This window comes from Diabrotica virgifera, chromosome 6 (genome assembly GCF_917563875.1).
Source record: "Diabrotica virgifera virgifera chromosome 6, PGI_DIABVI_V3a".
Lineage (NCBI taxonomy): Eukaryota > Metazoa > Arthropoda > Insecta > Coleoptera > Chrysomelidae > Diabrotica > Diabrotica virgifera.
This window is the reverse complement of record NC_065448.1, coordinates 240,426,844-240,571,022: the sequence shown is the minus strand read 5'-3', so window position 1 is coordinate 240,571,022 and position 144,179 is coordinate 240,426,844. Positions and strand designations below refer to the sequence as shown.

Here is a 144,179-nt window from a genome sequence, read left to right as displayed (position 1 = left end):
CGCAAACTTCATCATCGTGAGTAATAGCCATCATTACATGCTCGTTGAATAATATACTATTTTCCTTGTGGATTTTTTAATAGGCAGTTTAATTATTATAAATTATTTTCTTCTTACAAAAAAGACATGATTATGACCTGCAGTATATCTAATACATTTTAATAAGTTTGTATTTATTTCGGTATTAGAAAATTTTTGGCATCATTGGTCAGCATGTCCATCAACAGGTTAAATCAAGGTGTTGGTCTACCTACCAGAAGGCTTTTTCAGATAATTGGCATTCTTCTTTTGGTGCCTATTCGTTTTAAATATTGGCAATCATTCTGGCTATTGGCATAACCTGAATTATGTAGCGTAACACAGAATGGTCTAGAAATCTGACATCAGAACTGTGAGGTAATAGTATCACTATAACCCTTGGAATAAAGGATCACGTTGTATGAACACTATTTTGTTTCTGTAAACTTCAAAATTCTTAAATGTAAAGATGATTTAGATGTGAGTACAGAATATGGACTCCACTATGTGCTTATAAGTTTTTAGATTTCAAATCAATCTCATCAGAGCACCTGGGTAGAAACACTTCTAGCACTTTAGCACTTCTAGTGTATTCCCCTATTCTGTAAGCAAATAATTTGAATCATATTCTTTACTCGAGTAAAGCTGGGAAAAACTCAAAAGTAATATAATTAATCCAGCAACAGAACCGCTTGGAGAGAGAAAAGTAACGAATACTAATATAGCAAAAAAGAAAACCCCATGGTTTAGAGAGGTAGAGAAGATAAAATATAAAGAAAAAAAGAAAGCCTTTTTACAATACAGAACAAAACAAACACAACAGGCATACAACCACTATAAACGAATTAGAAACGAAACGAACACTTCTGTGTCTGACACTAATCAGATAAACAAAAAGGGGAACACTGGTAGAGCTTCTAAAAACAGATGGAACACGGCTTATACGGATCACACAAAGGAAATATGGAAAATGATCAGAGGACAAAGAAAAGAGATGAACGAACTAATAAAAACGAAACATATTCAGAAAGAAAATTGGGCAGACTAGTTTCGATCTATGTTTGCTAAAGGTGACGATAACGAACCAACAACACCTGAAGTGACAACAAACGAAGAAATAAACATTGAAGAAGTAGCGGAAACAGAACATTAAGGAAATTACAAAATTGAAAATCACCAGGAGAGGACAGAATATCGAATGCACTCCTAAAGTACGGAGGACAAGATTTGACCAAACAATTATTAAAACTAATCCCAAAAATAATAACAAAACAGAATACCATAAGAATGGAGATCAAGCATCCTAATACCTCTCTTTAAAACGGAAGAAAAGTAGGACCCGGAGAATACAGAGGAATTAAATTATTAAACACAACACTAAAATTATCGACCAAAGTGATAACAAACAAACTGAATAAAATTATAACATTAGCAGAAAAACAACAAGGTTTTAGTTCGGGAACATCATGCACCGACGCTATATTTATAATCAGGCAGGTTCAAGAAAAATTATTTTTCGTGGACCTTAAGAAGGCATTTGACAGGGTCAAATTAAAGAACGTTATCCATTTATTGCACGCAGGAGAAGTACCTCTAGGAATAATTAAAACGATCGAAAATATCTGCCAGAACAACACAATAAAAGTAAAAGGAGATGAAGAACTAACTGACCCAATTGAAGCTGGCAAATTTCTACAAAAAAGACTAAATGCATGTTTATAACAGCAAATCTAATAAGGTGTAAATTAGAGCTGGAGGATCAGATAATAGAACAAGCCACAGAGTTTAAATATCTAGGCAGCACACTCTCTATATAGCTACGGAAAGCTCGAAACAGAGGTGGAAGATCAGGTGAATAAAGCAAACAGAGTCGCAGGTTGCCTGAATGAATCAATATGAAGAAATAAAAATATCAGAAAAGAAGTGAAAGGCATAATTTAAAAACCAGTCATCAGACCAATTCATATGCTGCAGAAACACGACCTGATACAGAAACGAAAAAAGAATGCTAGAAATAGCAGAGATGAAAACACTTCGAAAAATCGATGGTAAGACACTATGGCAGGGGTTCCCAACTTTCTAGCAATTGCGTACCACCTGAAATATTTTGAAGATTTTGGCGTACCACCAAGATTACCCAACACTAGGAGGGGGGCGCTAATTTTTTAGAAATATATCTAATATGTTATTATTTCTAATTCTAATTCTTCTCGGTGTATGACCTATGTGTACTTCACATTCAGGAGTAATTTTCTTTATTTTTACTGCTAGCGCTGTCAATTTACCTGACATTATATGAGTTCCTCCGTAGTGTTTGATTCAAGTGATTTGCAGAACAAAAACAAAAGAATACGAGTAGCTGTGCTGTTTGTTATTTCGGTGCTCTCGTCTACTTGAAGTGCAAAATATGTGCATTCTTAAAATTTTAAACAAAGTTGTTTTTCAATATTGGAAGACATATCAATAATTTGCCTTTTCACTGTGTTGTTTGACAATGGTATTTTTTAAATTTCTTTGGCTGCATTTTTCTCCTAACACGGTTTGGGCCATTTCTGCAGCGGCCGGTAATAACAGGGTCTTACCTATTGTATGAGTCTTTATATCCCCTTGCAATTCTATATCAACAGGGTAAGATGCCTTTATTAAGTTAGTAAATATTATTTATAAATAGTTACAGAAGCTATAAAACTTGGCGGAACTTCTCTTCTGAAAAAAATACAAGACCTCTTCAATCTCTGCTTGTATAGCCAAAAAATTCCTATAGCTTGGAATAACTCAATTACAATTCTTATGCATAAGAAGGGTGACAACATGAACCTAGAGAATTACAGGCCAATTTCTCTACTCAACCATTTATACAAACTGTACACCAGAATAATAACCAATCGATTGGAAGCAAAATTTGAGCTGTACCAACCAAAAGAACAGGCTGGTTTTCGCCCCAACTACGGTACAAATGACCACCTACAGTGCCTCAAAGTCTTGATTGAAAAATCAATTGAATATAATAGACCTCTAGTTCTAACGTTTATAGACTTCCATAAAGCGTTTGATACTATCGAATTACCCGCACTACTTAAGGCATTGGAAGAGTGTCGAATTGATCATAGGTACACCAATATTATAGAAAATATATACAGAAATGCTACAACAACTATAAATCTGCACGGTCCTACCAATAAGATATATATCAGGAGAGGTATTCGACAGGGAGATACTATGTCGCCTAAGTTGTTCATTACTGTACTTGAACATGCTTTGAAATCACTGGAATGGGAAAATAAAGGAATAAATATCGATGGTGAGATGCTCAGTCATCTACGATTCGCAGATGATATTGTTCTGATTTCAGATGACCTAAAAACTGCCAATGATATGTTGAATGAACTCCGCAATGCAGCACGTAAAGTAGGTCTAAATATTAATTACCAAAAGACCAAAATGATGACGAATTTAGTTCCGAGCCATCCTTTAAAGGTAGAAGACGTCGAAATTGAAGTTGTTGACAGCTACATATACCTTGGACATACGGTAAAAATTAGCAGAGACAATCAAACTGCTGAGCTGCTAAGAAGAATAACTCTGGGATGGGCAGCATATGGAAGACTACGTGATATTTTTAAAGGTGATATACCTATCAGCTTAAAAAGAAGAGCCTTTAATCAATGTGTCCTGCCTGTTCTTACATATGGCGCAGAGACACTTACCCTAACAAGGACATCTGCACGAAAACTACAAGTGACGCAACGTAGAATGGAAAGATCATTGTTGGGCATAACGTTAAGAGATAGGGTAAGAAACGAAGAAATTCGTAGAAGAAGTGGTGTAGAAGACATAATAAAACACATAGCCAAAATTAAATGGAAGTGGGCAGGACACGTCGCTAGAATGAAAGATGATAGGTGGACCAAAAAAATCTTGGAATGGAGACCGAGAGCGGATAGACGAAACCCGGGAAGACCACCCACAAGATGGACTGACGACATAAAGAGGATTTGTACCAACTGGATTGCAGCAGCGCAGGATAGATCTGAATGGAAGTTTTTCGAGGAGGCCTATGTTCAGCAGTGGACGACTATGGGCTGATGATGATGATGAAATATTATTTACAAAGCTAGTCATGCATTTATTTTCTTTCTTAAAAAAAGTACATTTTCTTTAAATGAAAATCGATCACCGTACCAACCATATCGGAGTGCTTTGTGTGTTAGTGACTTATTAGCATAGAAGGATTCATACTTTGGTTCGAAAGCGTTTCAAAACAAGCAACACATTGAGAAATAAGATTGTCACTATTTTCTGTGCCAGACTTCAGTAGAAAACCACACTGTAAGTGGCTTTCGTGGTATTTTCGATTGGCCTGTTGTTTAGGTCTTTAAGCCTTAGATCTTTAGGCGTTTAACACTATCTTTTGAAGTCCCTGGTTCACCAAAAACTACTTCATAGCTTAATATAGATGCAAGGTGGACAACATTAATAACTGGGTAAGAAACAGAAGAATAGAATAGAATGACCACATAAGCCGAATGACAACAAATAGTAAGCCCAAGTAGCACAAATAAAAACATTCCAGTTTTATTTAAGGTTTATAAAGGTTTTATTGTGGTAAATAAGAAGACAATGGTTTTAAAGTTACCTTGTAGATATACTGCCAAAACTTGAAAACTGTTATGCATTTGTCACTAGTTTTAAAGTATCTAATAAGAGTATCAAATAAGACTAATTAATCTTAATAGAAAATTTTTCTTATTGTAGTTTTAAAATGGTTTATTCTCAGTTCACTTTAAAACTAATCAGTTTTATGAAGAACTTCCGGACTGTTTGGTTTTATTAGATTCTTGTTTGTTACCTTTTAGTTTTATTGCAGTTTTAAACATTCTCCTAATATAACTAATATAACTAATAAAACCTATTATTAAAACTACTTGATCTCAAGACTATTATGTCAGTAAAACATATGCCTTAAAACTATTTTTTAGTTGTATTTTAAGTTGCTTTCTTATAAGCAATTAGTAGGCTATATTAAAACCAAACGCTCTTAACTGAATCAATTTGGTTATCGTAAAGACTAAACTATGCTTCTTGTTAGAAACAATAAACTAATCTCATCCCCTCTTCTTTCATGTCCAAAATAATCGGCCATTTATTTTAGAGCGAGACAATGGTTGTAGTGTGTTTTAAAAAGTGGAAGCACAGTTAATATGGAAGATATAACTCGCAAGCACTTAAAATATAAACGAACTGGTCATTTTAAAAGAAAAATACAACACACGCAGCACTATGACGACTCGATTTTAGGTTAGATTCACATTAAAACCGAGTAGCATTATTGACAGCAGCATTAAAACTAAACGGTTTTAAATCCAAGGCAACCTTACTTTTATGTAGGATATATGCTCTTGGAAAGGTATAAAATAAAACCATTTGATCTTAACAATTCTCTGTCGATAGACCAAATAGTTTTATTTGGATTTCGGCCATATTGCTTTCTAGAGATGCTGAAAGCCATGATAGATTACAATATAAGGTTTACATAAAAATATAAATAAGCGAATTAGAGACACAAATTCGATTTATTTTAACATTAAAACATTAAAATTGTAGATAAAATTACTTTTCTTTCAAATTAATATTTTTTGGATTTAAATTTTTTTAATTTTTATTTTTCAATCGCCAAAAGTCAGAAATTTTAGGCGCGTGAGTTATTGAGACCTATTTTTGTTAACATTATCAATAAAGTTGGGTGCGCAAGTATTTTTCTACCTTGGCAGTCCGAAATAACCAAGTACTTTTTATTATTTTATGGTTACAAATACGTATCTACCTCTCATAACACATCGCTTATGCACGAGAAAAGTGTCGCATTTCAAAATTTTGTCAAATTGGGGTAAATACACAAAAAATCGAAAAAAAAAACGGCGAATTTTATGAACGTACTTAGTGTCATAACTATACTCCGAATAGTTTCCGGGAGATGGGAGGAAATATCGCTTTACCGGTGTAGAGGTCGGATGGTTCGTCTATTGATGTATCGACATAATTCAGTTGAGTGCGAGACGTTGTCGAGGTAAGAACATGATTTTTTTTAGTAAACCGTCACATTTAAAATTTCTAATAATTTGCTATGTGGCTTGTTTCTAGTTTTATCTTGAAAAGTGACATATTTGACTTATTTCTACAAAACCTTTCCATTTTTTTTTTAGATGAAAATTGACACATTTGACCAGAACTAGAAAAATATTGGGTAATTTACCGTCAATATAAGTACAGGTTGTAAAGACCATTCCGAGGCACCACACTGCCAAGATTTTACAGTAAATTTTTATTGTATGGAGCTACAAGTTGAAATTAAAAAACCGACATGACATTAAAATGGGAATATCTCAGAAGTAGTTTTTTTGAAATGTGACACTTTTCTCGTGCATAAGCGACATGTAAAAATTTGTTGGCCTATATGGAGTATATGGGTTTAAAGAATAGTTTAATATGGTAAATTGCCTTTAAAAGTCTATATTTAAGAAACCTTTTTAAGTTTGCTATAAAACCATCTGCATTTAAAGTGTCTTTTAACATGGTTTTAAAAGCACCTTCACAGCAGCTTTAAAACCAGTTGCTTAAGATAACAAAGTTTTAAGAAGGTTTTTATTTTTGGTTTTATTGACCTCTTTCAGAGTGGGCCCTTTTATGCTGAAAGCGGTTTTATTGCAATCTTAAGGTTGACTTAAAAACCAAATGGTTTTAATTTCAGTTTTATTCTACAGTTTTAAAGCATCCTTAAAAGACTTAATAAACCCGTTTGGTGCTACTTGGGAGGACAGTGGGAGACGGTTCCCGAATAGGAAGGCGATCAGTGGGAAGACCACGAAAACGACGGAATGACAATTTCTGGAGGCAGAAAAAACAGAGTCGTGTCTACACAAAAAGAACAAGAGAAGATCATTGCTTTTAGTTTATTTGTATTCACTCTTGTGGGTATAAAAGGAACTAGTTCGCCAAAAAATATTATTACCGTGAACGACAAGTCGTGAATGCAATTATAGATTCCCTTGTCGAGTAATTCACCACTTTTCCGCTTTATATTTACATATTTTCATCTTAAAAAGCGCAGAGGATAATAATTCGAATTTTAGTTTCTGCCTCTTTTGACTTACGATTCAAAATTCTTATTTCTTGTTCAAAAGTTCAATATTATTCTCGGTTAATAAAAGTGACATTGATAAACCCCAAAATTACATAAATCTTCTGGGACTAAATTAAATATCCTAATAAACACCTAATAAATCTTTGGTATTACTCACGAAAAAGTGTTTTATTTTTATACCTGGTAACACGCTAGTTTTAATTTTACTATCCATAGAGTAAGTAGGTACGAGCTGTTGTAATATTTATATGTAAATTTATTAATTTACACTGCAGTGGCTATTTATTTTTAGGTTGTTTGATATTATATACAGTGCGTCCATAAAGTAACGCATAAATTCGTTATTTCGTAAACCGGCGACTTTAAGGAAAAATCCCAAAACAGGTCGATTTTTATATTTAAATTACGATTTTTTGGAATATATATCATACTAGTGACGTCATCCGTCTGGGCGTGATGACGCAATCGATGATTTTTTTTTAAATGAGAATAGGGGTCATGTGATAGCTCATTTGAAAGGGTATTCAATTCTCTATTTACTAATGTAAACATTAACATAATTATTTATACAGGGTGTTCAAAAAAATATTTTTTTTATTAAAATAATTGAGACAAAAAGAAGAATGTATGTAATTTATTTAATTCAAAATGCGTTTTACTACTGTCAGAAAACAGAAAAAAAATTTATTTGACAAAGAAACATTGATTTTCGCTTAAATGAAATATTCAAACTGGCAAGACGCAAGTGGGTGGAAGCTTTAACATTGAATTTAAGCGAAAAACAATATTTATTTGTCAAATAAACATTTTTTCCTGTTTTCTGACAACATTAAATCGTATTTTGAATTAGATAAATTACATGCATTCTTCTTTTTGTCTCAATTATTTTAATTAATAAAATGTTTTTTGAACACGTTGTATAAATAATTATGTTAATGTTTATATTATGGAATAGAGAATTTAATACCCTTTCAAATGAGCTATCACATGACCCCTATTCTCATTTAAAAAAAAATTATCGATTACGTCATCACGCCCAGATGGATGACATCACTAGTATGATAGATATGCCAAAAAATCGGAAATTAAAAATAAAAATCGACCTGTGTCGGGATTTTTCCTTAAAGTGGCCGGTTTACGAAATAATGAATTTATGCGTTACTTTATGGACGCACTGTATTTTAAATATTATCATTATTAAGGAGTATACTAGGAGTGTAGAGCACATATTTGGTATAAGAAAAACCTGTCGGTTATAACCGTTCTTTATTTACCTTAACTTTATTCTTATTATTCAAAAAAATTGCCAAAATAGTCTGTAATTAAATACATTTAAAGGGCCTAGCCGGGTAAGGTATTGAAAAATGCCACAAACTCGATTCGAATTTCATATAGGTCTCCGTTTATCACATATAGAGGAACTCACTTTCTGAAATTTTTAGCCCCCTTGGTGGTCACGTGACCCACCTAGAGCCTAATTAGGCTTTTTATGTTTTTATTTTTTATCTCAGCCGCATCGAGAGCTAGCGAAAAACTTTAAATAAAAAAGTTGTAAGTTTCAAAAAGTTCTGTCCGAAATATATATTTTTTAATTTTTGGCGGAAAATTTAAATTTTAGGACGATTTTAAAATTTTAAATAAGTATAAAAAAACAACTAAGATATTCGTTTTCACCAAAAAAATTTATAACGTGTGTTTTTGCATAATGTCTTACCCTGAATTTTTTCAGATTTTTCAAATTGGTGAAACGTACTTTTAAAAATAAAATAAAATAATTTTTCGCTCTTTTTTCGCTTTTGATGCAATTTTATACAGGGTCTTTAGAAAAAGGTAACACCATCACTAGGATAGGTAAAAAACTGAAAAACAATTGGGGTTTGCTTTTTGTAATGCCATCAATTTTTAAGATACAGGGCGTTGAAGAAAACAAAATTTTACACATTTTTTACGATTTTGCCGAAATTACTGGTAACATTGTAATAAAATTTGGCAGATTTTAAGAGGTATTTGCCGTGCATTTTTTGACATACAATTAAGAATTTTATATTCATCATTGGCGCGCATACAGGTAATAGTCTGAACTTAAAAAAAAGATAGTATGCCTGAGCCACCAAAATGTGTTGGTTAAGCACATTTTGGTGGCTCAGGCATGACATTTTTTGGCTTTTAGAAAACTGATGATGGATTTCTTAATTCGAAAACGTTTTGTCTCATTGTTGTGGCCCTTATTTAGGGTATTTTAAAATATACATTTTACAAAAAACAGTATTTTTGTGATTTATGGTATACAGCCAGCTACAAGAAGTTTATTTTCCTCGTGGATTTTCCAATTACTTACTTGTTTTAATAAAACTATTTCATTTTAAATAAAATATGTATGGGCATGGCAAAATAAATTAAATTATATTTTAAAGTGAAGAAGTTAATAAAGTTAATGCGAAAGTGACAAATTATGTACACAGTTTTATTAAAATGATTAATTACTATTACTTACCTGCCTTACTTTCTAATTGAAGTTTGTGTGTAGGTATGGTAAATACAATATATTCTTTAGATTTTTAATATGATTATGTGTTACCAATAATATTATAGAATACTGATTAATTTTTTTTTGAAAATTCTACAGCAACACTTTTTGACAGCGAGTTTTTCTACCCTGCCCGTCTAAAGTGTACCTTATCGAAAATAAAAACATTCTGAATCATAAAAGTTAAACCAGGATTTCGGATTAAACGCCTATTAATAATGTTTAGTGATCTTTCGGTTACATAATCAAAAAATGGTGGAGAGGCGTCATTTATTAAAATAAGTTTAAATGTGGTCATATGACAAGAAATACATCATTTAGAAACTCGTTTCTAAAAGTTCTGTTTTACGATATCTAATTAAAAGGATTTTTCAAATGAGTTATTATTTACTACAGGATATTTACTTAGAAAATGTAATGTAATTTTTTGACATTAATGTTCGCTGTCTATACCAGTATGCGTTGTTATCACTCGCACAAGAGCGAAATTGTTTGTATCATCATTAACATCATCAATTATAGTCCAGGATAATAAGGTTTTTTCCATGACACTTGAACAGCCAGGGTACTGAAGCGTTTTTTCGACAGGTAATACCTATAAGAGCAAATTGTAACTATTTCCTGCGTAGGATCTGGAAAACAAGGAAACCAGGTTTTTTAGTACAAATATCTTCGAGATTATGGAAAATGCTTTAAAATGACGTATTACAAAGTTCGATATACTCATTTATTGATAATATAATTGCAAAAAAAGGTCCGAATTGCAAAAAAAATATTTTCGCAATAACTGTTGTAAAAATTAGTGTATAGCTTTGAAATTTTTGTCAAATAAGGGTTCTTTGGTGCTTAATATGTGATAAAAATTTCAAAGCGATTCATTCAATTGTTTAAATTTTATTCAAATTGTTTATCCCAGAGAGCATTTTTTTGCAATAATATAAGTCAGAAGAAAATGACGTTAGGACCATTCCACAGGTGTCAAATGAAAGAGCATAAGCTATATTTTCAACTTGGTTTAAAAAAAGTGAATAAAAAATGTATTTATTAGTAGTAAATAATGATGCAAAAGTATCGTAAATATTTCCCTATAAACTTTTTATTTTGTTATATAAGAAAATAAACATATGTATTACAATTTTTTATCAATTATGATATATATAACATTACTTGGTAGTTGTGCACTTAAAACATGGTAAGCAAGTTAATTTTTTTGGAAAAAGTTACCTAATCAAAAAGTTTATAAAGAAAAATTGACGATACTTTTGCATAATTATTTATTACTAATAAATGGATTTTTTATTTACTTTTTTAAACCATGTTGAAAATGTAGCTCATGCTCTTTCATTTGACACCTGTGGAATGGTTCTAAGGTCATTTTTTTCTGACTTATGTTATTGCAAAAAAAATGCTCTCTGGGATAAGCAATTTGAATAAAATTTAAACAATTGAATGAATCGCTTTGAAATTTTTATCACATATTAAACACCAGAGAACCCTTATTTGACAAAAATTTCAAAGCTGTACGCTAACTTTACAACAGTTATTGCGAGAATATTTTTTTTGAAATTCCGACCTTTTTTTTGCAATTATATTAACAATAAATGAGTATATCAAACTTTGTAATACGTCATTTTAAAGCTTTTTTTTATAATCTCGAAGATATTTGTATTAAAAAAATAATAAGTTTCACTGTTTTCCGTTGATTTGAAAAAAAAGGGGAAAATGCCATTTTTTGACAGTTAATTGTTTATAAATAAAAATGGCCGCCAGATCCTACGCAGAAAATAGTTATAATTTGTTGCTATAGGTGTTACCTGTCGAAAAAACGCTTCATTATCTTGGCTGCTGAAGTGTCACGAACAGGGTATATTTTTGTCTTATTACCCTGGCCTATTAGCCTTGGTTTGTCTATTATTGAATATAGAACTCTTCCAGCCACTTTCATCTTTTTTTGTTTTGCGTATCTGCTATCCAATTGGTCACAATTCTTTTAGGGTTGTCGTTTCATCACGTTGGGGTCTTCTCCGGTTTTGTTTGTTTGCCCGTGGTCTCCACTCAAGCAATTTTTTGTCTATCTATCACTATCATCTTCCATTCTTGCAACATGTCCCGCCTGTCTTCCTTTTTTCCTTGTATTATGTTCGATGATATCTATCACTCCTGTTCGTCTACAAACTTACTCGTTTCTCACTCTATTTCTTAAGCTTATTCTAAGCATTGAACTCTCAATAGGCTTAACCAAAATCAAAACTCAGCCTAAACTAAACTTAGTCTTCTAAGTACCTCAGATGTTTAATTGTCTCACGTCTATGTAAACTGTTACTCTTATATTCTTTTAAAAACGCCACATAGAATCATTATCATGGTGCTACAGCCCTTAAAAGGTTTCGACCTTCTCAAGCTATTTGCATCATTTTGCTCTCTCCCTTGATTGGATTTTCCAGTTCACGACACCGATCTTGTATAATCCTGTCTTCTCATTCCCACTGGTTGCGCTGTTAGAATTCTACATAATAGAATACGAAGCCATATTTGAAAGCAAGTGAGAAGAAAAAAATATTGTCAGTCAGTTCCAGAGTGACTTTTTTTTTTGTTTATCGTTTGAATAATTGTTTTCAGCAAACTTAGTCTACAATTGTCTTATTCAAAATCTTAATCTATATTTTCTTATTAATTTAGCTAAGGATTTAGGAGTAGTTTTAATATTTTACTTATTAAAGACATCACAACATGAGTTATGTATATGTAATACCTACTTTTATTAGGAGATGACCTAAACAAATTCAACACCATGCTAGAAGAAGTTTAAAAATAAATGTTCTCAAAACAAAATAAATAAGGAATTAAACAAATTTAAAAAATTTATGTGAAAATCAACTACTCTTTTAAAACTGTTTCTAGTTCGAAATGTTCAACCTGATGTCTTTATTTTATAAAATTTATTTCGGTTTGCTTAAAATTTTCAAAATATTAAAAAAAAATAGGACATACAGTATAACGTATAGCTGATGCAGGATAATTCAAGCTTCATTTCAAAATGCAATTATTATAAAGCTATAATTAAATTACAATTAGTCATTGCAATTAGTGTTTTATGTCCAATAAATATTTTCATTAAAGTAGAAAATGTTGTTCAGTTAAAACTAAATTATTTTATCGATACGTATTTCTCAAAACTACTAGGTCTGGATCCCGCGTATGAAAAAAAAGTTGATTAATAGCAAGCTGAAAATTTGTTAATAGCTTAAGGGTGTCTAGTCGAATAAACTTTGATATGTGTGACCACTGGAACAGGGGTAGTTTTAATTGTGGGACAGGTTAAAAATTTGGAACGGTCACAGCACGAAAACGGCACATTTATTTTGTCCGACAGAACAGACTTAAACTCTTCGAACAGAGATTAAACTCTCATGCAAAAATCAGACTGCTATTTATCACCAAATGGGCGTTTTAATGAGTGGAACATGTAGAATATGTCAAATGACGGGAATTATGACAGGTAATAAATAGCAGTCTGATTTTTTCATGAGAGTTTAATCTCTGTTCGGAGAGTTTAAGTCTGTTCTGTCGGACAAAATAAATGTGCCGTTTTCGTGCTGTGACCGTTCCAAATTTTTAACCTGTTCCACAATTAAAACTACCCCTGTTTCAGTGTTCCCATATATCAAAGTTTATTCGACTAGACACCCTTAAGCTATTAACAAATTTTCAGCTTGCTATTAATCAACTTTTTTTTCATACGCGGGATCCAGACCTATACTGGTCAACCCAAAATATTTTAAATATTTTGACAACATTTTTAGTCCAGAGAAATAAGAATTTTCTCAGGACACTCAAAGATCCAGGTAGCTGACTACTTTTTTAGTTATTGTAGACCTATAGGAAGAAAACCTACGTATTTCTTGCCTAGAATTCGCGTCCGTTTTTTAATTATTAACAATTAAGTGCAGAAAACGCGATTTTTTTAGATTTTTTTGCACCCCAGTAAAAAGCTAAATAGTAGACATAAAATTGCAAAATTTTATTTTTTAGAACATTAAAAAAGCTAAAAATTACCGGTTTTTTATTGTTAAAAACTCAATTTGTTGCTTCGCAAATTGCAAAATAAATGAAAATCAATTTTTGTTAATAACTTTTACTAAATTCAACGTAGAATTTTAGGGTTTCACCCAAAGTTGAGTATTTTAGTACTGAACCAACTCTCAAAATTTGAGACCGATCCATGACTAATTAGTTTAAAAGTTATTCTATTTGTTTATCCCAGATACCTTTATTTTGCAATAACATAAGACAGAAAATAATGAACATAGGCCAATTCTGAGTATGCCAAATGAAAGTATAAGAGTGGTGGTATCAAAATATATTAAAAAAATGTAATAAAAATAATTAGTATAACCAAAAATCCCAATGTCAAATTTTTGAAATGTTGTAGTTTAAAAACATTTAGAATAACTTTAAAAATCTTATCTATAGAAACAATCTTTTTATATATTCGAACAGCTAGTATTTTACCAAGAATTTTCAAATAAAGAAATTTAGCTTGGGTTCATTTGGGACAAAGTTAGCATGTGTTTTCTTTTTTAATTCACAGCTAATTTGTTTATAATAACTACGAAATCTCATTAACGCCATTTTAAAGAATAAGATTTGTGTTTCTTGTTAAAAAATATGCACAAACATTGTACTTTCACAGCACCCTCTACGATTTTTCAAAAATGTAGTTCAAACGGTTACTAGGGGGAACCTACAAATCCAACGAGTTAAAATCTGTAATCTATACAGATGCATCCAAAACATCGGAAGGACCGGATGAGCTTTCTACATTCCATCTAAGTCAACAGAAAAAATGTTTAAATTACCTTCTAATTGCTCAACTTTTAGTGCAGAAGCAATTGCAATTCTTGAATCCTTGATATATTTCGATAGTTTAAACAATAATTCAGTGTTAATAATATCCGATTCATTGTCAGTTTTATTATCTCTCAAAAGTTCAAAGTTACCCAATTATAATTCTGATCCTTTCATTTACCAAATTAAGAACATGCTTGTCAAGCTTAAAAATAAAAATAAAACTACTAATTTTATTTGAGTAAAAGCTCATGTTGGTATAAAATATAATGAGCATGTTGATTCTTTAGCTAAAGCTGCAATAACCTCTTCAGCTGAAATTGTACCAGAGGAGAGAACTTGTATTCCTGACACTTTTTGTATCTCTAAAAGAAATCAAATAGATCATTGGAAAACTTTTTGGCAAACTTTTTGTAACCACTCAACAACACAATATGTTTATATACAACCACAAATTCCAAATTCGAGATGGTTTAAGAAATTTAATAACATCCGTAAATATATAACAACCGTAATAAGATTGAGATTTGGTCATGCTTGTTATCCTACCCATCTTGCTAAAATCAAAATTTACAATTCAGACTTATGTGAAACATGTCAAGAACAAGGAGATCTTAATCATATCTTTTTTAACTGTTTCAAATATATTCAGCATTCAGGAACTCTTTTAAGCAGCTTGCAAACGCTGCAAATATTTCCTCCGTACCAAATAAATAACCTATTGGCTACTAATGACAAAAGAGTATATGATTGTCTAATCAAATTTATACATAGTACAAATTTATGCCTGTAATCAATCTTATCCAATCTCGTTAACCTTTTTTGTACCCAATTGTTTATTATTCCTCCTTTTCCCTATTTATAGTAATGTCTTGTAGGAATTTTTAAGAGGTTTTTTTTTCTTTTGACTATTATGACCTGTTTGCAATAGCAGGTATAGATAGAAACTTTTTTATTTAGTATTAAGTAAATTAGAATAATATGTTTTTCTTTTTAATAATTTGTATTAGCAATAAAACACTGAAAACGTTTGTTTTCTATACTTCCACAAAATTTATTATATCTAAGTGACTACAGCTGTTTCGGCGGAGTGCCTTTCTCAAGTAATATAGTTTACAATGTGTTTGCCTTTTTAATCTTCAACTGAAGAGGTTGAGGAGTGGGGAGCTGTTTGTCTCGAGTTGGTCATTCAGAATTACATCTGTATTTTTCAGTTTATTAATTTCCATAGATTCTAAAAAAGATAGCTTAAGGCCTTTATTTTGAATATGTAGAATTTGAAACTCTTCATTGAAAGAATGATTATGATCTAGAAGGTGAAGTGCGTATGTAGAAGTGTCTGTTTTTCTATTGTTGAATGCCCTTTTGTGTTCTGCTATCCGTTTGTCAAAAGTTCTGCCAGTTTGACCGATGTACGTTTTCGGACAGTCACCACAAGTTAGTTTGTACACACCACTCTGTAGTTGCTTTCTCTTTCGGCTTTTATTGTTCTTAATATATTTGCTTAAGTTGTTGTTAGTTCTGAAAGCTGGTGTTATTCCTTTCTTTTTTATGTATCTGGCTATTGTTGTTGTTATCTTGCCAGTATATGTGAGAGAGCAGAAGGTACTGGGTTCTTTCTGTGGTGGTGGATACACTAATTTCAGGGCTTTCTTATGGAGTTTTTGGTTTAAAATTTTGTTAACTGTTTGTTCGTTATAGCCGTTGTTTACTGCTATTTGTTTAATGATGTTTAGTTCTATTTCGAAGTTATTTTTTGTCATGGGAATTTCTGTCAGTCTATGTATCATGCTATGGTAGGCTGCTAATTTGTGTTGTGTAGGATGGGATGATGAATTGTGTATAGTTGTGTCAGTATGGGTAGGTTTATGATATATGGAGAACTCATGTTTGTTATGTAGTCTGTAAATCGTTACATCTAGAAAGTTTATAGAGTTATTCTGTTCTGTTTCTACTGTAAACTCAATATTATTATGAAGTGAATTAATATATGATAGAAATTGGTCAAGTTGTCTGTTAGTTCCTGTAAAGCATACTAGTATATCATCCACGTATCTCCACCAATATAAGAACTGTTTAAATACGGGATGTTTAGAAATTGTTGTTTCAAGTTGGTTCATAAATATATCTGATAGCAATGGGCTTAGAGGATTACCCATAATAAGTCCTGCACTGTTGTTTGTGTATATTTGATTATTGAATTCAAAATAGTCTTGATTTATGCAAATTTCAAGAAGGTGTAAAATTTCAGATGCAATGATCGGATTTGTACTATTATGGTCTAAAAGATTCTTAACTAAAACAAAAGTTTCTGTAGGAGGAACACTAGGAAAAAGATTTTTTACGTCAAATGAAATTAGTCTGGAGTTTTTGGGCAATTGAAAATGTTGTATTTTATTAACTAGTTCTAGTGTATTTTTTACGGTGAATTTAGGTGAAAATTTAGTGTATTCTGTAATAATATCTGACAGTTTTTTTGAAATTTTATATGACAGCTGTAGTCACTTAGATATAATAAATTTTGTGGAAGTATAGAAAACAAACGTTTTCAGTGTTTTATTGTTAGATAAAATGAACTTCCATCAAGTAACGGTCGAATCCATCAATTTGTATTAGGTTTAATAGTTTTTTTTGTATTAGTATTAATTATTATCAAGTTGTATCTGGCTAAATAGCTAAGTGCTAAAGTCACAAATAAAAAAAACGAGTTAAAATACCGAAAAAAGCAATTTCAAGCTAATACAATTTTTTGTATCTCCGGATCAACTCAATGGATTTGGATCTTTCTTTTTTTAATTCGTATATACCTTCTACGTATATTACAAATATGCAATTTGTTTATAAATTTATTAATTAATAAACAGTCTAATTTGTTTAAACAATTCTTGAAAAAATATTTTTTTACAAAAATCTATTTTTTTTTAATCATAGTGTCATTAAAGATCATAGAAAAAGTTAAAGTACACTTTAATAAATAATTTATTTTTATTAGATAATTATCTATTGAAAATAATTTATTTATAAAAGTATACCTTAACTGTTTCTATGATTAATAATGATAGTATGATTAAAAACAGGGATCTTTGGGAAAAAAATATTTTTTCAAAAATTGTTTAAACAAATTAGAACGTTTTTTAATTAATAAATGTCTAGACAAATTGCATATTTGTAATGTACAGAAAAATTACATACAAATTAAAAAAAGAAAGATCCAAATATAATCAGCAGATCCCGATATATAGAAAATGATAGTAATTTTAAGTTGCCTTTTTTAGTTTTTGAACTCGTGCATTTGTCGGCTCCCAGCTCCCCCTTCACTTACCACGAGTCGTCACCAATTGAACTTAATATTTAAAAATTCGTGTAAAATACCAGAATTTTGAATATGTAAAATGATTTTTTCTACGGACAATACTTTTACAGTTATTCTTAATGTTTATAAACTACAAAATTTCAAAAATTTGGCATTAGGATTTTTGACTATATTAGATAAGTAATTTTTTATCTTTTTTAGTACATTTTGATAGTATCACTTTTCTACTTTCATCTGGCATACACAGAATTGTCATATTTTCATTATTTTCTGTCTTATGTTATTGCAAAAAAATGTCTCTGGTATAAACAAACAGAATAACTTTTAAACTAATTAATGAATCGGTCTCAAATTTTGAGCTTGTGTTAAGTACCGCAATACCCAACTTTGAGTAAAACACTAAAGTTCTAAAGTAGTTTTAGTAAAAGTTATTAACAAATAACGATTTTCACTTATTTTGCAGTTTGCGTAGCAACAAATTAACTTTTTAACTTTAAAAAATCGGCACTTCGAATGTTTTTCAATGTTCTTAAAAACTAAATTTTGTAATATTATGTCAACAATTTAGCTTTTGAATGGGGTGCAAAAAATTGAAAAAATCGCGATATTTGCACTAAATTGTTAATAATTAAAAAACGGACGCGAACTCTAGTCATGACACAGGTAGGTTTTCTTCCTATAGGTCTACAATAACTAAAAAAGTAGTCGGCTACCTGTATCTTTGGGTGTTCCGAACATGGTCTATTTCTAGCTTATTTCCCTGGAGTATTTGTAGAAATCTTGTTTTCATAAGAAGTTTTTGTTAATAATTTTTGAGAACGATTTCCGGAGTGGAAACCAAAACGTCAAACATTAATTAATTAAAACGTAATTTTAGTACACAAATTAAATTGTGGTTTAATCCCACATAAACAAAATACTTAAATCAGATATGCCACAAGAAAGCAGATTCAGAACCTTGTTAAGCAAGAGATAAATCACTAATTAGTAGAAGAAGTATCGAAAGAACACGAAAATATAGAGCGATAACCTTTCATAGAGGTATCAATCCGCTCATTAACAAGCAGAATAGCTTATAAAAAGAAAAATAAGAAAAGAACATTTCAATCAAAAATCATTCCATTCTACCTAACTTTAAATGCTCTAGGTTTTCTTAATTTTTTACATGAAATGTAAAATGTAATGAAAATATTATATATTTTTTCGTTTTTAGATGATCAAATGGCTATAGAATTTTTTTTGAGATGTAAAATTGGTACATATCTTTAAAGCTAGATACGAAATTCATTACCCAATCGAATTCAGTAGTTTCTTGTCATGTTTTAACTTAGTAGTACAAGATAAGATACTCATCTTAACCTTATGTAGGTTTTATGGTCAGTTATTATCTCGAAATATGTATAATGCTGCTATTTCTGCTTCTGAATTGGATGTCTCAGCAAACAACTGTTTGGATTCGGGTAAGTTTACTATCATATTTCGTAATTTTCATTTACGAGTCTGTTTTTGGGTATGGTTATTTAAACCTTCATATTATATCCATGGTCAAAAACTTACATTAAATACCGAGTACTGTGCAAATGTACACCAACAGTTTGGATGGAAACTTGCAACTAGCTATAAGGTACTGGAGGCAAATATGGCCCAGAGGGTTATATGGCCCAGGTTGTCAAATTCGAAAGTCAACATATTTTTGAACAATCTGGCAACGTTAAGTAGTGACACGTATCACCATAGGAGGCAGGGTTGCCAATTTAGTAGATTTTCTATTAGATCTAGTAGAATTTCTTGTGATTTAGTGGGAAAATTTTAAATCTAGTAGATTTTAGAATCTGGTAGAAAATTTAGTAGATTTTAGTAAGATTTGGTTGTAAGTAAAGGAATCTTTTATTTTGACAAATGACAATGACATTACATATTTTTATTTTTGTAGATTTGTAAAAAATAACTTCTAAAATGTGCTAAAATTCTATTTGTTACCTGTAATATAGATAAAAAGTAAAATAAGATCATGGAAAAGAGTAAAACGTTGAATTTAATTAGTATTTTGTCATTTAAAGAACAACATAACCCATCATAATACTCGTCCTACAATATGGAAGTGTATTCAGAAATACTCTATTTTAGTTGTTAAATACTTTTGCATATTATGAGTATATAAAATGAGGAATTTGTGGACAATGTATTGTTAGGAAATATCCAGTTCTCAACTACCTAATGAAATGACACCATTGCAGAATCTTCAAACAGCAGTTAAAGTGCTGTTTAATCAATCATTAATTATTGTTATTGAAAGAAGGTTTGGTATTCTAAAGAGATTTTTCATATTAATATGTGAAATGAGATGCAATGCAAGATACCTTTTGTTCAGATAGTGTCAGCTTTACAAATATTGCAGTTGTTTAGAGAAAACTTTGAAATACTGGCAACTGAGCCTGCAGTTATTTAATCCAACAAGCTATGGCAGTGCATTTATACATTTTTAACCAGGAGAAAATCTAGTGAACTTTTTGTGCGTCTGTGTTTGTTTGTTTTAAAATGTTGCCATTTAAGGCAAATACAGTAAAACCTCCGTTAACCAAAACATCGTTAAACCGAAATGGCTGACAGTTTCAATAATTTTGTCAATAAAAAGTAAAGTAAACAAAAAGCAATAAAATTAAGGAAAATGAACATGTCGAGTGTTTTTTAAAGATATCTAATTTATTTTGTGTTTCACTTTGACAATGATGTTTTGTAGCTACATCTCTCCAATGCTATGTAATTTGATAAAATAATAATACAAAAAACAATGTAATTTTTTACTGAAATTTTTGTTATCCAAAATGGCCTCCCCCCAATTATTTCGGTTAACGGAGGTTTTACTGTAAATAGTTAATGTTGATAATATATTATTTTTCTTGGACTGCAGTTTGTTAATAAATTTATACATGATATTGGTGTTTGATTTGAAATGATTTTAAGTATCATTTAAAGTATGTTATATCACATTCCGTTAAAAGAACTTCCACAACTATCAAAAATGTATGAATAAACAAATTGTTTTAAAGGACAAAAAAAATAATAGTAAAGGAATTGGCTTTATGGTGTTTTTTTTTATAGCACATTTAAATAAACAAATGCTGGTGGCATGCAAATGAAAGTGTAATACTTTTGGTTCAAAACTTTATAGATTCTAATACATAAAGTATTAAAATTTAAAAAATAAATACTTAAACCTTTGTTTTATTGTATTAACCTGTTTATATGATTAATACCATTTATGTTATATATCTGTTGAATTGAACTCCTACTTTGAATCCAGAATTTTAACAAATCCTAAATTTTTCCAAAATGTCTCATCTCAATTAAATATCTTAGATTGCATATCAAAAAGGATAACATGGAACAAACACCTCCAAATGAAATGCAGGCAGTTGGATCTCAAGTTCAGACAAATGTACTGGCTCGTTGGTAGGACATCCATATTGTCATTAAATAACAAATTACTACTATACAAAGCCATGTTGAAATCAATTAGGATGTATGGTACCCATCTCTGGGATTGTGCTAAATGAACACACATTACAACCATACAATTTCAATCAAAAGTCCTTAGATTAATTACTGGCGCACCCTGGTATGTCAGTAATCTCACACTGATCTGAATATTCCCTTCGTAATATGAAGAAATACATATAGATGAAATACAGCGACCAACCATGAAAGTCGAACAAGAAACCAAGATAACGAACTGATCAAACATATCTACCAATGGACCGATAATCAGAAGATTCAAGCAAACGTGGCTACAAGATTTAATACAACAGTGAAATAAACCTATAAGACGAAGCATCATTGGATCATCATCCTTGCTTGCTTAAAATTTCATTCAAACTTGCTTAAAACTTTTAAGAAATTGATTGTAAATAAAAGTTCACAAGGAGCAAAAAATATATACAAATGTTATTTTAATTCCGATAGACCTACCTTTGGACATTACAAAAGACAGAAACATACCATTGTAGGTTTAGAATTAGAGGAAATCGAAAATATTTTAAGTTAAAAATGAACTTTGTACATATATAATATTTAATATTTTTTTGCCTAGAACTTATAGTTATCTTTTACATGTTTAATATGTAGAACTTTCCTTTCAGTTAAATACAACTTATTTTTACCTACTTATTTCTTCTTAGAGATGATATTTTTGTGATATGTGCAATCAGATGAAATTGCCAATGCTTGCAGCATTTTATCAGTTGGGGCACAGATTAACATAACATTATGTTATGTTAATCTGTGGTTGGGGTTTATTGAGTGTTAGAAACGAACTTTAATACACTATTTTTACTGGGAACAAGCTATAGTTTTACATTAAAATAAGTTTACAATTCGAAACGCTAAACTAAAAGTAAAATTTTGGATAGTAAACTATGTTAAGCACAAGAAAGTGACTTTAAAAAAATTAAATGTACAAAATGTATTAGCATTGTTTAAAAAAGGGTTGATCTTAAACAATGGTATTAGTTAAAATGTAACTTGTTTCTCTTGTTTTCACCACTTTCTCCTAGAGAGGATATATTTGTCTATAGAATAAGTATTTAACATTTTTTTAAATTATTTTTTTAGAAGTTTCAGTTATGTTGTTCATGTAAATATTTATAAATATTATATTTTAAATAAAAATGGTTTTTGTATATAACAAAATAGCCTGTCATCTGTCATTTCTTCTTCTTTTTCGGCTGTCATTTCTTCTTTTTGGGAAGTCATCTGTCATTTTTTTCTTCTTTTTTGGCTGTCATTTGTCATTTGTGAGCAAATAATTTAGTAGAATTTTTGGTAGATTTTATCCTCAATCTAGTAGAATTTGGTAGGTTTTATATATAAATCTAGTAGAAAACGAGGTTCGGTAGTTGGCAACCCTGAAGGAGGTGTTTTCTCCGAATCCTGTCTTCCCGTGCTTGGAAATGACGAGTAGTTGTTCCTTACCGTCTGCTATAGTGACACACTATTATAAAATTGCTAAGTGTAAGGGTCAATTAAGGTAATTATCTCAGGTTTTAGGGTTGATTATAAGTAAATCACGATAATCGAAACAAATGGTGTATTTTCGTCTATACGTTACAAAACCTCGATGCTAACTACCTAAAAACAGAAAACTGAAAAAGGGTATTTGTATCTTTCTTAAGTAAATACATCTGTTTCAGTTGGGCACTGGGCCACTTAATAACGGTTCCCGGAAAGCCATATGCCCTCTGGGTCTTTACCGACCCATTCCTTACATAGAAATAAAAATCTTTAAAACCATCACATTTTAAAAAAATTGTATATATGACATTCACTGTAGTTTACTTTACAAACATAATAACAGGCACAGATTTTTTGGTTGTTTTTCACCAACTATCTCTTCACCCTCAAGAATTCCCAAATCCCATAAACTTGTTTACCTTTGCAACATTCTCCGTCTATTCCACCATATCCCGTTAGCATAACTTAAGCAGAAATAGCATGTTAATGAATACTGAGGTAGTAGCTCCTTGTATCCGAATGTAAGTACGACACGTTATAATTGCATGATTATAGACGGCATAAATCTGCATGTGTTTGTGAGCTTGGAGACGTATGTTACCGCCCCTGATTTTACATGCATATGTGTTTGTCTGCTATTTTCACTACTTTTATATATGTTGTTCAACATTGGCTTGATCTTATGGATCTTTAGCATCTTTTACAACCAGACATTGTTCTGACTCTGGTTTTTTATTTGTAGCATAGTGACTTGTAACCGTTGACCTGAAGATGCTCTGCATACTTTAGAGAGCGAAACCGGTCGTCGGAAGTTACAATAAATGATTGAGAGTACGTCTGTCTTTTACTTCATTTAAAATGAACTCTCACATGCAACCCATTCAACATTTAAATATTAAAAAAAAATAAGGTTAACTGGGCCATATTTGCCTCCAGTACCTTACTTATTTAAATCACCATAAAGATGTAATAGAAATAAACAATCCAACACACTGTGAATGTTACAAGGAACACTCCTGAATCATGATTTACAATGTATATACAGTAGAACCTCAATAAGTCGGATTAATCGCGACCGCGGCAGATCCAGGTTATCAAAAATCCGGGTTAGACGAAGAATATGGTAAAAATTAATAAAACACGGTATACTTACAGATAAACTCCATTATAATTGCAAAAATGTGAAATACGTATATGCACAGTACATCTAAATTACGTACAGTTGTATAGAGTGTTGTTTATTTTTTGGTAAAAAACTTAGTTAAGGTGGAAAAATGTTTGTTTTGTCTGATGAAAATTGGTCTGGGTTAGCGGGATTTACGGATTATCGGAGGCCGATTTATCGGGGTTCCACTCACTCAACGAAAACGGTACGTAATATTAATAAAAATGTTAATTCAGACAACAAAAGCAATACTTAAAATTTGTCCAATTTTTGGTTTTATTGGAACAACAGAGCGATGTTCATCAATTCAGTATGTTCGTTAGTTGATCCAATGTATTCCGTTTATTGAATGGATGAACATCCATTCATTAATATTACGAACACTATTCACTGAGCCAACGAACACTATTCATTGAAACAACAACGTCGTTAATTGACCGACGAAGACTATTCGTTGTGTCAATAACACTGTTATTTCTCCTAACGTATTTCGTTTATTTCTACAAATATTTTCGTTTATTCTTACAATTAATTCCGTTCATTCCCACAATAAATACGGTTATTCTTACAAGCAATTCTATTCATCCCTACTATAAACGTATTTTATATTGATAATTACTGAATACATTAGCTCAATGTATGATATTAATTATTGATTAATAATAATATTGCAAATCCCCCTTTTTTGTCCTAAACCTAATGGACTTTACACTGTGTGATTTCTCATATGATTTCACTTATACAGTGAGCTGAAAAAATGTTGTCCCCTTATTAACTTATTTATTTTTAGCACATAAGCAAAACGCTCGGACAGGTCGATTTTTAAAATAATCAAAGTATATTATAACATCAATATTTCGAACTTTACACGATCCCTCTTCAGGTGATAGCCACAACTTTGGTTTTTTTTTAATGGGAAAGTACATCATGTGACAGCTCATTTAAAAGCGTTTGAAATAGTGATTCCAAAATGTATAACACTTTAATCCTTTTGAAGAGCGCAGGTGCAAAATTTCGATCGAATTCTTTTTAAACGCATTAATTTTTTTGGAATCCTGAGAAAACTAATAAGTATTTTTGAAAAATTTAAACGCAGAATAAATGATTACATTATTACCGAGGTCTGAAAGTCTCTTAGAATAAACAAAAATTTCTTTTGAATGGTATATTTGAAATTAAAATTCATACTAAATTTTCTCTTTTTCACCCCTGTGACTTATTAAAATAATCATTATAGAAGTTCTCAGGGACTTCAGGCCCTCGATAATACTGTAATATTATATTCTGCGTTTAAATTTTTCAAAAATACTAATTAGTTTTCTCAGGATTCGAAAAAAATGAATACGATAATAGACACACGAAAACTTCCTTCCAGTACGGACTACTCTTGGAAACGAAATGAAATTATTCGGCACTTCGGCAGAGGTAACAGCATTGTTTAACAAAGAACGATAAGAAAAATCCGTTACATTTCAAATGGTCAAGCAAAACATTTATTGTTTCAACAACTTCGTTTATTGTCACCATGTACGCATTGATTGTGGTTATTAAACGCAGTAGTAGATTGAATAATACATTCGTTGTCACAACAATCAGTTTACATATATGGAATAATCAAATATTACTCTCTATTAACAACATTTGTACATTGTTTTAATTAAATCTGTACGTTGTCACGATAAACCAAGGTAATTACTGATCATCTACGAAATCAATAAAGTGCTTTGCTGCCAGAATTACCATTATTTATTAAATATACAAAACTAACGTATTCTCTGAATAAATTGAGTGTTATTGATAAATGTATTCTAATTATTTTCACAATTATTATTTAATCATTGTTACAACAACCAAATATGTATATTGATCAATGTCTAAAATATACCTTTTGTAAAGGATTTTAACTATATTTTTATTACTAATTTCTAAAAGTGATACTTTATGCTGATTATGAATTTTTCATTAGAGCAATTTTCCAGTGTAATATTTTACACTGCAAAATGAGCTCATAAATAACATTTTTTATCAGTTTCGCACCCTTAATTTTACGACACTCCTGTAAAATGTTTCCGTGACCGATGAAACTAGAGGGCGGCGTAGCTGTCAGACAACGCTGAAAATCATTTTGCTCTAAATGCTCTATTCGCTCTAAATGCTGTGCATTTTAACAGTGTTCGTTTCAAAGTGTGCGCGAAGAAGTCATCAAACATAAAGAGATTTTCTGATGCACTAAAAGTTTAGGTACTGATTTTTTAGAAAAGATGTATATTTAAGTATGAAGGTAAGCCACTAAACACCAAATTATTATTTTCCTTTTTTTTCTAAACTTCGTAATAACTTTTGTATTAAAGATTCATACAATATTTTTTTCTGAAATAAATTTTTGGATGGCATTTAAACATATTAGCCAGGGAGGTAGTGTCAAATTTGACCGGAGCATTTTAGCATGGCTCGTTTCTTATTATTTAGGTAGGTGTTCCAAAGCTTATTAACAAATGATGTGTCAGCTGGCCCAAAACCGGGGATTTTAGGCAAGAAAAGCTAAAATATGAAAGTTAATGGACCAACGCTACAGCTTAAATGTCAAATATTTATATACGTTACTCAGAACATTTAATGGACTTGCTTACTTGGCACCTTAGTCCAGAGAAATAAGGTTTTTCTCGTGACACATCCCCCTCCAGGCCGAAACCAAATTTTTTGAGTAGTATGGACATCTATATTATTAACCTATTTGTTTCCTGCAGCCGATTTTGATGATATACATAGTTATAAACAAATGAAGATCGAAAAACGGTAAATTATCGCTTTTTTCGTCTATTACCAAAAAGTTAAGCACTTTAAACAAATTTGAGAGTACGAAACTCATAAATCGTATAAAAAACTTCAATATGGCATTCGCTGAATATGTCCAACCTTATTGGTTGCTTAGAAAATTGCAAAATAAATCATAAATATTGAGTTTTTGTAAATATTCGTAACTTAGGTAAAAATTAACTTGGAATCTTCTTATTATGAGGAATGCCGAGACTTCTTGTACTTAAATTATATTTTAAATTTCAAAGCAATTGGTCAAATAGTTTAAAAGTTATTTAATTTATTTTTCCCAAATTCATTTTTTTTGCAACACTATAAGTCAGAAAATTATGAGGTTACAATAATACTTCGGACAGTTTATGAAAGAAGAACATTTATACTATTACCTTAATTAAAAATAAATGACAAAAAATAATTTTAAACAGTGTAAAATTATTTTGCAAAAACATGTCCATTTTTTGCTTACTTATAAACAATTGGAATAACTTTTTAACCGTTACCCGTAGAAAAATTATTTTTTCATATTTAGAAAGACTGAATTTTTATACACATTTAGAAAGAAAAACAACTGTTCTAGGACATTTAGGGACAAAGTTAGCCCCCCCCCATTTTTTTAATTCACATGTTTTTGCAAAATTATTTTGCAATATCTTTAATTATTTTTTGTCATTTTTTTTAAATTAAATTAATACTGTAAATTTTCTTCTTTCATAAACTATCCAAAATATTACTGTAACTTCATCATTTTCTGACTTACAGTGTCGCAAAAAAAATTAATTTTGGATAAACAAATTAAATAACTTTTAAACTATTTGACCAATTGCTTTGGAATTTAGGGTGCAATTTAAGCACCATAAGTCTCAGCATTCCATGTAATAAGAAGGTTCTAAGTTAATTTTTACATAAGTTATAAATATTTATAAAAACTCAAAATTTATGATTTATTTGGCAATTTTCTAAGTAACCAATAAGGATAGACATATTCAGCGAACGCCATATTGAAGTTTTTTATACGGTTTATGAGTTTATTACTCTCAAATTTGTTTAAAATGCCCAATTTTTTAGTAAGAGGCGAAAAAAGCGAAAATTTACCGTTTTTTGATCTTCATTTGTTTATAACTATGTATATCATCAAAATCGGCTGCAGGAAACATATAGGTTATTATTATAGATGACCATATTACTCGAAAAATTTGGTTTCAGCCTGGAGGGGGATGTGTCACCAACACGATATTTTTTTTCCTTATTTCTCTGAACTACCTACCTTTCACTCAGAAGATCGGGGTTCAAATCCTGGCGCGGAAAATTCTTTTTGTTTTTTAAATTGACATTTTATTTTGAAAAATATTTATTTTTATAATACCACGTTTTTATTATTTATACGAGACAATATAAAAAAAATCTGTATGTCTTTTATAGAATTATGCATAGAACTTATGAAATAGCATATATACATTTGATCATAAATATTATGATTGACCTTAATAAGCAAAATTGTTGTACATGAACCCCTGAAGCTTCTTGAGTTAGTACGACCAATCTAAGTGAAAAAGGGGGTTAGCCTCCCCACCCCACTCCCGACATTTTTTTATCTTTTTAGACAAACTGTTTTTTGCATAATTTTATGTGATGTAAAACCAAAAGATACATACAACCCTAATTTTTCACTTTTCTATCACCAACCCCCATTTTTTTAATAGCAATCTAATTATTTCCCTGTTCTCTATATTATAAAAATGAATTTTTGTCTGTATGTCCCTTATAGAATCGTAAACTATGCATTTAATCATATTATGATGACCTCAAGCAAAGTTTTTGTACTTACATGAACCCAGGAAGGAGTTAATACTTAATAATATATACTTAATAATTAATAGAGTTAAAAGAGTTAATACTTTTTTATTATTAACTAGCTGACCCGGCAAACTTCGTACCGCCTTAAAACTAAATAATGTTTGAATGTTTAATACCTAAAATTACCAGAAAGCCAAAAAATACTAAAAAATATTGCGTACCCATACTTTTTTCTACCAAATGCATAGTTTACGATTCTATAAGGGACATAGGTACAGACAAACATTCATTTTTATATATTATAGAGAATAGGGAAATATTTAGATTGCTATTAAAACATGGGGGTTGGTCATAAAAAAGTGAAAATTTAGGGTTGTATCTTTCGGTTCTACAACATATAAAATTAAGAAAAAACAGTTTGTCCAAAAAAATAACAAATAATATCTCCCTTTTCACTTAGATTGTTGGTCTTACCAACTCAGGAACCTTCAGGGGTTCATGTACAACAAATTTGCTTATTAAGATCAATCATAAGATTATGACCAAAAATGCATAGTTTGCGATTCTATAAAAGACATACAGATTTTTTTATATTGTCTCGTATAAATAATAAAAACGTGGTATTATAAAAATAAATATTTTTCAAAATAAAATGTCAATTTAAAAAACAAAAAGAATTTTCCGCGCCAGGATTTGAACCCCGATCTCCTGAGTGAAACGTAGGAGCCAAGTAAGCAAGTCCATTGAATGTTCTGAGTAACGTATATAAATATTTGACATTTAAGCTGTAGCGTTGGTCCATCAACTTTCATATTTTAGCTTTTCTTGTCTAAAATCCCCGGTTTTGGGCCAGCTGACACATCATTTGTTAATAAGCTTTGGAGCACCTACCTAAATAATAAGAAACCAGCCATGCTAAAATGCTCCGGTCAAATTTGACACTACCTCCCTGGCTATATTGATAGGAAAATCAAAACTATTTTTGGTTAGTTTATGTAATAGCCCTGTCGCCAGGGGGGGTACAACGGCCTCGTTAATTCAGATGGACTTACCCAAGTTTTTTTTATGTATTTTGACCCGTAGAACACGAATTTTTTGGGTAACAGTTGATCCGGATGTCGATAAGATTGTTATAGACCAAGAACTTGAGGAATCAAATAACAGCGATTTTTGGCAAAACAAAACAATATTTTGTATTTTTTGGGTCATTTTAAGCAAAAAATATTTCTACAAGTTTTTTAGTAGGATGCACAGTTTTCGAGATAAACGCGGTTGAACTTTCAAAAAATCGAAAAACTGCAATTTTTAAACCCGAATAACTTTTGATTAAAAAATAAAATAGCAATTCTGCTTAGCGCCTTTGAAAGTTCAAGTCAAATTATGTCGGTTTTGATTATTTGCATTGCTAAAAATTTATTGTGTTATTGTTAAACAAAGCTACAAACAACTAGTGCGTGAGTGATGTTTCTATGATTTCTCATTTAAAATCGAACGAGTAGGTAGAATAGGTACTAGTGCAATCAAGACTATTTCTACGTTACATGCGTTAAAACACATGTAAAAGCACGGGAAACCCTACGTGTTTATAGCTTTGTTAAACAATAAAAAAATAAATTTTTACCAATGGAAATAATCAAAACCGATATAATTTGACTTAAACTTTTAAATGCGGTAAGCAGACTTGCTATTTTATTTTTTAATCAAAAGTTATTCGGGTTCAAAAATTGCAATTTTTCGATTTTTTTAAAGTTCAACCGCGTTTATCTCGAAAACTGTGCATCCTACGAAAAAACTTGTAGAAATATTTTTTACTTAAAATGGCCCAAAAAATACAAAATAGTGTTTTGTTTTGCCAAAAATCGCTGTTATTTGATTCCTCAAGTTCTTGGTCTATAACAATCTTATCGACATCCGGATCAACTGTTACCCAAAAAATTCGTGTTCTACGGGTCAAAATACATAAAAAAAACTTGAGTAAGTCCATCTGAATTAACGAGGCCGTTGTACCCCACCTGGCGACAGGACTATAACATATGAGAGCCAATTTAATTTGATCGTGGGAATTTTCCGGATAATAATATGATTTTTATATATGAACATTACAGCCTCAGAGGCTCTTTTATCCGATAGTCTTGACTAGATTCTTCCACTGTTTCCGGTTCTTCATTTGTTCTCTCCACTCACTTGTACCCATTTCTTTTATGTAAGTCCGGACGTCATCAAACCACTTCTTGCGTAGTCTTCCTCTTTTTTTCTTCTCTTGTTTTCCTGCTTGCAAAATTCTTAAGACGTTCATTCTCATGGCATTCGTGAAACTTGTCTCAACCATCTAACGCTGTGCACCTTGATTTTCTGATATTTTAGATCTCTTATACATCTCCAGTAGCTCCTGGTTTGTTCTTCTGCGTCATTCCCCGTTAGCCTCCTTTATACCACCAAAAACTTTTCTCAAGATTTTCCTCTTCCAAATCTCTAGCTTTTTTTCATCTTTCTTATTCATTGTCTATTTTTCTCTTGCATACTATACCGTTGGTTTCACAATTGCTTCGTAAAGTTCGAATATAAAATCAAATTTCGATTTTGAGTTTTGGCAACAAATATGAGGCATTTGAAATGGTACCGACGACATTGATGAGCTACGCGACAATTAGACCGAAATCATTAGACCGAAAGCAGTAGACCGAACTTATTGGACCGAAACTACTTTACCGAAACCTCATTAGACCGAACAGCAGTAGCCTCAAATGGTACATAAATTTAAAAATATTGCAGTAAATTATGCTAAGATTTTGTATATCTGTCTTTTTGTTTATTGTATTTTTTTTTTGTATTATTTTATACATAGACTGTACAGTCTGATAAGAAATAATTTTCATCCGTTAAACAAATTAGTAAAGGTGGGTAAAGTGACGATAACGCCATTTTAACTGTTTATAATAACCATCCAATTAACATTTGGTTGTAATTACATTAGTCTTATCTCCTTTACTGCGACAAGTAAAAAGAACTGCTTTTCGGTCTTCTGCTGTTCGGTCTAGTGAGGTTTCGGTAAAGTGCTTTTCGGTCTAATGAGTTCGGCCTCTTTACAGTAAACCATTTGAAATATAATGCTTGATTTAAACTTTCACGCTGAAATAAAGTGCTTTAATTTTGCTCGAAATGCTCTATACGCTCTAAATGCTCTATTCGCTCTAAATGCTGTGCATTTTAACAGTTTTCGTTGTAAAGTGTGCGCGAAAAAATCATCAAATATAAAGAGATTTTAACATGCACTAAAAGATTACTGATTTTGTAGAAAAGATCTATATTTTAATATGAAGGTAAGCTACTAAACATCAAACCATTATTATTCTTTTTTTTTTAACTTCTCAATTTTTGTGTAGATTCGTAGAATATTTTTTAGTAAAATTTTTCAGCAATTTTTGGATAAAACTATGCAGATTAGCAAATATGTTTATGGTTACCTTTCTATTTTTTTTCCTTTGCCGTTCAAATAAAGTCATAAATATCAGATGCATCCTTTTTGTTCCTCTTTTGCTCCATTCCGCAACCTTGTTTTTCTATGTTTTTCTGCTCGACGTACGTGGCCGTACCATTTTAGTTCTCTGTCATCCATATAGTGCAGGGCATCTTTTTCCACTTTCATTCTTCTCCTTATCTCTTCATTTGGTATCCTTTTTTCTGGTTAGGCCACAGCGTCTTCTCCAGTAGGTATTACAGTTTGGTCGTCAGTGGGCTCCTTTGTTTTTTTGTTTATGATCCAAATTTCTGATGCATATGTGATGACACTTCGTAATATTGTTTGGTATATCATTTTTTTGTTATTGTTTCTTTGATGTTTTTATTCCACATTACACTATGGAGTTGTCTTATACAAAATTTTATTTGTAAAAATCTATTTTTGAACGATTTTCTTTAGTTCAATAGTTTGCGTCAAATCTTTAGACGTTAGTTTGACTGCCTTCTCTTCAATACAAATGAATGAAAATTTGCAGACAATAACATTCGCGGGAACAATACATGAATAGTCAATAAAATTTATTTTTTATGTTTATTAATTGTTTACATTAAAAAAACAATTGTAATGGAAAATGCCTAAATTCTCTTGTTTTTTACAATGTAGAAACTTGAAACTTTTACGGATTGTAGCTAATGATATGAACTATACATAATTTTACTTTCTACGTTAATTGTTTACGTTATGCTTCATAAATAAACAATAAAATTTAAAATTTTGATCGCTCATATTATATTTGTTTATATAAAAATCGACGCTTATTCGTGTCAAATTTTTCAAATCGTTTTTATCGTAGTCTTAGAAAAACCACCGGTAGAGAGGTTTTGTGCTACAATTAACGTTACAATTCGTTTTGGCATATTAATTAAATAAACGCTTTTCTTTAGTTTAATCGTTTGGGTCAAATATTTGGACATTAATTTGACTGCCTTTTCTTCAAGGGGGGGGGGTATGGTTTGAAATATTTAATTTTTTTTTATTATTTCAAATAAAAGTGCATACTTTCAAGAATACACTCTGAAAATTTCAAAATAATCTGAGTAAAATTACCAGAGATACAGGGTGTTGAATATCCCTACCTACGACTCGCTTTGCCGCGACTTCGCGCCAGCACGCTTGAGCGTAGTGAGAAACGTTAAACAACTGTTCGCCTTCTCTTTTGTAGATTATTCCTCGATTCAAAAAACATATTCCAATGTGCATCACTTTACGATTTGGCAGACAAATAAGAAGGTGAAGATGCAGTTGTCAAAACTTTAAAACGCATTTTTCTCAAAACTGCTTTTTCAAATGCGGTGGACATTGTAACTGAAAAACTACTAAGCCGATCTACCTGATATTTTTCACAGATTTTCTTTAGACAGTTCATAAGGTAACAACGTCGAGATATTTTTCTTTTTTTTGCTTATTTTTTGTTCAACAATAATAAATCTGTTGATTTTCACAAAATTTTTACCAAAAATTAAATTTTTTTGATTTCTGAGTGATACCAAAAATTCAAAAATCATTAAAAATAAAAAAACTCGACATTGTGACCTCGTGAAACTCATAAGCTAATTAAATCTTTTTGAATTTTTTGTTTCGTATGATCGAGTGTCGAGTTCTGATGTCCACCGCAAAATCCATTTTTTTGTGAGCTGCCTGTCAAAATTTGTCACCAATGGCTTATTTTTCAATATTTTGGATTGAATTTTTTTTAACGTATTCTTTGAATTATACTTAATATGTTTATTTAATTTAAAAATAAAATAATTCTACCATAGCTTCGAAAAAAATTCACAAAAATGTGCTTGATATGTTGATTTCAAACCATACCCCCTCTCAATGCAAATGACTAAAAATTTGCAGACATAATATGCATTCACGGGAACAATACACGAATAGTCAATAAAAAATTGTTCTCTAAATTCTCTTGTTTTTTACAATGAAGAAACTTGAAACTGTTACAGATTGTAGCTAATTATATGAACTATACATAATTTCACTTTTTACGTTAATTGTTTACGTTATGCTTCATAAATAAACAATAAAGTTTTAAATTTTTTGCCTATTCCGACTACTTTTCATGTATGTACATAATATGTTTTATACATATTTTAATAAACATGACGATATATTTTAATGTTTGAAAAAGGTAAGACTAAAATGTAAAATAAAAAAAAAATGTAATAAAAAATTTTAAGAAACGCTTTTCTTTAGCTACGAGTGACTAAAATTAAAAATATAAAAAAATAAAAAAAATAAAAAAATTAAAAAATATTACACATTCGTTAAAGAAAAGCGTGGGGCGAAAACCGTTTATTCGATGAAGACGCGCCACGCTTTTCTTTGACGAATGTGTTAGATTTTTAAAATTTTTTTTATTTTTTGCTTTTTAGTTGATTTTTTTATAATATTTTTAATTTTAGTCACTCATGACCAAAGAAAAGCGCTTCTTAAATTTTTTTTTCATATTTTGTTATTTATTTCTTATTCTATTGTTGCGTTTTTCGATATTACCAAACCTAAATATTTAAAGCTCTTCATTCCTTTTATTTCTACGTGTTCATCTATTCCAAATTTTTTACATCTGCTTTCGATATTGTTAAGTATTGAGTTTTCTTCATATTTATTTCCAGGCCCATCTTTGTGTATTCCTCTTTTAGCTTTCTTACCATGTAACCGATATCTTCTTCATCTTCCTGTTCGTCTGCGAAACACAATGTGTAGAGATAATTCCTTCTTATCGGTATTCCCATAACAATACGTTTTTTATATACGTTTTGAAAAAATTGAACCACCCCTATATAGCTGAAACCACCCCAAAACCGGTCAAATAATAGAAAATTCGTGAAATGTACTTAGTTTACTAAGAAAAAATAAGTGTATAGATATGTATATTATGGTATACCGCAAAGTTACTACATGGTAGGGGAGCCCAAGCGGGGATTTTTGCAGTTACTCGAGCGCGTCAGATTATCATATGGAGAGAAACCTGGTATCCTGCAGATGTACCTCTACCATATATTGGCTCTTAACACAGGGGAGTTCGTTAAGGGGGGCCCGAAAAAAAAAACTATCCTTAAAAAAGCTCGAAATTGTCAGATTAAGATAAGGTAAGTTAAGTACATGCAAAAGAGTGTATATTTCAAAAATCTGACGATTTGAGCCGGGCGTAAGGAAATGGGTGAGTCCCAAAGTTTCACAAGAAAAAAGCGAATATTTCGCGAAATGAATGCCAGATCGAAAAACTAAAAAATATGCGCTCAATATTTTTTAAAAATCTATCGAATGATACCAAACACGACTTCCCACGGAGAGGGGTGGGGGGTAAATTTAATATTTTAAATGCGAATCCCGCGATATTTCGCGAAATAAACATCAGATCGAAAAACTGTAAAATACACTTATTTAATATTTTTAAAAAATCTATCGAATGGCACCAAATACGACCCCCTATGGAGGTGGGGTGGGGGGTTACTTTAAAATCTTAAATAGGAGTCCCTATTTTTGATTGCAGATTTGGATTTCTTACGAAAAAATAAGTAACTTTTATTGAAAACATTTTTTCGAATGATGCATAGATGGAGTTATAATCGGAAAAAACGATTGTTGGAAATGGAAAATTAAATTAAAAAATGGCAAGCGCCCACTAAAATGGAAAATGTTACTTAACTTTTTTTGGTTTTAGGAGCTACTCTTCACAACCCACTAGGGGTCCAAAGCGCTCGAGTGACTGCACATTTAGCATACTTTGCTCCCCTACCAACACGCGTCTCGATTTTTCAAATGACGCCAAATAGTATTTTTCATATGTTCAGAAAAACAAATAAAAAGTCATCCTCCATTCATATGCAGTTGAGTTTACGTGCTAAAAACATGAGAAAAGTATCAACAGGGTTTGTCGTATTTTAAGCATGTTTTGGTGTAAAAATGTCTAAAAAACCTGATCCGTATATTAGTAACAAATCAATAATTTAATTATACAAAAACGTTATTTATTGATAATATACAGTTGAATTATGTGTTAAGAGCACCAGAAAATACAAAACAAGGATTTTTTTTTCGAATTTTGAAGCTGTTCCGGATATAAAATGACAAATCTAACCCCACCATTCAAAACAAAGAAAAAAAATACTTATTTTGATCCAAAAAAATCTGAGTGTTGGTGGACGTGAAAATGTATGTTTATGAATGAGCTAAAAATTTGACTGAGGGATTTTTATAATATTTATATATGTACAGTGGAACCCCGGTAAGTAGGCCTTCGATAACCCGGATGTCCGGCTAACCCCGACCGATTTTCATCAGACAAAACAAACATTTTTTCAGTTTGACTTTTTAGCAAGAAATAAACAATACTGTATACAACTATACGTAATTTAGATGTACTGTGCATATGTATTTCATGTTTTTGCAATTATAATGTGTATTTGTTGGTTATTTATATGTGTTTTATTAATTTTTACCATATTCTCCGGCTAATACGGATTTTCGATAACCCGGATCGGCCGCGATCCCGATTAACCCGACCTATCGAGGTTCCACTGTATGTAATTTCTAGTGCCAATCAGAAATAAAAAATCTGTGGCTAACGGACTCGCATCCAAGCCATTTTTTCACACACACAAATCAGAAATAACATTCCAGCCGAGTGCAGATTTTACCATCTTATCTCGTAAGAGCTTTTAATAGTTATTTATGATATAAGTGTTAAAAGTTTAAGGCACGCATATGTGGTGCTTCGTTCATTCTGCAAATCACATGAGTGCCTTAAAAATGTACTTTTTAACACGTATATCATACAATATTTTTTCTGCAGACGTCTTATATATCAGCAATTATAATTTATTTATTCTCAATTATTACAGGACAGTATCTACAAAAACTTTTACTTGAACACTGACATTCCATTTTTATATTTTTCTTGACATTACATCAAAACTGCCTATACTGTCAATACGTCAATCATAACAACTATAGAATAACATCTTACTTTTATTGTTGTATATTCTAACAAATTTTAATAGTATTTTCTACAAACGTGTTAAAAATGCAATAATACAGTTTAAATTAAATTTTAAAAAACCTTTTAAACCACCTTTTTCAAATTGCGCTAGTTGTACTATTAATATTAATGTTAAGTAATGAAATATAAATATGTTGACGTTTCACAATTTGTCAATTCACTTTTAACTGCAGTGTCTTAAAATTTTTAAAGCCCTAGTGCTTTAAAGTAGCATTTTTAACGCTCCTATGGAGTGCTAAAAATTGCATTTTAACACGGTTGTAGAAAAAGAATATTATAAACAGTTTCAGTATATTATAGAGCTATGAACATTTAATTGAGATGATTTTATCAAGAATTTAAAATAATTACGACACCGTTTTTCTAAACATAAAACACTAAAATACTTGCATATAATTTAAATAGCTGAACAGGCATTATACTGTATACAATAAACACGCAACATAAATATAAAAATATGAGTAATATTTACCAGAATACTTCGATTATTATATATCCTATGAAAACAGTTAAAGGCACTAACTTTATATATATTTTATTCTTCTTTAGGTGCCATCTTCGCTTTGGAGGTTGGAAAACATCATAGTTATTCTAATTTTTGGGGCAGTAGCTCTAAATATTTGTTTTGAGCTGCATCCAAACCATCCTCTCAGGTTCTTCAGCCATGAAATTCGTCTTTTCTGATGCTTCTTCTGCCAACTATCTTTCCTTGCATTATGAGTCGCAGGATGCCATACTTCTCGCCCCGCATCACATGTCCGAGATACTGTAGTTTTCTTTCTTTAATTGTAAGTTCAACTTCCTTCTCTTTACCTATTCTTCTCAGTACTTCGTTGTTCGTAACTCTATCTACCCAGGAATCCCTCATAATTCTCCTATAGGTCCACATTTCAAAAGGCGTTAAGTCGTCTCATTGTCTTTTGTCTTTACATTTAATATCCATATTTTCTAACTATAAACAATTATTTTTTAATGCATTCCAATGAATGGAGGTTTGCGATAATTTTGACAAAAGGATTTTTTTAACCTTTGCTTAGTTTTGATCTATATCACTACGGTATACAAAAATCCCAAACCAAGATATTTGATCGTTTAATACTTTCAGTTATATTAATCTGTAAAAGGGATTTTGTCGGCCCCCATTTTGTCCAAGAATCTAGACCAGCGTTTTCCAATCTTTTTTGTTTTATGTCGCCTCAATATTTGAAGAGCAAAATGTTCAACCAGTGCATACTTTCTATCATGATAGATGGATGTCAAATGTGGATCCTAACCAAGGCAGATATGAATAAACTACTAGTCACAATAGAAACAGCAATGCAAAGACCAATATTAGGTACACGATTGCCAGTTAAAAAAAGCAACGACTGGCGGCAGGCAACGAAGCATTAAACCTAGGCAATTTGTGCAGTAAGATGAATCGTCATGCAACTTTTTGCATTCGATTCAAGAAAGCGTCAGGCAATTTTGTGAACTAAATTGATCTCCGGCAAACATTTTTGTGCATAAGAAAATGCATTTTCAAAGTGCATCTCGAAGAAATGGAAAATGAAAAATTTAGAACTCAGGAAATATTGACGGAAATGAGTTCAATTTTTATACTTGGGGTTTTGGAGGTCACTGAACAAGAATTTCATGACGACGATGGTCACCGAGGTACCTGGTGCCCAGGGTAGAACACGATCGAATAATTCGCTGAACGATCGAATAATCCACGAAATGAAGATTAGATCGAAAAACTGAAAAATACGTGTTCAATATTTTTCAAAAATCCATCGAATGACACTAAACACGACCCCTCACTCCACCCCCTGGAGGCGGGGTGGGGTAAATTTAAAATCTTAAATGGAAACCCAAATTTGTTATTGCAGATTTGAATTGCTTACTAAAAATAAGCAACTTTTATTTGAGACATTTTTTTCGAAATGTGGATAGATGAGGCTATAATCGGAAAAAACGATTTATCGTGATACCGTAAGTAAATTAGAGAAACAGTCCCGAGAAATACACTTCCAAATAAAAACCAAAAAATACGTGTTTAATATTTTTCAAGAGCCTATCGAGTAACTTCATAGTACGTTCTTTACCGGTAAAATATTGCAAAACCTCTAAATTTTAAAGAACCGCTTGGATTGACATGAAATTTAGCATACACACACATAGCTAACAAGTCAAAGAGAAAAAGTTATATTGTGCCAATATGTGCTTTTGCCCCGGGGGTGATTTTCACCCCCTCTTGGGTGTGAAAAAATATTCGTCCAAAGTAAGTCCGGAAATGGATAAACTGACTAATTTTAAGTAACTTTTGTTCTATAGAGTTTTTTTACTGAGTCAATACTTTTCAAGTTATTTTCCAGTGAATATGTTCATTTTTTCAACAAAATAACCACGCATTTAGACGGTTTTTCGCAAATAACTCAAATAGTAAGTATTTTGTCGAAAAAACATTCTGAACAAAAATATAGCCTGTAAAAAATAAAAAATAAATGGTGTATATATCACGTCTTTATACCTAGTAGAAGCAGAGTTATAGCTAATTAAAAATAGGTTCATATTCGTCAAATTCCAAATGGAATACTTTAACGTGAAATAACCAAAAATGAAGCACATTTCGGGGAAAACTCATTACAACTTATTTAAAGTGTTTAAAAAAGCTTCATTCTTAATTTTTTGGATATTTTATTTCGAAATATTCTATTTTAAATTTTGTGAATATGAATATTTTTTTCATTGGCTATAACTCTGGTTCTACGAGATGCAGAGACCTAACGCATACACCATTTTTTTTTACTTTTTTACAGGCTATATTTTTGTTTAGAACGTTTTTTTCGGCAAAATACTTATTTTTTGAGTTATTTGCGAAAAACCGTCTAAAAATATAGTTATTTTGTTGAAAAATGAACATATTCACTCGCAAATAACTCAAAAAGTGTTGACTTGGCGAAAAGGCTGTATAGAACAAAAGTTACTTAAAATTAGTCAGTTTATCCATTTCCGGACTTATTGTGGACATATCTTTTTTCACCCCCAATAGGGGGTGAAAGTCACCCCCAGGGCAGAAGCACACACCGGAACAATATTACTTTTTTTCTTTGATATGTAAGCTATGCGTATGCCAAATTTCATGTGAATCCAAGTGGTTCTTTAAAATTTAGAGCAAAAACCGTGAAAGAATGTACTATCAAACATGACCCTCCACTCCACCCCCTGAAAATGGGGTGGGGGTAAGTTTAAGATCTTAAATAAGAGCCCCCTTTTTTATTCCAGATTTGGATTTTTTACTTAAAAATAGGTAACTTTTATTCGAGACATTTTTTCAAATTATGGATAGACGGTGCTATAATCGGAAAAACACTATTTATTAGCGCCATCTATCAACAATTCTAAAAATGTTTTGAATAAATGTTACTTATTTTTTCATGAGGAATCAAACCTGCAATTAAACATGGGGATTCCTATTTGATTTTAAAGTTACCCCCACCCAACCTCCAGGGAGTGGAGTAGAGGGTCGTGTTTGATGTTATTCGATAGGCTCTTAAAAAATATTAAACACGTATTTTTTGGTTTTTTATTAGGAAGTGTATTTCTCGGAATATTAGACTGTTTCTATAATTTACCTATGGTATCACGATAATAAATGCTTTTTTCCGATTATAGCGCCATCTATCCACAATTCGAAAAAATATTTCGAATAAAAGTTACTTATTTTTACGTAAACAATACAAACTGCAATAATAAATGGGGGTTTCCATTTTTTAAGATTTTAAAGTTGCCCCCACCCTATCTCCAGGGGTTGGAGTGGGGGGTCGTGTTTAGTGTCATTATCAATCTTCAATTCGCAAATTATTCTATCGTTCCGCGAATTATTCGATCGTCCCAGGCGACGAGTTCCACCCTGGGCACCAGGTTCCTCGGAGACCGTCGTCGTCATGAAATTCGTGTTCAGTGACCTCCAAAACCCCCAGGTATAAAAATTGAACTCATTTCTGTCAATATTTCCTGAGTTCTAAATTTTTCATTTTCCATCTCTTCGAGATGCACTTTGAAAATGCATTTACTTATGCAAAAGAATTTTTGCCGGAGATCAATTTAGTTTACAAAATTGCCTGACACTCTCTCGAATCAAATGCAAAAAGTTGCATGACGATTCATCTGACTGAACAAAATTCCTAGGTATTGGGCTTTTTAGTGCTTCGTTGCTTCATCTAAAAGTCGAGGACATAACAACAAGAACTTAAATGGAGCTTCGTAAGCCACACTGCTAGATAAAAAGACCAACGTTGGAATGCAGCAATTCAACATTGGAGAACGTACTAAAGTAAACGACCAAGAGGAAGAGCACAGATGAAATGGGTTGATGATATTAAAAGAGTAGCCGGAAAAAATTGGAAATATGTTGCTCAAGATAGAGACCGATTGAGGGTGTATGGAGAGGGTTATGTCCAAACATGGATGATAGAAGGCTATGAAGAAGAAGATAGTGGAATATTTCTATATAGGAAAGGTGTTTACAATATTAAACTTTCATTACATAACACAGTCATTATCAAATAATAATTTAATAAGCACCTTCTAATAACTATACTCAAATTAAGGTTTCACTAACAATGGCGCATCGAATAGATTTTGCAGATAGTTTAGATAAAAATATTCCAATAATTTGTCCTAGACATGAAAAATATATTAAAGACAATTACTAAATTATTTGTCTTGCTAACGACCACTTAAAGCGAACCCCATAATTTACAAAATTATGCAAAATTATCCAAACGCTAGTACAAAAAATTGTTTTCAATACAAAAATAATATTTGATTAGTGTTTGTAAAAATTGTGTCCTGTCAATAGTTAAAAGTGCATTGAGTTTCATTAATAGTGGGTATTACAATGAAAAATATATCCTTTATGCGCTCTTTCAAAGGTATTTATAAAAATATCCAATATCTAGGTACTATATTTTACACATATCTTAAATAAAAAATGCAGATAATTTCAAAAGTTAGGCATCACCCAAAATGTTTGCTAATATTAACCATTTGCAGAAACTACTATTATAGACCATTTATAAAAAAATATAACGTTGAGAGATTTTTTTTGGTTTAAAAGACGTTTTCCTCTAGGCGCATTGGGTTTCCAATTATGTTGTTTTTCTCCTGTTTTTTAAAGCGTACCTGAAATTAAGGTTTCCGCAGAATTACTTATTCTTGTTTGAACATGACATTGTGTTGTGGTAGGTTGCTCCATCCTTTAAGAGCAGCTTGCACTAGCCGTGCGGTGTTGTGTGGATATAAATTGGAGTTTTTTTACGGATCACAATTCCTCTCCAGAACATTACACTTCCCCTTGTATATTTGTGAACAGAAATGACTATTTTCGTTCTTGCTTGTCTTCCTCGACCTCTAAGTACACGATTGCATGAGTCATCTGATTTTACACAAATCCTGACTTTTTTGAAAATAGCACATTTTGTCAATTCGCAATGTTCCAGTTTTGGTGGTGAAGACACCAATTTAGGCGATCAATATTGTGCTGCCTGGATAACTCGGGAACCCATAACTATCTCCTGCTGTATAATTCTGGGTACGAACTCTTCTTCTTATCGATTCAACTTACTTACTTACTTTCCGTGTCCGGAACACCAACAACTTTAAATTCTGTATTTCCAATGGTTGGCCACATAGATGGCCCTGTCATTTGCTATAATTAAGTCTTATTCTGTGCAGGTTTTTCTCATCTCTGTGCATGATAGTAGATGCGGGCTGGTCTGAACCGCGCCACAGTCGCAGGTATCGTCCTCCTGGTATCCCCATTTTTTTCAGGTTACTAGCACAACGTGAAACGCCGGTTCTTAGTCTGTTTAGCGCTTTCCAAGTCGGATACGGTAAATTGTGTCCAGCAGCCATTTCCTCCGAGGGAGGAAAATGTGTCGCGGTAGTTGACGCTTGCCATAGGTGTATTCGGCGCGTCTCTGGCGCTTCGGGGATGGATCTTGATGTTTTCAGGAAGCTTTTCCGAGATCTTACTCTGCTTGGCTGAGTTTGGTGGTCATATAAGGGTGTCTTCGGTCCGTCTCCTGCTTTTTCCGTTCTACCTCTGACGTGACCTTCCTCCTGATTGGTGGTGGAGCAATTCCAGCAATGGGGTATACCTCTTCGATAGGTGTCGGTTTCAGGCAACCCGATTAGAGCCACGTCGACGTTCTTTGCGTGAGCAGAGTTTGCCCATACTGGTGCTCCAAACTCCGCGGCCGAAAAACATAATGCCAAGGCAGAAGTGCGGAGAGTGTGTGGTTGTGCTCCCCATTTTGTATTAGTTAGCTTGCGGATGATATTATTTCTGGCACTTACTTTCTTCTTGACATCTTGACAGTGGTATCGGTAAGACAGAGTTCTATCCAGACGGACGCCAAGGTATTTTGGCGTCTTGTTGTGTTCCAGCATCTGACCACGCCATTCCACCTCCAGCGACCTTCGGGCATGCTTGTTTCTCAGGTGGAAAGCACATACCTGGGTTTTTGTGGGATTGGGTTTCAGATGGTTTTTATCATAGTATAGAGCTAAGTCTCCCAGGGCATCTGTCAGTTTCACTTCGACATCATTGAAGGTTCTTCCCTGAGCTGCCACCGCTGTATCATCAGCGTAAATAAATATCCTTGTTTGTTGGTGTATGGGTTGGTCGTTGGTGTATATGTTGTATAGAATCGGCGCGAGGACACTTCTCTGTGGTAGCCCATTTTTTTGGTCCCTCCACCGACTGTTCTTGGACTGGAGCGTTACGTAGAAGCGTCTATTCTGGAGGAGACATTTCACTAACCTGGTTAGTCGGAAATCCTTTGTAGTTTCGTAGAGTTTTGCGAGTAGCCGTTGATGGTTAACTGTATCATAGGCGGCAGTTAGGTCTATAAACGCTACTCCTGTTATTTCCTTCCGTTCAAAACCATCTTCAATATGTTGGGTGAGATTAAGAATTTGACTGCAGCAGCACTTTCCGGGCCTGAATCCTGCTTGTTCTGGAATAATTTTAGTCTCCATATATTCTGCGATCCGGTTCAGTATCATTCTTTCAAAGGCCTTGAAAAGGTGGCACAAGAGAGATACAGGTCTAAAACTCTTTGTATCCGCCGGATCCTTCCCTGGTTTTAAGAGGGCTACCACTCTAGCTTTTCTCCAGATTTTGGGGATTTGTAATGTACGGATGCAGCAATTCATCATTTTTACGAGCCACTCTACGGTTTTTAGTCCAAAGTTCTTTATTTGCTATGTTCGTATGTCGTCCAGGCCAGCCGCTTTATTATCTTTCATTTGATGGATCGCGCCTCTCATCTCCTCTAGACAAAAAGAGGTACCTAGAACATCTCTTTCTTCGTCGATATTCCGTTGAGCTCTCACCTTGTTCTTTCTTGATGTCGTCTTACCGTTCATTAGAAGATGATGGGCTATCTGATCGGGTGTGACTTCTGTCATGTTGACTGCCGGAGCAGCGGGATCGTTGCCAAGATTCCGAATCAGCTTCCAGGCACGTCTGCTGTTTTGTTTCATGTCCAGACTCGTGACCAGCTTGCACCACCTTTCCGTTCTGTTGGCGGATATCGCATGTAACATTTCCTCCCCAGCCTGTATTGTCGCTTCCGAGAAAGGGTCTTCTTCATATAGCTGTTCGTATCTTTTAAGTAGGGGTTTAGATTCTTCATTGAGCCCCGCTATGTACTCAGTTCGACAACCTCTAGGGATAAATTTCCGTGATACTTGCTTTACGATTTCTACAAATTTATCGTATGATCGATTCAACTGAAACTGTTATATCTGTAGTCTGTAGTTTCCAAAAGCTGCCTTTGGAGCTGCAGGTGAGAAATGGTTGGGTGTCTTCCAGCTGATTGGACAATTAAACGATCTTGGAGATCCATTATTTCTTTTGGCGACTTTCTCTTGCTTTATTTTTGAGCTTTCCTAGTTCCTGTTACCTGGCATAGGTTTTGGACAGAACGCCCTGTGTTACGCCTATCTCTGCAACTATGTCCCTCTGAGAACATTACTTTCTCCACAAGACCAATAATTTTTCCTCATTGTAAGTTCTATAACCCCACATCAGGCATAGTTTCGTTTTTTGACGCAAAAGTTAGTTATTTTCGTTCAATTTGCAACTCAAGCAAATAACCTATACCGGACCGAGCTGTACTATCCGATCATCTTATATATTTGTTTATTTTCTTTAAAAGCTTTATTCTTCGCAACAATAACAAGTTTTTTCAAAAGAAATAAATATTACTTTGAAATACATGGTGATTCCATATAAGTTTGGGTGTGTGTAGTTTGTTGCGCTACTAATGGATGAAAGACGCAAATTGAAGAATAATTCAGAAAAATACAGAGAGGTTGATAAGAACATAAAGCAAATAATAAAGAAGGCCAAAGAATCATGGATTACAGAACAATGTGTAGAAATGGAAGACTATGAAAAAAAGTATGACACATTCAATATACATAAAAAAGTAACAGAACTTACAGGAACCCAAAGAAGACATCAAATAAGTTTGCTTAAAGACAAAGACGGAAATATTATTGTAGACTTAACAGAAAAAATTAATAGATGGAGTGAATACATAAGAGAATTGTTTGAGGACAACAGAAATAACATTGACAAGGTAAATGGTGAAACGGGACCTGAAATCCTAAAATGTGAAGTAGAAATGGCACTTAGAAATTCCAAAACTGGAAAGGCAAATGGACCCGATGAGGTTCCTACTGAATTACTAAAGCTCTTGAATGATGAATCAATAGGTATAATATTGCACTTATTTAACACAGTATACAATACTGGTATTATGCCTCAAGAGTGGCTGCTGTCTACATTCGTTACACTGCCAAAGAAATCCAATGCAAAATAATGTTCAGAACATCGAACAATATCTTTAATGAGCCACCTACTAAAGATATTTCTAAAAATCATCCACAACCGAGTTTATCAAAAGTTGGAGTCAGATATTAGTAATACACAGATGGGGTTCAGAAAAGGACTAGGTACTCGAGAAGCTCTCTTCGGTTTGAATGTTCTTACACAAAGATGCCTAGACGTTAATCAAGAAGTACATGCATGTTTTATCGATTTTGAAAAAGCGTTTGACAGAGTACGCCACGATAGGCTAAGAGACATTCTTGAAAGAAAAGACATAGATAATAAAGATCTGCGAATAATTCTCAACTTATATTGGAATCAGAAAGCTAATATCAAAATAGAAAACGAGATATCAAAAGCAATAGAAATACGTAGAGGAGTAAGACAGGGATGCATTTTGTCACCACTGCTATTTAATGTATATAGTGAAAGCATCTGTCAGGAAGCCCTTTTGCAAGCAAATGAAGGAATCGTAATCAATGGAGAGGTTGTAAATAATATTCGATACGCAGACGACACTGTACTAGTTGCAAGAACAGTAGAAGAATTACAACGATTACTTACAAACATAAATATTGCTTGCAACAATTATGGCATAAACATTAATATCAAAAAAACCAAGTATATGGTCTTCAGTAAAATCATGACACAACCAGCACATATTAGTATAAACGGCATTCAAATTGAAAAAGTATCAAGTTATAAATACTTGGGAACTTTAATAAACGAAACTGGAGACCAAAACAATGAAATAAAAAGACGTATCGAAATTGCCAGGGCCACCTTCATAAAGATGAGAAAATTCTTCTGCAACAGAGATATAAGCATCCCTCTACCATTAAGAATGCTAAGTGGCTACGTATTTAACACGCTATTTATTATACGGTGTAGAGGCCTGGACTCTCAAACAGAACAACATAAAAAATATTGAAAGTTTCGAGATGTGGTGCTACCGTCGAATGCTGAAGATAAGTTGGGTTGAAAGAATCACAAATCCTGAAGTAATACGAAGGATAGGAAGAGACCCAGAAATTTTATTAACGATAAAACGAAGACAACTCGAGTATTTGGGTCACCTGATGAGAGGTCATAAATACGCATTACTTCAAAATATAATGCAAGGAAAAATAGAAGGAAAACGGAATCCAGGCCGTAGAAGAATGTCGTGGATGCGGAATTTGAGAGAGTGGTTTGGCTGCACCACTAATGAACTTTTTAGGTCAGCTGTAAACAAAGTCAGGGTAGCCTTGATGATTTCCAATCTCCGATAGGAGTGGCACAAGAAGAAGAAGAAGTTTGTTGCCGATTTCGAGAGAGAAAGTTTATAAAAATGAATTTGTATGATATAAACTACAGAAATGTAAAACGATTAGTATTATCTATCATTAAGCCATGCTTTATGGAAAATCATTTAAAAAGGGGGATATTCACTTGTTCCAGATTTGTAGAGTATCAAAAAAATTAACCCTTTCTTCATATGGACCGCTAGGTGACTTGGGGGCCTAAACTATGTTCCAAAAATTTACTCTTGCATCTGAAAATCGCGAACTAGACATATTCGGAGGGTTTAACGACTTGAGTTTTGGCTTTTTGCGGAACGCCTATATACACGAAACATTTACTACAGCACAAAAGATAGAAATCGACTCTATGGAGTCGTGTTTTCATTCATGGATATCAGAGTAGATGACACTTTTGTAGCTATTCACTTGAAGCGTGAAGTTTCAAGATACATTCGTTTATAGACCAGGGCGCCCCTGTAAAAATATTAGTACATTTGGATGTTGAGAGGTGACTCATATTTTTTGCACCAATTGCTTGAAAATAACTAATATAACAAGGTCCAGAACATTGTTTAAATAATTAAAATATCAAAAAATTAAGGAAAAATTCGATTTTTTTCTTGGTTTTTTGATTATAACTATAAAAGTATTCATTTCCGAGAAAAGTTGTACTGATATAAAAGTTGCATAATTAAATTTCCTACAATATAGGATTGGCTAAAAATTTTAATAATTGTCACCCTTGTTGCAAAATAGCAATAATTTCGAAAAAAACATAAAAAACAAGTATGTATTCGCATTTTACGTTTTTCAACCATTTATGCTAAACTTCGCACCTTTATAGTTTACCCAGAAAAACTTTATAATACAGTAACACAATACAGTGAATTTCATTAAGATTGGTTCAATTGATTTTGCAAAATAAATTTTGCAATCCAGCTTTCGCAAAAAAAATGCATTTTTTCAAAATATTGCAGGACTAAAAATAAAGCAGGCAGAAAGTTGAAATTTTTTTTGCATATAGACGAATAGTGTACCTTTCATTTTCTTTTGCAAAATTAAAATCGGTTAACTACCACGGCGTCAGGAATTTTTTAAAATAAACATTAATTTTTAATGCTACGCGCAGGATAGCGGATACGTTTACTCTGATTGGGCATTCCAATGACCTTTGATAATGATTGATAAATTTTAATTTTTAGTACATTTGGATATAAATTAATAAATTTGATTATTGCAAAATAAAAACTTATACTATGTCCTTTGAAATAATACTTTTTTAGCAAAAACTTTTTTTCATATATTTTAACATAGAGAATAAAAGTTTATTATATTTAAACATATAGTCCTGTCGCCAGGGGGGGTACAACGGCCTCCTTAATTCAGATGGACTTACCCAAGTTTTTTTTATATATTTTGATCCGTAGAATACGAATTTTTTGGGTAACAGTTGATCCGGATGTCGATAAGATTGTTATAGACAAAGAACTTGAGGAATTACATAACAGCGATTTCTCGCAAAACAAAACATCTTTTTGTATTTTTTGGGTCATTTTAAGCAAAAAATATTCCTACAAGTTTTTTCGTAGAATGCATAGTTTTCGAGATAACCGCGGTTGAACTTTCAAAAAATCGAAAAATTGCAATTTATGAACCCGAATAACTTTTGATTAAAAAATAAAGTAGCAATTCTGCTTACCGCATTTGAAAGTTTAAGTCAAATTATATCGGTTTTGATTATTTGCATTGCTAAAAATTAATTTTTTTATTGTTAAACTAATCTATAAACACATAGTGTTTCCCGTGCCTAATACATACGTTTTAACGCATGCTACGTAGAAATTGCCTCGCTTGCACTTGTAGCTACTCTACCTACTCGTTCGATTTTAAATGAGAAATCATAGAAAACATCACTCACATACTAGGTGTTTATAGCTTTGCTTAACAATAAAATAATAAATTTTTAGCAATGCAAATAATCAAAATCGATATAATGTGACTTAAACTTTCAAATGCGGTAAGCAGAATTGCTACTTTATTTTTTAATCAAAAGTTATTAGGGTTCAAAAATTACAATTTTTCGATTTTTTGAAAGTTTAACCGCGGTTATCTCGAAAACTATGCATTCTACGAAAAAACTTGTAGGAATATTTTTTGCTTAAAATGACCCAAAAAATGCAAAAAGATGTTTTGTTTTGCGAGAAATCGCTCTTATGTAATTCCTCAAGTTCTTTGTCTATAACAATCTTATCGACATCCGGATATACTGTTACCCAAAAATTCGTATTCTGCCGGTCAAAATATATAAAAAAAACTTGGGTAAGTCCATCTGAATTAAGGAGGCCGTTGTACCCCCCCTGGCGACAGGACTAATATGCAAATGTTTAAACAATATTTCACAAACAATTAAAATATTAAAATACAACAAATTATAGAGTAAGTAATAGTTATTTTCCTAACAAGTGCAGAAAGTCATTCTTTTCCGCACGCGACTGCAGTTTGCCGAACGACGCGAAGCGGGAGTTCGGCAAGCAGTCGAGTGCGGAAAAGAGACTTTCTGCAAGAGTTAGGAACAATATTTTTTCTAAGAGTCTTTAAAAAATTACCAAATCTTAATCAATTAATTTAATTAATATGAAAATACATACACAATTTAATTCTTTGACAAGGTTGTCAAAACCAAACTTTCAATATAATTAGTTAGCATGACGACGATCTTGGTTTCCATGACGATGATTTAAAACGACTGTTATTGTCTACCGATTTGACTTTCGAATATTATGTCAAAATAATTTTATTTTAATAAGTTTATTTAGTATTATTTTGTATTTTGACAACGACACCCGACTTGGGCGTCGAAACGTTAATAAAATCATTTTTAGGTAAAATTGTGGCTTATTTCCCGAATATACTTGATTATAAAAATGCCACAAGAAAATAGCTTCAGAAAAAAATAATTTTATTTCATCGAATTGTAGCGTTAATTTCATTAAAACAGGAACACAATAAGATATATTTGAAATAAATTAGTAAATAATATCTAAATATTAGTTTATTGCATGTACTATAATTACTTTAAGGCCATATTAACATATCTAAATTAACACGCGTGCGGAAAATAAAAACCGCATGCGGAAAAGTAACACGCGTGCGGAAAAGTAACACGCGTGCGGAAAAGTAAAACTTTCTAAACTAAAATGCGTGCGCGAAAGTAGACATTTTTGCACGCTCGTAGAAAAATAATATATTAGATAAAGATTGGTAGAAATTTTGGTGGAAATCAACTTGTGTGAATCGGACATTTTACATTTTCCAAATAGAACATATAATTTTTTATTACAATCCTAAATATTTACACTTAAGTACCTGATGCTTTTAAAAACTATTTAAAAAGTCACTACAAGCTACAAGTATCAACTTACTTTTGTCTCTGTTCTCAAACCAATAAAAACTAAAACAACAACTTAACAATGATTAACAACAACACATTTGTTTGTCCACAGCCGCAATATTCGATAATTTTTGACAAAAAATTAATGTTTATTTAAAAAAATTCCTGGCGCCGTGGTAGTTAACCGATTTTAATTTTTCAAGATGCAAATGAAAGGTACAGTATTGTTCTATATGCCAAAAAAAATTCTACTTGCTATCTACTTTATTTTCAGTCCTGCAACATTTTGAAAAAATGCAATTTTTTGCAAAAGCTGGATTGCAAAATCTGTTAAACCGATCTTAATGAGATTTACAGTATTGTTTTATTATATGATATAATTTGTCTGGGTGAAATATGAAGGTCCTAAGTGAAACATAAATGGTTAAAATACGTAAAATGCGAATACTTGTTTTTTATGTTTTTTTCACAATTATTGCTATTTTGCAACAAGGGTGACAATTATTTAAATTGTTAACCAATCTTTTGTTGTAGGAAATTTAATTATGCAACTTTTATGTTAGTGTAACTTTTCTCGGAAATGAATACTTTTAAAGTTATAAACAAAAAATGAAGAAAAAATCGAGTTTTTGCTTTATTTTTTGACATTTTGATTATTTAAACAATGTTCCGGACCTTATTGAGTGGTAGGATAACTCAATTATTATTATATGAGTTAATTACAAGTAATTTCTGCAAAAAATATGAGCCACCTCTCAACGTCTATTACAATGTAAAATTAAAAACTAACAAATTTAATTCTGATTAAAATGTATTTAACAATATCGTGCGTTTTTCCACCACGGGCAGCGATGCAAGCCTGGATTCGAGCCCATTTCCTGTGGCAGATTCTTTCTTTCTTCTCAGAGGATTTCTTCGGCATGAACAGCTCTAGATAGTATAGCCCATGCAAGTTCAATGAGGTTCATGTCTGGAATTATCGCAGGCCACTTCACATGGTGCAAACCTTCAATGTCAAGATAGTCATTAACCGCTTGAGTCCTATGTGGACGGGCGTTATTATACATAGATAAAAAAATTTCACAAGTGGTTTTAAAATCCGTGTGATGTAGGTACCTTTGTCCTATTAGAGGCGCATTAATAACCACCCAATATCGGAAAAATTATTCAAAGTGTGTCCATCAATACAGAAATTATTTACGATCTCAAGTTGCTAGCGGTTTAAAATGGTCGTTTTTAAATCTAAGTGTTAATTTATAATATACCAGTTTTTTCTAAAATCTGTCAAAGGCAAAGATCTGGTATATCGTCAGGTAGATGCAACAGAAAAACTTCAGTAGAGTGACTGTAGATGGCAATTCATTGGATCCCCGTTGCATGGTGACGTGTGAAATCACTAGTTTATAAGTAATAAATGACTTTTTTTAATCTTTTGTATATTTTGTTTAGTAGATTTTTTACATATTACCAAATGTATAAAAAGTAGTTGTTAAATATATGTATCAAAGAGTGTCACAATGAAGGCTTTTTATATACCAATTTCTCTGGTTTATAAATAGATTTCGTAAAATAATACAGACAGTTGTTTGTTTCTCATTTTTCTCTAGACGCATTGGGTTTCCAATTATGTTGTTTTTCTCCTGTTTTTGAAAGCGTATCTGAAATAATGACATGTGTAAGGTTTCCGCAGAATTACTTATTCTTGTTTGAACATGACCCTTGTAAAAATAAATTAAACATCTAAATATACTCGTCCTCTAATCTTTTTGTTAGGAATAGATGTTTGTTGCCGATTTCGAGAGAGAAAGTTTATAAAAATGAATGTGTATTACTCCAGGCTGTGGGCGAAAAATAGGTCGATTTCAGGATATAATTCAGGAATTTTTGAAACCTATCAGATGTTGTGAAGGACGATGCCAGGAATAACTTCTACTAAAATGTGACCAAAAATATTGTGAGCTTTTTTTGTTATTGCGATTTTCATTTGTTAAATTTGCAATTTTTAAAGATTTTTAATTTTGCAGCTTAGGATATTGATTGTAGGGAAAAACTTTTTAATAGAAAGTTGTAGTAAATTAAAAAACCTACAATTTGAGCTATGGTAAGTTTAATTTCGTTTATTGGTTATTGCAACACAGCCTGCGAAAAGTCCAAAATGGCCGTTTTTTACAATTGCGTTATTTATTGTACAAATAATTTTTTTTATTTTTTAAAGCTTTAAAATGAAGATCTTTCAATTCCAAACATAAAAAAAATTATAAGGCCGGATTAACGAATTTGTTGCTTAGATATTATAAATTGTTTATCCCAAGAGGTCAAATGTCGAAGGCTATAACTTTTTGAAAAAAAAATCGTAGAGAGTTGGTGAAACATCCAATGTCCTTCTAAAGAGTTATATTTTCATATTTTGATGTAAATAAATGCGTAAAACATTTTTAAACTTCTAATTTTTGGGTTTGAAAATAAGGGGGCAAATTTCGTTAAAAACATTTAGAGCTGAAGCGGCCCTGTACATCCTATGAGTTTTTAACTTACAGATTATTGTTGCTAAAAACGAAACGAAGATTTATAAAAAAAATAAAACATTTCTACGACCAACTGAAGCCGAGCTAAATGTTGGGCTTGAAAATAAGGGGGCAATTTTCGTTATATACATTTAGAGCTGAAGCGGCTCTGTACATCCTACGAGTTTCTAACTTACAGATTATTGTTGCTAAAGACGAAACGAAGATTTATAAAAAAATAAAAATTTTCTACAACCAACTGAAGCCGAGATAATTGTTTCTTTTTTCTTAAATCGTAGTGCCTTTATTTTCAACAATTAAGAAATTATTTTAGTCATTGACTAAAGAAAGACTTATATTATCTTAAATTAAAAATAATTATAAAATATAGTTACATTTAATTATTAAAAATTATTTTTAAAATCGGTGCTTTTGCGAGCGTCCGAATTTTGCAAATCGCCCGGCTCGCTTCAAATCCGCGCGCTCGGAAAATTTTTACGTAACTTGTATTAAATTTTGACCGAAAATAATTTAATAATATTACCATTATAATATACAGTCTATTTACCAAATTTTATTTTTTTCATTGTTATATAAATATAATAATAATAATGTTACTTCTTATTATACAATATAAAATTTTTCTTCTTGTAGTGAGTATCCGTTTTGGATGTTGGTGACCATCATGGCAATCTGTACTTGCACACTAAATCGGTACTGCTGCTCTAAAAAGATTTATAGTTGTTGTGTTGAACGACCTACGTAAATTTTCTAGCAAGGTAATCCTTCGCCTTCCTGGTTCTCAGTTTCCAAATGGGGTTTGCCAAATTGCCATGATGGTCGCCAACATCCAAAACCCATTGTCACTACAAGAAGAAAAAGTTTTATATCGTATAATAAGAAGTAACATTATTATTATTATATTTATATAACAATGCAAAAATTAAAAATATAGTTGTATGTATCATTTTTGTAATATTATTTCTTCAGAAATGAGATTTCACATATAAAAGTTTATCAAGAAAAACAAATACAGTGGTAAATACACTTTATATTATAATGGTAATATTATTAAATTGTTTTCGGTCAAAATTTAATACAAGTTACGTAAAAATTTTCCGAGCGAGCGGATTTGTAGCGAGCCGGGCAATTTGCAAAATTCGGCCGCTCGCAAAAGCACCGATTTTAAAAATAATTTTTAGTAATTAAATGTAACTATAGTTTATAATAATTTTTATTTTAAGATAATATAAGTCTTTCTTTAGTCAATGACTGTAAAATAATTTCTTAATTGTTATAAATAAAGGCACTACGATTTAAGAAAAAATAAACAATTATCTCGGCTTCAGTTGGTTGTAATTTTTTTTTAAATCTTCGTTTCGTCTTTAGCAACAATAATCTGTAAGTTAGAAACTCATAGGATGTACAGGGCCGCTTCAGCTCTAAATGTTTATAACGAAATTTGCCCCCTTATTTTCAAACCCAACATTTAGCTCGACTTTAGCTGGTCGTAGAAATTTTTTATTTTTTTATAAATCTTCGTTTCCTCTTCAGCAACAATAATCTGTAAGTTAAAAACTCATAGGATGTACTGGGCCGCTTCAGCTCTAAATGTTTATAACGAAATTTGCCCCCTTATTTTCAAACCCAAAAATTAAAGGTTTAAAAATATTTTACGCATTTATTTACATCAGAATATGAAAATATAACTCTTTAGAAGGAGATTGGATGTTACAACAACTCTCTACGATTTTTCTTCAAAAAGTTATAGTCCTCGATATTTGACCTCTTGGGATAAACAATTTATAATATCTAAGCAACAAATTCATTAATCCGGCATTGCAATTTTTTTTATGTTTGGAATTGAAAGATCTTCATATTAAAGCTTTAAAAAATTTAAAAAAATTATTTGTACAATAAATAACGCAATTGTAAAAAACGGCCATTTTGGACTTTTCGCATGCTGTTTTGCAATAACCAATAAACAAAATTAAGCTTACCATAGCTTAAATTGTAGGTTTTTTAATTTACTACAACTTTCTATCAAAAAGTTTTTCTCTAAAATGAATATCCTAAGCTGCAAAATTAAAAATCTTTAAAAATTGCAAATTTAACAAATGAAAATCGCAATTAAAAAAAAAGCTCAAAATATTTTTGGTCACATTTTGATAGAAGTTATTCCTGGCATCGTCCTTTACAACACCTGACAGGTTTCAAAAATTCCTGAATTATATCACGTTTTTTCACCCACAGCCTGGGGTAAATATAATATAAACTATAGAAATGTAAAACAATTAGAATTATCTACGATTAAGCCATGCTTTATGGAAAATCATTTAAAAAGGAGGATATTCACTTGTTCCAGATTTGTAGGGTATCAAAATAATTAACCCTTTCTTCATATGGACCTCTAGGTGACTTGGTGGACTAAACTATCTTTCAAAAATTTAATTCTGCATATGAAAATCGCGAAATAGACATATAGAGAGGGTTTAACGAATTGCGTTTTGGCTTTTTGAGGAACACCTATATACACGAAACATTTACTACAGCACAAAAGATAGAAACCGACTATATGGAGTCGTGTATTCATTCATGGATATCAGAGTAGATGACACTCTTGTAGCTATTTACTTAAAGCGTGAAGTTTCAAGACACATTCGTTTACTTTTCTGCTAATGAATTCGTATTCTACCCGGATCTCTGATAAGGTCAAGCATACCGCATACCGAAAGATGTAACACCCTATTCATAATGATTCATATACAGAGGGTTTAACGAATTGTGCTCTTGTGTCATTTATTTGCTTTATAATTAACCCTAACTTAACCCCTAACTTTGGTCCGTCCGTCTGCGGATAAGCCATCTATAAATTATTGTTCGACAAGGTCACCCATTTATTTTAAAATCTTTAAGTAGTAAATTTTCTTTAAGACATCTTTGGTATTTACATCACGTCAAACGACCCAAAATTTTGCCGGACAAATTTTTGTCTGCTTTTTATATGTTAAAACTGTCGGTTAAAATAAAAATTACCATTTCTGTTATAAATTTTTCCTGCATAAAATCCATGATTTTTGCTAGCTTTTGAGAGACAAATGCTGCAACATCATACTTCGCTAATAGTCCAGGGCGCATTTGTTTTGAGATACACGTTGAGAGGTGACTCATATTTTTTTGCAGAAATTGCTTGTAATTAACTCATATAATAATAATTGAGTTATCCTCCCACTCAAAAAAGGTCCGGAACATTGTTTAAATAATCAAAATGTCAAAAAATGAAGGAAAAATTCGATTTTTTTCTTCTTTTTTTGATTATAACTTTAAATGTATTCACTTCCGAAAAAGTTGCACGGACATAAAAGTTGCTTAGTTATGTTCTACAATATATGATTGGTTTTTTAAACACTGTCACCCTTGTTGCAAAATAGCAATAATTGCGAAAAACCATAAAAAAAAACATAAAGTATTCGCATTTTACGTTTTTGAACCATTTTTGCTACACTTAGGACCTTCATATTTTACCCAGAACAACTTTATGATATAATAAAACAATACTTTAAATTTCATTAACATAGGTTCAATCGATTTTGCAATTCAGCTTTCGAAAAAAATTAATTTTTTTAAAATGTTATATGCACAGAGTATGTGTTTTTATTTTGCAATAAACAAATTTATTTATTTATATCGAAATGTACTAAAAATTAAAAGTTATCAATGATTATCAAAGGTCATTGAAATGCCCAATCAGAGCAAACGTATCCGTTGTCCTGCGCGTAGCACCAAAAATTAATGTTTATTTAAAAAAATTCCTGGCGCCGTGACAGTTAACCGATTTTAATTTTGCAAATTGTAAATGAAAGGTACAGTATTCGTCTATATGTAAAAAAGCTTGCCTGCTTTATTTTCAGTCCTGTAATATTTTGATTGAAAAAATGAATTTTTCTGCAAAAGCTGGATTGCAAAATTTATTTTGCAAAACTAATAAACCAATCTTAATGAAATTTACAGTATTGTTATCGTATTATAAAGTTTTTCTGGGTGAAATATAAAGGTCCTAACTGCAGCATAAATGGTGAAAAAACGTAAAATGCGAATACTTGTTTTTTATGTATTTTTCGCAATTATTGCTATTTTGCAACAAGGGCGACAATTTTTAAAATTTTTTACTAATCGTATATTGGAGGCAATTTAATTACGCAACTTTTGAGACGGTACAACTTTTCTCGGAAATGAATACTTTTAAAGTTATAATCAAAAAACCAAGAAAAAATCAAATTTTCCTTTATTTTTTGACATTTTGATTATTTAAACAATGTTCCGGATTTTTTTGAGTGGGAGGATAAATTAAATATTATTATATCAGTTATTTTTAAGCAATTTCTGCAAAAAAATATGAGTCATCTCTCAACATCCAAATGTACTAATATTTTTACAGATGCACCTGGTCTATAAGCTAAAAATTTGTCCAACTCCACCCAAATACCAAACACATGAAGTTTGGACAGTGTGGTTACAAAAAATTGTTCTTGGTATTAGCCGAAACAGAAGTAAAGTTAGAAATTTTTTCTGTATTTAATTATATAATATTTAATTATATAAAATTCCCAATTTTACTAAAAATAAATATATTCCCTTAATAAAAACATAAAATAAAATTAAATCGAACATTACGGATACAATAAAATAAAAATGCAGATATCAAATGAGTTTTAACTTTATTACGCTGAAGAGAATAAGTTATATTTTTTGTAGTTTTAGTTAAAGTTGTCAATAAATAATTAATTAGGCGATACATGGTTATCCAGTAGTTTTATTGATTTAGTTATTACTATTTAGATCCACGTCATGTGATAGAGTGCAATACAAACGTTAAGTTGTAACTTATGCATGGTTATTTGTCTATATGAATGTTTATAACAACTATTTTAGTATCGAAAGTAAAGAGTTATATTATAGGTACAATAAAATATTGCCGCATATACACAAACCTAATTTAGACTAAGTAGAACCATATTACTTTAAATTGGTTCCTTTAATAATTAAATAATAATTATTATAAATAGCATTTTATAAATAACAACTAAAATATTTGCTGCTATTGCTATATACAAAAAAGAAATTATCCAACATTAAAAATATCCTTTATATCACAGTATAAAGAAAGTAAGTTAATTACTTATGTAATAAATAGACTTAGGCAAATATGCAAATTGCATATTTTGCATATTATGCATAAAAAATGTAAAAATATCAAATTTTGCATATTTTTATAAAAATGTGCATAAAGTGCATATAACCTGAAATTTTAGTTGTTGATTTAATTTTGTTTCAATATCTCTAGATAGGTTCTAAACTTTTTTCCTTGAATATATAAGGATTACACGATCTGCCAGTTTATACCTCTGTATATTATAGTTTATAGGTACCTCTATTATAGGAAATACTTTTATTGGGATGGTCAATTTTAGAAATCATTGTTGTTCTAAAATTGAAACTGGTAACACATATTTTTTTAATTGTGAATTGTGTTTTGACACTGCCGAAAATAAACAGGATTTCAAATTGGATAGAACCTTACAAAACAGCTATTACTTTTACCAAAGAGCTATCTAGGGATATTAATAAATTTTACTACCCAACATTTTTTATTTTATTTTTTTTTTTTATAAAAAAATAGGATCTTAAAAATTCAAATCCTTCAATAGTGTACTGAACATTTTTTCTCGTAATACAACAAACAAAGTATACAACAGCGTTAGTTTGCCTTTATTTGACTAAAAACAAAAACATAAAATATATTGTGTACTGAACTAAATGTTTTTAATTTATGCTCGTTGTATTTTTCTTAAAATATAAACAGAAAAAACCAAGAGTCAACTCTAAATATTTGGGGGACCTTCGTTCTTTCAGTCATATTATCTTGATATTTTCACTCCGACTCGTACACCGACTTCTATTGATTTGTTTAATTTAAATATTTTAATTGTTATGCAAATAAAAAAGACCAGATTTTTTCTGAAGTAGTTCAAGTACTAGTTGGGACATGTTACGAACCATTTAACTTAAAAACAAATATTATCGTAAATTTAAAAAATGCTCCAATTTAATCAGTTGATGTAGGAAGTTTTTCCATTTACAAATATATGCACTCAGAAGCCATAAGTGTTTCTTAAAAAATTTTAAATAGTATGTTAATTTTTTGAACAGAATTTAATAAATCTTTCATTATATAAACATAGTTTGTAAAATAGATAAATAAATGTTAATTACTCTAAAATATGAAGATACTGTCAATATTTTTTGTATAGAAAACGGATACTACTTTCTGAGTTGTTTATATACATTTTTTATTATTTTATGCATATTTTCTAGATAAACATGCATGTTTTTGTGTAAAATACTGCATATTTATGTGCATATTTCATACGTTTTTATTTGCATATTTGCCTAAGTCCAGTAATAAACTATTAAATATTAATAGTTCCAAACATAAGACCCTCCTAGTCCTTCTATCTGGCATCTCTTTATTTGTCATCCATCTTGTTTCAAAAAGATCGACGCTTCATTTTATCAAGGTTAACGAAGTATCAAAAGTACCTAACCAAATCAATCGTACCCAAATTTTGAGTACTGGAAAACAATTACTCGTATCTGAGTACAGGGAACCAAGATCTAGAGATGAATAGACAGGTAGTGAAATGCAATTTTATATTTCCCCTCGTCCTCTTCTAATTCATCGTTCGTGTCTTAACTGCATAGTTAAACTATGATAGATCCAAAATATTTTTTCATTGTTCTAGTTGACGAATAACATTTAATCACGACCAACAAATTAAAAAAGGACGTAGCTTTGCAAGCGCATCTAACTGTTGCTCAAATTTTGGGAATGGTAGATCGACAGTTTTCTCAAAATAATGGTGTAGCTGTAATCGAAACACCTACACCAGAACCACAATGGGTGGCCGAAGAAGACAAATCCGAAATGACTGAAATCGGTAAGCAAATTTTATTTTCACTAACATGATTGGTTTTATATTTACTGGAACGCTTTGTATGTCTGCCGTTTGCGTGTAGCTTGCTCTCTTGCTTCTTGTTCTTCTTCTTCTTCTTCTTCTTCTTCTTCTTCTGCTTCTTCTTCTTTCTCTTTATAAGCAATTCTGCTTGATTTCCGTCAAGGTCTCAGTATGTTATTTAATACTGATGCAATAAATTTCTAGTTTACATCTGATTGTTTATTTACTAATTACTACTGATGTAGTTTTCTGAGATGAATTGTTATATTGAATTCTTTTACTCTTATGGATTTAGGTTAATATTAACAAATTGATATCTCTATGGATGTTTTATCCCCTTTTTTGAATAGTACCTAAAATTAGTTTACTCGTTCTCCATTCTTCCGTTTATTCGGTCTTTATATTTTATTATTATATATTTATATTTATATATTTATAGTTTATTTATATTTATATTTATTATATATATTATTTTATATTTATAGTTTATTTATTACCCGCAGCTTTTAAAGTGTTTTTCGAACTTCCTAATGTATCTACTTATATTAACTTCTTCATTTGTGGTAATTTCTGATTTCTGGTGTTTCCGGTCCTAGCGTCATTTGTTATTTGTCTTCAAATAGCCTTGCTTTAGATCCGGGGTTCCCAACCGGTGGTACGCGTACAATAAGAGGTATTGACAATAAGGGGTAGTTTACACCCCTAAAAATAATCAATGTCCTTGAGCATGATATAGAATATGAAGTACAGGGTGAGATGATCCTAATCCCAAATCGCCGATTTTATGCAAATCGATGCAAGCCGAAATCATTCTTTTAGGGTAAATAATTTTTTATATATAGCTCCAACAAGGGTGGTTTTAGGAGTTGAAATATTATGATATTATATCCTAAAGCATAAAACAATCATTATTTAACTAATAAAAACCAAATGTTGACCATATTAAAGTTTAAAATGTTGCTTTATAATGAGCCTAATCCCAAATTTTTTGTACGATGCTGGACGAAAAAATTACCAGGTTTTGCCATTTTTTCAGCTTCATTTCCTGGCCTGTATGTTCAAATCATGATAAGTGATAAGAAGTTGAAACGGTCAAAACAAAGAGACGCAGAGTCATCAAAAAAGCACGTGAGATTATACTCGTATAATAAACATTTACTGAATCGGTCCAGGAATAGTCAACTCAAGCTAGTAAAAGTTGAATTAAATTTTTCAAATCAACTTTTACTGCTCGTTTTAGTTGGAGTTGACTCGAGCTAGGAATAGTCAACTCTAACTGAGAATCAACTTGAACTGTAACATATAAATAAATTATTAATAACTTTTTGACATTTTCGACTAAAATAAAATAAATGTTTTCAAAAAATTTATCTCTTGCAGACAAAAGTAATGCTGTTAATATTGATCATTTACCACCATAATGCATGTTTTTTTATTATATAAACATGATTTGGTTAAGTTGTTTATTTGATTGCTTGTTTTGCGAACATACATTCAGATATATTTAGTAATAAAATGCAGGTCAGTGTGAAGGCTCGCCGCCAAAATTATTAATAGAAAGGTTTTTGGGTGTCATCATTGGATTGCTACGGTTGGAGTCGATTCGGATCAAAGAAGAAAAACAAAGTTTTGTTAATAAACTATAAAATCTATTTTCGATAAGATAATGTTGTACCGATTTAAGGATCGTGTCCAAATAGCTCCGCCAAAATTTTAAACTAAACATTGGTTAGATTTTATATAATAATAAACAAGAAGAGATTTTTCCGAGTAAATAGTTAAATAAAGTATTTTCCACCTAAGAAGACCGCTTTGCAATTAAATGCTGATAACTTTATTACTAGCGGTTCAGATAAGCGGCGATATATTTTACAATATCTGTATGAATAACATTTTACTGGTCTGTTGTGTCAATCAGCACTAGTCAACAAGTTTTCGCTTATTTGTTTTAATATTTTATTGCAATAGTACTGAATATACAGTGCTCTGGAATAAGTGTTACCCCCCTTAATATTTTATTAATTTTTAGCACATAAGCAAAACGCTCGGACAGGTCGATTTTTAAAATAATCATAGTATATTATAGCATCAATGTTTCGAACTTTACACGGTCCCTCTTCAGGTGACAGTGATAACTTTGATTTTTTTAAATGGGAAAGGACATCATGTGACACATCATTTAAAAGCTTTTGAAATACTGATTACAAAAATGTATAATACTTTAATTCTATTTGAGACCATAGGCGCAAAATTTCGGTCGAAATATTGTGAAATGTATTCATTTTCTTCGAATCCTGAGAAAACTAAAAAGTATTTTTGAAAAATTTAAACGCAGAATGAAAAATTACAATACTATCGAGGGTCAAAAGTCCCTGAGAACTTCTATAATGATTATTTTAATAACTCACAGGGGTGAAAAATAAAAGAAAATTTAGTCAGATTTTTTATTTCAAATATATCATTCAAAAGAAATTTTTGTTTATTCTAAGGGACTTTCAGCCCTCGGTAATAATGTAATCTTTTATTCTGCGAAATTTTTCAAAAATACTTATCAGTTTTCTTAGGATTCGAAAAAAAATGAATGCGTTTAAAAACAATTCGATCGAAATTTTCCGCCTACGCTCTTAAAAAGGATTAAAGTATTATACATTTTTGTAATCAGTATTTCAAACACTTTTAAATGAGCTATCAAATGATGTATTTTCCCATTTAAAAAAATCAAAATTTTGTCTGTCACCTGAAGAGGGATCACGTAAAGTTCGAAACATTGATGTTATAATATACTTTGATTATTTTAAAAATCGACCTGTCCGAGTGTTTTGCTTATGTGCTAAAAATTAATAGGTTATTAAGGGGGGTAACACTTATTCCAGCGCACTGTATCTTATTTAGTCAGTGAATTTACATGTTAATTTTTTTTAATTTCTTGTGACATATCGTATAATGTAGGTTTAGCCAATAATCAAAGTTATGCCTTTACCAAACCATATTTTTTAAAAAATATAAGGAGTACCATGTGTCATAATTATTATAATCTACTTTATACACGTAAAAAAATTGGTTTAGTAAATATGTATTTCTTAAATCCACCCAATCATTGGAAAAGGATTTATGGTTTTTAAAAATATCTATTAACGACACTGTTATCGACAAAGTCGATCAAATTCAAACTTGTCATCATATTACACTTTTGTTTATCGTTAAAAATTAAATGATGGTTGTGAATTGTGTTCTTCAATGTTTTAGCAAAATACATAATCAGCAAAAATCTTATTTAAAACATGCGAACCGTTTTTGCATTCACTACACTTGTTTAAAACTTTTGTTTTATTGAAAACTCGGAAGTGATTTAGTGCCAGTTTGTTTCAAGGTTATATTTAATACAGTGTCTGTAGAAAGTAAAGTCCTGGATGTATTTTATTCAAATTTGGACATACCAGCAACTTGTCAAGTATTTTCCAATTTTACTGCATACTGCATGCAAAACCGTTCGTATAATTTTCATTCTACGCAAAATAGAGATCTTAATGAACATTTGATGTCGAAAAATAATTTCAAGTATTCGAAATGTTCCGTCCCACTTCTTTTAACACGCCCTGTATGTACATATTATATTCATTTTATTTGCCTTTGATAGAGTAAAATCCAATATTCTTACTGAACATAAAATACAGAAAATTAAATATTTTTACTTTTCAAGCGATCGGAATTAAATATTATATGCTTGAGACCCACTGATCATCTCTAATGCCCGGTTGCATCAACAGATCTTAAGCTTAAGTCGAGAATATCATAAGAATGAATATAATATAATTATAATATATTACAATAAGAATACCATAATATAATAATAGATATAATTGATAATAAAGTAAGAATCTAAAATTATGGTGCAACGTAAGTGATACTCAAGGAGGCCCTATCTATAAGTAGAGCTTAGCTAAGCTGAAGCTTAAGATCTGTTGGTACAACCAGGCATTAATTGCATATCGGCCGTCCGTCATAGGGTAAAAGTACTTTAGTTTGCCAGTAAGTAGTTAAATAGTCATAATAATAATAATTGGCGCGTCGAGATTAGCAGGACCATGGCTTTTTTTTTGGAGGTCGTCTGGCATATGTCTCCGATGGCACTGCAGCCTCATGGGCTTATTGTGCCAACCATCCTACCTTTTATGTCACCCAATCCACAAGCTTGGTTCCACGTACCAAATTGTACATCCCTAGCATGGGTTGGGTGGCATATTCTGCTGGACTTAATTTTGGTTGTCCATAAATAGCCTGCCTTTTGTGATCCAAAGCCTCACACTCGTACAGTACATGATATGCTGTTTCAGTTCCCCTATTGCACAGTCTGCAGTTAAGGTTCCCTTCGTACAGCCCAATTCTATTCAGGTGTCCTTTCAGGGCACAGTGACCCGTGAGAAGACCTGTAATTATGCGGAGCTGACTCCTATGTAATTTTATTAGTTCCTCAGCTCTCCGTTTTGAGGATTCCCTTATTAAGGGCCTCCCGTGTCGCTGACCAGGTACGTTCCCCCAGTATTCTTTGTGTTTGTTTTTGACCCATTCCCTGACTTGTCCCCTAATTATTGTTTTAGGTACTCCTAGAGCAGGTTCTGGGCCAAAATATAAAGTTGATGAACCGTTCCTTGCCAGCCCATCTGCTTTCTCATTACCGTCTATCCCGGTGTGTCCTGGCACCCAGAATAGAGTTACACTATTTCTTTCGGCCAGTTCTTCCAGTTCTTGCCGGCATTCCCATACCAGCCTTGACGTCACTTTCGGGCTCATTAGTGCCTTCAGTGATGCTTGGCTGTCTGTGAGTATATTGATCCGTCTATTTTCAAGGGCCCTCAAGTTGTTCATTGCGACACACTGCAGAATTGCGTAACACAGTTGTGTATGTTCCTAGTGAGAAACTGAGTCCTACATTCTCTGTTTCACTAAAAATACCGGCTCCAGTGCCTTCATCGGTTTTTGATCCGTCTGTATACCAGATCGTTCATCTGATTTTGCTACTGATGCTGTTCCATTCCCTTCGGTCATTGATTTCTATTCCGAAGTTCCTATTAAATGTGTATTTTGGTATCATGTGGTCAGTGTATATAACCAGTAACCAGTCAGTGTAACCATGGCTTGATTGACCGTTCTCCTCCATCCGTTCTTGTCCATTGCTTTCATCCAATTTGTCACGTTAAGTCTATTTAGATCATCTTCTACAGTTCTACATCCACTTTCCACCTTCTTCTGGGTCGACCTCTTCTCTGACGTCCTCCATTTTTACTTGACAGTAGTATTTTGGGTACCTAGTCTACCCTCTTAAATCGGCTTATCTCGCAATACAATAGATGTACCTATTAGTCTAGTCGCAACATAGAGGGTCCCTTGGACACTTTTAGGTCGCCGCGATTTAATGGTGGTATTATAGGTTTTTTGAGTCGCTGAATCCAATGGAAGCAGTCTGGAAGCCCAAATGTGGTGCGTTTAATTGTTATTAACAAATTATGGTAAAATTAGGTGTTTTTCAGGAATTATTAGAAGGCCTGTAAATAAACTGATAGTGTTAAGGTCTTCTCTGGTGTATTTTTGGTCGCTGAATCGAATGCGACTAGTCGCGATTACTCAAAATGTGTTCTTATTTTGTTAATAACAAAACAATAGTTTATTCGCCAAAAAACTTCGCCGAAAAGCTCGAAATGCGCTATCTACAGCAAGTTTGTAGTCTTCTTCATAGTATTTTTATACGCTAAATGCGCTAAATCGATTGCCGCTAGTCGTGATAGCTTAAATGACATTCCTACTTTGTTATTAATAAATTATTGCAAAAAGAACGGTTTATAGTACGTTTACTCACGGTTTTTGTTCTACATTTTAAAAAACCACTTGGATTGACATGAAATTTGGCATACACGTATCTAACACGTCAATCAAAACAAGTGATATTGTGCCGATGTCTGCTTTTACCCTGGGGGTGATTTTCACCCCTTTTGGGGGGTGAAAAAAGAAACCTTTAAAATAAGTCCGGAAGTGGATAAACTAATTAATTCCAAGCAACTTTTGTTCTATACAACTTTTTTACTAAGTCAATACTTATTAATCCGGAGTTATTTGGTTTTTTTCTACCAGTGACAGTGCTCTAGCGACAATCTCTATTGAACACAAAATAGCTGAGTCCCTGGATCTTGGAGAATTATTAAAAGACTTTTTCCGTGCCAAGGCAAGAAGAATGTTACTTACTTATCAAAGTAACTGTGTAATTATTGATATGGATAGTGAGTTTTTGGATATTAAAGCATGTTAATCTATAGTCATGTAGTAAAATTTCATGAAAATATTGCAAATACCTATATGTTTTTAAGCGTGTTCAAATAAAGTGTAAAATGGCGTATTAAATAATTTAGCACAAATCATACATAAATAAAAATACAATCTTGGCGATAGATGAAGGAAGTTGGTGAGTCATGGGGTCTACCAGCGAGGTGACGTAGGGGGCGGCGGTCGCCGAACTTGCCCAGGGCGGCAAAATACCTAGGGCCGGGCCTGTATCGAGAAGCACGTGGGCTATAGATGGTATTGAGGAGCACGTGGACAGGTGGGTGACTGTAACGACAGATAGAGAAGAATGAAAAAGGATTAGGGAGACCTATGTCCAAAGATGGATCGAAGAAGACTAATCAGATAGATCAATTTTTAAAGTGTGATATATTATTAATTTCAAAATTTTATTTTAAAATTTTAAAAGTTATTTTAAAATTTCACCTTGTATTATCTTTTCATAATAGACACGTCTAAGGCTAAGTCTACTTCTTTTTAACTTAAATATAGGTGGTGGACTATGCTAGACTATCGTGAATCACCCTGTACGTTTAAAGTTATATTATTTTAAAAATCGCTAATTTAAATTTAACAGTTGATGTGTTTACATTGAGATCAGGTTGTTAAGCAGCTTATAAACCAATATAATATACAGGGTGTTCCATTAAAAATAAAGCTTTTAGATTATGCTAGACTTACTTGAATCACACTGTACATTTAAATTTTTGTTTAAAAAGCTATTCTTCTTCTTAAAGTGCCCTCCCCTCAGTGAAGGTTGGCTACTACAATTGCAAACTTTTGTCTGTCTTCAACTGTTCATATTAGCGATTCAAAATTTAGCCCTGTTCATTGTCGGATATTTCTTAGCCACGACATTATTTTCCTTCCTAGTTAGATCTTTCCATTCATTATAGTTGAGCATATTGGTACTTTATTATTTCAATACGTTTCAGCTTATCAGTACGTAGCCTAGGTATGAGTTATTAACTCTTAAACGCCCAAGGGTGGGTAAAAAATGTCCACTTAAAGCGTATTCCCTTGTAACATATTTATTACGTGTTTAATTTTTTTTTAATTATTTATTTTTAAAAAGACAGCCCATTATCGAATGTTAATTTGGTTCTACCAATATTTTTGAAAATAAGAGCAACATCTTGAGTTAAATATGGATGGGCATAAAAAGTACACCCTTGGCAAAACTTGTTACTAAAGGTTTCTATATAATTTCTCGTTGGTAGGAAGATAATCCATATCATTATCGATGTATAATTACATAATCTACATAATTATCCGCCAATGAGGAGGCTGAAAGAAAGAATATGGAGAAAATCGACAAATCTGAATTACTGGCTTTTACTAGTATGTTAATTTTGATGTACATTGTAATTTTGTTGTAAGGTTTGTAAATTGTTCATATTAATATTTTACAAGATGCTGTGTTTATTAAGCATAAGATTTTTAAGTTTAATCCATTTTCAACAACTCTCAATAAATATATTAGCTATTTTCGAGGTGGACATTTTTTACTCGCCTTTGGGCGTACATGGAACCTAAAAAAGGTTGGGCGTTTAAGGGTTAAAAAGGAATTGGAAAGCGCTCATTTATATGTAAAAATATCTAAAAAAAGGACAGAAATAATTTTATTCCATAAAATAAATTGAGGTAACCACTGCAACCATCTTTAAATAAATCCAAATATTTTGATTCACTTGGATATGAAATGTTTATTGGTCTAGGTACTCAAATATATATCTGAATCATTTCACCTGGTTTGTCTGATCTGCCACTTGTAACATTTTTAAAAAACAAAATAAATTTGGATGCAGCGAACACAAAACACCATGTGTTAAATAAAATTCTCAAAAACAAAAAAACAGGAGTAATTCACAAAAATAAATGACCTGATATTAATTTTCTAAAAATAAACAAAACATTTTATGTGGGGATAATCGTATGCTATATTATTTTTTGAATGAAAACAACTGTTTGATTTTGAACTTGTGCAGTGTTACTCAAAGTTTTTAGAGAGCGAGTTTTTACCTGCGATTAGTTGTTAATTTGATTCATTGGTATATTGAATCTATCGATATTGGCCCAAACCTAAATTCTCTGTTGGTATTGTGATTCGCAAGATTTAAAAGCAGCGAAAAGATGAGGATTAGTAAGTTATTAAGAAAAAAATTAAATTTTTGAAATTTATTTAAATTTTTTTGCTTTTTTATTTTTTTTGTAAAATTATAAGAAAAATGAAAAACTTATTAACGCTATAGTGTCAACATGAGTGCATAAAAACTTCCCCTATTTTTTCACGGTTTTTTAAAGATATTTTTGTGTTTTTTACCTTTTATTAAGAATTGCTAATTTTATTTAACATTTTCCTAATAATATGTCCTTACTAGTTAAGTTGTGTTTTTAGAGTGTGGTGACTTATGGAATAACTAAATTTATGGAGTTGTTAAAAAATAATAAGCTTGTACAGGTCCAATTTTTTTATATGCTTTGGATGTACAAAGTAATCTCTATTTGCAGCAGCAAATTTGTTATAGGAATTGACCTTTATATTTTTGTGTTTTCTTTTTTTTAATGGCATAGACATAGTGATTTAGACAGTTTCAATCGATTCTTTGATCAGACAAATGCACAATGCTATTCTTAACACAATATGGACTGACAATAATTAATAAATACCACTCGCTTATCATTAAGCGGCCATCAAGATATTTTTGACAGACAATTAATACTGGACTCAGATATTATGTTGTTACATTTAGGATAAAGACGGAACAAATCTAATCTTTCACACGTCCATGGAAAAGTCGGACTAAAAATATATTTTTTTTCTGAACTCCTTTCGCTTCCATACCTCTATTTTCTTTGCTTCTTGCTGATTCGTAATCCTGTCTCCTTCATTCATCTTATATCTACCTCGTTTCCTTCTCTTTCCGTGTTCCTTATGGTTACTTACTCCTTTTCAGATATGAACCTGGATATTTGTTCCTGTTTCATCGACTTCGAAAAAGCGTTCGACAGGGTCCGACATGAAAAACTAATAGAATTATTGAAAAACAGATATATAGACAGACGAGATTTACGAATTATCATAAATCTGCATTGGAATCAAAAAGCCAATATAAAGATAGAACACAAAAATCCGAGAATAATGATATAAAGAGAGGGGTAAGACAGGGTTGTGTTCTGTCGCCACTACTGTTTAACCTATACAGTGAAGCCATATTTCAGGAAGCGATAGCGATGGAAAGCGATAGCTAAGTGATGGAATCTCTATAAACGGAAGAATAGTAAATACCATAAGATTCGCTGATGACACCGTTATAATGGCAGACACCCTGGAATCGCTACAAGAATTGCTAAATAGAATTAACGATTATTGCATTCGATACGGACTAAAAATAAACAAGAAAAAACTAAATTTATGATCGTCTCAAAAACAGAACATGGAAATGAAAGGTTAATGATAGAGCAAACCCAAATAGAAAAAGTAGAGACATACAAATATCTGGGAACCTGGGTCGATGACAAAAATGACCAAAGCAAAGAAATTCCGATAAGTCCGAATTGAAACTGCAAGGCAAGCATTTATAAAAATGAAGACACTGCTTACAAACAAAGACCTTCAGTTACCTCTCAGATTGAGGGCTCTAAGATGCTACATATTTTCTATATTGCTATACGGAATGGAAGCTTGGACGTTGAAGAGACAACACATAAGAAGAATAGAAGCATTTGAAATGTGGTGTTACAGAAGAATATTGAAAATACAGTGGGTTCAAAGGATTACGAATAATGTTGAAGTGCTACAACGTTTAAATAAGAAGTTAAAAATTATGAAGGGTATAAAAACTAGAAAACTGGAATATTTGGGTCACATTACCAGAGGAGAAAAATACGAGGTGCTGAGAATTATTATGCAAGGAAGGATCCAAGGAAGAAGAAGCATAGGAAGAAGACGCATCTCCTGGCTGAGGAACCTTAAAGAATGGTTTAATTGTAGTCCATTACAACTGTTCAGAGCAGCAGCAAACAATGTGACCATAGCCATTATGATATCCAACCTCCGATAGGAGAGGGAGCTTTAAGAAAAAGACTCCTTTTCAAATTTTAACACCTTTCCAAAACTATCAACATCCTCTGCTCCTTTCATTGTGATATATTTGCTATTATTTGTTATAGGTCTCCTCTCATTTCCATGTATTGAGTTTTTGTTTGGTTTATTATTAGTCCGTTTTTTTTCGCTTCTTCTTCAAATTTCTGGAAAATTTTTCTAGATATTTTTTTGTTCTCGCCAGTATCACCACATCATCCGCGTACGTTATGGGTCTAGGACGTTTCATCGCCGCCGTTTCGATGCCGCCAGTTCGATGCCGATGCCGGCCGATCCATCGCCAGTCAATTAATCGCTATCTGATATATTTCCGAATTTTCGACAGTTACAATTATTAGTTATTTTTAGTACTAATTAGGAATTGTAGGAAATGCGAGATATGACGGCGATGAAATGGACTGGCGATGAACCGGCGGCATCGAAACGGCCGGCGATGAACCGGCGGCATCGAAACGTCCCATTCCGTACGTTATGCACTGTTGCTTGCTATTGAAAATAGTCCTGTTTGTGCTCATATTTGATTTACCAACGAGTTTTTCTAATTCTAGGTTGAATAAATTCGTTGATAACGGATCCTCTTGTTTTAAACCTCTATTCTCTGTAAACTGTCTTCAAAAGATGGGTTCCATTGTTAAGCTGTTTAAGATGTTCCTTAGCGTCATTCTCACTACAACCTTATAAACTTTTCTGGTATTTGTAATGTTCTCATGGCCACATTTATGGAGTCATATGTCTATTTAGAATCGATAAATAACGAATATAATGCCGAATCGTATCTCATTATTCTCTTGCTAATAATTTTTGCAAATATTTTATAGACCACTTCTAATGGTGCTGTACCCCTATAGTTTTCGCACTCTCTTTTGTTCCCTATTTTATAGATAGGACAAAAATAATAGCGCTATTCCATTGATTTTTCATTTCTTCCTTTCGCCAAATTACTAATGTCAATCGCAATCCTTTCTTTCAGTGTTTCGCCATATTGAGTACGTTCTTTAACGGTAAAATATTGCAAAACCTCTAAATTTTAAAGAACCGCTTGGATTGACATGAAATTTGGCATACAAATAGCTAACAAGTCAAAGAAAAAAGAGATATTGTGCCGATATGTGCTTTTGCCCCGGGGGTGGCTTTCACCCCCTCATGGGGGTAAAAAGATATTCGTCCAAAGTAAGTCCGGAAATGGATAAACTGACTAATTTTAAGTAACTTTTGTTCTATAGAGTTTTTTCACTAAGTCAATACTTTTCGAGTTATATGCCAGTGAATATGTTCATTTTTTCAACACGCTTTTAGACAGTTTTTCGCAAATAACTCAAATAGTAGCAGTATTTTGTCGAAAAAACATTCTTAGCAAAAATATAGCCTGTAAAAATTAAAAAAAATGGTGTATATATCACGTCTGTATACCTAGTAGAAGCAGAGCTATAGCTAATTAAAAATAGGTTCATATTCGTCAAATTCCAAATGGAAAACTTTAACGTGAAATAACCAAAAATGAAGCACATTTCGGGTAAAACTCACTACAACTTATTTAAAGTGTTTAAAAAAAGCTTCATTTTTGTTATATAAAAAAAATTTTAGCATTAAAAGTAAACAAGTTACGCTCAAAATAAAGTTAGTCACTTTTTGTTGTAAAAAAAATCGGGAAAATCACCCCCTAATTAGTATCTCAAATGAACTTAATCGTTACGACTTCACAAGTTTCTTGACTCGTGTATGTATTGTTTATATGATCTGTAAGTTTCATCGGTTCAAAGTCCTTATTTTTGAAAGGGGTGTAGTTAAAAGGGGTTGAACGAGCCACTGATCACGAATGTATGCAAATTTAGAAACACCAAATCTTAATCAATTTTTGTCTAACAGAAAAACAAAAAAATACATGATATTCAGAAAAGTAATGCTGACTTTTTTTGTTTTTCGAGATTTTTGGTATCTCTAGCATAAAAAAAAAGCATATTTTTCAAAATGAAAATTTTTCAAAATTTTACTTTAAAACCAAATTTTTTCAAAAATAAACACTTTGAATCGATGAAACTTACAGATCATATAAACACAACATATAATAAGTAAAATAATTTGTAGAGCGGTAACGATTAATTTCATGTAAGTTGCTAATAAGGGGGTGGTCTTCCCGATTTTTTTGCCAAAACAAAAGGGACCAACTTTATTTTGAGCGTAACTTGCTTAAATTTAATGCTAGAAACTCTTTATAAAAACAGAAATAAAGCTTTTTTTACACGTTTTAAAAAAAGTTATAATAGATTTTCCCCAAAAGTGCTTAATTTTTTGGATATTTCACTTCGAAATATTCTATTTGAAATTTGGTGAATATGAATCTATTTTTCATTGGCTATAACTCTGGTTCTACGAGGTCCAGAGACCTAACGCGTACACCATTTTTTTTACATTTTTACAGGCTATATTTTTGCTTAGAACATTTTTTTTTTCGACAAAATACTTACTTTTTGAGTTATTTGCGAAAAACTGTCTAAAAATGTAGTTATTTTGTTGAAAAATGAACATATTCACTCGCAAATAACTCGAAAAGCGTTGACTTGGCGAAAAAGCTCTATAAAACAAAAGTTACTTAAAATTAGTCAGTTTATCGATTTCCGGACTTATTTTGGACATATATTTTTTCACCCTCAAAAGGGGGTGAAAGTCACCCCCCCGGGCAAAAGCACACAATATCACTTTTTCTTTGACATGTAAGCTATGCTTATGCCAAATTTCATGTCAATCCAAACGGTTCTTAAAAATTTAGAGCAAAAACCGTGAAAGAATGTACTAATTCCTTAAAAATTTCATCAGAGATACACACTCCTGCCCATTTGTTATTTTTAGGTCTCTTATTATTTGTTTGACTTCATTCAAAGTTAGTTTCCCGCACGTCCTGACTTCTTCTGCTTTGAGGCACTAGAGGAGCTCTAGTTCTTCTGGTTAATCTGTATTTAATAGACCTTCGAACTATTCAACCCACCTGTTTAATTTTTCTGTTGTTTCTCCTAGAAGTGAGTGTTCTTTGTTTTCTTCTTCTGTCTAGTTTCTCTGGATTCCTTAATTGTTTACCCCTTGTTTATGTAAGCCTCTTCTATATTTTTAAATAACTTTTCTAGTTGTTTCCATTTCTTCTTTCTTCAAATTCTTTAACTTTTCTTCATCTAGGGCATCGTTTTCTCTATCGTATTTTGGGTATTTTCTCTGTCTCTTTGTAGTTTTGCACTATTTCTTCTTGCCAGAGCATTCCCACATTCTTTATATACACTGTTTCAATACACTTTTCCGCTGCTTTCGATATTCATTCTTCTTGTACTTTCTGTTTGACTGGATTCTCTAGCTTTTTATTTGATTCTTCTTCTAGTCTGTTTATTACCTATTTCTCTTGCAGGCGCTCTAATTGGCAATTTAGTTTGTCATTAACAAGTTTTTTGAATATTGTTAATTCTTCTTTTAATTTGATCTGATTAAGGAAAATGTCGGGGTGGCTACAACCTCAAAAAAGATTCAAGAACAATAACTGCAATGAATGGTCACGTTAAATGTAGAGTAAACATAGAAAAACTATATGGAATGAAGGATAAAACTGTTAGAAGTTGATGGAAGCAGATGTAGAAGAAACCGAGGGGACGATGGAAGGACTGTGTGGCAGGGGACTTGAGAGAGAAAGATTTAAGTGAGGAAGACACGATGGACAGAAAAGAGTGACGAAGAAGAGTAAGGAAGAGTAAGACTAAGGAAAGCTGAGGAAGAAGAAGAAGAAGAAGACAAGAATACAAAATTTCGAAACATAAAATATTTTACATTGTCCACTATGATAATTACGAAATGCGTAAGTCAGCAGAGGTCAATTCACTGCAATATACAGGGTGTAACAAAAATACAGGTCACAAATTAAATCACATAATCTGAGACCAAAAATAGTTCGAATGGACCTCTTACCTTAGTACAAATGTACATATAAAAAAGTTACAGCCCTTTGAAGTTACAAAATGAAAATCGATTTTTTCGAATATATCGAAAACTATTGGAGATTTTTTATTGAAAATGGACATGTGGCATTCTTATGGCAGGAACATGTTACAGAAAAATTATAGTAAAATTTGTGCACCTTATAAAAATTTTATGGGGGTTTTGTTCCCTTAAACCCCCCAAACTTTTGTGTACGTCTCAATTAAACTATAGTTGTGCAACCATTAGTTAAATTCAATATTCTTAAAACTTTTTTGCCTCTTAGTAGTTTTTCCATAAGGCAGTTTTTATCGAGTTGAGGCTTATTTTTTAATATGTTTACATAAAAATTTTATGGGGGTTTTGTTCTTTTAAACCCCCCAAATGTTTGTGTACGTTCCAATTAAAATATTACTGCGGTATCATTAGTTAAACACAGTGCTTGTAAAATTTTTTTGCCTTTTTGCAATGGTACTACAATAATAATTTAATTGGAACGTACACAAAAGTTTGGGGGGTTTAAAGGAACAAAACCCCCATAAAATTCTTATGGGGTGTCCAAATTTCACTATAATTTTTTTTAAGATGTGTAAAAATTCTCTAATTGTTTTTGATATATCCGAAAAAATCGATTTTCATTTTGTAATTTCAAAGGGCTGTAACTTTTTTATGTGCATATTTGTACTAAGGTAAGTTAGGTTCAATTGAACTATTTTTGGTCCCAGAATATGTGATTAAACTTATGACCTGTATTTTTGTTACACCCTGTATATGCAGATACTCTTAAAGTTTTTACTTGGACGTTTTTTGGTATTTTTTACGAAACTGTAGGTACGTCATTTCCGTTTTGAATCCTGTCCACTAATTTTTCTATGAGATGTTAAATTGATATTTATACCCCTTCCTTTCTGGTCAAGAAATTGTTTATTTTTTAATATTAAGTACGATATAGTTAAGAAAACTCAACTTTGTTAACCTACGCTAGTTATTTTTTTTATTAATATCATTTTTATTTTAAAATAGTTACGGGAATAGTTTATGTTAGTGTATAAATATCGCAGAATGTTTGTGTCCAACGAATGACAATAAAAATATCAAGACCGCGCTGTTTTTCTAAGATATATGAACCACAAGAACCCTAAAAATAATTTTGGCGCCACCTGCGATCTGAAATACAAATTTAATGAAAAAAATACTAAACAGCTATTAGATTCGTATATTTTTGCATCTACTTTACGGTAATTGATAAATTAAATGTACTTATTTATAGATATAGTAGATCAGTTATTTTTAGTCCCATTAAGAATAAATCACATTATCGTCAAGTTACGTATTCACAACATGTAAATACATTCTAAAATACTGAAATCATTTTTTCTCTTATAGTCCAGAAAGCCACTGCGCATCCGCTAGGAAAAATATTCTAATTCGGATTTTTTGCACATTCTTACTCAAAAAGGACCCCTTTTAACAAATTTGCATGTTGCCAGGACCAAAAGTTGGTCAAAAAATTTTTAAACGTTTTTTTTTGTTTTTTTGACATATAAGCGATTAAAAATTGAAAAATTGCGAAATCGGCCATGTTTAACCCTCAAAAACTATGTGAAAAACTGAAAATTTGAATGTTGCCAAGGTAGGTAGATATTCTTTAAACATCGATTGATGAAATCCCGAAGAGTTTTTTGCCATACAATATCAAAAACCCCTTTGTTTTTTAATTGCCAATCAAGCGTGCGCGACACTATTTTCCAGCGTTGCATGTGTATACAGTATGGTGCAAATGAAAGGAATAAATTCGTTATTTCGTAAAACGGTGACTTTAAGGAAAAATCCCAAAACAGGTCGGTTTTTATTTTTAAGTTATGATATTGTGGCATATATAGTATACTAGTGACGTCATCCATCTGGGCGTGATGAAGTAATCGATGATTTTTTTAAATGAGAATACGGGTCGTGTACTGGCTCATTTGAAAGGTTCTTCAATTCTCTATTCAGTAATATAAACATGTACATAATTCTTTATACAGGGTATATTTTTCAAAAATACTTATTAGTTTTCTCAGAATTCGAAAAAAATAAATTCTTTTAAAAAGAGTTCGACCGAAATTTTGGGCCTGCGATCTGAAAAGGAATAAAGTATTATACATTTTTGAAATCAGTATTTTAAAAGCTATTAAATGAGGTGTCACATGATGTACTTTACCATTTAAAAAAATCAAAGTTATGCCTGCCACCTGAAGAGGGATCGCGTAAAGTTCGAAACGTTGATGCTATAATATACTATGGTTAGTTTAAAAATCGACCTATCCGAGCGTTTTGCTTATATTCTTAAAATAAACAAGTTAACAGGGGGGGGGGGGCAACACTTATTCCACCGCACTGTAGAACAATTTGGTATTGAAGGATAACTTTCACTTTGGATGTCTGGGTTTGGGTCTAGTTATACCATACTATAAATCTGTTTTAATTTTCAATTAAAAAGATAAAGCAATTTTTTTAGTGATAATAGTTAGTAATAAACAGTTAGATTCCTTAGATTTCTGTTCTGGAGCCTAATTATATTATCATAAAATAGGTAGTATATTACAGAGTAAACCAAACGTCTTAAAACGTCTAATTATCTCTTATGTAGATGCTCCAAATTATACAAAAACAGGGATACAACGATTTTGTAACATGAAGATCTGCAATTTGATGTTTGTAACTTTGTCAGATTTACCACTGTTCTGATATCATTAGTCATTTTGGTTTTTTAAATACAACGCCCTGTATATTATACCTTTATTTAACATATAAAACAAAAGCCTAGAACGCCTAATTGTCTCAATAAATTGTTGGATTCAAACTATATACAGCCGTTGATTGAAGTATTGGACGGTATTACGGTCTTACGGAGTTTTCTATAGCTGAATCTATCTAACCAAGTGTTCAAAATATCCTCTATTGTTAATTTGATAGTATCCTAAGTCCTCAACGATGGTAGAATGCGTATATGTATTACATTTCTCGATGTCTCTAGAAATGAATGTGGATTCGTCAATAATTATTTGGGTTAGCTCTGCAGCACTTGTTAGTTCAGTTTTATAAATTCTACTTTTCAAGTATTCCCAATAAAAATACTATTTAAGATTCAAATCAGGTGAACCAGGAGGCCATTTAGTACTATGTGTCTAGTGGACCAATCCGTCGTCCGGAAAATGTTTGATCTACATTATACCGCCGAACATTTACAACAAACTGAGATCCTTTTGCTGAAACCATATTTATGTCATTAAAATATTGACCCCAAACTTGTTTTTCAGCGCAGAGCGCAGGTATAGTTTCCTTTCTAAGAAGCATTTCATAAAATTATTATCGCTTGTTAAATAATATCCTTCTACATATATAAAGGACCGATTAACTGAGTACTCACTATACCAGACCATATATACCGTTTTCAGTAAAATTTCATAAAAAATTATGTATAATTTATTCCTTAGAGTACAAGTAGTCCTCATAGGAACTTATTTTGGATTTGGATATAATGTAAATGTATTCATTTTAGTATGCCAATATTAGAGAAATCTTAAACAAAACAATAATTGATATAATATTATTATAACTATTTTTTAAAGCTGTTTTTAGTACATATTGTTGCTAGTGTCAAAAAGTTACAAGGTAGTTGTAATAATAAATTTTAAGCCATTAAGGAGACTGAACTGAAAATTTAAATCCATATTTAAATAATGAAATATCATTTTTTACACAAACTTCATTACAAAGAGTGCACTATACATTATTCAAGATGCATATAAGGCCTAAGTGCCTTGCGTCATTAATCCATATTTAAAAGGGATTAAATAAAGTTTATAAATGGAATCGAAAAAAAAAACAAACATAGAACTGACAATATATACTTAATAATAGCTGTGTTTGTTACTTTATACATAGTCCACGAAAAAAACACGTGGATAAGCATTTTTCTTTTTTTATGTTACTGCCACACAAGCAGTTCACAACATAACCTAGCATTTTGTTGTTTACAAAATTTAATTGGTTTCATTTTCATGATCATCCTGCCTCAAAAGCCCACTGCTAAACATAGGCCTGTTCCACGTGTTTATAACCTAATCTATATTGCGCCGCTCTCATCCAATTTTATTTAGACTTCTTAAATAAATTACAACAGCATTTTAAAGAGCTATATGATGCTGAAGAAACGCTGAATAGGAATGAATACGAAACACATATAAGTGCTACAATCAATGACGAAGAGGTAGAAGCAAAGATCAAGAAGCTAAAAAACAGAAAATTACCTGGAACGGATGGTATACCCAATGAACTTTTAAAATATGGAACTTGCAAGCAAACTGTCGCAACTCTTTAAAAAAATTTTAAACGAAACAGAAACACCAGAGAAATGGCATAAGAGCATCACAATCCCCATATTTAAAAAAATTACAAAAAACTTACCCACAAAACTACAGAGGAATAACCTACTTAAATACAACGATGAAACTTTGCACGGGTATTCTTAAGGGCAAACTGGAAAGACATCTTCTTCTTCTTCAGCCTGTGTTCGTCCACTGCTGGACATAGGCCTCTTCCATTTGCTTCCATCGATTTCTACTCTTGGCAATTCTCATCCACTGTTTGCCCGCGACTTGTTTGATATCATCTGTCCACCTCTATAAATATGAAAGACATAAATATCACTAATGCTGAAGAACAACAAGGTTTTACAAAGGGGCGATCTATAACAGACGCAGTATTTATAATAAAACAAATAAAAAACATCTATAGAGTTCGGCATGCCAGCGTATATTTGCTTCATTGATTTGACGAAGGCGTTTGACAGAGTTCGCCTGGGAGAAATTCTAAACATATTAATAGAAAATAAAACACCGACCAGCATAACAAAGATAGTCCATAACCTAAATAACAACAACGTAACCAAAGTTAGAGCAGAAGACCAGTTCACTGAAAATATTCCAACAGCGGGAGGAATTAGACTAGGAGACAGTTTAAGCCCCTTCTTGTTTAACCTACTCATGGGAAAAATTATAAACAAAGTAACATCTCTTAATCTGGGATATAGAATGGGCAACAAAAGAATTGGTGTGGTGTGTTAAGCAGATGATGCAACAATTATTGCTGAATCAGAAGATGATCTTCAGAGACAGCTCTTTCAGTTCTTTGAAGTAAGCCTCCAACTAAATATGAACATTTCTACTAACAAAACTAAATGTATGACAACATCAAAAGATCCGCTGAGATGTAAGTTAGTGGTTGAGAACAATCCCATAGGACAGGTGATGCAATTCAGATATCTGGGCATAGATATATCAAGCATCCACGATCACCCCCTCTTGGGGGTGAAAAAATATTCGTCCAAAATAAGTCAGGAAATGGATAAACTGGCTAATTTTAAGTAACTTTTGTTCTATAGTTTTTTTTCAATAGTCAATACTTTTCGAGTTATTTGACAGTGAATATGTTCATTTTTTCAACAAAATAACCACGCTTTTAGACGGTTTTTCGCAAATAACTCAAATAGTAAGTATTTTGTCGAAAAAACATTCTTAACAAAAATATAGCCTGTAAAAAATTTAAAAAAATAGGTTCATATTCGTCAAATTCCAAATGGAATACTGGAAATAACGTGAAATATTCGTGAAATAACCAAAAATTACATTTTACTCATTACAACTTATTTAAAGTGTCTAAAAAAAGCTTCATTTTTGTTTTATAAAAAAAATTTTTAGCATCAAAAGTAAACAAGTTACGCTCAAAATAAAGTTAGTCCCTTTTTGTTTTGGTAAAAAAATCGAGAAAATCACCCCCTAATTAGTATCTTAAATGAACTTAATCGTTACGACTTCACAAGTTTCTTGCCTCGTGTATGTATTATTTATATGATCTGTAAGTTTCATCGGTTCCAAGTCCTTATTATTGAAAGGGCTGTAGTTAAAAGGGGTTGAACGAGTCACTGATCACGAATGTATGCAAATTTAGAAACACCAAATCTTAATCAATTTTTGTCTAACAGAAAAACAAAAAAATACATGATATTCAGAAAAGCAATTCTGACTTTTTTTGGTTTTCGAGATTTTTGGTATCTCTAACAATTTTTAAGTTATTTTGAAAAAAAGCATATTTTTCAAAATTAAAATTTTTAAAAAATTTTATTTGAAACCAAATTTTTTCAAAAATAAGCACTTTGAATCGATGAAACTTACAGATCATATAAACACAACAGAATTAAAATTATGTGTGGAGCAGTAACGATTAATTTCATTTAAGTTGCTAATTAGGGGGTGGTCTTCCCGATTTTTTTTTGCCAAAACAAAAGGGAGCAACTTTATTTTGAGAGTAACTTGCTTAAATTTAATGCTAAAAACTTTTTGTAAAAACAGAAATAAAGCTTTTTTTAAACGCTTTAAAAAAGTTATAATGGATTTTCCCCAAAAAGTGCTTAATTTTTTGGATATTTCACGTCGAAATATTCTATTTGAAATTTGGTGAATATGAATCTATTTTTCATTGGTTATAACTCTGGTTCTATGAAATCCAGAGACCTGACGCTACACCATTTTTTTTATATTTTTATAGGCTATATTTTTGCTAATAACGTTATTTTCGACAAAATACTTACTTTTTGAGTTATTTGCGAAAAACCGTCTAAAAATGTGCTTATTTTGTTCAAAAATGAACATATTCACTCGCAAATAACTCGAAAAGTGTTGACTTGGCTAAAAAGCTCTATAGAACAAAAGTTACTTAAAATTAGTCAGTTCACCCATTTCCGGACTTATTTTGGACATATATTTTTCACCCCCAAGAGGGGGTGAAAGTCACCCCCAGGGCAAAAGCACACATCGGCACAATATCACTCTTTTTCTTTGACATGTAAGCTATACGTATGCCAAATTTCATGTCAATCCAAGCGGTTCTTTAAAATTTAGAGCAAAAACCGTGAAAGAATGTACTCCTTGCCAAATACTGCCCATCCCTAGCCTCTAAAACGCTGGAACTCACATGGTTGATTGTCTTTTCCTCTTCTAATTGCATGCCCTAAATAGATATAGCTAAAAACCTGATGTACTTCGGGCCCACCTACTCTCATAATATCACTTGGAACTAAATTGATCATGTTTTTTAAAAGTTTATGTTCAGGTCTACTTGTTCTATTGCATGTTTTAGTTCTTCCATCATCTTAAGGGCACTTACTCTACCCAAAACCCTAACACTAGACTTTAGCGAGAAGGTTAAACGAACTTTACTTTTTAGTACGTGCTAAGGGGGGTTGGTGAGTCTGGAGTTCATTAGGATGAGAAGGGTTCCTGTCTCTATCTACCACAAATACCAAGTCTCCTAACCTTAAGTACTAATGTAATATCTGAATGTTTCTTACTGACTTACATGCCCATTAAACGTGCGTATGTGGGTAATATGTGTGTATGTGTGTGACTACTTTTATCTGTTATTCATTCTAAATCTTTTTTTAGGGAGGTTAGTACAGATCCAGGACGAAATGTCGGTGCTGGAAAGATTTATAATGTTTCTTTCCGAATTTGGAGGCACGGCATGCCTGGTATTCATCGGCTGTTTAGGCTGCCTCAGTGCTAATGGGACCATCATATCTTTTGGATTTGGTTTTGCCATTATGATGGGAGTACAGGTAAGGAATACAATTATTATTTATTTAGCTAAACAAATAATGGCATAGGGCTTAAAACATTACAATTATACGTACATCATATAATTAAGAAATTAAGGATATTTTCTCGAGCTTTGAAGAAGCTGCGTTAAACATCGATCTAAAAATAAATAAGACAAAACAAAATACATGGTCGTCTCAAAACAAGAACTTTGGCGAATAAGGCAAAACTGCTATAAACAATCATAACTTCGAAGTGGTTAAAGAATTTAAATATCTAGGAGCAACAATCACAAATGACAACAAAATAGAGCGAGAAGATGAAACGCGAATAATGACAGGAAAAAATCTTTCTTTGCCCTGCAACATCTAATGAAGTCAAAACTTTTTTCACGAGGTGCAAAAGTTCGGATATATAAGACCATACTACGACCAGCAGTCGCGTATGGAAGCGAAACATGGACGCTAACAAAAAGAGAAGTAAATAAATTGCTGGTGTGGGAACGTAAAATCCTTCGAATGATAACACTGGTAAACACACAATTTGCTGCCGGAAATTTTTTGACTCTTTCTAGGTAATTTGGGTCTGCTGAATCCAAAAATACCACCAGATTTGTTCCATCAGATCGTTTTCAGAAAATACGACAACAGATCACATTTCTAACATATAAGAGTAATTTAACGCAACACCACCTACATACGTAGTGCTGCTACCCATGAAATAAACCAAATACGAATAAAAAGTAAAATATTTATTGTACAATAATGTACTTACAAAAATCATCAAACATTCAAACATATCTGCCAAAAAAACTTAACTTTTCATCTAATTTAACCGGCAGAGTCACAACAAAAATGTGTTATTCGGTGTCACCTAAAAACTTCCTTTTATATGATTTTCTTGCAAAGGCTTTAGAAGGACGGTCCCTTTGAAGACTCCAGCAGTAATCCGCCATCATGTGATAGCCCCATCTCCCTGATACCCCTCTTCCATCGTTTTGATACCTTGGTGAAGATTTTCTGGGAAACGGTCTAAGTGGCTGTGGAGGTAATGAATTTTAATACTCATATGACAACCGTGTTTGTTAAAATTGTTGAGCATTTATTCCACTCTAATGCCCAATTGGTATACTTCCATATTTGTTGCCATTATTTGGAAGGACACACCTTAAACTTCGTTTGGAGCTGTCGATAAAAAGGCGCCAGTGATCTGGTGTATACTCCGATACACCCATTTTTTCCAACAATCCTTTAAGAGGATCGGTACGTTTTTTCGGCTGCAATGCTATTCAAATGGGGATTCATTTTTTTCGAATCCTGAGAAAACTAATAAGTATTTTTAAAAAATTTAAACGCAGAATGAAAGATTATGTTTTTAACGAGGGCCGAAAGTCCCTGAGAACTTCTATAATGTTTATTTTAATAAGTTACAGGGGTGAAAAACTAAGAGAAAATTTAGTGTTATTTTTAATTTCAAATATCTCATTCAAAATAACCTTTTTATTTATTCTAAGGGACTTTCGGCCCTCGGTAATAATTTAGTATTTCAATCTGCGTTTAGATTTTTCAAAAATATTTATTGGTTTTTTCAGGATTCGAAAAAAATGAACACAATGTCCGTGGTAATATTTTCCAAATCTATCTTTGTCATACAACGCACTTTGAACGCACTTAGTCGAATAGAATATTGTCAGTCAGACACTGACAATCAGTAACAATTTTAAATAATTATTTGACATGAATCGGGAATATTTTTAGTTGTTGATTAAATAATATTGATATATAGTGTATGTAATAAATAATTGATTTAAGAGGTGAACTTTATAAAAAGTTATTTATTGTGTATTATTTATGGAAGATAGAAGCAGAGAATACATCAAGATATATTCTGTTATCCACGTATTTTGTTGTTAAGATGTTCAAAATTGTAAGCGTTCCATAGTAACAATACATTATTAAAAAATCACTTTAACACTTTTCCTCTTTTCTCGATTGAGTATTAGTTTTTGTTGTAGGTACATATTAATTATTACAATCACTGAATACATAGCTATTGAAAAAATTATCACATTTATTAATTGAATTAATAATTTGCGATTATACAAAAAATAACAGTTATCCAATAACATTCAAAAGCCATCTCTTTAAGCTAGTTATGACATTGTCAAGTAGAATGACATTCTAGTAATATGTACATATCCATACCAGTGTGAATTTTACTACACGTAATTTGCCATGTAAAGACAGAAAACGTAGTGATAGCCGTAAAATATTTGCGAATTATGTACCCATAGCCTTAAAAAACCATAATATCTTGCTGAGAAAAAAAGGCAAAATATATTTTATCTCTATTACGGTAGTATGTAATTTTGGTGTCTGGGTGAAGAACATTCTTTTCTTTTAGTCTGGAGGTAAGCAACTCGGAAAAATCCTTTGGAAGGTTTAAATTTCTGATAATATCGCTTAGCTCTTCCTGAGTAAAGCACTCAGGACGTGTTGAATCCCCTTCAAAATCACTGTCGTCTTCCTCAAATCTATTGGTCTGTAGTTCGTCAAATAACGTTTCGGCATTATCCTCTGGTAACATAGGTAGACTGCTAAATATTGGAATGGGTATCTGCTTAAGCTGATGTGGAATTGGTCTTATTGCTGAATCCAGGTTAGGATATGTTCACGTATGTCGATTGTTACGATTAATGCCCTTTATATTCACAAGACAGAAAATAGTAATCGTCAAAATGATTTTTTGGTTCCCTCCATACCAGTGGAAAACCAAATTTAAACACTTTCGTTGTCCTTTCGTCCACTGTCGCAAGTTTTCAATACAAGTTTTGCACACTACAGGTGGAGCTCAGGATTTATCTTGACCTCCTACATGAACACCAAAATAGGCCCTTTTGTTCATTTGCCCATTTGTCTTAGAATTTGTTAATTTTGTTTATAAACATATTGCAATTATAGTGGTGGAATATACAGAAATGTAAGAATATTTAAGTATTGGATAAGTATGTTATATCTCGAAAACTGGAGCTGATACAAAAAAAAAAGGTTTGTATTTTTGGAATCAGCACAGATGAATTAACTAAAATCAGTTGATTTTTTTTCGGCAGCAAGACAAACTTTTTTTTTTGTTGAGCTGTGTAATATATGGCCCTTGTAGAAGCAGCGTGATAAACGAATGGAGGCGGAGATACAATAAGGAGTGAGATTTCTCTTCAGAAATGAAAATATAGTCCGATATATAAAGGCCAATAGACGGGCAGGGCATGTGATACGCAGTAACGACAAACGAATTATGAACAATGTGTTCTGGGAAAGGCCAGAGGGAAGAAGGTATGTAAGACGGCCTAGAAAAAGGTGGAATGATGCAGTCAAACAAGATCTAGAGAAAATGGGAGTGAGACAATGGGAATTAGTGGCACAGGAGCGACAAACATGGAAGGCAATAGTAAACGCGGCAAAGACTCACGAAGAGTTGTAATGTCATTGATGATGATGATGATAAATCATATAATCGTCTTCTTCCTGCTTGGATCTATGCTTCCGCTTTACGATCTTCCGCTTCTATTCCCCATTGTTGTACCCCAATCCTAGATAAATCGACTTCAACATCATCCTTCCATTTACTTTTAGTCTGCTGATCTAACTAATTCAACCGTCTGCTCTCTCAAAAAACACTGTCTTTAACACTTCCTCTGACTTTACCACATGACCTGCATATCTTATCTGGTCAGCTATTATATGACGATGTTTTGAGTACCATGTAGAGCAGAAGCGTGCGGTCCATGGAAGCGGGGGAAGCCCCGCTTCCCTATTTATACTTCGATATAAGAAAATATATTATTAATTAATATTTGATAATCAAAAATTTTTCCCTAATCCAAGTAATCTACATATTATCTAGGCAATAGGCATTGAAAAATATTAAAAATTAATCGCGTAATACGAACGAACTCAATATGCACACAATTCAACTATTCGGTCCACTCCTGACAGAAGCGCATCTCAAAATCGCCGCTTGTCATGCAGTTGTCCCGTTTAAAAATTGGTCAGGGTTCAATGACTGCACCCACTAGTCGCGCGAATTTTGGTACTCTGGAAGCGATCGTCCTATCGCCTTCCCGAACGTGAGATGCTCCTGCTGCTAAGGGGTGCTTAGTAGGTATTCCATACATTCGCTTAAAGAATATTTAGATTTAAATTTTTTGCCGAGATTTTTCCTTTTACTGATCTTTTATTTGACATTTTACACAAATCAAATGGTATTGCATTTTGTATAAGACAAATTGATGACTTTATTAATACGATAATTAAAAAACGAGAGCAGTTTAAAAATATTGGGGATAAAACTGAACATATGGGGTTTGTACATGAAAGAAAAATAATAAAGATTGATAATTTCGGACACAGAGAGACAGAGAAAACAGAGGAAACAAAGAGACCTTTTGATAATATTATACAACAAATGAATTCTAGCTTTCAAAATTTTAACGATTTAGAATTTGCAGAATTATATATAATCTTAATATGTATTTCTAATTATAATTCATCAAAATTTCCCACAGAGGATTTTATTTCACTACGATTAAATAATGAATTTTTTTTGATATCCCAGCTTTGTATTCTCAGTTAAGTGTCATTTATGAAACAACCGACATTAATGATAAAGAAATACCCAGAAATCTGGGATTTCTGTATAACTACTGGTTTAAACAAGTCACTGTGTGAAGTGGTCAAGTTGTGTGAATTAGTACTAACTATCCCAGCCACAAGTGCATCAGTTGAACGAAGTTTTGCAGTATTAAGATGCATTAAAAGTTTCAAATTAAGAGTTTAAAAGAAATTCACCAAGCGAAGACAGACTTTGAAAGTTAGCCCTATTATCCATTGAAAAAGACTGCATTCAACAATTATCAGAAGTTGATAGGACAATAGACCTCGAGTATAAATAAGTGTCATTTTAGTGAAAGTTTTGTGTTGTGGAAAATGCCTCGGAGTATAATTTTTTTTTAAATAGGATTCTTCTTTAGAAAACCAAGATCGGCGCGAGGACTCAAGGCCCGAGCTAGCAATACAGATCAATGATAGGTGACTACTCACTAGAATTAGCGGGAATAGAGTGCCTCACGCATTCACGCGTCACGGATTTAGTGTGTCAGTTCTTGTACCCAGGACGTCTCACATAAGTACTTTGCTGATAGAGAGCCCCTGCGCATCAGAGTGTTATCAGGTGGGAAGTGGCTCGACCCTCGACCCTTAAAAAAATATTTTTATATCCTTATTGAATCGCTTCCCCTTTCGAAAAAGTCACCGCACGCCACTTATGTAGTGTCACCAATTCAGCATTGCGGTGAACAGTAAACTGGTGTAACGTGCCACGCTATACTCGATTGGATTCCGGATTAACGCACATCCATTGCACACCATGTATCCAGTTGTTATGCTACACATTGTGTCTTAGAGGACGTAAGATTCAGATGTGTTAGTAGGGCTGTTATTTGTTGGAATGCGGTGGGCATTTTCAAACTTTTACTCCAATCGGGATGTATACACTCCCTATTAGGTCTGGATCCTGCGTATGAAAAAGAAGTTGATTAATAGCAAGCTGAAAATTTGTTAATAGCTTAAGGGTGTCTAGTCGAATAAACTTTGATATATGGGAACACTGAAACAGGGGCAGTTTTAATTGTGGAACAGGTTAAAAATTTGGAACGGTCACAGCACGAAAACGGCACATTTATTTTGTCCGACAGAACAGACTTAAACTCTCCGAACAGAGATTAAACTCTCATGAAAAAATCAGACTGCTATTTATTACCTGTCATAATTCCTGTCATTTGACATATTCTACATGTTCCACTCATTAAAACGCCCATTTGGTGATAAATAGCAGTCTGATTTTTGCATGAAAGTTTAATCTCTGTTCGAAGAGTTTAAGTCTGTTCTGTCGGACAAAATAAATGTGCCGTTTTCGTGCTGTGACCGTTCCAAATTTTTAACCTGTTCCACAATTAAAACTGCCCTTGTTCCAGCGTTCACACATATCAAAGTTTATTCGACTAGACACCTTTAAGCTATTAACAAATTTTCAGCTTGCTATTAATCAACTTTTTTTTCATACGCGGGATCCAGACCTATATTGCCTCCAATATTGTCATATCTAACCTCTTTATAGGTTTTTACTCTAATTTTTTTTTATTAAAATATTTACAAGTAGTGTATGCGTATAATATGTACTTTTATATTTCAGATTTTTGGACATATTTCTGGAGCACATATTAATCCAGCAGTGACAGTAGCTGCAGCCACCTTAGGAATCTTTCCACTAATTAATATTCCAATTTATATATTTGGTCAACTTTTGGGCGCTATAACTGGTTTTGGACTAGTAAAGGTACCTACTTTTTTCCTAATATTATAGTCAAAACATTTCTTATATTATATAATTCTTACGCCGACGCAATACTGGTAGACTACCAAGATGAAGAGAGTCTGCAAAGATTAGTCTACAGTTTTAACATAGCAAAAAATTCAATACAACAATTTCATCTCAAAAACTAAATCAAAAACTAAAACAGCAGTAATCAGTAAAAACCCATCAGATGTAACATAGTAATTAAAGTAATGTAAAAAATAGTCAAGTACATAATGAAAATACAATACCTTGGAATTATAGTGTCCAGTTACGGAGACGTGGACAAAGCAGTGAGAAATCAAGTACAAAACGTATAAATAGGCAGGGTGTTGAAATTTGGTTTAGAGTTGTGACTGCATAGCTTCACTGATGATGCATAGATGATGAAATAGCTATATGGAGATGGTGGTCCAAGTCTGAATCAAATAAAAACAAAAACTGCCATATTTACTCAGATTTGAGTACCTTAAACTGTCTTTTGGTCATTTTCCTACACGAAAAGAAGGTAAGTACGTGGCTAGTCTCCTTTATTTGCTTTCTTCTATATTCGTCGTCTCTTGTGCTTATATATTGTAAAAGCCGGAGATACAGGACGCAGCCAGAAAGCAGTTTCTTAACGAAAAGTCTTGGATTTAAAATATTGTTTATTATTATTATTTCAATTAATATTCTAATTGTTTAAATGTAGTAAACTTTGTATCTAGGGCTTTTCGTATTCCTCGTATTACGAGAGATGTCGCTGTTTTGCGTCTCAAAAGGTAGAATCATTGCATCGGGAGGTTTTCCCTTAAATAGGCAGGGTGTTGATATTTGGTTCAGAGTTGTGACGGCATAGCTTCACTGATGATGCATAGATGCTGAAATAGCTATATGGAGATGGTGGTTCAACTCTGAATCAAATAAAAACAAAAACTGACTTTATCTTTTACAGAAAGTAAATAGACTAGCAGCATGCTAGAAGAACAAACCAGAAACTACTGGAGATATATACGGACTGACATAGAAGAACTGGGTACAAGGGATTGGAAAGAACAAGTGAAGCATCGGGAAAAGTGGAAGAATCTAGTCAGGGCCTCCAAGGCCTATAGTGCTGTCATATATACGAATTTCTTCTGTTTTTGGTTACTATCCTTTAATCTATGGCCATGGGGTATACTTGTTAGGAACACGCGTAAAGCAAGCACTTATTTTGATATTTCTTGAATTCTGCTGTCAAAACTTAATTAACAATATCTTGTAATTTAACTTTATATCTTATATGACATCTTGTTAATTTTCAGCTTTTAATCAACAACTCAGTCCTTAGTATCTCTGGGTTGTGTTCGCCAGGACCTACTGGTGTCCTATCTGCATTTCAGTTGTTCCTATCAGAATTTATATTAACATTGATCTTGATTTTGGTATGCTGTGCAATTTGGGATAGCAGAAATGCGACGAAGCACGATTCACTACCTCTTAGACTTGGTCTTGCAGTAACTGGACTAGCAATGGCTGGAGTAAGTGTATTTTCTTAGAGTTTTTGATACAAAAGTATTTCATTAAATGAAAAAATTGTACCATATAAACAAAATATAAGTATAAAACAAAAAAGCGAAAGCGTTAACTTACAAAATGTTTAAGAAAATATATAGAAAATTACAGGTGGATCATTCAAATAGTTTTTGAGCAACATTGTGCACCGCCTTTGAAAAGAGTATTTGAGAAAAACGCATTTAAAATTTTGACATCTTTTATTTTCAATTTCTTTTTGTTTGTCAAATCGTAAAGTGATGCACACTGGACTATGCTTTTGAATCGCGGAGTAATTTACAAAAGAGAAGGGAAACAGTTGTTGAGTTTTTGCAAGTGAATATGTTCATTTTTCAACAAAATAACCAAGTTTTTAGACGGTTTTTCGCAAATAACTCAAAACGTAAGCATTTTGTCGAAAAAAATATTCTTAGCAAAACTATAGCCTATAAAAAAGTGAAAAAAAACGGTGTATAATTGTTATGTTCATGTAAAACTCCCTTAACCATGAATGTAGGTTGGTACTACTGTCATCTGAACGACAGCTGTCACATACTTAATACTGCGATAGAAAATGGAAACCATGTGCATAATTCTTTTAAATAAAGTATTTTACATCGAGTATTATTTCATTACAAATACTTACGTCCTTTAAGTACAAAGGACTTGACATTTGGCGACGAGGATGGGATAATGGATACAAATATTACAGACACTACATCAACTACAGCCGGTACAAACACGAGTTCCTCGACTACAACTGCGATAGTTGCACCTGCTACAGCTCCAGTAATGTCTACACAAGTTTCTACATTCCAGTTTTCCGTTGAACCTTTTAACCAGACAGCTACAAAATGGTCCAGGTGGGTAAAACGGCTGGAAGGAGCATACAAAGTTTTTAAAATTCCAGAGGAAATGAAATTGCCCTATTTACTACATTACATGGGGTCGGAAGCATACGATACACTGTGTGATAAACTAGCTCCAGAGGTCCCTGAAGACAAGTCATATGAGGATACAGTTAAGTTAATGGATAATTTTTACAACCCTGCACCACTTGAAATTGCTGAAATATTTAGGTTTCAATCAAAAAGACAAGCAGAAGGCGAAAGTATACAAGAATACCTACATTCTCTACAGAAACTTGCCATAAACTGCAACTTTTCCACATATTTAAAAAGTGCTATACGAAATCAGTTTGTTTTTGGTTTACAGTCAAAGAGGATTCAAGCCAGACTATTAGAAACAAAGGGATTGGACTTGGACCGAGCCGTAGAAATTGCAGCAAGCATGGAAACTTCAGAAAAGGATAGTAATCAATTTTCTCACAACAATAATTACAATCAGGCTAGTATAAATGTTTTAAATGCGAAAGCAAAAAGTTCTCATAAAAATACAAACACTAGTAAATTTAATGATAATAATACAGTAAATAATCATAGTAGCTCTCCTAATAATACTTCTACAATGTCAAATAACCCTAATAGGGCTTGTTATAGATGCGGAGACACCTCGCATTTAGCCGATAAATGTAATAAAAAGCATTTAATCTGTAACTTTTGTAAAAACGTCGGACACATTCAAAAAGTTTGTTTAAAGGCACAACAAAATTCACACAGGCAAGTAAATTCAGTAAACTCTGCTCAAGAGGTCTTAGAAGTAAATGCTGGAAATTGCAAAGATAAATTTTTTATAGATTTAAAAGTTAATGGTAATATTTTAAATTTTGAAATTGATTCTGGCGCTGCTGTTACAATCATAAATAAAAATATATTTGAAAAATATTTTCCTGCATTACAATTACAAAAATCGGATGTTAAATTAACTACATACTGCAAAAATAATTTGAATGTTTTAGGTTTAGTTTCAGTGGAGGTTGAGCACCAGGAATTAAAGCACACTCTAAAGTTGTATGTGGTGGATGGTGATGGCTACTCACTGGTTGGTCGAGAGTGGATACATGCTCTGGAAATCAATTTACATCAGGTAAATACAATTCTACATGAAAATTTTGAAATTGCAACTTTGTTAGATAAATATAAACATTTATTTGAAAAGTCAGTTGGTGAAATAAAAGGGTTAGAGGCTGAAATTTATCTAAAACCTGGTACTAAAGCAAAATTTTGTAAGGCCCGTCCTGTAGCTTTTGCATTACGCCCTAAAGTTGAGGCAGAATTAGAGTCCTTAGTAAATCAGGGAGTCTTAAAGAAAGTAGCATTTTCGGACTGGGCAACTCCTATTGTTCCTGTAGTTAAACAAAATGGGGACATACGCATTTGTGGTGATTTTAAAATCACATTAAACCCTTGCATTGAAGTGGATGAATACCCTTTACCTACACCAGATGACCTACTTTCCCAATTAGCAGGTGGGGACAAATATACAAAAATAGATATTACGAAAGCTTACTTACACTTGCCAATAAAAGATGAAATGAAACATTTACTTACATTAAACACCCATAAAGGTTTATTTCAACCAAATCGATTAATGTTTGGAATTGCTAGTGCTCCTGCCAAATGGCAACGTTTAATGGAGCAAATGCTACAAGGAATAGATGGTATTTCAATATTTCAGGATGATATAAGAATAACAGCTCCAAATAATACCTTACATTTACAAAGACTTGAACAAGTTTTAAAGAAATTATCTGAACATAATTTACATATAAATTTGGATAAAAGCGAATTTTTCAAAGACGAGATTGACTACTGTGGATATAAGATGAGTAAAACGGGTGTGTCTACTAGTGCAGATAAGGTAACTGCAATTGCAAATGCTCCAATACCTACAAACAGAACTCAAGTTCGGAGTTTCTGTGGCCTAATTAATTATTACAGACGTTTTTTAAAAGATACTTCTACAATTTTACAACCATTAAATAATTTACTTAAAAAGAATGTCAATTTTAAATGGTCGAATACTTGTCAAACTGCGTTTGACAAAGCAAAAAAACTCATTTGTTCTAGAAATGTTTTATGTCACTATGACCCAAATTTACCATTAGTTCTAGCAACTGATGCATCACCCTATGGGGTAGGTGCAGTACTTTCACATATCTTTCCAGATGGTACAGAGAGACCCTTACAGTTTGCTTCTCAAACTCTTACTACTACACAGCAAAGGTACTCACAAATAGACAAAGAAGCTTACAGCATAATTTTTGGAGTAAAAAAATTTTACAATTATTTATGTGCTAGGAAATTTACTTTGCTCACTGATCATAAACCGTTAGTTCAAATTTTTGCACCTGATAAAAGCCTACCAGTTTTAAGTGCAACAAGAATGCAACATTATGCAATTTTCTTACAAGGTTTGAATTATGACATTCGTTACAAAAATACAGATTCTCATCTCAATGCTGACGCACTTTCACGTCTACCTATAAAATCAGAACAAAATTTCACACATGATGAGCCAGATATTTTTGAAATAAATCAAATTGAAACTTTGCCTACAAATATTAGAGATCTAGCTTTTCATACAAAAAATGATCATACCTTAAAAAAATTACTTGTTGGGTTAAAAACAGGAAAACCTGTTGATAAACGATTTAGCTTCAATATAAATCAAGCTGAATTTTCATTACAATCTGATGTTATTATGAGAGGACAAAGAGTAGTTATACCTACTAAATTGAGAAATAAAATTTTGACAGAATTACATACTGCACATTTTGGAATAGTTAGAATGAAATCTTTAGCTCGTAGTTATTGCTGGTGGCCTCACATAGACCAGGATATTGAGTCACTTTGTAAAAATTGTTTAGAGTGCAATAAGCACAAGAACAACCCAATTAAAGATAATTCTCATATATGGGAGCCACCAAAATTTTGTTTTGAACGAGTGCATGCTGATTACGCTGGACCTTTCAATGGAGGTTATTATTTTATATTGGTAGATTCCTTCAGTAAATGGCCTGAAATTCATTTTACAAAAAATACTACTACAAAAACTACTATTGAAATTTGCCGAAAAATTTTTACAACTTTTGGTATTCCTAAAGTTTTTGTTACAGACAATGGTAGACAATTTGACTCTCATGAGTTTAGAACTTTTATGAAAGATAATGGAATTACACAAAAATTTACTGCACCCTACCATCCTGCAACTAATGGACAGGGAGAGAGATATGTCCAAATACTGAAAAAATGTTTAAGGGCTATGCGAAGTGAGGGAAATGACAGGGAGTTTGAATTATGTAAGCTACTTATGCAATACCGCAGAAGCCCACATACAGTTACAGGTAAAAGTCCCTCAGAACTTATGTTAGGAAGACAAATAAGGAATAGATTAGATTTACTTAAACCTTCATGTAGTGATAGAGTTACCTATACTGATATGAGTCTAAGAAACTTTGATATAGGAACTAGGGTTTCCGTGAGGGATTATTTTCATTCTAAATGGCAATTTGGCATTATTGTACTCAGATTAGGGTTATTGCATTATTTAATTCAGTTAGATGATGGTAGAACATGGAAACGTCATGTAGACCAAATACGGCAAATTGGGGAATATACTCCATCTCAAAATAATCCAACATGTTACATTCCGGATACCATTACTCACAATTTGATTCCGAGGGAGGCATCAATTCCAGAGCACAGTGTCTCACCACCACCTACCGAAGTGATTACTGATGAATCCGAAATTTCAAACAATATGGAAAGTTCGAATAGTGTACCTGGGGCTCAAACTGAAACTGAGGAACCCATTTTAAGGCGTTCCACTAGAGTAAGGAAACCTGTTACCAGACTGAATTTGTAAGTACTTTTACTTCTAGTTAACTTTTGTAATTCATGGTCAAGGGAGGAGGTGTTATGTTCATGTAAAACTCCCTTAACCATGAATGTAGGTTGGTACTACTGTCATCTGAACGACAGCTGTCACATACTTAATACTGCGATAGAAAATGGAAACCATGTGCATAATTCTTTTAAATAAAGTATTTTACATCGAGTATTATTTCATTACAAATACTTACGTCCTTTAAGTACAAAGGACTTGACAATAATATATTAGGTCTCTATACCTAGCAAAAGCAGAGTTATAGCTAATGAAAAATAGGTTCATATTCGAAAAATTCAAAATAGAATAATTCAATGTGAAATATCCAAATAATGAAGCATTTTTGGGGAAAACATCATTTTAACTTTTTTAAAGTGTTTAAAAAAAGCTTTATTTCTGTTTTTACAAAAAAAAAATTCTAGCATCAAATGTAAGCAAGTTACGCTCAAAATAAAATTGGTCCCTTTTGTTTTGGCAAAAAAAAAATCAGGAAGAACATCCCTCAATTAGCAACTTAAATGAAATTAATCGTTACCACTTCACAAGTTATTTTACTTATATGGTGTTTATATGATCTGTAAGTTTCAACGATTCAAAGTGCCTATTTTTTAAAAAAATTTGTTTTTAAAGTAACATTTAAAAAAAATTTAATTTTGAAAAAAATGCTTTTTTTCCTAATAAAACTAAAAATGATTAGAGATACCAAAAATCTTAAACAATAAAAAAATAGGCTTTACTTTTCTGAATATTTTGTATTTTTTGTTTTTCTGTAAGACAAAAATTGGTTAAGATTCGGTGTTTTTAAATTTGCATACACTCGTGATAAGTGACTCGTTCAAGCCCTTTTAATTACAGCTCTTTCAAAGATAAGGACTTTGAACCGATGAAACTTACAGATTATATGATCAATACATACGCGAGTAAAAAACTTGTGAAGTGGTAACAATTAAGTTCATTTGAAATGTTAGTTAGGGGGTGATATTCCCGATTTCTTACCAAAAAAAATGGACCAACTTTATTTTGAGCGTAACTTGTTTATTTTGATGCTAAATTTTTTTTTAAGCAAAAATAAGAATTTTTTAACCACTTTAAAAAAGTTAAAATGAGTTTTCCCCAAAAAATTGCTTCGTTTTTTGGTTATGGCACGTTAAAATATTCGATTTTCAGTTTGACGAATATGAACTTATTTTTCATAAGCTATAACTCTGCTTCTACTAGGTATAGTCACCTAATATATAATACACCATGTTTTTCACTTTTTTACGTACTATGTTTTTGATAAGAATTTTTTTTCGACCAAATATGTACTTACTTTTTCAGTTTATTTGCGAAAAACCATCTGAAAACGTGGTTATTTTGTTGAAAAATTAACATATTCACTCGCAAATAACTCGAAAAGTATTAACTTGTTGAAAAAACTTTATAGAACAAAAGTTGCTTAGAATTAGTCATTTTATCCATTTCCGGACTTATTTCGAACATATATTTTTCACACCCAAAAGGTGGTGAGATTTACCACGATGGATGGAGTATTCTCGAAGTGATGTACTTTCATTTAAAATAATAGAAATAATCGAAAATTTCAAAATTTTCATACCATTCCCCCCTCCCTTTAACTAATTTTTATTAAACATTTTTTTAGGGTGGACTTAGCGGTGCCAATATGAATCCTGCTAGAAGTTTTGGTCCAGCTCTTCTAAATAATACCTGGGATCGCCATTGGGTACGTTTGCATGATCCATTTGTACCATTTGTAAAACTTTGTAAAATACTTCTAATCAATTGTTGGCTACATGGGAGATTAGGGCCAATTAAGACGCAAACAGCTTATTTAGTAATTTTTGGTGATATTTTTTTTAATAGTGTAATTTTTTTCTTCTTCCGTGCCCAAATTTTAAGCGTGGGTAGCTTCCATTACAATTTGCCGATATCGTTCTCGATCTTGCGCGGCAGGTCATAGTTGATCTGCTGATAAGCCAGTCCATTGACGAAGGTTTCGGAGCCATGAATATTTCTTCCTACCAATTCCTCTTTTTCCGTCGACTTTCCATTGAGTATTAACTGCAGCATCCTGTATCTGCTACCTCTCATTTAAGTTTTCTCTTTTTTATCATCTTGATTAAGTCACCTTCGACTTGACCTACTCTATTTAAGACTTCTCTGTTTGAAATGCATCAAACCCAAGATATTCTGAGAATTATACGATATTACCACACCTCGAAGGCTTCTAATCTGTCCATCATGTTAACCTTCATGATCCAGGTTTCATATCCGTAGTTAGTGTATCCATAGGATACACATAACATTTTAGGAACTTTTTTATTTATATAGTTTTATTGCTAAATTTACTTTCATGTAGAATAAATATAGACGGTTGCGTTTTGATTAAATTTGAGCCTCTTACCATCCTCTGGCATGTGTTTCTAGGTCCACCCGTTATCAAAGAGGCTTGTAAGAAGACTGAACTGAATCAAAACGCATCGATTGATTAGCAATTATATTAAAATAATATACGAACGCAGACGACATAAAGGTAAAAAGAGGTGTGCGACAGGGATGTATATTGTCCCCATTATTGTTCAATACATATTCAGAGCACATTAGGAACCTAGCGCTAACGGACATAGACGAGGGAATACTTATAAACGGAGAACGATTAAACAACATAAGATACGCTGATGATACTGTCATTTTTTCAGACAGTCTTGAAGGTCTGAAGACACTTGTCTCCAGGGTGGCAGAAGTAAGTAGCAGGTTTGGGCTTGATTTTAATATCAAAAAAACCAAATACATGGTTATAAGCAAAAATAGGATACCAGGTCAATTACTAGTTAACCAACTATCTATAACACAAATCACCAACTTTTGTTATTTGGGTGCAAACTTAAATGAACAGTGGGACCAATCGACAGAAATTAAGATAAGGATCGAGAAGGCAAGATCAGCTTTCGTCAAAATGAAAAAAATCTTTAACAGCCACGATATAAAATTGGAAATAAAAGATCGTTTATTAAAATGCTACGTATTCTCCGTTCTTTTATATGGCGTGGAGTCATGGACCTTAACTGAAGCATCACTCAAGAGACTCGAAGCATTTGAGATGTGGTGCTATAGACGCATGTTGAGGATTTTCTGGATAGACAGAGTTATCAACGAAGAAGTTCTACATAGAATGGGTAAAGAGCGCGAACTAGTCGTAATCATAAAACGTCGCAAACTGGAATACCTGGGCCATATCATGCGCAATAAACAACGATATGACCTACTTCGGACCATACTTCAAGGTAAAGTGCATGGAAAAAGAGGTCCAGGACGAAGAAGAATATCCTGGCTGCATAACCTGCGAAAATGGTTTAACTTAACCACTACCGGACTTTTCAGGCAGCAGTCAATAAAGTCAGAATAGCCATGTTAGTGTCCAACATCCGTAACGGATAGGCACCATAAGAAGAAGAACGCAGGCCTTTAGCGACTTCTAACGAGGAAAAATGAAGTGATTGTCGATAACGATTAAAGTAAACTGTAAACCCAAGGCTTAATCAAGCCATTGGACGATGCTAGGGATATATTCCACTAATGCATCGACAGTTTATCCACCTAAACCGTTATCATTTTGTACTCAGCGTGGAATAGGTACACTTCGCGTCATAAAAAACTGGTACAACTCTTATAACCGAAAATCATGTTTTTCAAGTTGTGTAAGTTGGTCTTGTCAAATGTGTCATTCTAATTTCTAGGGCATCGTTGCCAGTTCAACGAAAATATTATTGAACCCTTGAGCCAGTTGTCGGACAGACCAACCATCTTCTATTTTAAAAATTTATCTCCTTTTATCACACTTACTTAATTGACGTGGCATCGTTAAAAATTTACTTTGACCAACTTGTCAAATCTGACTGATGTTATGTAATTGAATAAGTCATCGAGAACTGGACCTCTTGCTTTTTATTATGTTTAATCGTTTAATTTTTCAGTTATACCTAAGTGAATTTTTTAAGATTAACAACGCTCTCTCTGGTTGTTAAATTTATTAGATACGGTTTTTATACATTTTTGAACGAAATTTTTTTTATTTAGATCTAGTGAAATTCCGTTATCTGTAATGGCAACAACAAAGTGATTCACGAACCATTGTGTCAGGTCTGAAGACAGGTTTACATTGGGAAAAAAGTGTACCAGTTTTTTATGACTGGATGTGTACCTATAACGTGAAACACAATAAACCTAGACTTTTGCTGAATTTACCTTTAGATGTTATTAAACAGTCAGAGAAAATAATACTTGAAGAGTTCTTACTGTAATGAGATTCTTGTTTTTCTTCTTAATGAGATTGTTGGGTACACCAAAAAAATGGATATACTTGGCAAACATTTTTCTTTAGTCAAAAATGAATAACCATTTTCAATTTCGTTGCAACACGAAACTACAGTCGCACTATATTCTAGTTCAATCAGAGAGTGCAACAAGCACCTCTACCGGTTTCGAAACTTATTAGTCTCTCATCAGAGGCACATATGCTGCTCTCTCTGACCCAACTAGGACAAACCCCGGCGTGCAGTCACGGATTGCAACGAACGAAATGGCAGAGATGCCCTAGCGGCAACTGCTAACAAAATACTAAGTTTTCAATCTAATAGCACATAAAGTAATATCAAAAAAATATTACTCTACATCCCACCAGATTGAAAACAATGAGAACCTTCTCTGGTTACACCTCCGAGGCTATTAGATTGAAAACTTAGTCTTTTGCTAATGTTTACTCTGATTGGAGTACGAAGGGAACCATTCTCGTTGGAACTTTACCGCGCTGAGCAGATGGGACGTGAATTATAAATTGTAAAATTCCCTCATCTTCCTTAGTCTCAGCATCCGTTATGGCTTGCAAATTTTAGAAGCCTCGGAGGTGTATCCAGAGAAGCTTCCCATTTTTTTTTTTTTTCAATCGGGTGGGTTGTAGAGTAATATTTTTGATATTATTTTATGTGCTGTTAGATTCGAAAACTTAGTCTTTTATTTTTCTTTATTTATCGTGTGCAAAATGTCTTTTATTCCCTCAATTTTGTATTTTAGCTTAATTTCGTCTCCCATCATTTTATAAATTAGTTTTAGTTTATTACTATTTTCTAGATTAAATAGTACTAATATTTGCTGATATTTACATTTTAGGTATACTGGATAGCTCCTCTTTTAGCAGGATTTGTTGGAGCCTTACTTTATAGAATAATTTTTTCAAAGGATGCCAAGAAAAATGAAACATACCCAGAAGGAACATAAACTGTACACGTCTTTTGTATTATGTAATACTTATACCAATTTTAAATCCAAATTGAAGAGTTTTCTTACATATTACTGATTACTTCTTACAAATAGTATTTTATAATTCAATATTTTTAAACCGTGTTCTAGTAATTTGTATTGATTCGGAATTTTGGCATAAAAAAATTAAACGGGTAATATTTGTAAAATCTTGCTTACCACCATAAATAAAATTTTCGCGACCATCATACTGAAAAGATTCACAAACAAAGTTGATTTCGAGCTAATTAAGCAGGCTTTAGACCAGAATCCTCCTGCATAGATCACATTAGAGTAATAATGGAATCGATTGAATGAAACACACCCTTATACATGTTTTTCTTTTTGTTTTCGAGCGTGCCTGTGACAGCTTATCTCATGCTGGTATATGAAAAATTTAGAGTTAGGAAATATTCTGCAAAAAATAATTTCCATCATAAAGTCAGTGGCGAAATATAGCGTGAGATACAATTGGATCAACAATGACGTATTTGAGGTACCTACTTACTGGAGTCGGACAGGGAGGCGTGCTTCCTCCGTTTCTTTTTAACATAGCTATAGACTATGTTCTCTTCAAATCAGACTCCGACATAAGAGGTAAACAATGGAAGCTAACCACACCCTTAGAACATCTGCCCCTTAGGACAAAGGTTCCGAGATGTGGCTGACCAACTGGGGAACACTTTCCATTGAAGCCAATTAACAGGTTTGAAAATCAATATTAATAATACCAAATCCATGAGACTAAATGCAAAAAACAATATATTCTTGTTCTCATGATCATTTTTCAGTGCGTCACAGTTTTTCGATTTCTCTCTAATGCATTAAGTTAGATGAGACGGAAAAAGCGGTAGCTCCGTGATTAAACACAAAAATAATGCAGCATTACAATGGTTATATACATAAGATGTCTATTCCTAACCTACGTTTGATTCGTTGATATTTAGAATGCGCGTTTTTTCTAGCCAATTAAATACACGTATTACGAACATTTGACGAAAACTTCGTTCATTTTGGCAATTTTTTAGAAGTGTCAAAGAGTCAAGTGACGGTTATTATTCAGGTCAGTATTTTGTGTACCTGTCATTTTGAAATTTCGAATTCGACTTCCCTTGTGTTTCACAACGTCTTTGTGCATTTTTTTGTGTTTTGGTTTAGAATTTAGTTCGTTAAAAGTTAGTCATTGGCGTGAGGAGACTAGAGACATTTGAGATGTACCGAAGAGTGCTAAATATCTCATGAGTAGATAGAATAGCCAACGTGGAGGTAATGAGACTTACGCATAAGGAACGAGAAGAACTAACAAATAAGAAGAAAACTGAGATATATGGGACATGTGATAAGAGATGTATATCTAATACTCCAGGTCATTATGCAAGAAAAAGATCTATAGTAAGGAGACGTAACTCAAGGCTGAAGAACCTAAGGAACTGGTTTGGATGTAATAACAATGAATTATTTAAAGACGCGGTTTCAGAAATAAAGATCGCTCTGATGACTGCCAACTTTTGAAGCGGAGACAGCACCTAGAGAAGGATATAAAAACACAATTAATGGATAGTTTTGTGTCATTTTTTAATGTTTCCATATTTATAAATTTAATTAACAATATTGTTTACTTTTTAATTTTATTCCCCTTTATAAAAAATACCTACATGTTAACATATTGTGTAAAAATTAAATATACTAAATTACTAATTAGTTTAATTCCACCAGCTTTTCACCTATGGCTAAGTACGATTCTAGCATCTGTCAGATTCGTCAATAATTACATGAAATAAGTCTCGACACAGCCAATACAGTATATGACGTCATAATTAATGACGCACTGAAAAATGATCATGAGAACAAGAATACTATTTACTATAAACAACACGCAGATTTAAAATGTGGAAAATTTTACGTATCTTGGAAGTGTCATAACAGAAAGTGGAGGTACAGAAGACGATATTTTTATGAGAATACGAAAAGCTCAACAAGCTTTGAGCATATTCATCCCTATTTGGAGGTGTGGTTAGTCTACTACAAGGATTTGAATATTCCAGTCAAATGTCATGTTTGTTCTACTCTATGGATGTGAAACTTACAAAGTGACAAAAACCCTTATATACAAACTGTCCAATAAAAAGTTATACTAAGTAATTCTGGAATAACGCTCTTTAATTCTCCATTTTCCCTGCTTCTCTTTATTCAATTGGAAAAAAATATCTATAATTTTAATACAAACATACAGTGTGTCCACGGATGGGGTGACCAAAAGGAAAACTTTTTTATTTTCAATTTTAGCGAAAAATGTCATTCTTGATATAAAGTTTTGCTTATTCCTAAAACCCCATAAAACGAAATAAAATTCAAGTTTTTCAAATCCTGCTTAATTTTGTAGCCAATTTTATATAAATCCCTATAAATTTTTGCACTAAGTTCGAAATTGTAACAATAATAACTTATGAGAACAACACTTTCACTTCTGTGGATTATGAAGCCAGACTTTGTCGTTCTCCTCGAATCATCCAATTATTTAATAATTAAATAATTAATAATCCAGTAATTTTAATAATGAAATTTATCACAAGATAACCTCTCTATTGAACGCTTAACATTGTCGAAAAAAATGACAATTCGCAAATTATTTATCAGAGTTGAAAGTTACTAAGCTACATTGTGTCTTGGCAACACTAGATTATTGGTACAATTTTGAACTTAGTGCAAAAATTTATAGGGATTTACATAAAATTGGCTACAAAATTAAGCAGGATTTGAAAAACTTGAATGTTATTTCGTTTTATGGGGTTTTACAACAAGCAAAACTTTTTATCAAGATTGACATTTTTCGCTAAAATCGAAAATAAAAAAGTTTTTCCTTTTGGGCACCCCAACCGTGGACACACTGTATATCAATGTTTACATTATCTAATAGACATAATATGCGAGAAAAGCTCTTCTTTGAAACAAGTATGCAGATTTGCATATAATTTTATGTATTTAATATTTTAAACAAATATTGTAAATAAAACATAATATACTTATTTTATGTAATTTAAAATAAACATTAAAAAACCTTTGACTTGTGGTTTGTAAGTCCTTACCATTGTACCTTTGTACAAAAATTGTATGATAGAAGTCAGAAGAATGCATAAATCTACTCAAAGTTTGGACAGAAATGCAGAAAAAAATGTGGAGAAATAAGATTATAAAATATTTACATATGTAGTCAGCTACATGCGTCCCACTATTAATCTTCATTGCGTATCATCTGCGTATCGCGCATACTGATTTGTCTATGTCCTATATAGTGATTCCTTCATACCATTCATCTATTACTTTTCTCATTATTTCTATTCCGAGTATACGTAGTATAATAATGGTGATAATATGCAGCCCTGTCTAATTCATTTACTGTGTACTTTAACTTTGGCTGAGTTTTTATCATAAATATTTCTTATTGTATTATAAAATCTCTGCCAAAGTACACAGAAGATATTACTTATTATGTCAAAAATTAATAACCATTTTCAATTTCGTTGCAATACGAAACCACAGCCGCATCATAATTCCAGTTCTATCAGAGAGTTTCAAAACTTATTAGTCTCTCATCAGTAGGCACATATGCTGCTCTCTCTGACCCAACTAGGACAAACCCCGGCGTGCAGTCACGGATTGCAACGAACGAAATGACAGGGATGCCCTAGCGGCAACTGCTAGCAAAAGACTAAGTTTTCAATCTAATAGCACATAAAACAACACCAAAAAATGTTCCACATCCTACCAGACTGAAAAACAATGGGAACCTTTTCTGGTAACACCTCCGAGACTTCTACAATTTGCAAGCCATAACGGATGCTGAGACTAAGCAAGATGAGGGAATTTTACAATTTATAATTCACGTCCCACGCTTAGTCCTTTGCTAGCAGTTGCCGCTAGGGCATCCTTGCCATTTCGTTCGTTGTAATCCGTGACTGCACGCCGGGGTTTGTCCTAGTTGGGTCAGAGAGAGCAGCATATGTGCCTCCTGATGAGAGGCTAGTAAGTTTCAAAACCGGTAGAGGTGCTTGCTGTGCTCTCTGATTGAACTGGAATAATGATTAATGATGCGGCTGTGGTTTCGTGTTGCAACGAAATTGAAAATGGTTATTCATTTTTGATTTACATGTTTACTCTGATTGGAGCACGAAGGGAACCATTATCGTTGGAACTTTACCGCGCTGAGCAGATGGGACGTGAATTATAAATTGTAAAATTCTCTCATCTCCCTTTGTCTCAGCATCCGTTATGGCTTGCAAATTGTAGAAGCCTCGGAGGTGTTACCAGAGAAGGTTCCCATTGTTTTTCAGTCTGGTAGGATCTGGTAGGGTCTGCTGCGTGAGATACAAGCGGAAAGCTACGAATACGGAAAATCTACAATGGCCCTATTCATTGACTTTAAACAAGCTTTTGACAGAGTTAAACGAAAAGAAATATACAAAGCACTATGTGAAATTGGAATTAGTAAAAAATTAATAAAGATGGTAAAAGTTACACTCAGAGAAACAGAGAACAGGGTTAAAATAAATGGAAAGGAAACAGATAAGTTTAGGGTCGGTGAAGGGGTACGACAAGGAGACCCACTGTCATCACTGTTGTTTAGTATCCTTCTTGAAATAGTCATCAGAGAAGCCGAAATTAACAGGACAGGACTTGTATACCAACGAAAACACCAATGCTTGGCATTCGCTGATGACATAGTAATGATAGCCAGAAGCAAACAAGAATTAAAAGAAATACTAAAAAGACTAGAGGCGATAGGAAGAAAGAAAGGGATATACATAAACGAAGAAAAGACTAAATATATGGAATGGACAGAACGAGAATACACACAAGGACAATACCTGACAATAAACACAGAGGCAAAAATATATAAATTCGAGGAAGTAGAGAGATTCCAATATCTAGGAGCGACATTCACTAGGAGACCAAATATAAAAGAAGAAATCCAAGCGAGAATTATGGCTGGCAATCGTTGTATCTTTGCTCTAAACAACTTATTGAGAAATAAGAACATATCTAGAGGGGCTAAGATAAGGATAAGAAGGATAAGAATATACAAGACAGTGATAAGACCTATAGTCTTGTATGCCAGTGAAACATGGACGATGAACAAATCCGAGCAAGTCATGCTTAAAGTATGGGAAAGAAAAGTCCTAAGAAAAATATTTGGCGGAAAGATATGGAATGGAATGTGGATAAGAAGACCAAATGTGGAATTGGAGAGGATGTATGGTGAACCAAACATAGTAGGGATCGTAAAATCACAAAGACTGAGATGGTTGGGACATATCCAAAGGATGCCAAACACGAGACTTCCCAAAAAAATACTAACGGGAGGAATAGGAGGAAAGAAGAAGAAAGGTAGACCGAAAACCAGATGGAAGAAAGATGTTGAAAAAGACATAGAAGAACTGAAAATCACAAATTGGAAAAATAAAGCAGCAAATAGGAGAGATTGGAAAGGAATAGTAAACCAAGCCATGGGCCTTCTAGGCCTGGAGAGCTAAACTATATATATATAGGATGTGGAACAATATTTTTTGGTGTTGTTTTATGTGCTATTAGATTGAAAACTTACTCTTTTTCATATTAATGTTTTGGATTTCAGCGGATTTCAGAGGAGGTAACAGATCCTGTTTACCTCCCCTAAAATCCGGCAAATGATTCCAATCTTATCTATCTAGGTACATTTAACAATATTTTTGTTTTTGGTTTATTTGTCAGTAAATGTGCCCTGGTTATTTATATACATAATATTTTTGCTATTGCATGTAAAAGCTCAGCTAATATCAGTGGCTGTAAACACCACACTTATCACTGTTAAGGATAAATAGGGATTAATGGAATATTTTTTTTTCTTTGTCTAATTGACAGTATCAGGATATATCCTTATTATCGGTGTTATGAGGCACGCGATTACAAACTAATCCATAATGTTAAGCAAAATTAAAAATTTATCTAAATATATGTCTTGCAGCTTAGTAAACTATAAGACTAAAGTAATGATTATTTGTGAATACTTGGACTTTTAAAAAACTTTAAAGTCGAAGAAAAACGTCTGTACATGTACATATACTAAGGATTTCCACAGTTTTCGATGTATACTTTAACTTAATCGTTCACTCCAGTTCTTTCTATTTTGCCAGTCCGCTTCCTGCACATTTTATCTTTCCATTGCTTTGTCCGCTCCATCTCTGAAACATCTTCGGGGTCTGCGTAGCTTCCTTTTTCCTATCAGGCTCCACTCTGTTATTCTGTTTATCCAATATTTTTTGTCTGCTCTTCTGACATGTCCGCAACAGGTTAATCTCTTCTGTTCGATGTAGTCTATTATGTCTGAGTTCATCCCCACTCTTTTTCTAATTCTGTTAGTTATTCTACCTCTTCCTGTTACTCTGCAGCTTCTCCTTTGGAGTTCCATCTGTGCTCCTATTTTGTTTTTGTATTTCTTATTTCTTATTTCAAAAAAACAACGTCCGAAAAACTGTAGCGATTACAGAATGATAATCCTAATTAGTCGCACTTTGAAAATCTTCCTACGTATCATCCTCAGTAGAATCAGAGATAAATGTGAAGAAGACCAAGTTGAAACACAATTTGGCTTTAGAAATGGACTGGGAACCTGGGACACATTCTTTGCACTAAATATATTATTGCAGAAATGCCGAGATCAAAGGAAAGACGTCTTTGCTGTATTTATTGACTATGAGAAGGCCTTTGATCGAGTACAACATCACAAATTAATTAAAATATTAAAGGATAAAAGAGTTGATAGTCAAGATGTACGAATCATAGAAAAATTATACTGACGTCAAACAGCGACAGCTTGCATAAATGGAAAATCAACAGAAATATGCAAAATACAAAGAGGTGTCAGACAGAGTTGTATACTGTCCCCACTGTTATTCAATTTATATTCAGATATAATATTTAAGGAAGCGCTGCATAATTTGGAATGGGGTGTGAAAGTTTATAAAATTCTGATAAATACAATCATATATGCAGACGATACAGTTATTTTAAGTGATGATATGAATGGATTACAACACCTTTTAAATGCCATTGACACAGTGGGAAGAGAGTTTGGCCTAAACATAAACTGTTCAAAAACAAAATACATGGTATTTAGCCGTTTGGCCCATCAAGATTCACGGTTATATGTTGATGGTCATATAATTCAAACAGTACCTAGTTTTAAATATCTTGCTTGCCATATTACTGAACAACTAGATCCAGATAAAGAGATAAAATGTACAATGGAGATAGCCCGCATGACAGTTTTAAAAATGAGGTCATTCTTTGGTCAGTCCTCTTGTATGGTTTCGAAGCATGGACATTAAAAATATCCACCATTAACCGTTTGGAGGCCTTTGAAATGTGGCTGCACAGACGTATACTGAAAATATCATGGAGGGCTATGCTGACAAATGTGGTAGTCCTTAAGAGAGAAAATGCTGCCCGAGAGCTGCTTGATAACATCAAATATAGAAAGATGGCCTATTTTGGACACGTAGTAAGGGGAGACTGATATAATATTCTTCAACTTATTATGATGGGTAAAATCGAAGGACGCAGAGGAATTGGTAAAAAGCAGGCATCTTGGTTGAAGAATATCCGAGAGTGGACATAAATAAAGAAAGCGGAACACCTCTTTAGAATAGCTCGAGACAGAGACAGTTTCGCCATGTTAATCGCCAACGTCAAGGGGACTTGATATAGCACGTTAAGAAGAAGATACTTATCTATTATCCAATTTTCACACTCATAAGTCAGGATACTTCTTGTCATGGTGTTATATATTCAACTTTTTGTTTTTATACTGATGTTCTTATCCCGGAGTACCGGGTTCAATTTTTTTACGTAGTTTCTTGTTTGTCCTAGTCTATTTTGATTTCTTCTTCAGGTGTTCCTTTGTTTGATATTACGATACCTAAATATTTAGGTATACTTGTCTGTTCATTTGATTGTTTTCCTTTGTCTATTTCCAGCTATTCTAATTCCAGCTATATTCCTGTTCCAATTTTCTTATCATAAAGCTGAAATCATCTTCCTCTTGTTTGATCACTATTTGGTTGTCAGAAAAACTTATAAAAGTTTTTCCAGGAATATTTTGAACAGGGTAGGAGGTGTGGGTGGCCCTGTAGTAGTCCCTTTCTGTCTTAAATGAACTGCATATTCTATTGCCCGGTTTGATAGCTACTTTGTTATTCTTGTCGGGTGCTTTTACTGCTTTTATTAATATTCGTGCAACTTGGAATTTTGATGTCTTCCATTGCTTCCATTGCTTGGTTCTGGATTCAAGCCATAGGCCTTCTTAAGATCTACAATAATCAGATGAGCGGATCCATTTTTGACTATTCTGCGCTCCGCAGTCACTTTGCAATGTGGGCAGCATATCCCAATATAAAACTTATGGAACCTTGCAGCTCAGTGTTGCCGGTTTTAAGCAGACGAACTTAAAGTCCGTCTAAATGGAATATTCCAGAAGTCCAAAACATCTTGATTTGAAAATCTGTGGGTTTTATTATTTTTAAATAATTCATAGATAGGTACTATGAAAGATATTTATACGATATTAAAGATATATCATTTGAATATTAATTCTGTGGCTTGATTCTAAAAGGGCCAATGTCAAATTTTTGTTTTTTTTGTACTGCTTTCTTTTGACTTTAATATTGACCAAACAAAATTCAAAAAATTGAAATTGCTCATTTTAACATCAAAAACCATAATGTGGCTTAATGCTAAAAGGGCCAGTGTCAATTTATATATACATATAAAAGTAAAGGTATAAAAATACTTTAAAATTTATTTAATATAAATATTAATATCTCTTGGCAACACTGTTCTTCATAAGAGTCTGTACTGAAATGTGACCGCGTGGAACGCAGTATAGGGTGAACTGTCAATTCAGTAGTTGATAACAAAATTTTCTGCTTTCATTCTCATTTCCAATCTGTATTTAATGGCATCTTCTGAATTCGGCTGCAGCAAAAGCATTGTTGAGCCTCCTTTTTCATTTATTTCGCTTATCCACTTTCTCAACCAAATTCATTTTTTTTTAGTTCTTCTTTCACTACAGCAGTACTTCTTTTAACAGTAGTAGTTGAACAGTTTTAAAATAATTTCTAAACTCATTTCTTGAAAGCATTGCCACTGGAATTGCTGTTATAGATTTTGAATAACTGGAATAGGGTGGACGATATCATTCAGTCCAGCACTGGACTGAATTACTTGCTGGATTACTGGAATGGAATAATGTGAACCAGGCATAACTATAGGTATATTATTTAATTGTAATATATTGCTGTTAAAAGTACAAAAACCTAATAAAAATAAAATAAACTCATTACCTTATTATATATAATTATCATAAAAAGATAATATTCGTAAATTTTATTACATTTTATATGCATACGTTACAACGAAAACTTTAAAGAAGATTTTTGAATTATATACCGTACCTTAAGGAGATAACGTATCAGTATATTTGTTAATAAAGGTACTTCTTATACAATGCTTTATCCTTGGAAGCATTACTTTTTATTCTGATTGTATTATTAATAATAGTATGCAGTGGTTTAATTTAATCATACAAATATCAGCCGACAGATGCAGCAGATGTAAAGCATAATTAGTAAAATAACATTTTCATAAATATGTTTCTGTTAGAATTCAAGACTGATCTACTCGTATAACATGGTCCATTTGACGTTGGAAAAATTGGTGAAAGTCTGTGACAAGATGTCGTCTTGGGAACGATTCGTTATCTTTCTTGCTGAGTTAGCGGGTACTAGTACTTTTGTTCTTTTGGGATGTTTAGGATGTGTAAGTGGTAGTCCCGAAATCATAACTTTTGGTTTTGGATTTGCCATTATGATCTGTGTACAGGTAAGTATATAAAATAAATATAAACCTGTTTCTGAGTGCCTTTCTCAAGTAGATTAGTTTTTGTTGTGGGGAACCATTTTCCTAGGTTTTTTTACCATGATATTCTTTTTCTTCCAATTCCGCGTTTTGCGACTAATTTGCCTTGGTAAGTATTATTTTTAATAATTTATATTTAATATCTACTGTTTTTCATTATGTGTCCCAAATATTTTACCTTTCTCCTTTTATCCTGAATATTACGTCTTCTTTCTCCATTTTTCGTAGTATGGTCACATTGGTTACCTTATCCATTCAGGATATCCTTAGGATTCGCCTGTATAGCCTCATCTCAAAGGCTTCAAATTTCTTCCTTATCACTTCAATGATTATCCAGGATTCAACTCCATAGTATATTATTAAGAAGATATAGAGGCTTGTTAAATTGAAACACATATTTGGTCCAAAAAAAATATTGGTAAATATATACAAATAATTCTTCTTCTAAAAGTGCCTATCTTCTGGAGATGTTGGCGACCACATTGATCCATCTTATTCTATTTACGGCAGCTCGAAATAGATCAGTTGACGTTAGACCAGTCCACTTTCTAAGATTGACCAGCCAGGATATACGTCTACCTCCAGGGCCTCTCCTTCCCTCAATACACAAATAATTACCACTGCAATTAAGGCACATATCCTATATAGCATTACGCTGTACTTACTATTTTCTGCTAATTTTAATTTTTATTTTTAATAACTTTTCGCAAAACGAAATACCTAATATGTGTCATATAAATTCACATGTAAATACAGAGCAGATGTAAACCAAAAGTTAAACAGATTGTATAAGATTAATGTTTCTTTCAAAGAAACACTTCTTAATGGATTACGATGTCCCCAGCCTCGTTATGTCAAAATTCTTGAAATCCATAAAGTTTCTCAATTTATGGCTTTCTCTGGTTTATCTAAGAAACCGCAAATCAGTAACATAACAGTAGAGTTTCGTTCGACGTCCAGTCAGTCTACTACCGGCGTCCGCACAACACACACCCTTCGATTGTCGATATAGGTCAACAACACAGCTTGTTCACACCAAATGAATAAACAGATTACCGTTCATTTTGTGTACATTTATTACATTCATTTCAATTAATTCCAGCAACACACCTACCGGGATACCTATTGTTTCACCAACCGTTGTATACCCTGCTTAAAGAATTCTTGTGGTTATTGCTGGAAGAATTCTTTTACGGCATTTTGTATTTCCTGGTCCATCTGAAAACGATTACATTTTTACGCCGTTTTTGGTGGCCCAAAGATGTGAAAATGACAAAGCGTTAAATCAGAACGATAAGGTGGATACTCTAATATCCTTTATCCCTTTCGTTGTAGATTTTCTTTTACTACTGTGGCAACTTGAGTCCGAGCATTGTCCTGCAGAAAAAATCCCATCATGTAAAGCTTATCTGGATGTTTTCGTCTTATTCCTTGATGGTAAGATAAGGAGACCTTCATTCGTCGCCAGCAATTTGTGTGTAAGCCAGTTTGTTAGTGAAACAATGTGATATATGTCTTATTTGTAGCGGTAACTATTTGTACATATTGTTGTAGAATAGTTTTTTTATAAAGAAATTCAAAAAAAAAATTAAATTTATATCAACGACCATGAAATGGTAGTTTTTCATCACCCTGTATATGACCAAATTTGCTTAGAATTTAATTTTGCTTTTAAACAAGTGTTTCGGAAAAATTAAAACGATTAGTGATAATTATTCGACGAAATGGACGGGGCATTAACAAAACATTTCGGTGATTAGAAAGTGGAGAGAGCGTTGACGGGACAATAACGTTTTTAAGATCCTTCCGGGAAGGTATTTTAATGTGGTATACAAACTGTATTATTTTTAGTTGTAAAAGTAGGAAGTAGAAAATAACTAATTATGATTTTCCTTGAAATTTGACAAATTGGAAAAGTTATGTGGAAGAATATTGGGTTTCTTAAGAGATAAATGGTTTGAGAGAAGTTGTTGTTTAGTGGACGAAAAATATCGGGAGAAGGGATAATGATTGCGAGAGTATGGATTTGAGAGAAAAATAAGGTCACTGTGTAATTGACATCTGAAGAAGGCAGTCGAGCTTTAAAAGTGTATAATCAGTGTATAGTGGTGTGATCAGCCTTTGCCAGCAGAGTCAAGTTGAAACCAAATCGTCGACCGGTTGAAGAGTTAATTTTCCTGGTCCGAGGGAGATTCCTTTGTTTTGTCTAGAACGAGTAGCTGATTATTATCCGTTTGTGCACAAGATATTCGAGCAAGTCCTGTGTGGTTTTCTTGGAAGCAGTTGACGAGGGGGACTTTTTCGCAACAACCAGAGAGTACGTGTTGAGAGAATCAAGGACAGCGCAATCCAGAAAACGAGGGAGTGAAGAATAAAAGGTTAGTCAAATCATTTGTCTGAATGGAGAAAAGTTATTTATATCAAGACCATATTTGTTTACTTGTTTATTGAACAATCTTTTTGTAACGCAGTTAGTCATTTCAAATTTGAAAAATCAATTCAAAAGAAGAAAAGTAAAATTCATTTAACTTAGTATGAGTAAATAAGAAATTAATTAAATAAATAATTTTGTCAAAACAAGGAGATATCAGAGTTAGAGTTTTAATTTATTAAGTTAGAGATTGTTGCAACAAAGTTAAATTTTAATACTTTTTGAATCATATGTACACGGCATTTGATAAAAACAATAGATTACTTTTATATGAATTTGAGTGTTGTCAATTTCTTTGTTTCTACCCTGGAAGAAGTAAGCAACTAGAAATACTAGAAGCCACAGATCACAGGTATTGTATCAAAAACAAAATTAGCCCTGATAATAAAATTGATTGGAAAATTTAATTGGAATTTAGTTATGTCTTTACATAGACAATAAATAAAATAATTGGATAATCAATCAAATTAAAAATTTGCTAATTAATATAAATAAATAGAAAAGGTAGAGCATAACAATATATTTGCCAATAAAGTCTTTCCGGGCCAAAAATATGTGTTTAAATTGAACAATCCTCGTACATTACTCAATGCACCTGGTCGAGGCTAATCATTCATCCCCTCTCTTCCACTCTTAAATTTCCTGGTCCTGGATCTTTCCCTTCATTAAGCGACATTATGGCTGCTCTTATGTCTGTCACTAGTATAGGTGGTCCGGTTTATAGCAGGTATGTAGCACGTATTTATTTCCAAAATTTATTATTTTTTAGGTATTTGGTCATATCTCTGGAGCACATGTCAATCCTGCTGTGACTGTCGCTGCTGCTATTTTTGGTAATATTTCGTTAATTAATGTACCAATTTATATTGTTGCTCAAATATTTGGTGCAATATGTGGATTTGAACTTCTTAAAGTAAGTATAATAGTCTAGTAAAATAAGATTAGAGTAGAAATACATGTAAATCAAAATGTAAATTCGTACAGGTTGGAACAAATTTTATATCAAAGTTTAGGTGAGTACAAAAGATATTTTCAAGAAAGTATCCAAATCATATAAGGGGATCATTGTTTAAATAAGTAAAAGGGGGTCATTTTTGCACAATATTATTTATTTTTTAACTGCTGAGGTAATTTACATTTTAATTAAGGTCTTTAGGATTTTTTTCTACAAAGTTGAAGGATAAATCTTTCACCTAAGACTTACTAAATTAAATTTGACCCCCTATTTATTTAAATAATTATATATAAAATTGAAAAATCTAATTTGCAAAAAAATATTTTTTTGCTTTAAATAAGCACTATAAATTATTTCATTTAATAAGAAAAGTTGCGCTATGTTACCAGGATTAAGCAAAAAATAATTGGTTAAAAAATATTTAATAATTTATGAGATATTTAATTTGTTTATTAAATGTAACTATATTTTCAATTGCAAAAACGCGGTTGTTAGCAAAAAAATATAAACCTGTTTAAAATCTTATTACTTTTATTTTTATATATGTCTTCGATAAATGTATTGATAAATTCAAATTTCAATTTAACTACCCTCTAAAATGACATTTGAAAAATGTTCTAATTTGTTTTTTAATAACGTCGCGGGGATTAAACATTTTGAAATTCTGTTCAAATAATCAGGTTCCTGGAAATTGTTCCCTAATTTACAAATTTTTTGTCGTTTTTTCTTCTTCTTTTTTCATATACGGTATAAATATGTAAATACTGCCGAATATCGAGGTGGACTGTTTTCTTTGGCCCACTCTGTATACAAATATAGTAGATATTTATAGGTAGATAGAAAACACAAGGACAAAGAATTACAAAAACTAAAATAGGTACCTATACAGACATAAATGGAAACCATCTACAGCTCCCGGAACGAACTATGGCCGATGACAAACGCTGTCGTCGGCCGTACACCCACCTAAACTTGACGCAGACAGGATTTCTCTCACCGGCCATTGGTCGCTCCGGGAGCTGTACTATGTTGAAATATCACATATTTATTATAAAATTGTCTCTTTTAGATCTTAGTAAAAAATCATGAAAATGACGTGCCAAATTTGTGTTCACCAAATCCAAACCCCAACCTGAATTCTGTTCAAATATTTTTGTCAGAATTTTTACTTACTTTAGTTTTGATATGGGTTTGTTGCGGTATTTGGGACTCACGAAATAAAAACAGAAGTGATTCTATTCCTTTACGGTTGGGCCTTGCTGTGACTGGACTGGCCATGGCTGGAGTAAGTATTAAAAATTTCAGTTCATGATTTTTTTATATAAGAGCAATTTTTAAAATTCCTTCTGCTTCCTTTTAAAATTTCGGCGATAAGGAGTGACTAAAAAAATCAAACATGACTCGAGAGTTCTTCTTTGTTGGTTGTATTCATTCGGCACCTACTGCATAGATGGCGTAGCTAGTAAGCATAAATAAAATATAAATAAAAAATGTAACAGCTATTAATAATATTATATTTTTATGGTATGTTTAAAAACGAAGATTTTAATTATATTTTCTTTTTGTGTCATATTTTCTTTTTGTGTCCGAACACAACTAAAACATATTATAGTCCAGGCGCATCTGTTTTGAGATGGACGTTGAGGGGTGACTCATATTTTTTTGCAGAAATTTCTTGGAATTAACTCTTATAATAATAATTGGGTTATCCTGCCACTCAAAAATGTCCGGAAAATTGTTTAAATAATCAAAATGTCAAAAAATTAAGGAAAAAATCGATTATTTTCTTCGTTTTTTTTATTATAACTTTCAAAGTATTCACTTTCGAGAAAATTGTACTGATATAAAAGTTGCGTAATTAAATTTCCTACAATATGGGATTGGTCACAAATTTTAAAAATTATCACCCTTGTTGCAAAATAGCAATAATTGCGAGGAAATCATAAAAAACAAGTAGCATTTTACGTTTTTCAACCATTTATGCTACACTTAGGACCTTTATATTTTACCTACCCAAAAAACTATATAATATACTAAAACAGTACTGTAAATTTCGTTATGATCGGTGCAATAGGTTTTGCAAAATAAATTTTGCAATCCAGCTTTCGCAAAATAATTCATTTTTTCAAAATGTTGCAGGACTGAAAATAAAGCAGATGGCAAGTTGAAATTTTTTTGACCTATAGAAGAATACCGTACTTTTCATTTGCAATTTTTAAAATTAAAATCCATTAACTAACACGGCGTCAGAAATTGTTTTAATAAACATTAATTTTTGGTGCTACGCGCAGGACAGCGGTGTTCGATTCACACAGGTTGATTTCCACCAAAATTTCTTCCAATCTTTATCTAATATATTATTTTCTTACACTATATTTTGCTGTATTTTAATATTTTAATTCCACAAAAATCAAACTAATTTGATTATTGTTTGTGAAATATTGTTTAAACTGTTGCATATTTTTAAAAATATTCAACTTTTATTCTCTAACTTAAAATATATGAACAAAGAAATTTTTTGCCAAAAAAAGTGTTATTTTAAAGGACAGAGGACAGAGAAAATAGGGGGGCAAAATAAGTCTGTTGTTATTTAATATTTTTTAACCACTTTGGTGGCACCTAGGACCTTAGTAATTCGCTTAGGAAATTCTTTGTAACATACTTAAATCGTGTACCAAATTTTATTAAAATCGACTTAATAAATTTTGCATAATAAATTTGTAATCTAAATGTTTTTAGAAAATATCAAATTATGCTCTACCTATCTAATACACTTTACAGAATTAAAATCGGATTATTTAAGGGGCCCCAGCAATGTTTTAAATTTATAAACAATTTTTTGGCTTTTAAAAAAATAGCTTTGTTTAATAATAAAAAAATTAATTTTTAGCAATGCAAATAATTAAAACCGGTATAACTTGACTTAAACTTTCAAATGGTGTCAGCAGAATTGCTATTTTATTTTTTAATCAAACGTTATTCGCGTTCAAAAATTGCAATTTTTCGATTTTTTGAAAATTCCACCGCGTTTATCTCGAAAACTATGCATCCTACGAAAAAACTTGTAAGAACATTTTTTGCTTAGAATTACCCAAGAAATACAAAAAAATGTTTTATCTTGCGAAAAATCAATTTTATGTAATTCCTCAAGTTCTTTGTTTATAACAATCTTATCGACATCCGGATCAACTGTTACCCAAAAAATTCGTGTTCTACGGGTCAAAATACATAAAAACACTTGGGTAAGTCCATCTAAATAAAGGAGCCCGTAGCACCCCCTCCTGGCCACAGCACTAATTTGTTTATAAACCAAAAAATTGTTTATAATTTTAAAACATTGCTGAGGCTGCTTAAATAATCCGATTTCAATTCTGTAAAGTGCATTAGATAGGTGGAGTACTTCTTTATATGTAAAAAAATTGACAAATCTTTGTATGTTCTAGTTTTTGTTGTGCAAGATTTTAAAAATTTTAATTTTTTAAAAAAAGTTTAGATTGCAAAATTATTATGCAAAATCTAGTAAGTCAATTTTAATAAAATTTGGTGTACGGTTTTAGCACATTACAAAAATTTTCTAAGCGAATTAGGAAGGTTCCAAGTGTAACCTAAGTGATGGAAAATCATTGAAGAAAGACAGGCTTGTTTTGCCGCCTTATTTTATATTTATTGCTATTTTGAAGCAACGGTCATAAATTAAGACATTTTTAACCAATCACATCTGATATAAAATTTAATTATCTTTGTTTTATTCCTGTAGGACTTTGTTCTAAAATGAATAGTTTTTAAGTTATAAGCAAAAAAAAGTAGAAAAAAAAAACGAAATTTTTTGAAATTTTTAAATATTTTATTTTTTTATTAATGTTCCGGGCATATTTGAGAAGGAGCATAAATCAATTATTATTAACGAAGTTATCACCTAACTTTATCCGCAAAAATCTGAATGCCACATATCACATCCACCTAAAAACAGATCCTTACTGGTCTATGACGCCGTAGTGCTTAACCGATTTTAATTTTGCAAATTGTAAATAAAAGGTACGGTATCCTTCTATATGTAGAAAAAATTAAACTTCGATTATTTTTTGTGTAGCCTCTGTCATTGTCCAGGCTTCAACACTATAGAGCAAGGTGGAAAAAACATAGCACTTAAGTATTCTAAGTCTCAATGTTGTTCTGAAGCTATTTTCTTGTGGCATTTTTATAATCAAGTATATTCAAATGGGAAATAAGCCACAATTTTACCTAAAAATGATTTTATTAACGTTTCGACGCCCAAGTCGGGTGTCGTTGTCAAAATACAAAATAATACTAAATAAATAAAAATGTTGTTGCTTAGTAAAAATTCTTCTAATAATTTATTTAATCTGACTCATTTATATCGGCAATTCAGACACGTATTATACATTTTAAAGTAGACGACTTAAAAATGATATTGCCAATATTGATGAGTTGCGTTCCTGGGACGACTTTACTAAAAGATAGTTCATTCGATTACATGAAATCAATCCCAACTCAAGAATATCCGCCACAAAAAATTATAGCATGTGATCCGTCTTTAAAAAGACAACCAAATGCAACGGTGGCACTGAAATTCTCGCGTTAGAGATTCCATAGTAAATCACGAGGGAAAACCAGGAAAAACCTCGTGATACTATCCCGACATCGTAAGTATTTGGGTTTACATTTAGTTTACTCTCAAAACTAATACCAAATTCTGACTTGATATTTTAAATTTTAAATATGTACTAACTCGATATGTTACTGATTTACTAATTGTGGTATTTTCTTTCTATTGACTTCCTCCTTTAATATGGGTAACCACATCCTACTGCATTCTACCGAGGAATTTGCGACACAATTGGTTTCATTTAGCATAATTAATAAATTCATTTTTAGGTAAAATTGTGGCTTATTTCCCATTTGAATATACTTGATTCTAAGTCTCAATTATAACTAGATTAGTATTCTAGTCCTCAATGATAATGGATACTACGCTGGTGATTGCACAGAACTTTTTGCATTTTGTAAAACACTGTATGTGCCTTTTTCAGACGTGTTCTTATCTCTAGTGAGTGGTCCCAAGTTTGACCCAGATTAGGTACTTCCAAGATACGTTATTCTTGTCACTCTTTCCAAATCTGTTCCGTCGACATTGAGCTTCACCCTTCTGTTTTGGTGCTTGCTGATGACCATCGTTTTTGTCTTCTTTGTATCCAGTTTCATTCCAAATTCTCTACAGGCTGTCGTTACTCCGTCCATTAGGCGTTGAAGTTATTAAACATTTTAGTGCAGTTTTAGCACAATAGATAGATATTTTAAACCGAAAAAGAGATAAAGCAAAGGGTCGTGAAAGGAAAAAGGGTGATTGAATGCCTAAACCCGATGCTATGTCCTTGGGATAGAACTATATAATCAGAGAAAACATTTATCTTAAACTCCATCCTTAAAAGCATAGTGCTCTATGGGTACGAAACATGGCAATTTAGTAAATCCCTGGAAAGACGCCTACCTGCATTGGAAATGGGCCTGAGGAAGATCGGATCGAAAATCAAGGCTTGAAAGACTACAAAATGACCAAATCAGAAATATAAAGGGAGTCAAGACAACTATCACAGACGAAGTTTAAAGCAGACAACTGATCTGATCTGATATGATCATGTGGAAAGAATGAAAGACGACACCCAAGTAGCAATTTGTCGACGCGACAACGTTGTCTACCGCGTGGCAACGTTTTCTTACAACGTTGTTATTGCCTAAAAGACGACCCTATTCTGCACTGATTTGGTGGACGATTTTTGAGTTGTCTTGACGTTGCCTAGGCAACCTCCTGTTTAAGCAACATCGTTTCGTAACCGTTGCATATGACAACTGAAGCGACTATAAAAAGCAACTGCGCGTGCAATGGTTGCTCAAGGAGTCAGATTAGTTATGTTTTTTTACCTATATTTTTAACACCTGTATGGTGAATGCGAAAACCAAAAAGTAAACTGTTTTGACATCGTATTGGGTATTTAAATTTATATGATATAAATACATAAAGGACTTATTACCTGATGTGAAATTTATAAACGCATCTCAGATTACCGTCAAATATGGATATTTCACCTTTAAAAAACACACGCGCTGCTTTTTTTATGACATTTTTGACAAAAAATATGCAAATTTAAAAAATCAAATTTTAATATAAAAGTCAAAATTTATGTTAAAGATGTTCTGTATAAATTTAATGTATTGATGGTGCTTTTAAAGTTATTAGAAAATGCCTGCATTTTTTATATTCTGTGTTTTCATTTTCTTTACATCCCAAAAATCTCAAGTAAAACCAAAATGGCGCATTAAACAATATTACCAATATTACTAAAAAAATACCTAATTACCAACCTTAGACGGATAAGACAACTTAGAAGTCCAATCGCCAACCAAACCCGGCAGCGCCGACTATCAAAACCATTTTAGAACGCACCCTCTTATTGGGTGCCAGAGGTCACGTGACCAGTGTCAAAAGTGTATCATTCTCATTAACAGCGTTGCCACATTTAGTAGATTTCTACTTTTTTGGTAGATTTTTGATATTTTTTAAAAAATTATAGTAGGCAATATTTTTTAGTAGATTTTTGGTATATTTCAACAGAATTTGATCCATTTTTTTAGAATCATGAGGAAACTATAATAAGTCTTTTTGAAAAATTTAAACGCAGAATGAAAGACTGCATTATTTATAAAAACCAAAACGTTTCTTTTGAACGAGATATTTTGGAATTAAAAGTCACTAATTTTTTTCTTTTTTTCACCCCTGTAACGTATTAAAATAAACATTATAGAAGTTTTCAGGGACTTTCGGTCCTCAGTAATAACTTAATCTTTCTTTGTGCGTTTAAATTTTTCAAAAATACTTATTAGTTTTCTAAGGATTCGCAAAAAACGAAAACATTTAAAATACATTGAACATTTTAACAGACGACATTTTGCGCCTATCCCCTTAAGTTAGCTGTTGTTTTTATTATAAAAAATCCCAAATATATCCCAACAATACTTAAGTATATTTTAGTTTTTGATTTAGTAGATTTTAGCTAAAAAATGATAATTACCAGTTGGTGGTTTGGAATAATTAGGTTTCCAATTTTGTGGAATTGCTCTTGGAACATTTAGGACGGATGTGCATATCACTATATTACTGTATATTTACATGGCCTAAAAAGAATCTACTGATTTTGTGAAAACAAAACTACTGAAAGAGTTAAAACTGACCTGGCAACCCTGTCTACCAAAGCAGATACAAAGATGGTTATCAAATCTCAAATCTACTGATAAAACAATGGAATGGAAACCAGCTATTAAAAAAACAAATAAACAGGTTGTTAAATAAATCGAAAATTTCTATCAAAATAAAATATATAATAATTAGTTTAGCATTATAACATTTTTAAGTTGTTGCGATTGTTGAAAAAACTGAAGTGTGATATGTAGTTGTCAAAATGGTAATAAATTAGTTGCCCGTATAACTACAGGTTGTAACATCGTAATGTCAGTCGGGGTAGGGGACGTTGGCCGAAACAACTGAAAATGCTCTCGGGCAACGTTGTAGACAGTGCATTTGTTTGTACTGACAACCAATGCGTCGAAAAATTGCTACTTGGGCAGGCTACCAAACGCCAGTCGCCAAGGGAAAGAAGGACGAGAGGAAGGCCGAAAAAATCCTGGCTAGGCGGCATTCCAAAGGCAATGTCGGAAAGGAATCTTCACCCTGGCACATGGAACGACCGACGAAGCTGGAAACTGGAAACCGGAAGGCGAAAAACGCTAAAAATAACCGGGATAATAATTTTTTTTAATGTTGTAATATTTACAATCTGTCCTTAACTAAGAACAATAGGTAAATTCTTCGACAAAAATTGAAAATTTGACCTGTAGAGGGAGATCCAGTGATCACCCTCTTTACATAAATTAAACTAAAAAAACAAGTTAAAAGTTTAGTTATCACAGATTATTCGAATCTTCTTGTTAGGTCCACTACTTTGAATCTCTTCAGGCGTCGTACATCATTGTGGTCATCAGTGAGGTTGCTGGCTAACTCGTTTGGATGAGATTCTAGTCTCTTGGAATATTTTTTGTAATATTCTGTTATTACTGTTTTTATGGATGGCACATTGAGGTCTTGCTCTATCACATAGTTTGGCACGTACCAAGGGGCATTCAGCATTGTTCTAAGGACTTTGTTCTGGAATCTCTGCAGTATTTCTAGGTTACTTTGACTGGCTGTCCCCCAAAGTTGGATACCATAGGTCCACACTGGTTTTAATATAGATTTATATATAAAAAATAAGATAAATATTTTAAGTATTAAAATGGTTTTGAATTTTTTAACACAAAAACTAAAAGTACCTAATCATTTTTAGATAACACTTAGCGGTGCTCATATGAATCCCGCCAGAAGTTTTGGACCAGCGTTACTGAATAATGGTACTTGGGATTATCAATGGGTACGATGCATTTATTTTTATATTTTATTTAAATAGTACATTTTATCAGTAAAGCTCATATTCATTTATTTTTACCATTTTCGTTCATTTCATCGCCACATCTACTGGGTCAAGTGATAGTCCATCATCCAGACTTGAGTCATACGATTGTGAGCTATACTAGTTGCTAATTGTAATAGCTGCCAAGTATATGTAGGGTATGTAAATTTAAAAAATCAAAAGGATTAAGTTAATATTAGTAGCACCTAGAAAAATAAAAGAAAAGAAACATTTAAAAGAAAATAAGTCATCCCTAGTACATTGTAATCTACACATGACATACAATATAGAGATAGCAGATAAACAGAAACAGTATAAATTAATGTAGGATTCGTTAATGACAATCGTAATAAAAGTCCGTGTGATGTTTAACAGTTTTAATTAATAAAATAGATAACTAAATTATACATACTATTAAATTGACGAAATGTAAAAGTGTTTGTGTAATTTCGACTAAAATTTTACGAGTTGTCACAAAAGAAAATGTCTTTGAAATAATCGCGTTTATCTGCTTAATATATGACCGGCTTGTCAATATATTAGTACGTCTTAAACTTCGCGTCCTTTTGATTATCGCCAAATAGAGCCTCTTTCATTTGAATCTAAAAATCGACTGACTCTCGCACCCCTACGCTAAAACAAATTCTCTTACATCTAATCTTCCTTTTCCGTTTTCCCCTGAGAACCAACCTATTAAAATTGGATCAAAGTATGTACCGACTTTTTCCAATGAACAAAAACCAATAAAATTAGTCAAGTGGGCTACTGTTTATCTTAAATTCCGATTCCAAACGATTCGCACATATGGCATATGTGTTTGTATGCGTGAGACCCTTTTTTTGTGCTCGTAATAATAATTAAGAAAAAAAATATATACAGTAGACCTGAAAATATAAGGTAAAATATTTACGATTCTCCATTAATAATACCCAAAAAATAAAAAAATAAAATAAAAATACAAGAGATGCCTGACGACTTTTAACTTTTTGAAATATAATAAAAAAATATTAATATATAATAAAATTATATAATCAAAATAATATAAATATTTATATAATATTATATGTATTTTATTTCTCTTTGTTTAGGCATACTGGGCTGGACCACTTTTTGCAGGAGTTATTGGACCGTTGATTTACAAAATCGTATTTCTACAGATTAAGGAAGATGCTAAAGGATGTTCAGAAGATAATCCTTAAGTTATAAGCATAAAGTTATCTTCTTCATTAAAAACAAAAAAATTGACAAACCTCTCCTAAACAACCAAATCCAAGATAATGCAGTGTTGAATTATTTATAGTCATGTAGAAAATATTATATCATAGGCTTAAGTATGAAAATAAAAATATATTTATAACCTAGACCATTTTTGATTACCACATGACTTGTCCCTCTCATCCAGTTAGCTTTTACATGTCTGACTATCCCAGATAACACAAAGACATCTTAAAGAAATCTAAAAGATAACTCATTAAAGATGTTTTAGACGTCTTAAAGATGTCTGTTATTTCTGGAAAGATATCTTTACGACGTCTTAAAGATGTACGGATGTTACAAATCCTTACATCTTAAAGACGTCTTTTTTTGTATATGATTAAGGTGTTTAGGATAGCTTTCTTTTTAATTTTTTATGAAATATTTTAAATGAACTTTTAATAAAAATAATTAGGTTCTAAAAATACGTTTATTGCTATTAAAATTTTACATGTACATGTAGAATAAGCTTTACCAATTATCAGATTTGCAATTCTGGCATCACAAAACTTTTGTTTGCCTTTTTGTCCCAGCCAACGGTACTTAAAGCTTGCTCATTGCTAATAATTAATTTTCCAACTCTTGATACAAAATCATAGGCTTTTGATCCTCCTACTTTAACAAGCTCCGATACCTACCTAAAAAATATATTTTTAAGAGCATATTGTTAAGGTAAGCTGTTGAATTAGGAGACATGCATTTATAATTACGAATTTAAAAGCTAGGTTAGGTTAGTAAAACATTTAAGACAAGAGCTGATAGCTAAAAGACAAACTCCAAATAAAAGCTTTTTCACATCAGTGACTTCAGTGGTATTTCCCATATCTTGTGATGAATATATGGTTTTATTTGAGGGGTATTTAGAAGACTCTACATATTTTAATAATGCAGTAAGTTTAGATTTAGATCGTTATATTATTAAAGTAAAAAATTAACTTTGTTATCAAGTGTATACACTTGATAAGAGCTACCAGCTCTTATCTTAAATGTTTTTACTAAACCAACCTAACTTTTAAATTCGTAATTATAACCTATTTTTAAGAAAAAATGTCTTAAATATGTTTAAAAGATATCTTAAATTTGGCGTTTTAAAAATATCTTAAATTTGGCGTTTTGAAGATATCTTAAATTTGGCGTTTTAAAGATATCTTTTAAAAGTCTCAAGACATTAAGACCATATTTGGTTGTAAATAAGATATCTTAAAGATGAGCTGTGCTATATGGGATGTTTTTAGTACCATACAGTCACCATTCCATTCATATTGCGTCGCCTTCTCCACTCTTCTGTCATTTCATGTCTTGGAGGCCCAGCCCAAATATCATTCTAAGAACTTTCCTTTCAAATACCAGCAGCTTATTTATTTCCCGCTGATGCAGAGTTTATGCATCACTACCATATGTGACAAAAATGTGCGAATAATTGACATATACAGTTTTAATTTAGATTTACTTTTTAATAGCTTAGATCTTAATAATGATGATAGGGAGAATAATGCTATATTTCCAGCAGCTATCCTTGCTGAAATCTCTTTTTCTATGTGGTTGTCATCTGTGATTACCGCTTCCAGACATTGTAACTCTTTTACTACTTCGAAGTTGTGTTCATTAATGTTCTGCCTAACTCTAAGTCTTTTATTTCTGGTTACTAGCATGTATTTTGTCTTCTCTTCATTTATTCGAAGGCGTAGACCACCTGTTTCTTCCTCGAGTTGTAAAAACACATCTCTCACGTCTCTTGTAGAATGAGCGACTGCATATAGATCAGTAATACTCAACATGCGGCCCACGGGAAACATGCGGCCCTCTTGCGTTTTTTATGTGGCCCGAAGGCTAACTTAAGGGTTTTGTAAACGATCAAATTATTTTGAACTTGAGTAAGATAGTTGGTGGTGGCTTTTAGCATTTATTTGTGACATAACAGGAAAACTTGGCGAACTTAATCGCCTTTTACAAATTGAAAGGTAAATTTCGCAGATGAAGAATAAAATATTTGCTTTCGAGGACAAGCTAAAGATGTAGGTACATCGAGAAAATTAATATATAAAATCTGTATAACTTTTCGACATTGGTAAAAGGTCAACAAGATGGAATTGATTTATCTCCAGAAAACTTTGCTACTATTTCTAATTACTTAGTTTTCTTGAGCGATGAATTTCAGGAAAGATTTAATGATTTGCGAAAAATTAGGAAATATCTTCTATTAGTGGAAAATCCCTGACACTTAGAGGTAGCCGCTACTACACAATGTGCGGCATTGCTATTTAATAGCGCAAAGTTGTCAGATGAACTAATTGATTTTAAAGATGATACAAATCTGGAGAAAATTTCTAAACAAAAAAGAGACGAAAATCAATATTAAGAATTCTGTAAATTAGTACCGAATAACTATAAAACTCTCATAAGTTGCGCTTACTTGCTGCTAACGTTCTTTGCTTGATCATACCTGTGTGAATCTTCATATTCAAAAATGAAATATGCAAAAAATGTTTAAATTGCTGAATAGAGCATTGAATAACCTTTTAAATGAGCTTGTACACGAACTTTATCCTTATTTACAAAAATCATCGATTACGTCATCACACTCGGATGGATGACGTCACTAGTAAAACATATATGTCAAAAAATCATTATTTAAAAATAAAAAATCGACCTGTTTCAGGATTTTTTCTTAAAGTCGCCAACTTACGAAATAACAAATTTATTCCTTTCATTTGTATCATACTGTATATTACTTCACCTAGATTGTGGCCCGCAAGCTGTGGCAATAGCTACTATGTGGCCCAGGAAAAAAAAGGTATCGCTGATCTAGATCATCAGCAAAAGCCAACAATAGTTTTGATCCTCGATTCGCAAATCCTTCTGTTATCTCAGATAATATGATGATTATTTTGGTGGCACATGCGTATAGTATGGTATAGTGCAGTCAATGAGGGCATTTGATCCGAATTCCATCCTACTGCAACAATTTACTTGATATTTTCACTGTAAGTAAGCAATAGCTCAAGAAACAAAATCTACCCTATATCCTATGGTTGGAAACAACACCTTTATGTTTCCAGTTTAATGTAAAATGTAGATGAAGTCGCAAGTATTTGGCGATATTCTATTGGGGTATGTTGACTTGATTAAGGCTAATATTTGGGCATTGGTCTTTCCTCAATGTAAAAGTTATTTATGCGCTGATTTACTTTCATTAAGAATTTCAAGTGAAAGTATGAAAATAGATATTTTAACTAAAATGTCCAATTCTGTGACGTTGATGATAAATCACTTTACTGTTTATTAAAAGCAGCAATACATTTAAAATACGGCTTTAATTATGATAACTTACCCGACCCGATAACCTTTGCTATCAATAGCTGTTTGTTGTAACAATTTTGAACCATATCTCAGGTCATGGAATATTGTTATAATATTATAGAGTTAACTAGATTATTGTTAGAATTATTTACAGAGCGGCATGTTATTTGCAAAGAGAATATGCTTGGTATTACGAACACATTACACATTTCAAAGTTCAATCCGACTTTATACAAGAAAAAAGGACATAATTACATTTTACGTAACTACAGTTTTTCAATTAATAAAAAATATAAATTAAGTAGACTTGGCATTCAGCGCATATTAGTATTAAACAATAATTAGGTTAATATAAAAAGTTAATGAGATGTAGAAATAAATAGTAAAATAGAACAAACAATATAGGCGAGCGGCAGGGACTCCCAAAATGACCAGGTACTGACCACGGAGAGGTGAATGGCCAATTTTAGACATACTGTATGTTTTTGACGGTGCTGAAAACGAAAATGAGATTTATTTTGAATTTGATGTGGGGGAACATTGTCAAAATCGCAATTTCAGCCTAAAAATAAAAAAAAAATAAAATCAAGTTTTTTGCGTTTACCTCGCTACAACACTGTTCCATTTTAATAGTTTTTTTCTGAAATTTTTACAGTATATAGCGCTAACATTTTTGAAGACAACGATACCTGTTTCAAGCTTTAATTCTTATTCTGATAAAGGTTATGAATTTTTCAAAGGAAAAGGTGCGGATTTGTGCATTTCAAAGTTTAATCGCAAAAGTTGAGTGACGAAATTTAAAACTTAGCCTTTTAATTACGTTTATGTTAAAATAGAGAGTACAAAGAAGTTTTATGAAGAATTTTAGATCATGTTGTTTTATAAAAAAAATAGTGCAACTTTTATTATCGGCATTAGAAATCCCTAATATAACGGTTATTTTTCGAGATACTGACCAAGGGCGGTGAATGGCTAATTTTGGTTTTAGATTAGGTTTTTGACGCTGCTGAAGACGAAACTGAAATTTATTTTAAATTTTAGGTGGGGAAATATTGTCAAAATCGCAATTGTACCCTAAAAATAAAAAAAGTGAAATCACGTTTTTTTCGTTTTTCTAGCTACAACTCTGGTTCATTTTAATATTTTTTTCTAAGGTTTGTGCACTATATATTGCTCACTTTTTTGAAGACAATGGTTTTCTTAAGCTTTTGGTATTATTCTGGTAAAAGTTATGAATTTCTTAAAGTACAAGGTGCAGATTCGTGAATTGCAAAGATTAATCACAAAAGTTGAGTGGCAAAATTTGAAATTTATCTTATTAATAACGTTTATGTTAAGACATAGAGTACAAAGAAGTTTTCTGGAAAGTTTTAGTTACAAATGTTTTATAGAAAAAAAAAGGAGCAACTTTTAATATAGACGTTATACATACATCCCCAAAATAACGCTTATTTTTCGAGATACTGACCATGGGCGGTAAATGGCTAATTTTGGTCTAATTTTATGTTTTCGATGGTGGTGACAATGAAAAAGAGGTTTATTTTGAATTTTATGTAAGGCAACATTGTCATTATCGCAATTATAACCTAAAAATGGAAAAGATAATGAAGTCACGAATTTTTACGTTTAACTCGCTACAACTCTGTTCTATTTTAATATTTTATTCTGAAATTTCTACAGCATATATTTCTCACCTTTTTGAAGACTATGAAAGTAACTGTAGTCTTTTAGTCTTTTCTTCATAAAAGTTATGAATTTTTAAAAATCAAATTAATAAATGAATTTGTAGTAAAGTAATAATAAATAAAGCTGCAGATTCGTGAACGGCAAAGTCAAATCGCAAAAAATAAATGACAACATTTAAAATTTCTCTATTTGATTACGTTTATGTTAAACCACAGAGTTCAAAGAAGTTTTATGGGGAGTTTTAGATCTAGATGTGTTACAGAAAAAATATGGTGCTACTTTTAATTTTAAGAAACACGTGGTTTAATTTTTTTTTTCTCTTTTTAGGGTAAAATTGCGATTTTGACAATATTTTCCCACCTAAAATTCAAAATAAACTTGATTTTCGTTTTCAGCACCATCAAAAACATAAAGTAAGATCAATTAGCGTTATTTTGGGGTTATAGCGTCGATGTTAAAAGTTGCACCATTGGTTTTCTATAAAACATTTTGATCCAGAACTTTCCAGAAAACTTCTTTGTACTCATGTTCTAAAAATAATATAATTTAAGATCTATATTTCAAATTTCGTCAGTCAAATGTTGCGATTAAACTTTGCAATTCACGAATCTGCACCTTGTACTTTAAAAGATTCATAACTTTTACAAGAATAAGACTAAAAGCTTAAGGCAGAAACCATTGTCTTCAAAAAAGTGAGCGATATATAGGGTACAAACTTTAGAAAAAAATATTAAAACGGACCAGAATTGCAGCCAGCTAAACGCAAAAAAACGTGATTTCATTTTTTTTATTTTTAGGGTACAATTGCAATTTTGGCAATATTCCCCCACCTAAAATTTAAAATAATTTTACGAAATTGGCAAAATTATTTACTAAAATCACTAGCCAGTTGTGTCTGAGTTTAGCGAACCGACTATATATATTGCATCATGAGCATATTTCACCTAAATAAACTAACATTTTCTATATAAATACTTTTTCCTACAACATCTACAGCTTAAAAAAAGTTACACTATAAAATTTGACTACAATATGTCCAATAGGGTGGGTCGAAAAACAATAATGTTTCATTTTTTAATCGCTATACCGCGGAAAACTTGCCTTTGGGGTATATAAGTAAAATGCAAAGTAAAATAAAGTTATATATTGAACCCCCAGCTAGCGCATCATAGTTAAAATTTAGTTTTTTTCAGAAATCAAGACATTTTTCAATTATTTTTACAATCTTTAGCCAATAATATTTGAACGTACTCTAGTAAAAACTGTTTAGTTAATAGTTTAAAAAATAGGAAATAAATTTGAAACAGACAATATATTTTAATTTGCGGTAGCGCAAAATTCTCAAAAATTGTTAAAATTCGCATATTAGCATCTTAAAAGAAGGTGTGGTCTAGTATGTTGTGTTGGGTGTTATTAGCACAATCCATTTTTTGTTCTTTTACTTTAAACTCCATTTAATTTAAATATAATTATTATAGTGTGTTTAAAGTTATAAAGGATATAAATAAACCAACTTATAATTTTGATAACATGTTTAATTGAAACAAAAAAGAAACCAAATTGTAGCCCAACAATGTCAACAAATTAAGTGAAATTTTGACTTTAGGAAGAGTCTTTTACTCATTATTTCTGAGTGGGTACGTTGAAGCTGCGCTTGCTGTCAAACTTTGGCATCGAAGCTCTGGATGCTACGGCAGATCTTATGAAACCATCTCGTTCCTAACCACTAGGAGGACTAGTTAATCGCAATCTTTTGAGTAAAGATGAATGGTATCTTCTAGCTAGACATAAGTTGTGCGATAAAGTCAGGCAACTGCACTGTGGATTTATCTGTTCGAGAACCGGGTCCACTTTCCCACTCTCGATGGTTGACTACAGCTAACAGAGTTTTGAGACTGTATGTAAGTGTGGAAACGTCTTCATGAAACTTGAACATAAATTGTTAGTATCCTTGATTTTTAAATCATACATGCGTGTATGGTTCAAAATAAAGTACAGCAAATACATAACAGATGGACCTAAACACGTTTTTGAGGCTATCAAATCAACCAGATTTCTACCAGAGAATTTGATTAAAGTAGTTGTTCCTGTAATCGAAAGAAATGCATTTTTCCCACCCACAAAATTTGCTACTGAGGATGATAGTGGATGAAAGGAAACACATAAGAGAATTAGGATTCTGAAGAATAATCAAAGCAAGGATGTTAGCTACAGAAACAGAAACAATTAGGGTTTTTCGACCTCCAAAAATCACCTTTCATGCGACTGACTCTATTGAATTATTTGATTGGAACACCACTGAAATTACACCACCATCACTGTTACGGAGACTCTCTGATGATGAAGTTTGGGCTAAAATCACTGCTGGTGAAACACCAGAGGATTGGAACTTTGGAAAATTTCCATGTCATACTCAAGCCGTGGAACGCTGCGTCAAGTTAGTGACTGAAGCATCTAAAAAAGTCGTCGGTGCTAAGTAATGAGATGGTTTCATAAGATCTGCTGTAGCATCCAGAGCTTCGATGCCAAAGTTTGAAAGCAAGCGCAGCTTTAACGTACCCCCTCAGAAATAGTGAGTAAAAGACTCTTTCTAAAGTCAAAATTTCAATTAATTTGTTGACATTGTTTGGCTATACTTTGGTTTCTTTTTTGTTTCAATTAAACATGTTATTAAAATTATAAGTTGTTTTATTTATATCCTTTATAAGTTTAAACACACTATAATAATTATATTCCAATTAAATGGAGTGTAAAGTAAAAGAACAAAAATGGATTGTGCTAATAACACCCAACACAACATACTAGACCACACCTTATTTTAAGGTGCTAATATGTGAATTTTAACAATTTTTGAGTATTTTACGCTACCGCAAATTAAAAGATATTGTCTGTTTCAAATTTATTTCCTATTTTTTAAACTATTAACTAAACAGTTTTCACTATAGCACGTTCAAATATTATTGGCTAAAGATTGTAAAAATAATTGAAAAATGTCTTGATATCTAAAAAGAACTAAAAAATTTTAAGTGTGATGCGCTAGCTGGGGGTTAAATATATAACTTTACTTTACTTTGCATTTTTCTTATATACCCCAAAGGCAAGTTTTCCGCGGTATAGCGATTAAAAAATGAAACATTATTATTTTTCGACCCACCCTAATGTCCAAGGCGTCAAATAAAGTTAAAAACACGAAAAAGATATGGTGTGGGCGAGATAAAGCTGAATGTAGAATAGTTGAATAATTGTTCGTTCTGAAAAATGAGGTGAACCACATGCTTATTTTATGGTAAAGATGGAGAAGTGCGTGATCTTATAATATAAATTGGCCTTAAATTTAAATAAACCGAAGGTCGTTTCGGAAATAAATTTTACTATGTAATTAATAAAATTATTTTTTAATTGATGGATTCGACCGTTACTTGATGGAAGTTCATTTTATCTCCCAATAAAACACTGAAAACTTTTGTTTTCTATACTTCCACAAAATTTATTATTTACAACTATGTGACTACAGCTGTTTCGGCAGAGTGCCTTTCTCAAGTGATATAATTTACAATGTGTTTGCCTTTTTAAGTCTCTAACTGAAGAGGTTGAGGAGTGAGGAGCTGTTTGTCTCGAGTTGGTCATTCAGAATTATATCTGTATTTTTCAGTTTATTAATTTCCATAGATTCTAAAAAAGATAGCTTAAGGCCTTTATTTTGGATATGCAGAATTTGAAACTCTTCATTGAAAGAATGATTATGATCTAGAAGGTGAAGTGCGTATGTAGAAGTGTCTGTTTTTCTATTGTTGAAAGCCCTTTTGTGTTCTGCTATCCGTTTGTCAAAAGTTCTGCCAGTTTGACCGATGTACGTTTTCGGACAGTCACCACAAGTTAGTTTGTACACACCACTCTGTAGTTGCTTTCTCTTTCGGCTTTTATTGTTCTTAATATATTTGCTTAAGTTGTTGTTAGTTCTGAAAGCTGGTATTATTCCTTTCTTTTTTATGTATCTGGCTATTTTTGTTGTTATCTTGCCAGTATATGTGAGAGAGCAGAAGGTACTGGGTTCTTTCTGTGGTGGTGGATACACTAATTTCAGGGCTTTCTTATGGAGTTTTTGATTTAAAATTTTGTTAACTGTTTGTTCGTTCGCAGTAAACAACGGCTATAACGCCGTTGTAGTAATGCCGAAACAGCTGTAGTCACATAGTTGTAAATAATAAATTTTGTGGAAGTATAGAAAACAAAAGTTTTCAGTGTTTTATTGTGAAATTATTTTTTAATGTGAAAAATTTTTTACTGCCTTTTTTATAACTCAATATAATTTTTATTTTTTAATTTAAGTCTTGTCTAAAAACACGTCCTGGTTAACTTCTTGTCATAAAGTTTTTTCACTTCCGGTGAACATTTTTGTTGATTTCCGGTTTATTTTTGACTTTTTTACGATCGATTCGATATCGATCCAAAACTTTGCTTGCAAAATAAAAATTTTCACATAAAAATGATTTTCTAGCCTTAATATTAAAATATTTTTTTGATATTTTTACTGTGTGTGAAATTTTCAAAAGCGTCATCATTTTGAACGGGTAATTTTTGACACGGATTTATCCGTGAAGTAAGAAGTTATCTTGCTTGATAACTTCTATTGTTAGTATCGTTACATTTGAAACGCATATAAAGTGAACGGCAAAATTATGGAATAAATTTATTTTTTCAATAAGCAGATCAGGGCCCATGCTAAAAAGAAACGAGACCAGCTTAACATGAAGTATAAAAAAATGTATTGGCTATTGGGAAGACTCTCTCGATCTAGAATAAAATATTTTTGTATAAACAGATTATAAAACCTGTATGGACATATGGCATCCAACTATGGGGCTGAGCTAGTAATACTAATTTAAACATCATTCAACTATTTCAAAACAAAGTGATAAGGAGCATTGTCAACGCTCCATGGTACTATAGGAACAGTGACCTCCATAGGGACCTAGACGTGGATACTGATACTGTTAACAAGAACATAAAAAAAATTGCCAAGAGTCACGAACAACGGATCTTTCAACTCGTCAATGTTGAGGGCACCCAGCTCCTCGACAACACGGATCTAGCTAGAAGACTCAAGAGGAAGAAACCCTTCGAGTTAGTTAAGTGAAAAATAGTGCACGGTGCAAGTGATGGTACAAGTTAACATTTGTGCAATATATTAACAGAACCTAAGAGGTACTATTGAGTTTGTCCTTAGTCTTAAGTTTTTAGTAGTAATTTAGGTTAAAAATAAGTTGCTTATTGATCACATTATTTGATCAGATTGTAATGTTCTTAAGCATCTTATTGGTGCTTAGTAAATAAAAATAAATAAAAAAAATAAACAGGTCGATTTTTATTTTTAAATTATGATTTTTTTGGCTTAGCTATCATATCATACTAGATAACTGATGTTATCCTTCTGGGCGTGACGACATAATCGATGATTTTTTTAATGACAATAGGGGTCGTGTGCGAGCTCATTTAAAAGGTTATTAAATTCTATATTCTGTAAGGTAAACATTCACATAATTATTTATACAAGGTGGCTAAAAAATAATTTTTGAATTAAATTAATTGACAAAAAAGAAAACTCCGCCTATCCGCTGTTGGGTGAACTGAGTAGCTCAGCAGCGGCTTGCCGGTCCCAAGCCCGGATAAAGGAGGAGGGTTTGAGCGTGAGGCTAGCGACCTACCACGGTAAAAACGAAAATGCTTATAGAACCGATCACCAAGCCCCGGATACCGGACAGAAACATTTTTTCAAGACGACTCTAGCAAAGAATAGGACTACGAAACAGGATAAAGAATTAAGAATAGCATGCTGGAACATTAAGTCATGGACAAAGAGAGACCAAGAGATACTAATAGAAATGAACACCCACAAAATAGATTCATGCGCGCTCTCCGAAACCAGAAGGAAATGAAACTTCAAAATACCAAGATTTCCTTCTCATATACAGCGGAAAAGACAAGGGGGACTATGCTAGCTCAGGAGTGGGCCTTATAATCCACACGAAATTTGAAAAGAGCATAGAGAACATCGAATATATCGACCATAGAATCCTGATGACGACTTTGAATATGGAAAACACTAAACTCCACATCATATCAGTCTACGCACCAGATATAAGTAAACCCGAGGGGGAGACCGAAGACTTCTATAATATACTAGAGGATGTAATCGACAAGATACAGAAGAACGAAAAAATAATTATTCTTGGAGATCTCAATGCAAGAATAGGAAATGACAGCATAGATAATATCAAACAACGATTTAACGAGGATGCATTGAACCGAAATGGAGAATACCTTGTTGAATTCTGTACCCAAAATTTGTTGAGAATAAACAACACGTTTTTTCCACACAAACCCCAACACAAATACACGTGGCAAAACACGCAATGCCAACAATCAACAATAGACTATATAATTACAAATAGAGAAATCATACCTAAACAAATACTAGACGTAAGAGCATTAACATCGCCCAATATTGGATCAGACCATAAAATGGTGCTTGGAAAAGTTTTGCTCAAAATACCACAAAACAAGAAAAAATCACCCAAGTACTTCGAAAAACTAAACATTGAGTCTCTAGAGAACCAAAACACAAAATGGCTGTATAAAAGACGTTTAGAACAAAAATTTGAGATAAACCCAGTATTGAGGTGAATGAGTAAATAAGACATGGGCAAAAATAGAATATAATATATTACAAGCCGTCGGTCTTGACGGTCCGGTTAGCTGGGGCTCAGTCGATCGACAAGTTTAGTGGATTTGCGATTTGCGGTCGCTGGTTCGAGCCTCAGCTAGGTCATGAAATTTATAAAAGGCCAACGCCGTAGTATAAAACTCAATAGAGTCTACGGCTTGGTCTGGAATAAACTGGCGTCTGATCGACCTATGGAGGAGCGGTACGGGAAGGGATAAGGGCTTCCGGCTTGGTGATACTCCTCCATAGATCCCTACCGAAGGGCGTTGACGCCTAAGAACGGTGTATACATACATATTACAAGCCGCAAAGGAAAGCATAGGGGTCAGAACAATTAACCTGAATGCAACAAAAATATCAAAGCCCTGGTTCAATACTGAAATAAGAGATCTAGCGTATGAGAAGAAGAAAGCATACCTACAATACTGCACTAACAAAACACCAAACAATTACCAACAATACAGAGACACAAGAAATTAGATCAATTCTAAGATAAGAAATATAAAAAGGGAATATTTTACACGCTTTGCCAAAGAAATGGAACACGATTTGTATGGGGCGCAAAGAAAAGTTTGGAAAATACTAAAAAACAGGAAAAAAACTCATTAACGAATATAGAAGTTTAAATAAAATAGAAGCAGAACAATGGACCGCCTATATAGAAGAACTATATAAGGAAGGTACTATAGTACCTGAAGAAGAGGAAGAAACAGGAAATGAAGACGAATCCAACATAAACACAGAACTAGAAATCACAAAAGAAGAAATAAGGAATAACATAAGTAAATTAAAAAACAGAAAAGCACCAGGACCCGACGGGATACCAAATGACTTCCTGAAATACGGAGGAGAAACCTTAATCGAAAACATAGAAATCCTCTTTCAGGAAATAATATGTAGCTAGCGTGTACCAGACCAGTGGAGGACGAGTATAACAATACCTATACACAAGAGAGGAAACAGTAAAGACCCTAGCAACTACCGTACCATCACCTTGCTGAGCATAACTCTTAAACGCTTAACAAAAATACTTGCCAATAAAATAAATGAAGAATACACAATTAGTGAGGAACAACAAGGTTTTCGGAAAAATAGGTCCACAACAGACGCCATATTCATAGCCAGACAAATTGCTGAGAAAGCACTGGAATATAATAAACCTGCATTTATGTGCTTTATAGATCTGACTAAGGCCTTCGATTGTGTAAGATTGGAAGATGTGCTAAGATTGCTAACGGAGAAAAATCAGCCCAACAAGATGATAAGGATAATTAAAGACATTAATACGAAGAACAAAACCAGAATAAAAGTCGAGAATGAACTAACATCGGAAGTAGAAATCAACTCGGGAATCAGACAAGGGGATAGCTTGAGCCCATTGCTTTTTAATTTAGTCATGGACAAAATCATAGAAAACATTAAAGGTACTGGAAAAGGATATAAGATGGCGGAAAAACAAATAAAAATCCTCTGTTATGCTGACGACGCAATCTTAATCTCCGATAACGAGGATAACCTACAGCGAATGGCACAAACTTTCAATACAGTGGCGAAGAACTACAACATGAAAATATCAACAGCCAAAACAAAATCCCTGGTAGTGTCAAGGGAACCCATAAGATTCAAATTAGTAATTATCAACGAACTAATTGAGCAAGTCTCGAGATTCCAATATCTGGGAATCGAAATATGTAGTTATGGAGATATTAAAGAGAGCGTCCGAAAGCAAGCAAATAAAGCCAATTACGTGTCAGGATGTCTGAAGGATGTCATCTGGGAAACAAAGATATGAGGCTGGAAGGGAAAGTACGCATATGCAAATCATGTATAAGACCGATCATGACGTACGCGATAGAAACAAGATGTGACACAGCAGAAACCAAGAGGATACTGAAAACATCAGAAATGAGGACGCTGAGGTCAATAACTGGGAAAACACTGAGAGACAGAATACCGAACGACAGAATAAGAGATCTCTGTAACATACAAGATATAGTACGGTGGGGAAGACAGAGACGACGAGAGTGGAATCAGCATGTGACGAGAATGGACAGCGAGAGAATAGCCCGTATAGCCAGGGATTCGAAGCTAACAGGCAAAAGACCAATAGGAAGGCCTTTTAAAAGGTGGCGAGATAGCTGGCAGTCAACATCACAGCTACGAATACAAGCTCAAAATCGGTAAGGAACAGGCCAAGAGGCCTATTATAAGAAGAAGAAGAAGAAGAAAAAGAAGAAGAAGAAGAAGAAGAAGAAGAAGAAGAAGAAGAAGAAGAAGAAGACAAAAACGAAGTATGTTTGTAATTTATTAATTTTAAAATACATTTTGCTGCTGTCGGAAAACAGAAAACATGTCATGTCTTGCCAAACTGGCGAGAGTTTGCAGGGAGTTCCAAGATTTAATTTAAGCGAAAAGCAACGTTTATCTGTGAAATAAACAAGTTTTCTGTTTTCTGACAGCAGCAAAATGTATTTTGAATTAAATAAATTACAAACATTCTTCTTTTTTGTTTTAATTAATTTAATCCAGAAAAACATTTTTGGCCACCCTGTATAACTAATTATGTTACTGTTTATCTTACTGAATAGAGAATTTAATAACCCTTTGAATGAGCCAGGACAAAACCCCTATTGTTATTAAAAAACCATCGATTATTCGATTTACCCAGATGGATAACATCACTATTAGTATAAAAGATATGCCAAAAAATCATAGTTTAAAAATAAAAATCGACTTGCTTCGGGATTTGTCTCCAAAATCGCCTACTCCAAAAATGAATTTATTCCACAATTTGGCCCTCTCTGTATTGTAAGTGACATTAAAGAGTTAACGTAAAATTTATAGTGGATACTTAAATTTTTTTTATTCGATACTGTATTATACAGGGTGAGGCAGATAAAGGGCCTATTAGAAATATCTCGAGAACTAAATACAAGAAGATCATGAAAATTGTTATACAGGGGTTTTGAGATGTGAACTATTTAATGAAAATATGTTGGTGTCTTTGCTACTTCCGGTTATACCGGAAGTTGATTGTAATTTCGTTTTTTTAAATGGGACACCTTGTATATTTTTACATTTTTGGATTCTCCTCGATTTTTTCTTTCTTTAAATATAAGGTTTTGTAATATTATACAGGGTAGGTTAAAAGATAATTACGTTTTCTTATTAATTTCGTAGCAATATTCACACCCTGTAGGCTTGTAGTAGTTTGACATAATAAACTCTATTTATATTCAAATTATTTTTAATATAGTCTACTGTTGTTAGGAATTATTGGTATAGTTAAATTTTTCGTTTTAGTATACAGGGTTGGTCGAAACTCGGAATGAGTATTTTCTGAGTTTTCTTAAATGGAACACCCTGTATTTTAGTATTGTAATGAAATGTTCTTTTATGGTATATTTTAATTACTTAAGCACCCCCTATACCTAACTGCTTTAATTTGTGAGTTATTGGTAATTCAAGCAAAACATTAATTGCAACACAAAATATGTGAAATTGTATTAGGTTGGCCATGAAAATATTCAATCACAAATAATTTTTTGGAAATAAATACATATTAATCTAGACCGATACTTAAAATTGCCAATAATGGTTGAACTGTCAAAATACCATCGAAGTTAAGATTGTTGGTGCGATTAACAATTAAGCACAAATTATAGCAGTTAGGTATAGGGAATGCTTAAGAATAAAAAAGTACCATGAAATATCATTTCATTACAATACTAAAATATAGGGTGTTCCATTTAAGAAAACTCAGAAAATACTCATTCCGAGTTTAAATCCACCCTGTATACTAAAATTAAAAATTTAGCTATACTAATAGTTGTTAACAATAGTAGACTATATTAAAAATCGTTTGAACGTAAATAGAGTTTATTATGTCAAACTACTACAATCCTACAGGGTGTGAATTTTGCTACGAAATTAATAAGCAAACGTAATTATCTTTTAACCTACCCTGTAAAATGTTACAAAACATTATATTTTAAGAAAGAAGAAATCGAGGAGAATCCAAAAATGTCAAAATATACAGGGTATCCCATTTAAAAAAACGAAGCTATAAGCAATTTCCGGTATAACCGGAAGTACCAAGTAGATGAAAATATTTTCATTAAATAGATCAGTCTTCAAAACCTCATTATTCCAATTTTCATAATTCAGTTACCTTTAGTTCTCGAGATATTTCTAATAGGCCCTTTATCTGCCTCACCCTATATACGTTTTTGCCTATATGGTATTTTATTACCGTCCAAATTTAAATATTATCCATACTTGTACCTAACACAGCATGATAATATTTTAATTATATTCAATATAATTTAAACAATAGTTGATTTATATATTCAGCCTACTGGTGACCTAGTATGTAAAAACAACCTGTAGCGGATTAAGTATTTATTACATTAACAGTGCCAGTGACAGTAGATAGTAAATAAAATTCATGATCACGTACCTTTTATACATATATAATTATTAATGTGAATTAGATTGGAAGGGTAACATCAATTACTAATTAAAACATGTGATTTGAAGTTGATCTTGGTCCATATTTTGTGAAAAAGTGTAAAAAAAACAACTTATTGCTTAGAGCCATAAATACAGGGTGTTAGTAAATAAGTATGAACAATTTTAAGGACTAATTCTACATGAAAAATTAATGCCTGTTTGCTCTATAAACATATGTCCGCAAATGCTTAGTTTCGGAGATACGGGGTGTTGAAATTTTTATTTCAAACTGCCAATTTATTTATTTCTCTAAGACGAGTTGAGCTATGAAAATGAAATTTGGTGAGTTTTAGGAAGTAGTTATTACGAATTTTATGACATACAATTAATAATTTTGTATTCATCATTGGCGCGCCTACGGGCCATGGTCTGAATTATTTTAAAGAAAAAAATAGTACGCCACTGAGATATTTCGAATTAGAAATTATTTTTAAATTCCACGTCTAATTTATGATAAAAAACCTTTCTTGCCTTTTTTTCATATGATTCACCGTTTTTATGCAGAAAAATAAAACATCTTGGCGCATATTCTTCATTTCTTAATACATCATCAAGTACTATCCAATATAATAATACTAAACTAGAACAATTACAGAAAATATTACTAATACCATTTCAACTAGGTGCAAAGCTGCAGAAAATGTTTAAAATGATCTCCTTTACAGGTAACAGAAGAATTTTATATTCATCATTGGCGCGCGTACGGGTAATAGTCTGAATTTTTTTAAGAAAAAAATAGTACGCCAGTGAGATATGTCAAACTAAAAATCATTTTTGAATTCCTCGTTCAATTGACGACAAAAAATATTTCTTGCCTTTTTTTCATAGGCGGCGCCGTTTTTATGCAAAAAAATTAAACATCTTAACGTTTACAAAGTATTTGAACTAAGTTTCTATGCATATGGAAACTACCTCAAATACTTGGTAAGCGTTAAGATGTTTTATTTTTTTGTATAAAAACGGCGCCTCGTATGAAAAAAAGGAAAGGAAGATTTTTTGTCGTAAATTGAACGAGAAATTCAAAAAGGATTTTTAGTTTGACATATCTCAGTGGCGTACTATTTTTTTCTTCAAAAAATTCAGACCATTACCCGTACGCGCGCCAATGATGAATATAAAATTCTTCTGTTATCTGTAAAGGAGATCATTTTAAACATTTCTTGCAGCTTTGCACCTAGTTGAAATTTTATTAGTAATATTTTCTGTTATTGTTCTAGTTTAGTATTATAATATTGGATAGTTCTTGATGATGTATTAAGAAATGAAAAATACGCGCCAAGATGTTTTATTTTTCTGCATAAAAACGGTGCATCATATGAAAAAAAGGCAAGAAAGTTTTTTTATCATAAATTAGACGTGGAATTTAAAAATAATTTTTAATTCGAAATATCTCAGTGGCGGACTATTTTTTTCTTTAAAAAATTCAGACCATTGCCCGTAGGCGCGCCAATGATGAATACAAAATTCTAAATTGTATGTCAAAAAATTCATAATAACTACCTCCTAAAACTCACCAAATTTCATTTTCATAGCTCAACTGGTCTTAGAGCAATAAATAAATTGGCAGTTTAAAATAAAAATTTCAACACCCCGTATCTCCGAAACTAAGCATTTGCGGACATATGTTTATAGAACAAACTGGTATTAATTTTTCATGTAGAATTAGCCCTTAAAATTTTTCGTACTTATTTACTAACACCCTGTATATGTGTAACAAATACTTGTATAGACTTTTCTATGATTTCCAGGGTAAGCCAATTAGTCAAATTCAATTTACTTAATATAACAATAAAACACTGAAAACTTTTGTTTCCAACACTTTCACAAAATGTGAAGCAGGTTATAGCTGTTTCGTCAGAAGCAAGCAAGCAATTTATTTTAACCCAGCCTGTGAGACTTTTCCACCCCTTAAAATGACATTCGGGTGTAAGAATTCATTGGAGCGAGGTGTATTAACTCGTGTAAAAACAGGAATCACTCCACCTCGCTCCAATGCTCCAGACCATCCCTTTCCCCCCTGTAGGACTCTGATACGTGATAGGGGCACACTATCAGCCAAATGTTCTTCGTGTGGTAGTCCTGGGTAATAGAATTCCAACATGGTACCCTAACCGATTCAAAACTCAGGTCAACGTGAGGCGCTCTATTCCTGTTATCTTCTAGTTGTTTCGACAGAGCGTCTTTCTTAAGTGATATATTTTGATTATGAGTCGAGACTGTATAGTCTTTAACTATATAAGTTGAGGAAATGAGCCTTGTTTGTCTCAAATTTGTCATTCAGAATTGTATCTGTATTTTTTTTGCTTAATAATTTCCATAGATTCTAATAAAGGTAGTTTAAGCTTTTATTTTGAATATGGAAAATTAAAAATTGTTCATTAAAAGAATGATTATGATCTAGAAGGTGAAGTGCGTATATAGAATCTGTTTTTCTATTATTTAAAGCCCTTTTGTGTTCTGCTATACATTTGCTAAAGGTTCTACTTAGAGTTGCACAAGTTTGACTTGAATGTTTGAACTTGACTTGAGTTTGACTTAATTTCAAGTCAAACTCAAGTCAATCCTTCTGACAAATAAATCACGTCAAGTCAAACTGGTCAATCGTACAGGTTTGAAAATTCAAACTGTTTGTCAAACTAGTTTGAAAGAGTTTGAAAAATAATTGATTTAATATACTTTTTTGTTGAGATTGACATGTTAGTTAACATAAGAAAATTAATAATACAATGAGTGCCACATAAAAGTATCTTGATACGGGAAGCGATTATAATCAAAATAGGGTCGTAAATTTTTTGAAAACGATTCCTCTATGCTTAGAATTGCTTGCTGGCAAGTTTTGTTTTATCGAAATGATTTTTATATTTGAGATTACTAGAATAAAACAAAGAATTCGTTGGATAGTTTTTTTTATCATACCAAGTGTAATTTAATCTACTTTAACCAAAATTTATGAAGGAACAACAAAATATTATATTTTTGGAAGAATAGGTTTAATGAATTTTTTGCGACTTTGCAATGTCGTCTTAAAGAATTAGTCACTATTTGTCATTTTAAAACGCTGTTCTTTATTTTTACATAATACAAGTATGCACTTTTTAATTTTCATTGTTTTGAAATCACCTGCCGCAATATCAAATAAATCAGTGTATTTATTTTTGTTAATTAATTCTGCTTTGACTATAGATTTTTTTCTCTTAATTTTTGCCGTGGGAATACCTTCAAAATCAGACTCAATTTGATCTGGTACTTATTCTGAGCCGAAAAATATTTGGGTTTAGATATTATTTCCCTTTTAGATATTATTTCACTTCAAAACGAACCTAATAAACAAGCCAAGCATATAATTCTTAATATGAACTACAAACTAATTTGCGGAGTAGCAGAGTACAGATTCAGACCTATCCAAATAAGTCAAAACAAAAGTCGGTACGCTCTCAATTAGAATTGGAAATAATAAACACGTTGTGCAATATGATATTCAAACTTCAAACTGTTTGAAGAAGTTTAATTTCAAGTCAAACCTAAAGATATCGAAATCAAGTCAAGTCAAACTGTTTTACGAAAAAAGTTTGGTTTTCAAGTCAAGTCAAGTTTGTTAAATAAAATCAAGCTAGTTTGACTTGATGCATCTCTAGTTCTACTAGTTTGACCGATGTAAGTTTTTATACTGGCGGTGGAAAAACTAATGTAAGGACTTGCTTATGCAGTTTTTGGTTTGATTGAATATTTTTTTGGTTTTTTGTTCCTTATAACCACCGTTTGCTGCTATTTGCTTAATGATATTCAATTCTATCTCGAAGTTATTTCTTGACGTGTGAATCTAGATATAATTAAATATCATTAAGCAAATAGCAGTAAACAATGAATATAATCAACAAACAAAAAATAAAAAAAAAATCAAATAAACCAAAAACTGAATAAGAAAGCCCTGAAATTAGTCTTTTCACCACCAGATATAAATATCAGTATCTTCTGATCTATTAAATATACAGGCAAGATATCAACCCAAGAAAGACAAACACATAAAAAAGAAAGAAATAACACCAGCTTTCAGAACAAACAACAACTTAAGCAAATTCATTAGGAACAACAAAAACCAAAAGAAAAATAATTACACAGAGGTGTATACAAACTTACATGTAGTGACTTCCCAAAAACTTACATCGGCCAAACTGATAGAACATTTAGCAAACGTATAGGAGGACACAATAAGGATTTAAATAATCGAAAATCAGATTCTACGTACGCACTTCAACTTCTAGATCATAATCATTCTATGATGTTCATCATTTCACATAATCATTCTTTTAATGACCAATTTCAAATTCTCCATATTCAAAATAAAGGCCTTAAGATTCCTCTATTAAAATATTTGAAAATTAATAAGTTAAAAAATACAGGGTGAGAAACGAAGATATTAGGAGAATAATGGAAATTGATCTAGATATAATAGACACGATCGAAGTCAAGCTCAACTGGTATGGACACCTTCAGAGAATGCCTGAAAGTAGATGGCAAAAAAAATAGAAAAATAGACTTCACCCACTAGAAGAAAACGGGGTAGACCAAG

At 32.2% G+C, this 144,179-nt stretch overlaps 2 protein-coding genes across 5 annotated transcripts; both read left to right on the top strand.

Moving 5' to 3' along the window:
• The first annotated feature begins 26,170 nt into the window (after positions 1-26,170).
• Positions 26,171-103,341, top strand: LOC126887420 (aquaporin-like). Of its 4 annotated transcripts, none has more exons than XM_050654934.1 (7): positions 26,171-26,303; positions 60,030-60,224; positions 82,119-82,291; positions 88,521-88,664; positions 89,966-90,181; positions 96,625-96,705; positions 100,149-103,341. In XM_050654934.1, the coding sequence occupies exons 2-7, from the start codon at positions 60,116-60,118 to the stop codon at positions 100,254-100,256; spliced, it is 831 nt and encodes a 276-aa protein (XP_050510891.1). In that variant the 5' UTR covers positions 26,171-26,303; positions 60,030-60,115; the 3' UTR covers positions 100,257-103,341. The 4 variants fall into 4 exon arrangements, 3 of the variants coding, with proteins under 3 accessions (XP_050510891.1, XP_050510890.1, XP_050510892.1); XM_050654933.1 differs by lacking the exon at positions 26,171-26,303 and adding an exon at positions 41,981-42,077; XM_050654935.1 differs by lacking the exons at positions 26,171-26,303; positions 60,030-60,224 and adding an exon at positions 68,527-68,718.
• A 6,444-nt stretch (positions 103,342-109,785) lies between these two features.
• LOC126887419 (aquaporin-like) lies at positions 109,786-123,494 on the top strand. The gene is made up of 5 exons (XM_050654932.1): positions 109,786-110,192; positions 113,429-113,572; positions 114,684-114,899; positions 122,011-122,094; positions 123,222-123,494. The coding sequence occupies exons 1-5, from the start codon at positions 110,001-110,003 to the stop codon at positions 123,330-123,332; spliced, it is 747 nt and encodes a 248-aa protein (XP_050510889.1). The 5' UTR covers positions 109,786-110,000; the 3' UTR covers positions 123,333-123,494.
• Positions 123,495-144,179: the final 20,685 nt, after the last annotated feature.

Bases quoted from the DNA above. Each gene is read 5' to 3' on its own strand.
- LOC126887420 (XM_050654934.1), top strand. From the start codon at position 60,116: ATGGTAGATCGACAGTTTTCTCAAAATAATGGTGTAGCTGTAATCGAA. The intron at 88,665-89,965 runs GTACCTACTTTT...GTTAATTTTCAG, and splicing joins CTGGTTTTGGACTAGTAAAG to CTTTTAATCAACAACTCAGT. The intron at 96,706-100,148 runs GTACGTTTGCAT...TTTACATTTTAG, and splicing joins ATACCTGGGATCGCCATTGG to GTATACTGGATAGCTCCTCT.
- LOC126887419 (XM_050654932.1), top strand. From the start codon at position 110,001: ATGGTCCATTTGACGTTGGAAAAATTGGTGAAAGTCTGTGACAAGATG. The intron at 114,900-122,010 runs GTAAGTATTAAA...AATCATTTTTAG, and splicing joins CTGGACTGGCCATGGCTGGA to ATAACACTTAGCGGTGCTCA. The intron at 122,095-123,221 runs GTACGATGCATT...CTCTTTGTTTAG, and splicing joins GTACTTGGGATTATCAATGG to GCATACTGGGCTGGACCACT.